Source organism: Anomaloglossus baeobatrachus, chromosome 3, assembly GCF_048569485.1.
Source record: "Anomaloglossus baeobatrachus isolate aAnoBae1 chromosome 3, aAnoBae1.hap1, whole genome shotgun sequence".
NCBI classification, from domain to species: domain Eukaryota; kingdom Metazoa; phylum Chordata; class Amphibia; order Anura; family Aromobatidae; genus Anomaloglossus; species Anomaloglossus baeobatrachus.
In genome coordinates, this window is record NC_134355.1 from 98556944 (window position 1) to 98701122 (window position 144179).

General features: G+C 49.0%; 2 protein-coding genes across 2 annotated transcripts; one reads left to right on the forward strand and one right to left on the reverse strand.

Moving 5' to 3' along the window:
* Nucleotides 1-3795: 3795 nt before the first annotated feature.
* On the reverse strand, nucleotides 3796-33286 carry RPS27A (ribosomal protein S27a). The gene is made up of 6 exons (XM_075339333.1): nucleotides 33243-33286; nucleotides 33077-33141; nucleotides 27279-27333; nucleotides 5124-5209; nucleotides 4406-4537; nucleotides 3796-3980 (listed from the first exon to the last, which is right to left on the reverse strand). Exons 2-6 carry the CDS (start codon nucleotides 33122-33124, stop codon nucleotides 3831-3833), a joined length of 471 nt encoding a protein of 156 aa, XP_075195448.1. The 5' UTR covers nucleotides 33125-33141; nucleotides 33243-33286; the 3' UTR covers nucleotides 3796-3830.
* Nucleotides 33287-33750: 464 nt separating this feature from the next.
* CLHC1 (clathrin heavy chain linker domain containing 1) lies at nucleotides 33751-93026 on the forward strand. Its single transcript, XM_075339331.1, has 12 exons — nucleotides 33751-33824; nucleotides 35717-35930; nucleotides 36023-36210; nucleotides 37074-37213; nucleotides 46974-47175; nucleotides 57491-57606; nucleotides 59922-60006; nucleotides 73319-73425; nucleotides 76363-76537; nucleotides 88236-88438; nucleotides 89230-89409; nucleotides 92650-93026. The coding sequence occupies exons 1-12, from the start codon at nucleotides 33772-33774 to the stop codon at nucleotides 92844-92846; spliced, it is 1860 nt and encodes a 619-aa protein (XP_075195446.1). The 5' UTR covers nucleotides 33751-33771; the 3' UTR covers nucleotides 92847-93026.
* The last annotated feature ends 51153 nt before the right edge of the window (nucleotides 93027-144179 follow it).

Consider the following 144179-nt stretch of genomic DNA (forward strand, 5'->3'; position numbering starts at 1 on the left):
ATCCGGTGTATCCAGATTGAGAGCGGTCCCAGGATCAGAATCCTGATCAGTTACATCCGCCTCATCACCCATAGATTCATCCCGCTGGGATCCTGACCAGTGAGACGAAGTTGAGGGCCCCTCATAGCGAGCCCGCTTAGGCTGTCTGGGACTGTCGTCCGAGTCAGAGCCGTCACCCTGGGGTGCATGTGACACCCCCGGAGCCCGGAAGTGTTCCAGCTGAGGGGGACCAGGGAGCAATGATTCAACAGTGTCCGTGGTCTGAGTTACTGGTCTAGACTGCAATGTTTCAAGAATCTTAGACATCGTCATAGACAATCTATCAGCAAAAGCTGCAAACTCCGTTCCTGTCACCTGGACAGCATTCACAGGTGGTACACCCTGGGTCACGTCTAGCAGAGGCCCCGGCTGAGCAAGTGCTGCAGGGGCCGAGCACTGCACACAATGGGGGTCAGTGGAACCTGCCGGTAGAGCAGCCCCACATGCGGTACAGGCAGCATATAAAGTCTGTGCCTTGGCACCCTTGCGTTTAACGGACGACATGCTGTTGCCTCCTTGCAATCTAGGAGGGTATATAGCCGAGAATCACCAGCGACCGTACAGTGAAAAGTATTTGCAAACACAAAATACCAAGTACACAACGGCACAAGTGGGGGTGAGCCCTTGAGGGCTGCTTACCGCCCGCTGAAAAGCGGGTATGAGGTCGTAGAATCCCGTGTCTGGGTCTCCCAGGCTCCCCTCTCCAGCTCAGCGTGCAGACAGTAATGGCTGCCGGCGTCCTGTGAAGAGGGGCGGACCGTGGGCGTGCCACAAACAAAGTGCGGGAAACTGCGTCCTACTGTGCCTGGTGTGAGGGCTGGAGTATGTAAAACAGACTCCAGCCCTCAGCGCTGATGCTCTGTACGGCGTCCCGCCCTCCTCCTGACTGGCAGGTGCGGAGGCGGGAACGAGACGAACTAGGCCGCAAAAGCCGGGGACTGTAGTAATAAGCGCGGCCGTGATATATGCACGGCCAGCGCGGAAGTCCCCGGCGCACCACAAGTCCCAGCCGCGTCGCAGTGTGACTGACCCCAGCGGCCGGCGCGACCGTTCGCCCTAAGTCTACCCACTCAGCCAAGCTGTAGTGAGGAAATGGCACAAGCGCAGCAGCGCTGATGTCCCCGGCGCACTAACACACCCAGCCATGCTGCGGTGTGCGCGCGGTATGCACGGGGACACAGAGTACCTTGACGGAGCAGGGCCTGTCCCTGACGATACTCAGCTCCATATCCAGCGGCTTCTCCAGGGGCTGCGGATGGAGCCCGGTCTCAGTGCCTGGAGACCGGTAAAGTCCCACTTCACCCGGAACCCTAATGGGGATGGGGAAGGAATCAGCATGTGGGCTCCAGCCTCCGTACCCGCAATGGGTACCTCAACCTTAACAAACACCGCCGACAGAAAGTGGGGTGAGAAGGGAGCATGCTGGGGGCCCTGTATGGGCCCTCTTTTCTTCCATCCGACATAGTCAGCAGCTGCTGCTGACTAAACAGTGGAGCTATGCATGCGTGTCTGACCTCCTTCGCACAAAGCAAAAAACTGAGGAACCCGTGATCCCACGGGGGGGGGGGGTGTATAGCCAGAAGGGGAGGGGCCTTACACTTTTAAGTGTAGTACTTTGTGCGGCCTCCGGAGGCAGTAGCTATACATCCAATTGTCTGGGTCTCCCAATTAGGAGCGACAAAGAAATACCCTGTAACTTTTTCAGGTGAACTTAAAGGGAACCTGTCAGGCCCCCTATGCTCCCCTTACGAGCAGTTCTAGGTGCAGGTTTCTAATCCCTGCCTAACTGTCCCTGTATACACTAGCATAGATAAATATCTTTAGAAAAGTATTTCTAAAGATTGTTTGATATGCTAATGAGCATAGGAACTAGTTATTACCCCCATCTAAATCTGCTCTCTTAGCAGGTTAGTACACCGCTGTGGGCGTACTAACATGCTATTCAATGCCCAGAGTCATCGGCATGGGCTCTTATCTGGCCGTAGTCACTCACTCCTATGCCGGGTTTAGGCTCAGTGCAGATGATCAGAAGTCCCGGCACTTCCAGTCATACACACTACATCTCTTTGAAGCTGGGACTCATACACCCGGCTTCATAGTGCGCATGACCGGAAGTAACGTGACTGTTCTACTATCAAAAAAAAAATAAATTTTTTTTTACTGTGTAATAGTTTTTCTGTTGCAATATTCTGAGAGCTATATCTTATTTTTCGGGGCTTTTCTGTGTGACAAGATAAGAGATTTCTTTTGGGTACCACTTGGGGGAACAACCTTTTGATTGATCTTCAAATTTTTCAGAAGAATGAACAATTCACTTCACTGAGGTAAAAGTGATAAACCAATTTACTCTTAAACTCCGTTAAGTTACAGCGATACCGGACTTCTATCGCTTTCTTTATACTTTGCTTGTTTTGCACACTAAAATCCATATTTCACAAAAATTAGTTTGCTTTTGCATCACAATATTCTGGGCTGTCTTATTTTTTTTCCAATTTTTTTTTTTTTACATGACTAATTACTTTTTTGTGTCAGTAGAATAAAAAAAAATTTGGGGAGCGTTTATTTTTTTATGGTATTCGCCATACGGAATAAGTAACATGACATTTTTATACATTACGCCATTCTGGACACTATCAATTATGCGTTTCACTATTTTTGTTTGAACTGAAAAGCTATATTTTTAGTGACGAAACAGGATTTCGTGATTTGTACGCTATACAAACGTTTTTTATTTTTCCACCAAGTCCCACTGTGGAACATTTTTTTTTTCCACTTTGACCATTGATCTTGTGTTCAGCAGGAATAGATCCGTCAGTGACTCACTGACAGCCTGTAAGACTGAGCGTATAGCAAGATCTTAGAGGTTAACGTATCCTAGGGTCATCATATGTTACCCCATGGTACCATGGCAACGATCAGCACCCAAAATTATAATCTTGGGGGGCCCAATCCCACATTGGAGGGGGGGGCTCTACCTACGATACCAATGTCGCAATTGACAAAGGTAATTAAGGGGTTAAATGACACCAATCTATTCCAAAACCGGTCGAGGCCAAAGCTCGTGGGTGTCAGCTGTCATGTACAGCGGACATCTGTGGTATTTCAACGCGTGGCGCTATTTAATTATTTCTGAGCGCCGTTAAAAAGCAGCACTGAGTAATAAGTACCCTGAAAGCCCGCCATTAAAAGGTGGTAGCCGTTAAGGGGAACTGTCTGGACTATTACCCGGAGCAAGTCCTCACTTATGACAGTTGGCAGGAAGCTTCCTAGTGAGATGGCAGCTGCAGGGCAGTTTAAGATCACCCCTGCTAGCTTCATTCAATGTGAGAAGGAACTGCCTGATGCAACGGAAATCAGGAGGGTAATCCTGACAGTCAGTATATTACACAGTCAGTATTCTTATAGATTGAATGCACAAGCTTATGTTGATCACTTACTAATTAGAAAGAACTAATAACGTAGGCCCCGGGAACACAGCTTCAGACATCGCTGGAACCATGGCCGCACTGGAGACGAGTATAGACTTATTTATTTTTACGGGAGCGAACAAGGGGGATGAGTAGTGGACAACCCTTTAATAGATTGGGCCATTTAATTTCCTTTCACTTAGATTTTTATGACTGTGCCAATTCGGTCATTCAAGTCTCTTACTATTTATGTAGTTGAAGATGTTTTTATTTTCCCAGCCAGCTTTCTGTTTAAACAAGTCATGTTGAAAGCAGCTGGACCCATAATAACAAAGCAGCAGCACACAAGTGAAGTATGGGTGGACTTTATTAACACATGTACATTTATTTGTCCTCAGGCTTGTTGAAGCAGTAGGTCAGACAGCACTTTCCACAGTAATGCCTATCAAAGTGACTGGCCATGAAGACTCCAGCGCCACACTCATCTGATGGGCATTCTCGCCTCAGGCGGTGGATTTTTCCATTTTCATCAACCTACAAAAGAGAGATTTACATGAGACAGCCATTCAGAGTAAACATTTCAGGTGAAAGACTTGTGTAAAAACCCCTGTGAGAAGGACATGATCAGGCTCCAGTCCAAATGTTTCATTATCAGCATTTATTAGCAGCAATCCCAGAAAGCATCGGGGAAGGGGGGGGTTAATAAAATAAAAAAAAAAAACTTCCTTGTAGGCCTAGCCATATGGGTGCTGCGTGATACTACCCATTTTGTTTTGATGCCAATCACAAGGAAAGAAGTGCTCAGACTGGATATAATACACGCTCCCTCAAAAGATGACCTACATTGGGCAGGCTATGGGTACAGGCCAGGTGGGTGCCACATTACCCACAAGTAACAATTCTGTCTCAGCTTTACGATGACCCCAAGATACAGAAGGAATAAACCTCCACAATCGTACCTTGTAGTACTTCAGCACAGCGAGCTTGACCTTCTTTCTCTTATGCTTGTTCTTCTTGGGTGTGGTGTAAGACTTCTTCTTCCTCTTCTTAGCACCACCACGGAGCCTCAGCACCAAGTGGAGAGTGGACTCCTACAGGGGTGTAAAAATGTAGAGGTCAATGGATTTACCACTAATAACCCGGTCAAGATATAAAATGTATGTGGCAGATGTATTTTATTAAATGGCTCATTTGTATAAGTTCATCTACCTCTACTGGACATGTGATCAGTTTCAAGTTGCAACCAGTTGATAGTCTGACTGCCTAGAATTTATAATGAGTACCATGTCCAATAGCAACCTGCACGGATGAAGCAGAGGCCAGTACTTCTCTCTTCAATGTGCCAGTGGTGCTTTGTCTGGTCTCAATGGCAAGGATGCGTCAAGACATCAATCAAGCCAAGAATTGTCCGGCCAGACTGACAGATGAGCCGAAGTACACTTCACCACCTCCAATGTGACAAAACATGAAATACCCTGCAGATCAGTAGTGGTGTATGATTTATATAGAAATTCTATAATCCTACACTCCACCCTGTGTGCAGAAGCAGGGCACATGGGTCAACCATGTCAAGTGATCGGTGGGGGTCTGCGGATGTGCACCTCCACCCATCCGCAGGGAATTTCATGTCCTGTAACTTAGTGGTAAAAATAAAATGTGAGTGAGAAGTTGACATACCTTCTGAATATTGTAATCTGAGAGAGTGCGGCCATCTTCGAGCTGCTTGCCGGCAAAGATCAACCTCTGCTGATCAGGAGGGATACCTAGAGAAGAATAAGATATCCATCACCATTAAAATAGATGCAAAGAAAGCACATAAAATTCACCAGCCCCTAGATTACATAATAATGCTACATGTGAGTTAACAGTTTTATAATGGCCTCTATAATGTCTCAGAGAGAACCCACCAGCAAATTGGGGCTGCGTTTTTTTAGGGAAGGTGTCGTCAAAAAAGAAGGGAATTTTGTTTACTTACCGTAAATTCCTTTTCTTCTAGCTCCAATTGGGAGACCCAGACAATTGGGTGTATAGCTACTGCCTCCGGAGGCCGCACAAAGTACTACACTTAAAAGTGTAAGGCCCCTCCCCTTCTGGCTATACACCCTCCCGTAGGAGTACGGATTCCTCAGTTTTAGTACCAAAGCAAGAAGGAGGAAAGCCAATAACAGTTTCAAAAAACAAATTCAATCCGATAACAAGATCGGAGAACTTAAGAAACAACATGAACAACATGTGCACCCGAAAAACGAAACCCTAAGAACAATAGGGCGGGTGCTGGGTCTCCCAATTGGAGCTAGAAGAAAAGGAATTTACGGTAAGTAAACAAAATTCCCTTCTTTTTCGCTCCTAATTGGGAGACCCAGACAATTGGGACGTCCAAAAGCAGTCCCTGGGTGGGTAAAAAGATACCTCGTGATCGGGCTGTCAGGCAGCCCTTTCCTACAGGTGGGCCACCGCCGCCTGAAGGACCTGTCTACCTAGGCTGGCATCTGCCGAAGCGTAGGTATGCACTTGATAGTGTTTGGTAAACGTGTGCAGACTCGACCAGGTAGCCGCCTGGCACACCTGCTGAGCCGTAGCCTGATGCCGCAATGCCCAGGACGCACCCACAGCTCTGGTAGAATGGGCCTTCAGTCCAGATGGAATCGGAAGCCCAGCAGAACGGTATGTGTGAAGAATTGGTTCCTTGATCCACCGCGCCAGGGTGGATTTGGAAGCTTGCGATCCCTTATGCTGACCAGCGACTAGGACAAAGAGCGCATCAGAACGGCGCATAGGCGCCGTGCGAGAAATGTAAATCCTGAGTGCTCTCACCAGGTCCAACAGATGTAAACCTTTTTCAAATTGGTGAACTGGATGCGGACACAAAGATGGCAAAGTGATATCCTGATTGAGATGAAAGGAAGAAACCACCTTGGGAGAAAACTCTGGAATTGGACGCAGTACTACCTTGTCTTGGTGAAACACCAGGAAGGGAGATTTGCAAGATAACGCCGCTAGCTCGGACACTCTACGAAGAGACGTGACCGCCACAAGAAAAACCACTTTTTGTGAAAGCCGAGAAAGGGAAACCTCTTTCAAAGGCTCGAAAGGCGGCTTCTGGAGAGCAATGAGAACCTTGTTTAGATCCCAGGGTTCCAATGGCCGTCTGTAAGGAGGAACGATATGACAAACTCCTTGGAGAAACGTGCGTACTTTAGAAAGCCGTGCCAAGCGCTTCTGAAAGAATACGGATAGCGCGGAGACTTGACCCTTAAGAGAGCTAAGCGACAAACCTTTTTCCAACCCAGACTGCAGGAAGGAAAGAAAAATTGGCAATGCAAATGGCCAGGGAGAAACCCTCTGAGCCGAGCACCAAGCTAAGAATATCTTCCACGTCCTGTGATAGATCTTAGCTGAGGATGGTTTTCTAGCCTGTCTCATTGTGGCAACTACTTCATGAGATAAACCTGAGGCCGCTAGGATCCAGGACTCAATGGCCACACAGTCAGGTTCAGGGCCGCAGAATTCAGATGGAAAAACGGCCCTTGAGACAGCAAATCTGGACGGTCTGGTAGTGCCCATGGTTGGCCTACCGTGAGATGCCACAGATCCGGGTACCACGACCTTCTTGGCCAGTCTGGAGCGACGAGAATGGCTCGATGGCAGTCGGACCTGATTTTCCGGAGAACTCTGGGCAACAATGCTAGAGGTGGGAACACATAGGGTAGTCGGAATTGCGACCAATCCTGAACCAAGGCGTCTGCCGCCAGCGCTCGGTGATCGTGAGACCGTGCCATGAAAACTGGGACCTTGTTGTTGTGCCGTGACGCCATCAGATCGACGTCCGGCGTCCCCCAGCGGCAGCAGATCTGCTGAAACACGTCCGGGTGAAGGGACCATTCCCCTGCGTCCATGCCCTGGCGACTGAGAAAGTCTGCTTCCCAGTTTTCCACGCCTGGGATGTGAACTGCGGATATGGTGGACGCTTTGCTTTCCACCCACGTCAAAATCCGCCGGACTTCTTGAAAGGCTTGGCGACTGCGTGTTCCCCCTTGGTGGTTGATGTACGCCACCGCCGTGGAATTGTCCGACTGAATCCGAATCTGCTTGCCTTCCAGCCATTGTTGGAAGGCTCGCAGAGCAAGATAGACTGCTCTGATTTCCAGAACATTGATCTGCAGGGTGGACTCTTCCTGAGTCCACGTCCCCTGAGCCCTGTGGTGGAGAAACACCGCTCCCCACCCTGATAGGCTCGCATCCGTCGTGACCACTGCCCAGGATGGGGGTAGGAACGACTTTCCCTGTGACAATGAGGTGGGGAGAAGCCACCAACGCAGAGAGTCCTTGGCAGTCTGAGAGAGGGAGACAGTCCTGTCGAGGGACGTCGACTTCCCATCCCATTGGCGTAGAATGTCCCATTGTAGAGGGCGCAGATGAAACTGCGCGAACGGGACCGCCTCCATTGCTGCTACCATCTTTCCTAGGAAATGCATGAGGCGCCTCAGTGAGTGTGACTGGCTCTGAAGGAGAGATTGCACTCCTGTCCGCAGCGAACACTGCTTGTCCAGTGGAAGCTTCACTATCGCTGAGAGAGTATGAAACTCCATGCCAAGATAAGTCAGTGATTGGGTCGGGGTTAGATGAGACTTTGGAAAGTTGATAATCCACCCGAAACTCTGGAGAGTGTCTAGTGCCACTTTCAGACTGTGTTGGCATGCCTCTTGAGAGGGTGCCTTTATAAGCAGGTCGTCTAGATACGGGATGACCGAGTGACCTTGCGAGTGCAGGACAGCTACTACTGCTGCCATGACCTTGGTGAAGACCCGGGGGGCTGTTGCCAGACCGAAAGGTAACGCTACGAACTGCAGGTGTTCGTCGTGTATGACGAAGCGTAGGAAACGCTGATGCTCTGGCGCAATCGGCACGTGGAGATACGCATCTTTGATGTCTATTGATGCTAGAAAATCTCCTTGAGACATTGAGGCTATGACGGAGCGTAGGGATTCCATCCGGAACCTCCTGACTTTTACGTGTCTGTTGAGCAACTTTAGATCCAGGACGGGTCGATACGATCCGTCCTTTTTTGGGACCACAAACAGATTGGAGTAAAAACCGTGACCTTGTTCCTGAAGAGGGACGGAGGTCACCCCTCCTTCCGCCTTTAGAGCGGCCACCGCCTGCAACAGAGCATCGGCTCGGTCTGGTGGTGGAGAAGTTCTGAAGAAACGAGTTGGCGGACGAGAACTGAACTCTATCCTGTACCCGTGAGACAGAATATCCCTCACCCAACGGTCTTTGACGCGTGACAGCCAAATGTCGCCAAAGTGGGAAAGCCTCCCACCGACCGAGGGTGTGGGAATCGGAGACTGCAAGTCATGAGGACGCCGTCTTGGCAACGGTTCCTCCGGCTGTCTTTTTTGGGCGTGACTGAGACCTCCAAGAATCTGAGCGTCTCTGATCTTTTTGAGTCTTTTTTGACGAGGAAAATTGGGACCTGCCCGGTCCTCGAAAGGACCGATAACCAGACTGACCCCTCCTCTGTTGGGGTTTGTTTTGTCTGTGTTGCGGTAAGGATGAGTCCTTACCCTTGGAGTGTTTGATGATTTCATCCAAACGCTCTCCAAACAATCGGTCACGAGAAAAAGGCAAATTGGTTAAGCACTTCTTGGAATGAGAATCTGCCTTCCAATGTCTCAACCACAGGGCCCTACGCAAAACAACGGAGTTGGCTGACGCCACTGCCGTACGGCTTGTAGCGTCAAGAACAGCATTAATCGCGTACGACGCGAATGCCGCCATTTGCGAGGTCAATGGTGCTACCTGCGGGGCAAATGCACGTGTGACTGAGTCGACTTGCACAAGCCCGGCTGAGATAGCTTGGAGTGCCCATACGGCAGCAAAAGATGGCGCTAACGACGCTCCAATAGCTTCATAGATGGATTTCAGCCAGAGCTCCATCTGCCTGTCAGTGGCATCTTTAAGTGCCGCTCCATCTTCAACTGCAACCAAGGATCTAGCTGCAAGCCTGGAAATTGGAGGATCCACTTTTGGACACTGGGTCCAACCCTTGACCACCTCAGGGGGAAAAGGATAGCGTGTATCTTTAAGCCGTTTAGAAAAACGCCTTTCCGGATAAGCGTGGGGTTTCTGGATTGCGTCTCTAAAGTCAGCGTGGTCCAGAAAAGTGCTTAATGTACGCTTGGGATATCTGAAATGGATTCTCTCGTGCTGCGAAGCTGACTCCTCTACCAGAGGAGCTGGTGGAGAAATATTTAACATCTTATTGATGGATGCTATAAGATCATTAACTATGGCATCACCATCTGGTGTATCTAGATTGAGAGCGGTCCCAGGATCAGAATCCTGATCAGTTACGTCCGCCTCATCACCCATAGATTCATCTCGCTGGGATCCTGACCATTGAGATGAATGTGAAGGCCTCTCATAGCGAGCCCGCTTAGGTTGCCTGGGACCATCGTCCGAGTCAGAGTCTTCACCCTGAGGTGTATGTGCCCGTCCCGGAGCTTGGAAGTAATTCAGCTGAGGGGGACCAGGGGGCAATGATTGCACAGTGTCCGTGGCCTGAAGTACAGGCCTAGCCCGCAATGTGTCAAGAATTTGTGACATAGTGAGAGACATTCTGTCAGCAAAAGCTGTAAACTCAGTTCCTGTCACTTGGACAGCATTCACAGGTGGTACCCCCTGGGTCACGTCCAGCGGAGGTCCCGGCTGTGCAAGTGCCACAGGGGCCGAGCACTGCACACAATGGGGGTCATTGGAGCCTGCCGGTAGAAAAGTCCCACATGCGGTACAGGAAGCATATAATGTCTGACCCTTGCGTTTTGTGGACGACATGCTGTTGGCTCTCTGCAATGTGAGAGAGTCTATAGCCAAAAGGCGACCAGCGCTATGCAGTACAAAGTATTTGCAGGAACAAAATACTAAGATTACTACTGGCACAAGAGGGGGTGAGCCCGGAGGGCTGCTTACCGCCCGCTGAATAGCGGGTAAGAGGCGCAGAATTCCTTGTCTGGGTCTCCCCGGCTCCCCTCTGCAGCTCAGCGTGTCAGCAGGAATGGCTGCCGGCGTCTGTGGAGAGGGGCGGCCCGTGGGAGTTCCCAAACAAAAGTGCGGGAAACAGTGTCCCCTCTGCGCCTATTGTGAGGGCTGGAGTATGTAAAAACGACTCCAGCCCTCAGCGCTGATGCACTGACCAGCGTCCCGCCCCTCTCCTGACTGGCAGGTCTGGGGGCGGGAACGAACGGAACCAGGCCGCAAAAGCCGGGGACTCAAGTTATCAGCGCGGCCGCCGTAAAAGCGCGGCCCGCGCTGAAGTCCCCGGCGCACCACAAGTGCCAGCCGCGCCGCAGTCCCAGCGGCCGGCGCGACCGTTCCCCAAAAGTGTGCCCGCTTCAGCGAAGCTGAAATGAGGCCATGGCACAAGCGCCGCAGCGCTGATGTCCCCGGCGCACTACAACACCCAGCATGCTGCGGTGTGAGCGCGAAATGCACGGGGACACAGAGTACCTTGAGGAAGCAGGGCCATGTCCCTGATGTACTCCGCTCCAATCCAGCATCTTCTCCAGGGGCTGTAGATGGAGCACGGTGCCTGGAGACCAGTAAATCCCACTTCACCCAGAGCCCTGTAAAAAGGGATGGGGAAGGAATCAGCATGTGGGCTCCAGCCTCCGTACCCGCAATGGGTACCTCAACCTTACAAACACCTCCGACATACAGTGGGGTGAGAAGGGAGCATGCTGGGGGCCCTGTATGGGCCCTCTTTTCTTCCATCCGACATAGTCAGCAGCTGCTGCTGACTAAAAACAATGGAGCTATGCGTGCGTGTGTGACCTCCTTCGCACAAAGCTAAAACTGAGGAATCCGTACTCCTACGGGAGGGTGTATAGCCAGAAGGGGAGGGGCCTTACACTTTTAAGTGTAGTACTTTGTGCGGCCTCCGGAGGCAGTAGCTATACACCCAATTGTCTGGGTCTCCCAATTAGGAGCGAAAAAGAAAAAAAAATTCAAGAACTGAAAAAAATATTAAGTATTAATGTTTTGTTTAGATATTTGTTTTTAAGGCTATGTGTGCACTAGGCGTTTACCGCTTTTGTGCACGTTTTTGTTCAGAAAACTACATGACTTTGCTTCCCCAGCAAAGGCTATGAGGTTTTATTTTTGCTATCTGCACACAGCATTTTAGCTGCGTTTTTGTGGTGCCCACAAAACCGCAGCATGTCAATTATTCCTGTGTTTTTCACCCATTCAGTTCAATGAGATGTTCAAAAATGCAATGAAAAACGCAAATTGCAAATATAGCTGCGTTTCTATGACTAAAAACACAACTATAAAAACACAAGGGGTGGGTAGTACAGTGACGTGTACAGGAAGAGGATTCCTTGTGTTGGTAAACACAGAAGAGTGAATCCTCCCGTTACCACCACCGCTGCTTCCACCTCCCGTCAGGCGCCATGTCCGGACGAAAGGTGGAAGCAGCTGCGAAACTAAAAGTGAACAGTAGAAAAAAAATAAATATATATCATACTCACCTGTCTGCAGACTCCCGGGACACGTCCGATTGCTGTAGGACCTACCGGTGATCAGCTGATGCGGTCACCTGACGGCATCAGCTGATCGTACAAGTCCAGCGGTGAGGCCGGCTTTTTACCACCCGGCCGGCTTAAACTATCAGCTGGTGCAGTCAGGTGACCGCATTGGCTGATCACCGGCAGCTCCTGCAGCGATTGGACGGGAGTCTGCACAGAAGTGTGGAGTTTTTTTTACTGAAGCATCAGCTGAACTACTACTGAACTGAACTACTTTTATACAATCAGCTGACGTGTGATGTGATTCACGTCCTTGAACCTGACATCTGATCGCTTTGCCTTTTTTCCGGCAAACCAATCAGATGATACTGGATCCGGATTGGACATTGCGGGAACCTTGACCCAGGATTACTGTGGAAGGGGAGTTGGGGGTGTTATTTCAATAAAGATGGAGTCACTAATTGTCTTGTGTTTTATTTGTACTAAAAATATTTTTGTAGGTTTTTTTTTTTTATCTTTACTAGAAATTAATGGTGGCCATTTCTAATATTGGAGTGACACCATGAATTTCGGGCTTATTGATAGTTGATAATATACAGCTAGCCCTAACCCCATTATTACTCAGTGAGCCACCCGGCATCAGGGCAGCTGGAAGAGTTGGATAAAGCGCCATTTTCTGAGCCGACTGCGGACTGCAATTCGCAGCGGGGGTGCCCAGAAAGCTTGGGCACCCTGCGCTGAGGATTCCAATCCCCAGCTGCCTAGTTGTACCTGGCTGGACACAAAAATTAGGCGAACCCCACGTCTTTTTTTTAAAAATTATTTCATGAAAGAAAAAAAAAAAGTGGCTTCCCTATATTTTTGGTTCCCAGCTGGGTACAAATAGGCAGCTGGGGGTTGGGGGCATGGAGGCAGCCATACCTGCCTGATGTACCTGGCTAGCATACAAAAATACGGTGAAGCCCACGTCATTTTCTTTTTATGTTTTTTGGCAAAATACTCCTGCATACAGTCCTGGATTGAGCATGCTGAGCCTTGTAGTTCAGCAGCTGCTGTCTGCTCTCCTGCATCACATCACACAGGACAGGATTAGATACACAACTCAGCAGGCATTATCACACAGGATAGGATTAGATACAGCTCAGCAGGCAGTATCACACAGGAGAGGATTAGACACGGCACGGGGTGGGTTTGGAGAGACTGTAGCAGCAGTAGCGGGGGAGGGTCGCCGGTACTCACGCAATGCTCTGCATACATGCCCACAGCAGCAAAGAGTGGGGGGGGGGGGCATTGGAGACGGCAGCAGAGGCAGGACACCGGTACTCACACGACAACACACAGCTCTGCTGCATGCACGTAGACAGCGGTGGGGGGAGGGTGGGGGGTTCAGGGATGTCATTGGAGACTAATGGCGGGGGGAGGGGAGGCGCGCCGACGCCCCGTACTCACATCCTGGCGGGTGACAGGGGTAAAGTGGAGCAAACGGCATACGCTGAGAGCTCAACAATGATGGCGCTGATCTCCTCCCTCTGCTGTAATCTGGACAGCCCAGGGGGCGCGTCCAGGTCACAGCAGACGCCTTCTCTAATGTTACTAAATGGGGTCGGGGCCCGACTATCAGAGTCTATGTCCAGGGGGCTGCCATAAAAGAGGTGAGTAACGGTCTTCAGTAAAATTAGAATTAAATAAAAACTAAATAAGCAGTGATTTCAATTTTGTATTAAAAATATTTGATTTCATAATCACTATTAATACAAAAATAAAAAAAACACGACACCGTTCCTTTAAGTATTTACAGGTCAGCCCCACACTGGTGGTTTTTTTTTTCAAAATCACCAGGATTTTCATATATAAGCTAAAGCCAGTGCTATACTGACACTATCAGGCTGATTCTATACATACCTGTAAAGGTCAGCTCGGATGTTTAGGTTTTGAAATTCAAGAAAGTAAAGTTTATATAATCATCAGCTTCTTGAGTGACAGCAGCTGAGGATCATATATCTTCAGTTGTTTTTGTGACCAGAAAGGGGGGGCCTCAGGCAATAAAGCTAATACCAGGAAGCAACATTTTTCTGTTTGCTGAGGCCTCGCCCCTTCTGGTCACATGGGTATGACCTCAGCACAGGTCCTGCAAGGCAAAATATAAAACAATTGTATAATACTTATGCTAATTCTTACAGGTGGAGGGGATAAATATGCATACCCCCCCCAGATATTATCTGATCCTCAGCTGCTGTCACTCAAGAAGCTGCTGATTTTATAAACTTCACTTTCTTGGATTTCAAAACCTAAACATCCGAGCTGACCACTAATGGTATGCAGAGAATCAGCCAGATTCCAGGTTGTGGGATTCTGGCGTGCAGGTGGGACGAAGGGAATTTTGTTACTTACCGTAAATTCCTTTTCTTCTAGCTCTTATTGGGAGACCCAGACGATTGGGGTATAGCTACTGCCCTCCGGAGGCCACACAAAGCACTACACCAAAAAGTGCAAGGCCCCTCCCCTTCTGGCTATACCCCCCCGTGGTATCACGGGTTCTCCAGTTTTAGTGCCAAAGCAAGAAGGAGGAAGCCAATAACTGGTTTAAACAAATTAACTCCGAATAACGTCGGAGAACTGAAAAACCGTTCAACATGAACAACATGTGTACCCGCAAACAACAAAAAAATCCCGAAGGACAACAGGGCGGGTGCTGGGTCTCCCAATAAGAGCTAGAAGAAAAGGAATTTACGGTAAGTAACAAAATTCCCTTCTTCTTCAGCGCTCTATTGGGAGACCCAGACGATTGGGACGTCCAAAAGCTGTCCCTGGGTGGGTAAAGAGATACCTCATGTTAGAGCTGCAAAACAGCCCTCCCCTACGGGGATGTCACTGCCGCCTGCAGGACTCTTCTACCTAAGCTGGCATCCGCCGAAGCATAGGTATGCACCTGATAATGCTTGGTGAAAGTGTGCAGACTCGACCAGGTAGCTGCCTGGCACACTTGTTGAGCCGAAGCCTGGTGTCGTAATGCCCAGGACGCACCCACGGCTCTGGTTGAGTGGGCTTTTAGCCCTGAAGGAACCGGAAGCCCCGCAGAACGGTAGGCCTCTAGAATTGGTTCTTTGATCCATCGAGCCAGGGTGGCTTTAGAAGCCTGCAACCCCTTGCGCGGACCAGCGACAAGGACAAAAAGTGCATCGGAACGGCGCATGGGCGCCGTGCGGGAAATGTAGATTCTGAGTGCTCTCACCAGATCTAGCAAACGTAAGTCCTTTTCATACCGGTGAACCGGATGAGGACAAAAGGAAGGCAAGGATATATCCTGATTAAGATGAAACGAGGATACGACCTTAGGGAGAAACTCCGGAATGGGGCGCAGCACTACCTTGTCCTGGTGGAACACCAGGAAGGGAGCCTTGGATGACAGAGCTGCCAGCTCCGACACTCGCCGAAGCGATGTGATCGCAACAAGAAACGCCACTTTCTGTGACAGGCGAGAAAAGGAAACTTCCTTCAGAGGCTCGAAAGGCGGCTTCTGGAGAGCAACTAGTACCCTGTTCAGATCCCATGGATCTAACGGCCGCCTGTACGGGGGCACAATATGACAGACCCCCTGCAGAAACGTGCGCACCTTAGGAAGACGTGCTAGACGCTTCTGAAAAAACACGGATAGTGCCGAGACTTGCCCTTTAAGGGAGCTGAGCGACAAGCCCTTTTCCAACCCCGATTGCAGGAAGGAAAGAAAGGTAGGCAATGCAAATGGCCAAGGGGATACTCTCTGTGCAGAGCACCAGGATAAGAAAATCTTCCACGTTCTGTGGTAGATCTTAGCAGACGTTGACTTCCTAGCTTGTCTCATTGTGGCTACGACTCCTTGAGATAATCCTGCGGACGCTAGGATCCAGGACTCAATGGCCACACAGTCAGGTTCAGGGCCGCAGAATTCTGATGGAAAAACGGCCCTTGGGACAGTAAGTCTGGTCGGTCTGGCAGTGACCACGGCCGACCGACCGTGAGATGCCACAGATCCGGATACCACGATCTCCTCGGCCAGTCTGGGGCGACGAGTATGACGCGGCTGCAATCGGATCTGATCTTGCGTAACACTCTGGGCAAGAGTGCCAGAGGTGGGAAGACGTATGGGAGCCGGAACTGCGACCAATCTTGAACTAATGCGTCTGCCGCCAGAGCTCTTTGATCGCGCGACCTCGCCATGAATGCCGGGACCTTGTTGTTGTGCCGGGACGCCATTAGGTCGACGTCCGGCACTCCCCATCGGCGACAGATTTCCTGAAACACGTCCGGGTGAAGGGACCACTCCCCTGCGTCCATGCCCTGGCGACTGAGGAAGTCTGCTTCCCAATTTTCTACGCCTGGGATGTGAACCGCGGATATGGTGGAGGCTGTGTCCTCCACCCACATTAGAATGCGCCGGACTTCTTGGAATGCTTGCCGACTGCGCGTCCCTCCTTGGTGGTTGATGTATGCCACCGCTGTGGAGTTGTCCGACTGGATTCGGATCTGCTTTCCTTCCAGCCACTGTTGGAAGGCCAGTAGGGCAAGATACACTGCCCTGATTTCCAGAACATTGATCTGAAGGGTGGACTCCTGCGGAGTCCACGTCCCCTGGGCCCTGTGGTGGAGAAACACTGCTCCCCACCCTGACAGACTCGCATCTGTCGTGACCACTGCCCAGGATGGGGGCAGGAAGGATCTTCCCTGAGACAATGAGGTGGGAAGGAGCCACCATTGTAGAGAGTCCTTGGCCGTCTGGGAAAGAGAGACTTTCCTGTCCAGGGACGTTGACTTCCCGTCCCATTGGCGGAGAATGTCCCATTGAAGTGGGCGCAGATGAAACTGCGCAAAGGGAACTGCTTCCATGGCTGCCACCATCTTCCCGAGGAAGTGCATGAGGCGCCGTAAGGGGTGCGACTGGCCTTGAAGGAGGGATTGCACCCCTGTCTGTAGGGACCGCTGCTTGTTCAGCGGAAGCTTCACTCTCGCTGCTCGAGTATGAAACTCCATGCCAAGATACGTTAGCGACTGTGACGGTGACAGATTCGACTTTGGAAAGTTGATGATCCATCCGAACGTCTGTAGAGTCTCCAGCGTAGCATGTAGACTGAGTTGGCATGCCTCTTGAGAGGGTGCCTTGACAAGTAGATCGTCTAGGTAAGGGATCACCGAGTGTCCCTGAGAGTGCAAGACTGCTACCACCGCCGCCATGACCTTGGTGAAGACCCGGGGGGCTGTCGCCAGACCGAATGGCAGAGCTACGAACTGAAGATGGTCGTTTCCTATCACAAAACGTAGAAAACGTTGATGTTCTGTAGCAATTGGCACGTGGAGATAAGCATCTTTGATGTCTATTGAGGCAAGGAAATCTCCTTGAGACATTGAGGCAACGACAGAGCAGAGGGTTTCCATCCGGAACCGTCTGGCGTGCACATGTTTGTTGAGCAGCTTTAGATCCAGAACAGGACGGAACGAGCCGTCCTTTTTTGGAACCACAAAGAGATTGGAGTAAAACCCTCGCCCTTGTTCCTGAGGCGGTACAGGAACCACTACTCCTTCCGCTCTTAGGGAGTCCACCGCCTGCAGCAGGGCATCTGCTCGGTCTGGATGTGGGGAGGTTCTGAAGAACCGAGCTGGAGGACGAGAACTGAACTCGATTCTGTACCCGCGAGACAAAATGTTTGTCACCCACCGGTCTTTGACCTGTGACGTCCAAATGTCGGAAAAGCGGGAGAGCCTGCCCCCAACCGGAGATGCGGAGGGGGGGGGCTGAAAGTCATGAGGTAGCCGCTTTGGAAGCGGTTCCTCCATTTGCTTTCTTGGGGCGTGCGTGAGCCCGCCAGGAATCTGAGACTCTTTGCGTCCTCTGAGTCCCTTTGGACGAGGAGAATTGTGTCTTGCCCGAACCTCGAAAGGACTGAAACCTCTGCTGCCATTTTTTCTGCTGAGGTTTGCTTGATCTGGGCTGGGGTAAGGAAGAGTCTTTACCCTTGGACTGTTTAATGATGTCAGCCAATGGCTCGCCAAACAGTCTATCTCTAGATAAAGGCAAGCTGGTTAAACATTTTTTGGAACCAGCATCTGCTTTCCAGTCCTTTAACCACAAGGCTCTGCGCAAAACTACCGAATTGGCGGACGCCATTGAGGTGCGGCTGGTAGATTCTAGGACCGCATTGATAGCGTAAGACGCAAACGCAGACATCTGCGAGGTAAGGGACGCCACTTGCGGCGCCGCTGGATGTATGATAGCATCCACTTTTGCTAAACCAGCTGAAATAGCTTGGAGTGCCCATACGGCTGCGAATGCTGGAGCAAACGACGCGCCGATAGCTTCATAGACAGATTTTAACCAAAGGTCCATCTGTCTGTCATTGGCATCCTTAAGTGAAGCGCCATCCTCCACTGCAACTATGGATCTAGCTGCAAGTTTGGAAATCGGGGGGTCTACTTTTGGACACTGGGTCCAGCGCTTGACCACATCAGGGGGGAAAGGAAAACGTGTATCCTTAGAACGTTTAGAGAAACGCCTTTCTGGATGAGCGTCGTGTTTCTGGATTGATTCTCTGAAGTCAGAGTGATCCAAGAAAGCACTCAATTTACGCTTGGGATAGAGGAAACGAAACTTCTCCTGCTCTGCAGCTGCCTCCTCTGCTGAAGGGGCTGGGGGAGAAATATCTAACAGCCTATTGATGGCTGAGATAAGATCGTTTACCATGGCGTCCCCATCCGGGGTATCCAGATTGAGAGGGGTTCCAGGATAAGACTCCTGATCACTCTCTTCAGACGCATCACAGGGCGACTGATTGCGCTGAGACCCTGAGCAGTGTGATGACGTTGAGGGTCTTTCCCAGCGAGCTCGCTTAGGGTGGCTGGGGCTATCATCTGAGTCATAATACTCAGCCTGGGAAGCCGGGGACCCCCTTGCAGTCTGGACTAATTCCAACTGAGGGGGATTAGAGGACAGGGACCTCGCCGTGTCCATAGACTGAGCCCCAGTCATGGATTGCAAAGTTTCAAGGATCTTTGCCATAGTCACAGACATTCCATCAGCAAAAGCTGCAAAGTCTGTCCCTGACACCGGGGCAGGACTTACAAGCGTCTCAGCCTGGGTCACTACCCCTCCGGACTCCGGCTGGCGAAGCAGCACCGGATCTGAGCATTGCACACAATGGGGGTCTTTGGAACCTGCTGGTAGAGCAGCCCCACATGCAGCACACGCAGTGTACACAGCCCTAGCCTTGGCAGCCTTGCGTTTTGTGGATGACATGTTGCTGCCTCCTCAGAGCGATCTGGGGTATCCAGCCAGGAAGCGACCTCACAGTGCAAGAAATAAATAAATATATATATCTGGTGACACAGTACACCAATACACACTGAGGCACTAGAGGGGCCAGCTGAAATGCCGCTTACCGCCCGCTTAAGAGCGGGTGTGTGGTCGCCAAAAGCCCCCTAGTCCAGGTCTCCCAGAGCCTTGCGTCCTTCCTCCAGCCAGACTGCATGTAATGGCTGCCGGCGTCCTGGGAGAGGAGGGGGGGCGGGCCCTGGGCGTTCCTGACTAAGAGCGGGAAGCCTGCTTCCCTCTGTGCCTAGTGAGAGGGCTGGAGCATGTAAATCAGGCTCCAGCCCTCGTCGCTGCTGCGAAACAGCGTCTCTCCCCTACCCTGATTGACAGGGTGGGGGCGGGAACGAAGCGGAGCTAGGCCGCAAAAGCCGGGGACTGGATTTATAAACGCCGCCGCCGTAAAAGCGCGGTCGGCGTGTCCCCGGCGCACCACAAGTCACAGCAGCGCCGCCCGGTCCAGTGGGGGTCGGCGCTGCGTTCCCACAACACAAAGTCCCCCAGTAAACTGTAGGAACACTAACTCCAACGTTACGGTCCCCGGCGCACTACAACACCCAGCCAGCCCGGAGTGTGTCTGTGCCTGCCGGGGACACAGTACCTGTATGATGCAGGGCCATGTCCCTGATTGTACTCCTGCTCCATATCCATCAGGTTCAACTGGGTCTGTGGATGGAGCCCGGCGTCAGAGCTTAGAGGCCGGCAGGATCCCACTTCCACAGAGCCCTACAAGGGGATGTGGAAGGAAAACAGCATGTGGGGCTCCAGCCCCTGTACCAGCAATAGGTACCTCAACCTTACAACACCATCCACGGGTGAGAAGGGAGCATGCTGGGGGCCCTATATGGGCCCTCTTTTCTTCCATCCGAAATAGTCAGCAGCTACTGCTGACTAAAATCTGTGGAGCTATGCGTGGATGTCTGACCTCCTTCGCACAAAGCTTGAAAACTGGAGAACCCGTGATACCACGGGGGGGTATAGCCAGAAGGGGAGGGGCCTTGCACTTTTTGGTGTAGTGCTTTGTGCGGCCTCCGGAGGGCAGTAGCTATACCCCAATCGTCTGGGTCTCCCAATAGAGCGCTGAAGAAGAAGGGAATTTTGTTTACTTACCGTAAATTCCTTTTCTTCTAGCTCCAATTGGGAGACCCAGACAGTGGGTGTATAGCTACTGCCCTCTGGAGGCCGCACAAAGAACTACACTTAAAAGTGTAAGGCCCCTCCCCTTCTGGCTATACACCCTCCCGTAGGAGTACAGATTCCTCAGTTTTAGTACCAAAGCAAGAAGGAGGAAAGCCAATAACAGTTTCAAAAACAAATTCAATCCGATAACATGATCGGAGAACTTAAGAAACAACATGAACAACATGTGCACCCGAAAAACGAAACCCTAAGAACAAATAGGGCGGGTGCTGGGTCTCCCAATTGGAGCTAGAAGAAAAGGAATTTACGGTAAGTAAACAAAATTCCCTTCTTCTTTTTCGCTCCTAATTGGGAGACCCAGACAGTGGGACGTCCAAAAGCAGTCCCTGGGTGGGTAAAAAGATACCACATGAACGGGCTGTCAGACAGCCTCTTCCTACAGGTGGGCCACCGCCGCCTGAAGGACCTGTCTACCTAGGCTGGCATCTGCCGAAGCGTAGGTATGCACTTGATAGTGTTTGGTAAACGTGTGCAGACTCGACCAGGTAGCCGCCTGGCACACTTGCTGAGCCGTAGCCTGATGCCGCAATGCCCAGGACGCACCCACGGCTCTGGTAGAATGGGCCTTCAGTCCAGATGGAATCGGAAGCCCAGCAGAACGGTATGTGTGAAGAATTGGTTCCTTGATCCACCGCGCCAGGGTGGATTTGGAAGCTTGCGATCCCTTATGCTGACCAGCGACTAGGACAAAGAGCGCATCAGAACGGCGTAGAGCCGCCGTGCGAGAAATGTAAATCCTGAGTGCTCTCACCAGGTCCAACAGATGTAAACCCTTTTCAAATTGGTGAACTGGATGCGGACACAAAGATGGTAAAGTGATATCCTGATTGAGATGAAAGGAAGAAACCACCTTGGGAGAAAACTCTGGAATTGGACGCAGTACTACCTTGTCTTGGTGAAACACCAGGAAGGGAGATTTGCAAGATAACGCCGCTAGCTCGGACACTCTTCGAAGAGACGTGACCGCCACAAGAAAAACTACCTTTTGTGAAAGCCGAGAAAGGGGAACCTCTTTCAAAGGCTCGAAAGGCGGCTTCTGGAGAGCAATGAGAACCTTGTTCAGATCCCAGGGTTCCAATGGCCGTCTGTAAGGAGGAACGATATGACAAACTCCTTGGAGAAAAGTGCGTACTTTAGAAAGCTGTGCCAAGCGCTTCTGAAAGAATACGGATAGCGCGGAGACTTGACCCTTAAGAGAGCTAAGCGACAAGCCTTTTTCCAACCCAGACTGCAGGAAGGAAAGAAAAGTTGGCAATGCAAATGGCCAGGGAGAAAACCCTTGAGCCACGCACCACGCTAAGAATATCTTCCACGTTCTGTGATAGATCTTAGCTGAGGATGGTTTTCTAGCCTGTCTCATTGTGGCAACAACTTCATGAGATAAACCTGAGGCCGCTAGGATCCAGGACTCAATGGCCACACAGTCAGGTTCAGGGCCGCAGAATTCAGATGGAAAAACGGCCCTTGAGACAGCAAATCTGGACGGTCTGGTAGTGTCCACGGTTGGCCTACCGTGAGATGCCACAGATCCGGGTACCACGACCTTCTTGGCCAATCTGGAGCGACGAGTATGGCTCGATGGCAGTCGGACCTGATTTTCCGGAGAACTCTGGGTAACAATGCTAGAGGTGGGAACACATAGGGGAGTCGGAATTGCGACCAATCCTGAACCAAGGCGTCTGCCGCCAGTGCTCGGTGATCGTGAGACCGTGCCATGAAAACTGGGACCTTGTTGTTGTGTCGTGACGCCATCAGATCGACGTCCGGCGTCCCCCAGCGGCAACAGATCTGCTGAAACACGTCCGGGTGAAGGGACCATTCTCCTGCGTCCATGCCCTGGCGACTGAGAAAGTCTGCTTCCCAGTTTTCCACGCCTGGGATGTGAACTGCGGATATGGTGGACGCTCTGCTTTCCACCCACGTCAAAATCCGTTGGACTTCTTGAAAGGCTTGGCGACTGCGTGTTCCCCCTTGGTGGTTGATGTACGCCACCGCCGTGGAATTGTCCGACTGAATCCGAATCTGTTTGCCTTCCAGCCATTGTTGGAAGGCTCGCAGGGCAAGATAGATTGCTCTGATTTCCAGAACATTGATCTGCAGGGTGGACTCTTCCAGAGTCCACATCCCCTGAGCCCTGTGGTGGAGATACACCGCTCCCCACCCTGATAGGCTCGCATCCGTCGTAACCACTGCCCAGGACGGGGGAAGGAACGACTTTCCCTGTGACAATGAGGTGGGGAGAAGCCACCAACGCAGAGAGTCCTTGGCAGTCTGAGAGAGGGAGACAGTCCTGTCGAGGGACGTCGATTTCCCGTCCCATTGGCGTAGAATGTCCCATTGTAGAGGGCGCAGATGAAACTGCGCGAACGGGACTGCCTCCATTGCTGCTACCATCTTTCCTAGGAAATGCATGAGGCGCCTCAGTGAGTGCGACTGGCTCTGAAGGAGAGATTGCACTCCAGTCCGCAGCGAGCACTGCTTGTCCAGTGGAAGCTTCACTATCGCTGAGAGAGTATGAAACTCCATGCCAAGATAAGTCAGAGATTGGGTCGGGGTTAGATGAGACTTTGGAAAGTTGATAATCCACCCGAAACTCTGGAGAGTGTCTAGTGCCACTTTCAGACTGTGTTGGCATGCCTCTTGAGAGGGTGCCTTTATAAGCAGGTCGTCTAGATACGGGATGACCGAGTGACCCTGCGAGTGCAGAACAGCTACTACTGCTGCCATGACCTTGGTGAAGACCCGGGGGGCTGTTGCCAGACCGAAAGGTAACGCTACGAACTGCAGGTGTTCGTCGTGTATGACGAAGCGTAGGAAACGCTGATGCTCTGGTGCGATCGGCACGTGGAGATACGCATCTTTGATATCTATTGATGCTAGAAAATCTCCTTGAGACATTGAGGCTATGACGGAGCGTAGGGATTCCATCCGGAACCTCCTGACTTTTACGTGTCTGTTGAGCAACTTTAGATCCAGGACGGGCCGATACGATCCGTCCTTTTTTGGGACCACAAACAGATTGGAGTAAAAACCGTGTCCTTGTTCCTGAAGAGGGACGGAGGTCACCACTCCTTCCGCTTTTAGAGCGGCCACCGCCTGCAACAGAGCATCGGCTCGGTCTGGTGGGGGAGAAGTTCTGAAGAAACGAGTTGGCGGACGAGAACTGAACTCTATCCTGTACCCGTGAGACAGAATATCCCTCACCCAACGGTCTTTGACGTGTGACAGCCAGATGTCGCCAAAGTGGGAAAGCCTCCCACCGACCGCGGGTGTGGGAATCGGAGACCTCAAGTCAGGAGGACGCCGTTTTGGCAACGGTTCCTCCGGCTGCCCTTTTTGGGCGTGACTGAGACCTCCAAGAATCTGAGCGTCTCTGGTCTTTTTGAGTCTTTTTTGACGATGCGAATTGGGACCTGCCCGGTCCTCGAAAGGACCGATAACCAGACTGACCCTTCCTCTGTTGGGGTCTGTTTTGTCTGTGTTGCGGTAAGGATGAGTCCTTACCCTTGGAGTGTTTGATGATTTCATCCAAACGCTCTCCAAACAATCGGTCACGAGAAAAAGGCAAATTGGTTAAGCACTTCTTGGAATGAGAATCTGCTTTCCAATGTCTCAACCACAGGGCCCTACGCAAAACAACGGAGTTGGCTGACGCCACTGCCGTGCGGCTTGTAGCGTCAAGAACAGCATTAATCGCGTACGACGCGAATGCCGCCATTTGCGAGGTCAATGGTGCTACCTGCGGGGCAAATGCACGTGTGACGGAGTCAACTCGCGCAAGCCCGGCTGAGATAGCTTGGAGTGCCCATACGGCTGCAAAAGAAGGCGCTAATGACGCTCCAATCGCTTCATAGATGGATTTCAGCCAGAGCTCCATCTGCCTGTCAGTGGCATCTTTAAGTGCCGCTCCATCTTCAACTGCAACCAAGGATCTAGCTGCAAGCCTGGAAATTGGAGGATCCACTTTTGGACACTGGGTCCAACCCTTGACCACCTCAGGGGGAAAAGGATAGCGTGTATCTTTAAGCCGTTTAGGAAAACGCCTTTCAGGATAAGCGTGGGGTTTCTGGATTGCGTCTCTAAAGTCAGCGTGGTCCAGAAAAGTGCTTAAAGTACGCTTAGGGTATCTGAAATGGATTCTCTCGTGCTGCGAAGCTGACTCCTCCACAAGAGGAGCTGGTGGGGAAATATTTAACATCTTATTGATGTTAAATATAAGATCATTAACTATGGCGTCACCATCTGGTGTATCTAGATTGAGAGCGGTTCCAGGATCAGAATCCTGATCAGTTACGTCCGCCTCATCACCCATAGATTCATCTCGCTGGGATCCTGACCATTGAGATGAATGTGAAGGCCCGTCATAGCGAGCCCGCTTAGGCTGCCCGGGGCCATCGTCCGAGTCAGAGTCTTCACCCTGAGGTGTATATGCCCGTCCCGGAGCTTGGAGCTGAGGGGGACCAGGGGGCAATGATTGCACAGTGTCCGTGGCCTGAAGTACAGGCCTAGCTCGCAATGTGTCAAGAATTTGTGACATAGTGAGAGACATTCTGTCAGCAAAAGCTGCAAACTCAGTGCCTGTCACCTGGACAGCATTCACAGGTGGTACACCCTGGGTCACGTCCAGCAGAGGCCCCGGCTGTGCAAGCGCCGCAGGGGCCGAGCACTGCACACAATGGGGGTCCGTGGAGCCTGCCGGTAGAAAAGTCCCACATGCGGTGCAGGAAGCATATAATGTCTGTGCTTTGGCACCCTTGCGTTTTGCGGACGACATGCTGCTGGCTCTCTGAATGTGAGAGAGTCTATAGCCAAAGGGCGACCAGCGCTATGTAATACCAAGTATTTGTAGCAACAAAATACTAAGAATACTACTGGCACAAGAGGGGTGAGCCCTGAGGGCTGCTTACCGCCCGCTGAATAGCGGGTAAGAGGCTGCAGAATTCCTTGTCTGGGTCTCCCCGGCTCCCCTCTGCAGCTCAGCGTGTCAGCAGGAATGGCTGCCGGCGTCTGTGGAGAGGGGCGGTCCGCGGGAGTTCCCAAACAAAAGTGCGGGAAACAGTGTCCCCTCTGTGCCGATTGTGAGGGCTGGAGTATGTAAAAACGACTCCAGCCCTCAGCGCTGATGCACTGGCCAGCGTCCCGCCCCTCTCCTGACTGGCAGGTCTGGGGGCGGGAACGAACGGGAGCAGGCCGCAAAAGCCGGGGACTCGAGTTATCAGCGCGGCCGCCGTAAAAGCGCGGGCCGCGCTGAAGTCCCCGGCGCACCACAAGTGCCAGCCGCGCCGCAGTCCCAGCGGCCGGCATGACCGATTTCTAGATGTGGCCAGCGTCCCGCCCCTCTCCTGACTGGCAGGTCCGGGGGCGGGAACGAACGGAAGCAGGCCGCAAAAGCCGGGGACTCGAGTTATCAGCGCGGCCGCCGTAAAAGCGCGGGCCGCGCTGAAGTCCCCGGCGCACCACAAGTGCCAGCCGCGCCGCAGTCCCAGCGGCCGGCGCGACCGATTCCTGGAAGTGTGCCTGCTTCAGCTAAGCTGAATGAGGCCATGGCACAAGCGCCGTAGCGCAGATGTCCCCCGGCGCACTACAACACCCAGCATGCTGCGGTGTGAGCGCCAAATGCACGGGGACACAGAGTACCTTGAGGATGCAGGGCCATGTCCCTGATGTACTCCGCTCCATCCAGCATCTTGTCCAGGGGCTGTAGATGGAGCCCGGTCTCAGTGCCTGGAGACCAGTAAATCCCACTTCACCCAGAGCCCTGTAAAAAGGGATGGGGAAGGAATCAGCATGTGGGCTCCTGCCGCCGTACCCGCAATGGGTACCTCAACCTTACAAACACCTCCGACATACAGTGGGGTGAGAAGGGAGCATGCTGGGAGCCCTGTTTATGGGCCCTCTTTTCTTCCATCCGACATAGTCAGCAGCTGCTGCTGACTAAAAACAATGGAGCTATGCGTGCGTGTCTGACCTCCTTGCGCACAAAGCTAAAACTGAGGAATCTGTACTCCTACGGGAGGGTGTATAGCCAGAAGGGGAGGGGCCTTACACTTTTAAGTGTAGTTCTTTGTGCGGCCTCCAGAGGGCAGTAGCTATACACCCACTGTCTGGGTCTCCCAATTAGGAGCGAAAAAGAAAACCCTGCGCTGCCTTCTTCCTGAGATCTCATTCTTTGCACTCACCCAGCGCTGCCGCATCTTTTCCTATGCAGTTAGAGTGGTGACCGCTCTAATGTTACCGCTCAGTAACAGTGCAGAAAAGCTGGATGAATACAGAATGAGATGTCACAGGAAGAACAAAGGTCAGGGGAGGGTTGTGTACCACTTGTGCTTCAGAATCCCACAACCTGAAAGTTTGGACCCAACTTTGGCTACAAAATTGGGGCATTCGGGAGCCTTCTCAACACTGTTACTATTGAGTCATCATCAGTAGTTAAATGCCCATTTAAATAAAATTGGCAGTCCCAAACTGACGATCGGTATCTTGCAATTTTTTGATGCCACATCAAAACCCGGCAACTTTGAATTAACAAAAAACATAATTTCATCTTAGGTGGATCAGGAGGAGCGCACGGTAAGGGATGCCGCCGCCAGAAGGTACGCAGCATGCACCTGCCCCTGTGCGCACGTGTTTTGTCAGATCTCAGGAAGAAAAAAAAAAAAAAAGACATGCCCTGAAAATGAGCCCTAGTCTATCTTTCAGAGCAAAAAAAAAATAGCATAAGACCCAGTCTTATTTTAGGAGAAACACTGACAATTCAGCAGAACTCACCTTCCTTATCCTGAATCTTAGCTTTGACATTTTCAATAGTATCAGAGGGTTCGACCTGGACAAGAAAGCAAGATGTTAACAACTAGATTCCAAGACCATGGCAATACAAAAAAAAAAAAAATATATGAATAAAGAAAAAAATCAAATTGAAAAAGGAGGTGCGCGCAAGTTACTGTCTCATGTGTCTTGCTCTGAAGACTAGGTAAAGTGAGTTGTGTGCGAGCGGCAACAGAATATCCAGCACATCTGAGACTTTAACAAGAGATCACACTGCGGCACCAGAGGAAATTAGATACTGTGATGCAAAACTGCAATTTCAATGTTGTCCTGTAGTCTTATGGTACCGTCACACTTAAGCGATGCTCCAGCGATCCCACCAGCGATCTGACCTGGTCAGGATCGCTGGGGCGTCGCTACATGGTCGCTGGTGAGCTGTCAATCAGGCAGATCTCACCAGCAACTTGTGGAAACGATGCTGCGCTTGGTAACCAAGGTAAATATCTAGTAACTAAGCAAAATGCTTTGCACCACTTAGCGCTGGCTCCCTGCACTCGTGGCCAGGGTACACATCAGGTTACTAAGCAAAGCGCTTCGCTCAGTTACCCGATGTGTACTCTGGCTACGAGTGCAGGGAGCCAGAACTGGCTGCCTGACAGCGGCATATGCTACTAACCAAGGTAAATATCGGGTAACCAAGCAAAGCGCTTCGCTAGGTTACCCGATGTTTACCTTGGTTACCAGCTTCCAGACGCCTGCTCCCTGCACATTCAGATCGTTGCTCTTTCGCTGTCAAACACAGTGATGTGTGCGTCACAGCCGGAGAGCAACGAGCAAAAAAATGAACCAGCAGTGTGTGTGTAACGATCAGCGATTTCACAGCAGGGGCCAGGTCGCTGCTTAGTGTCACACACAGCGAGATCGCTAATGAGGTCACTGGTGCGTCACACAAATTGTGACTCAGCAGCGATCTCGCTATGCGAGAAGTACCCCTTAGGCTATGTGCGCACCTAACCATTTTTTGTGGAATCAAAAACGCTGCATTTCTGGCCGCTAAAACGCACAAAACCGCAATCGCGGTAAAAACGCTGCGTTTTGGTTGCGTGCCGCTGCGTTTTTCCAATGCATTGGATGTGTGAAAAAACACCGCAAAACGCAGGAAAGAATTGACATGTTTATTTTTTTTCCCACTTCAAAAACGCAGCTTTAAAAAGAAGCTGTGTGCGGACAGCAAAAATGAACATAGACTTTACTGGGGAAGCAAAGTCAACCACTTTTGAGACCAAAAATGCAACACAAAAACAAACAAAAACGCAGTGTGCGCACATACCCTTATGGAGCTAGAGCGTGCACACTCCTGAGCAATGGAAGACAAGGGGGATCTGCCCAGATAAACACTTTAAAATTGCCAGAAGCCCATGTAGTCAGAAATGATCCCTACAGTCTGATGGGAAATACAGCGTCTCCAGTAGCCTCATTAGCAGCCCAGGCTGATGTGCCCCTTCTCAGGAGACCTGCCATTAGTCACTGCTCCAGAGGGGGCAAATCTCTGATCACTTAACCCCTTAACGACCGCGGGCCGTAAAGTTACGTCCTAGTGGTCATAATGTTACTGCCCGCGGTCTGCCGGCGGCAGTATGCCGCGATCGGTGCACATCTCGGCTGATTTTCACAGCTGAGATGTGTGCCTGCTAGGCACGAGCAGAATCGTTATCTGCTCGTGCCATTTAACCCCTTAAATGGCGCTGTCAATATGTGACAGCGCCATTATAAGCGCGATCTCGGTAAACTTTTACTTACCGCCCGATACCGGAAGTCACGTGACGCGATCACGTGACTTCCGATAGTTGTCATGGTAGCACAGGGTCATGTGATGACTCCTGTACTACACATGAATTGCTTTCACTTTCGCTGTGCCAGCGGCACAGCAAAAGAGAAAGAGTGTATCTGCGTTTACAGCTGTGTAGCTGTGATCAGCAGATACTGCAGAGCGATCGGATTGCTGATCGCAATAGCCCCCTAGGGGGACTAGTAAAATAATAATAATAATAAAAAAAAAAGTTTAAAAAATTGAAAAAATATTCAAAAAAAACTTAAAAGTTCAAATCTCCCCCCATTCACCCCATTGAAAATTAAAGGGTTAAAAAAAATACACACACATTTGGTATCGCCGCGTTCAGAAACGCCCGATCTATCAAAATATAAAATCAATTAATCTGATCAGTATACGGCGTAGCGGCAAAAAAATCCAAACGCCAAAATTACGGTTTTTTGTCGCCACAACTTTTGCGCAAAATGGTATGAGGCGATCAAAACGTAGCATCTGCGCAAAAATGGTACCGTTAAAAACATCAGCTCGAGACGCAAAAAATAAGCCGTCACTGAGCCATAGATCCCGAAAAATGAGAACGCTACGGGTCACGGAATATGGCGAAAAACATGCGCCACTTTTTTCGGTCAAACTTCCGATTTTGTTTTAACCCCTTATATAAAAGTAAACCTATATGTTTGGTGTCTACGAGCTCGCACTGACCCGAGGCATCACACCCACACATCTGTTTTACCATATAGTGAACACAGTGAATAAAATATCTCAAAAACAATAGTGCTATCGCACTTTGTTTTGCCACTTTTCTGCATTTGGAATTTGTTTGCCGTTTTCCAGTACACTATATGGTAAAACTGATGGTTTCATTTAAAAGTACAGCTCGTTCCGCAAAAAGAGCCCTCACATGACCATATTGACAGAAAAATAAAAAAAGTTACGTCTCAGAAAAAGAATGGCGAAAAAAAAACGGAAAGCGAAAAATCGGCCAGTCGTGAAGGGGTTAAAGGGAACCTGTCAGGCCCACTATACACCCAGAGCCAGGAGCAGTTCTGGGTGCATATTGCTCTTCCCTGCCTAACCGTCCCTGTATCTAGTAGCATAGATAAAGAGATCTTTAGAAAAAGTATATCTAAAACCCCTTTATTATATGCTAATGAGGCCAGGGACTAGTCGCAAGGGCGTTAGTTCCTGCGCTCATTGCACCCTCTTAGCATGCCCACAGGGGTCTGCTAACATGCTATTGAATGCCCACTGCCCAGTGTCATCAGCTGTGACGTGCATACCTGTATCTGTGGTCACTGCTTCATACGCCGGGCTTAGGGTCAGTGCATATGATCAGAAATCCCCGGACTTTCGGTCATACACAGCACCAGTTTGAAGCTGGGACGCGTACACCCAGCTTCATAGTGCGCATGACCAGAAGTCCAAGAACTTCTGATCATGTGCACCAAGACGAAAACCAGCGTTAGTCGTAGTGACAGCAGAGAGGTGAGCGACCATCCTCTGATGCTACACATTTATTAGCACGTTAGAACACCCACAAGGGTGTCTTTACATGCCAAGAGGGCCAACTAGCCAAGGGAACTAAAGCCCCTGCAACTAGTCGCTGGCCTAATTAGCATATCAAAGGATCTTCACAAATACTTTCCCTAAAGATCTCTATGTATGCTACTAGAGACAGGGACAGTTAGGCAGGGATTAGAAATTTGAACAGAACTGCTTGTGGTTCTGGATGCATATTGGACCTGACAGGTTCTCTTTAACACAACCTAGATGTTCAGTGAGAACCACAGCTCCAGTGACTGCCAGGCTCCAATGATTTGACATGGTCATTATATGGCATCATCTCTAAAGAAGTTGTCCAGTGAGAACAAGGATTCAGCTATGAATAGGATGAGTGAGGATTTGACCAGTGGGACCTGCACGTCCCTTGCCATGGGCAGTGCTTGCGCACAGTCATCTCCTGGTAGTGAAAAGCAGATATCAATCTGCACATGTGGCACCATTTTGCTGGAGACTGCTGGGAGATGAATGTGCATATGCGCCACCCAGGGCAAGGGAGGTGCTAGCGCAAAACTTAAAAAAGGAGGCAAAGCAGAGCTGAAGACCATACCTACAGTTAGGAAAGAAGGAAAACAAGAAGATCCAGCGGAAGACAAAAATATTTTGTCTTCAAGTAAAAAAACATTCCTTTATTTCCAACTTTCATTAAAAATTTATTTTTAGCATTCCATGGCATGGGGCAGAAAAATAGTTGGACCATGATGAAGGCGTGAGCTGAAACAGAAGGCGTGAGCTGAAACACAGTCCAGTGTATTGCCACCTCTTTCTAAAAAAAATTGTTTAAAAGAACAGAGAGTCCTCAGTGGTTGATACCTTTTAATGGCTAACTGAAAAGATGGTAATAAAAGGTATCAACCACTGAGGACTCTCTGTTCTTTTAAACAATTTTTTTTATCTCTACTGGCTAACACGGTACAAAGATATATTTTACTTGCACCTCTTTCTATACGTTTTTCTGCCCCATGCTGTGGAATGCTAAAATAATAAAAATTAATGCAAGTTTGAAATAAAGGAATGTTTTTTTACTCCTGATTCTGGATTGTGTGGCTGCCTCCCACCCTGTTTCCCTGTAGATATCTTCCAATATTGGAATGCACTCCTCTTTACAGGACACCGGCAAGCTAATAAATATTTATTCATTGTTCTACCTACAGTTACTGACGCACCAAGACTTCTAACATGGATTAATGAGGTTGTCCACAACTTTTACATTTATCTCCTATCTCTGGGATAGGTCATCAATGTCTGACTGGCTGGGCTCTGACACCACTGCCCCGCCAATCAGCTGTTTCCGGTACCAACAGCAACAATCAGATCTGCCCGCTCTTCTGATAGTGGCCACAGATGGGTACTGCCCATCCTGCTATTGATATGAATGGGAGTTATGAATGTGCAGTATCCAGAAGACTGGGCAGCTCTGGAATTGCACATTTCTGCCCGTCGGTGGCACCAAAAACAGCTACTTTGTGTGTGTGCATGGTGTCAGATCTCAGCTAATCAGACGTTGATTACCTGTCCCAGGGATAGAAAAATCAATGAAAAAGTAGTATCTATGCTAGTGTATACAGGGACGGGTAAGGCTGTGCCCACAGCACTATGTACCCGCAGATATATCCGCAGGTACGTCCGCAGGTTTCCCGCAGCTGATTCCCGGAATCCACAGCTATCCATAGCTGCGGGATTGCAGCGAAATAGCTGCGGACATTCGTGTGATTTACCTGCGGAAGCCCCGGCCTCTATCTCCATAGCGGAGAGCCGGGATTTCCGCATAAATCATTGACACCCAGTTATGTGCGGCTGCGGGACATCCGCAGCATATTCCGCAGCATGGACACACTCCCCCCATGTCCCATAGGATAACATGGGGAGTGGCTGTACTTGCTAAAACCTGCGGATTTATCTAGAAAATCCAGATAAATCTGCAGGTTTTCCACGACAAATTCCGCAGTTACAGAGTCCCGTGGGCACATAGCCTTAGACAGGGATTAGCAATATATACCCAGGACTGCTCGTGGCTCTGGTTGCATATTGGACCTGACAGGTTCCCTTTAAACAAGAACCAGGCTATGGATATTTACACCACAGGTATCCATTATATCAGTATTACTGGGCCACTACGGCCATAACTAACAGGGGAGACGGTGATGGCAGGTTTTCTTCAGCCCCTTCTTAGTCTAGAAGGCGTAATCTCCAGACACAGCAGATGAGGGGCAGCGCGCACCCCCAGAATGAGCTCCTCGGCCTCCATGATGGCAGCAGATAGCACAGACCGCAGCACAAGCCGCCGGTATGCCCCGGGAGCACGTGCACACAGGCACCGGCACACACAGGGCCGCACTGCTGCCTCCAGCCTCGTCCACACCGCACGTCCCCGAGGCCTGCACCACACACGCGGCCGCCCCGCACCCACCTCGAGGGTGATGGTCTTCCCCGTGAGAGTCTTCACGAAGATCTGCATGTTGGCGCCGGATCCACCTGCGGAAGATACCAGACGGTTATAACTGCCCCGAATACGGCGGGTTCCCCGGCACACGGCAGAAATCTCCCCATACCCGGAGCCGAGCCGCCACACTCACCTCCTGCTAATGGCGGATCCTGGAGAGAGGGCCTCCTTCCGGCGGACACGGGGTTTTCCTCGCAGCCGAGCAGGGCTGTGGTGGGCGGGGCGAGGGAGAGCTGTCCCGGATAATGCCTGCTACAATCTTACTGTGCCAAATTGAGAAAAGGCGGACAGTGATCGTGGGCTGCGGCCCTCAGCGACCAGAGGCCACTATAATTATATTGAAATGGTGGCTTATACTCATTATGAGACTTTAGGGGCCTTCCATGTGCAATGCATTGTGGGACTTATAGTCCTTGTGAATTTTTGTGTAGTTTTTATTTTATTTTGGGTTTTTTTTTACAAATTCCTGGTCCCATTACATTTTTGGACAAATATTAAAATATTCTAATGAGTCAGTAATGAAAATGACAAATATGAGTTTTCTACAAAGTACAGTTCTCATGAGGCGTGTGCTTCATTTACATTGACCACGCCCCTGACAACTGGCCGTAGTAACGAGAGTTTGCACGCAGGCCCCGGACTACGAGCGGCAGGGAACGCGCATGGCGAAGAGCAGCAGGACAGAGGGAGCTCGGAAAAAGTCATATGTGCAAAGGTGAGTATTGCTCTCTGTTATCAGCCACTGCACACTGCGGTGGAGAAGCAGTAAAGTAGAATTCAAGCATAAGTTGCTTTGAAAAATTGCAAAAGTGTTTGCACAATACTTTGTGGTATAAAAAAAGGCGATTTTTGGTGTCCAAAACGCCAAGTGTCCGGCCCACTCCACTCTCCATGGCCGCTCATTATCTTGTGCAAAATAATGGAAAGACTAAAAAAACACCTAAAAATGTATGTGCGACTCTTGGAGCATTTTGTAAGCATTTTCAACTTAGTATTTTATTCATTGTGTAAAGGATTTTTAAAAATTGTCTAAAAATTCCACCAAAAAATGCAAAAAAATGCTAAAATACTGCTGAAAAAAATGGTAAAATACTGCTGAAAAAAATGGTAAAATACTGCTGAAAAAAATGGTAAAATACTGCTGAAAAAAATGGTAAAATACTGCTGAAAAAAATGCTAACAGAAAACACCAAAGAGAAATGTTAACAAGTTGCTTTAGGAAGCGTTAATAACAATGCCGGCGTATCTGGTAGCAGCTTCAACTTGGAAATGACTAAATATACAGTAGAGACCAAAAGTTTGGACACACCTTCTCATCTCTAGAACAACTGTTAAGAGGAGACTTTGTGTAGCAGGCCTTCATGGTAAAATAGCTGCTAGGAAACCACTGCTAAGGACAGGCAACAAGCAGAAGAGACTTGTTTGGGCTAAAGAACACAAGGAATGGACATTAGACCAGTGCAAATCTGTGCTTTGGTCTGATGAGTCCAAATTTGAGATCTTTGGATCCAACCACCATGTCTTTGTAGAAAAGGTGAACACATGGACTCTACATGCCTGGTTCCCACCGTGAAGCATGGAGGAGGAGGTGTGATGGTGTGGGGGTGCTTTGCTGGGGACACTGTTGGGGATTTATTCAAAATTGAAGGCGTACTGAACCAGCATGGCTACCACAGCATCTTGCAGTGGCATGCTATTCCATCCGGTTTGCGTTTAGTTGGACCATCATTTATTTTTCAACAGGACAATGACCCCAAACACACCAACAGGCTGTGTAAGGGCTATTTGACTAGGAAGGAGAGTGTTGGGGTGCTACGCCAGATGACCTGGTCTCCACAGTCACCAGACCTGAACCCAATCGAGATGGTTTGGGGTGAGCTGGACCGCAGAGTGAAGGCAAAAGGGCCAACAAGTGCTAAGCATCTCTGGGAACTCCTTCAAGACTGTTGGAAGACCATTTCCGGTGACTACCTCTTGAAGCTCATCAAGAGAATGCCAAGAGTGTGCAAAGCAGTAATCAAAGCAAAAGGTGGCTACTTTGAAGAACCTAGAATATAAGACATATTTTCAGTTGTTTCACACTTTTTTGTTAAGTATTTCATTCCACGTGTGATACAAGTAAAATATATCTTTGTACCGTGTTAGCCAGTAGAGATAAAAAAATTGTTTAAAAGAACAGAGAGTCCTCAGTGGTTGATACCTTTTAATGGCTAACTGAAAAGATGTTAACGTGTGTTAATTCATAGTTTTGATGTCTTCAATGTGAATCTACAATTTTTAGAGTCATGAAAATAAAGAGAACTCTTTGTCTGAGAAGGTGTGTCCAAACTTTTGGTCTGTACTGTGTGTGTGTATATACAGTATACATATGTATTCTACCTGTGAGTTTCATGGATATAACTCGTACTGATTATAATATATGGGGTTTGTCACATTGCTGTGTATTTTTGTGGATAGCTTTTTTTATGTCTCGGTGATTTCTATAAATCCCTTCCTCTTTCTGGAAGTGTAAGACGCTGTATTTTCGACATAGTACAAATGTGCTGCCTTCAAAATTCACTAAAAACTTTGGAATCTTAGGAATGTTGTTCCTTTCCATTTAAGCAGGTGTGAAATAGCACCACTTGCGTCTTCAGGGACTATGGAGCCTTTCCATGGATTATCTAGGACCCCCGTTCTCCCACCCATCACTAGTGCCAGTGATAAGAGGTTTCTTACCAGCATTGAACAGGATATAAAGTCTGAGGAGGAGAAGCTATCGGCGGCGGGTCAGCTTGATGCGGAGCAGAGGTATATCATCTATGGACAAGCTTTTGATAAGGTAACCTACATTACGGTATATCGGTACGTTACTTTATGGTCACTCTGCCTTCTCTGTGTAACCATTGCTCTTGATTTGTGCTTCTATTTCAGGTGATTGAATATTGCACTGACTATAAACCCCTACTGACTGCAATCAAGCAAGAGTACGATGAATTTATTAATGCCGCCAAACAAGGAGAAACCAATGCAATTCATGTTCATGCAAAGTTGAAAAGACTAGCCTCGGAGCCCACAACACTCATGTATTACAGGAAAAGGGCAGCAGAGCTAGAGGACAGGTAATACTGATATAATGGTTATTAGGCTGGAGTCACACAATGGTATGGCATCCGATACAAGTGTATCACATGCGATATGCTAATTACCCACGGCTCCTGCTGTGCTGCCAGCGTGAGCCAAGTGTCATGTGACTATGATCCGATCCAGCGATCAGATCACAGCTGCGGAGGAGAGGGAGGGGATTAATCTCCCCTTCTCTTCCATTGTCAGCTTGAGCGTATATCGCACTGCACTTGTATATCATCCGAGTGAAGTCCGAGGTTTCTCTCGCACCCATAGACTTGTATAGGTGCAAATGACACGGCTCTCGCTGACAATCGCAGCATGCTGTGACTTTTCTCTCATGCAGAATCTGGATGAGAAAAAAAAGCTGTCAATCTGCTCTCTCATTGAATAACATTGGTCCGAGTGCAATGAGAGATTTTCTCACATTGCCTTCGTCCGATTCATACGCTTGTGTGAGTATGCGCTAAAATGGGTTATCCAGCACCTCTCATTTCTTCAGCGAGAGGTAAGAGGCACTGCTGATGTGGCACAGAGACACATGAGCACAACCTTCCAATACCCGTCACATGTCCTGTTAGTAGGACACAGGCACGATATCTTCCAGATGTGTGCGAGACCTGGAAAGCGGCCGTGGACACAATATCAATGGTGAATCTCACCTCCCTCCTGACTTTATATCATACACTCACAAATAGAGGTTCCTGACTACCCATGATTGCACTGGAGACTGATGGTCTGCAAATCCACACAGTCCACCATGGTGGCGATCATTCCATTTATCTAGCTTTCTTCTCTGTGAACCATCTTCTACACTGTTTTCTAAATCTTATCCTCTGTATGTTTATTTTTGTCCTAGAATCGATATAATTAATAAAGATTCCAGCAGACTTGAGAAAGAATTACAGAAATTGCTGGATGACAAGAGAGAAAAGACTCCTCCAAAAGGAGAAACCGGACCGCCACAAAGTGAATTAAACCCAAGTGCTCCAATTTCAGGTATCCTCATCCCAATATTGGCTCACGTCCACATTTTCTAAGCGGTGATTCAGCATTTTCATGTAGAAAGCTGGTAAAATTCTGTCAAGACTCATAGAAAAATCTATGCGTTAGGTCACAGTCACATATTCAGTATTTGGTCAGTATTGTACATCAGTATGTGTAAACCATCAGAGGAACAATCAGAGGAAAAGTACAATAGAATCATGGGCACCTCTTCTGCATTTTATACCCCCTCTTGGGTTTGGCTTATAAATACTAATGCAAAATACTGATCAAATACTGAACATGTGAACATGGCCTTAAGGCCCCGTCACACGCTACGATATATATAACGATTTCTTTTTCGCTCCTAATTGGGAGACCCAGACAGTGGGTGTAAAGCTACTGCCTCTGGAGGCCGCACAAAGAACTACACTTAAAAGTGTAAGGCCCCTCCCCTTCTGGCTATACACCCTCCCGTAGGAGTACGGATTCCTCAGTTTTAGCTTTGTGCGCAGGAGGTCAGACACGCACGCATAGCTCCATTGTTTTTAGTCAGCAGCAGCTGCTGACTATGTCGGATGGAAGAAAAGAGGGCCCATACAGGGCTCCCAGCATGCTCCCTTCTCACCCCACTGTATGTCGGAGGTGTTTGTAAGGTTGAGGTACCCATTGCGGGTACGGCGGCAGGAGCCCACATGCTGATTCCTTCCCCATCCCTTTTTACAGGGCTCTGGGTGAAGTGGGATTTACTGGTCTCCAGGCACTGAGACCGTGCTCCATCTACAGCCCCTGGAGAAGATGCTGGATGGAGCGGAGTACATCAGGGACATGGCCCTGCTTCCTCAAGGTACTCTGTGTCCCCGTGCATTTGGCGCTCACACCGCAGCATGCTGGGTGTTGTAGTGCGCCGGGGGACATCAGCGCTACGGCGCTTGTGCCATGGCCTCATTCAGCTTCGCTGAAGCAGGCACACTTATGGGAATCGGTCACGCCGGCCGCTGGGACTGCGGCGCGGCTGGCACTTGTGGTGCGCCGGGGACTTCAGCGCGGCCCGCGCTTTTACGGCGGCCGCGCTGATAACTCGAGTCCCCGGCTTTTGCGGCCTGCTTCCGTTCGTTCCCGCCCCCAGACCTGCCAGTCAGGAGAGGGGCGGGACGCTGGCCACTTCTGGGAAACGGTCGCGCCGGCCGCTGGGACTGCGGCGCGGCTGGCACTTGTGGTGCGCCGGGGACTTCAGCGCGGCCCGCGCTTTTACGGCGGCCGCGCTGATAACTCGAGTCCCCGGCTTTTGCGGCCTGCTTCCGTTCGTTCCCGCCCCCAGACCTGCCAGTCAGGAGAGGGGCGGGACGCTGGCCAGTGCATCAGCGCCGAGGGCTGGAGTCGTTTTTACATACTCCAGCCCTCACAATCGGCACAGAGGGGACACTGTTTCCCGCACTTTTGTTTGGGAACTCCCACGGACCGCCCCTCTCCACAGACGCCGGCAGCCATTCCTGCTGACACGCTGAGCTGCAGAGGGGAGCCGGGGAGACCCAGACAAGGAATTCTGCGCCTCTTACCCGCTATTCAGCGGGCGGTAAGCAGCCCTCAGGGCTCACCCCCTCTTGTGCCAGTAGTATTCTTAGTATATTGTTTCTACAAATACTTGGTATTACATAGCGCTGGTCGCCCTTTGGCTATAGACTCTCTCACATTGCAGAGAGCCAGCAGCATGTCGTCCGTAAAACGCAAGGGTGCCAAGGCACAGACATTATATGCTTCCTGCACCGCATGTGGGACTTTTCTACCGGCAGGCTCCACGGACCCCCATTGTGTGCAGTGCTCGGCCCCTGCGGCGCTTGCACAGTCGGGACCTCTGCTGGACGTGACCCAGGGTGTACCACCTGTGAATGCTGTCCAGGTGACAGGAACTGAGTTTGCAGCTTTTGCTGACAGAATGTCTCTCACTATGTCACAAATTCTTGACACATTGCGAGCTAGGCCTGTACTTCAGGCCACGGACACTGTGCAATCATTGCCCCCTGGTCCCCCTCAGCTCCAAGCTCCGGGACGGGCATATACACCTCAGGGTGAAGACTCTGACTCGGACGATGGCCCCGGGCAGCCTAAGCGGGCTCGCTATGACGGGCCTTCACATTCATCTCAATGGTCAGGATCCCAGCGAGATGAATCTATGGGTGATGAGGCGGACGTAACTGATCAGGATTCTGATCCTGGGACCGCTCTCAATCTAGATACACCAGAGGGTGACGCCATAGTTAATGATCTTATATTTAACATCAATAAGATGTTAAATATTTCCCCACCAGCTCCTCTTGTAGAGGAGTCAGCTTCGCAGCACGAGAGAATCCATTTCAGATACCCTAAGCGTACATTAAGCACTTTTCTGGACCACGCTGACTTTAGAGACGCAATCCAGAAACCCCACGCTTATCCTGAAAGGCGTTTTCCTAAACGGCTTAAAGATACACGCTACCCTTTTCCCCCTGAGGTGGTCAAGGGTTGGACCCAGTGTCCAAAAGTGGATCCTCCAATTTCCAGGCTTGCAGCTAGATCCTTGGTTGCAGTTGAAGATGGAGCGGCACTTAAAGATGCCACTGACAGGCAGATGGAGCTCTGGCTGAAATCCATCTATGAAGCGATTGGAGCGTCATTAGCGCCTTCTTTTGCGGCCGTATGGGCACTCCAAGCTATCTCAGCCGGGCTTGCGCGAGTCGACTCAGTCACACGTGCATTTGCCCCGCAGGTAGCACCATTGACCTCGCAAATGGCGGCATTCGCGTCGTACGCGATTAATGCTGTTCTTGACGCTACAAGCCGCACGGCAGTGGCGTCAGCCAACTCCGTTGTTTTGCGTAGGGCCCTGTGGTTGAGACATTGGAAAGCAGATTCTCATTCCAAGAAGTGCTTAACCAATTTGCCTTTTTCTCGTGACCGATTGTTTGGAGAGCGTTTGGATGAAATCATCAAACACTCCAAGGGTAAGGACTCATCCTTACCGCAACACAGACAAAACAAACCCCAACAGAGGAAGGGTCAGTCTGGTTATCGGTCCTTTCGAGGACCGGGCAGGTCCCAATTCGCCTCGTCAAAAAAGACTCAAAAAGACCAGAGACGCTCAGATTCTTGGAGGTCTCAGTCACGCCCAAAAAGGACAGCCGGAGGAACCGTTGCCAAGACGGCGTCCTCCTGACTTGCGGTCTCCGATTCCCACACCCGCGGTCGGTGGGAGGCTTTCCCACTTTGGCGACATTTGGCTGTCACGCGTCAAAGACCGTTGGGTGAGGGATATTCTGTCTCACGGGTACAGGATAGAGTTCAGTTCTCGTCCGCCAACTCGTTTCTTCAGAACTTCTCCACCACCAGACCGAGCCGATGCTCTGTTGCAGGCGGTGGCCGCTCTAAAGGCGGAAGGAGTGGTGACCTCCGTCCCTCTTCAGGAACAAGGTCACGGTTTTTACTCCAATCTGTTTGTGGTCCCAAAAAAGGACGGATCGTATCGACCCGTCCTGGATCTAAAGTTACTCAACAGACACGTAAAAGTCAGGAGGTTCCGGATGGAATCCCTACGCTCCGTCATAGCCTCAATGTCTCAAGGAGATTTTCTAGCATCAATAGATATCAAAGATGCGTATCTCCACGTGCCGATTGCACCAGAGCATCAGCGTTTCCTACGCTTCGTCATACACGACGAACACCTACAGTTCGTAGCGTTACCTTTCGGTCTGGCAACAGCCCCCCGGGTCTTCACCAAAGTCATGGCAGCAGTAGTAGCTGTTCTGCACTCGCAGGGTCACTCGGTCATCCCGTATCTAGACGACCTGCTTATAAAGGCACCCTCTCAAGAGGCATGCCAACACAGTCTGAAGGTGGCACTAGACACTCTCCAGAGTTTCGGGTGGATTATCAACTTTCCAAAGTCTCATCTAACCCCGACCCAATCTCTGACTTATCTTGGCATGGAGTTTCATACTCTCTCAGCGATAGTGAGGCTTCCACTGGACAAGCAGTGCTCGCTACGGACTGGAGTGCAATCTCTCCTTCAGAGCCAGTCGCACTCACTGAGGCGCCTCATGCATTTCCTAGGAAAGATGGTAGCAGCAATGGAGGCAGTCCCGTTCGCGCAGTTTCATCTGCGCCCTCTACAATGGGACATTCTACGCCAATGGGATGGGAAATCGACGTCCCTCGACAGGACTGTCTCCCTCTCTCAGACTGCCAAGGACTCTCTGCGTTGGTGGCTTCTCCCCACCTCATTGTCACAGGGAAAGTCGTTCCTTCCCCCGTCCTGGGCAGTGGTCACGACGGATGCGAGCCTATCAGGGTGGGGAGCGGTGTTTCTCCACCACAGGGCTCAGGGGACGTGGACTCAGGAAGAGTCCGCCCTGCAGATCAATGTTCTGGAAATCAGACCAATCTATCTTGCCCTGCGAGCCTTCCAACAATGGCTGGAAGGCAAGCAGATTCGGATTCAGTCGGACAATTCCACGGCGGTGGCGTACATCAACCACCAAGGGGGAACACGCAGTCGCCAAGCTTTTCAAGAAGTCCAGCGGATTTTGACGTGGGTGGAAAGCAGAGCGTCCACCATATCCGCAGTTCACATCCCAGGCGTGGAAAACTGGGAAGCAGACTTTCTCAGTCGCCAGGGCATGGACGCAGGAGAATGGTCCCTTCACCCGGACGTGTTTCAGCAGATCTGTTGCCGCTGGGGGACGCCGGACGTCGATCTGATGGCGTCACGGCACAACAACAAGGTCCCAGTTTTCATGGCACGGTCTCACGATCACCGAGCGCTGGCGGCAGACGCCTTGGTTCAGGATTGGTCGCAATTCCGACTCCCCTATGTGTTCCCACCTCTAGCATTGTTACCCAGAGTTCTCCGGAAAATCAAGTCCGACTGCCATCGAGCCATACTCGTCGCTCCAGATTGGCCAAGAAGGTCGTGGTACCCGGATCTGTGGCATCTCACGGTAGGCCAACCGTGGACACTACCAAACCGTCCAGATTTGCTGTCTCAAGGGCCGTTTTTCCATCTGAATTCTGCGGCCCTGAACCTGACTGTGTGGCCATTGAGTCCTGGATCCTAGCGGCCTCAGGTTTATCTCATGAAGTTGTTGCCACAATGAGACAGGCTAGAAAACCATCCTCAGCTAAGATCTATCACAGGACGTGGAAGATATTCTTAGCGTGGTGCTTGGCTCAAGGGTTTTCTCCCTGGCCATTTGCATTGCCAATTTTTCTTTCCTTCCTGCAGTCTGGGTTGGAAAAAGGTTTGTCGCTTAGCTCGCTTAAGGGTCAAGTCTCCGCGCTATCCGTATTCTTTCAGAAGCGCTTGGCACGGCTTTCTAAAGTACGCACGTTTCTCCAAGGAGTTTGTCATATCGTTCCTCCTTACAGACGGCCATTGGAACCCTGGGATCTGAACAAGGTTCTCATTGCTCTCCAGAAGCCGCCTTTCGAGCCTTTGAAAGAGGTTCCCCTTTCTCGGCTTTCACAAAAGGTAGTTTTTCTTGTGGCGGTCACGTCTCTTCGAAGAGTGTCCGAGCTAGCGGCGTTATCTTGCAAATCTCCCTTCCTGGTGTTTCACCAAGACAAGGTAGTACTGCGTCCAATTCCAGAGTTTTCTCCCAAGGTGGTTTCTTCCTTTCATCTCAATCAGGATATCACTTTGCCATCTTTGTGTCCGCATCCAGTTCACCAATTTGAAAAGGGTTTACATCTGTTGGACCTGGTGAGAGCACTCAGGATTTACATTTCTCGCACGGCGTCTCTACGCCGTTCTGATGCGCTCTTTGTCCTAGTCGCTGGTCAGCATAAGGGATCGCAAGCTTCCAAATCCACCCTGGCGCGGTGGATCAAGGAACCAATTCTTCACACATACCGTTCTGCTGGGCTTCCGATTCCATCTGGACTGAAGGCCCATTCTACCAGAGCCGTGGGTGCGTCCTGGGCATTGCGGCATCAGGCTACGGCTCAGCAAGTGTGCCAGGCGGCTACCTGGTCGAGTCTGCACACGTTTACCAAACACTATCAAGTGCATACCTACGCTTCGGCAGATGCCAGCCTAGGTAGACAGGTCCTTCAGGCGGCGGTGGCCCACCTGTAGGAAGAGGCTGTCTGACAGCCCGTTCATGTGGTATCTTTTTACCCACCCAGGGACTGCTTTTGGACGTCCCACTGTCTGGGTCTCCCAATTAGGAGCGAAAAAGAAGAAGGGAATTTTGTTTACTTACCGTAAATTCCTTTTCTTCTAGCTCCAATTGGGAGACCCAGCACCCGCCCTATTTGTTCTTAGGGTTTCGTTTTTCGGGTGCACATGTTGTTCATGTTGTTTCTTAAGTTCTCCGATCTTGTTATCGGATTGAATTTGTTTTTGAAACTGTTATTGGCTTTCCTCCTTCTTGCTTTGGTACTAAAACTGAGGAATCCGTACTCCTACGGGAGGGTGTATAGCCAGAAGGGGAGGGGCCTTACACTTTTAAGTGTAGTTCTTTGTGCGGCCTCCAGAGGCAGTAGCTATACACCCACTGTCTGGGTCTCCCAATTGGAGCTAGAAGAAAAGGAATTTACGGTAAGTAAACAAAATTCCCTTCATTTCATTGTTAGAGATATCGTAGCGTGTGACAGCTCCTAACGACTGTGAACGAGCAAAAATACTCACCTTATCGTTGCTCGTTGACACGTCGTTCATTTTCAAAATGTCGGTCCTCCTTCTGTGCTCCGGTTGTTCATCGTTCCCGAGGCAGCACACATCGCTCCGTGTGACACCCCGGGAACGATGAACACAGCTTACCTGCGTCCCGCCGGCAGTGTGGAAGGAAGGAGGTGGGCGGGATGTTTATGTCCCGCTCATCTCCGCCCCTCCGCTTCTATTGGCCGGCCGCTGTGTGACGTTGCTGTGACGCCGAACGTCCCTCCCCCTTCAGGAAGAGGATGTTCGCCGCCCACAGCGAGGTCGTCCAGGCGTTAAGTACGTGTGACAGGGGGTTAACGACTTTGTGCGCCACAGACAACTAATTGCCCGTGACGCACAAGCGACGGGGGTGGGTGCGATCACATGATAGATCGTACCGTGTGACGCCGCCTTTACTCTGAGAAACATGTCCACCTAAAGTAAAGGAGAAATAATTGACCAGTAAATGCAAGTCTTTTTGTTGTTCTCTCAGGTTGTTAAAGGGAAGCTGTCACCAGATTTTGGCCTTCTAAATTAAAACTAGCATTTTAAGCAGCTCCTATGCTGCATTCTATAAAGGTGCATGTTACCCCCTGACGCTCCTGTAAACCCCACAAATACCTTTATAAAATCTCCCGCCCTGTATGTAAATTGGCCAGTGGGCGTCCTAATCTGCGTCTCCTGTCCCTCCTTTCGCCCTCCTCCTGTGCTGATTTACGAGGATGATGTCTTGGACGTCATCCATGTAGGCGGGCAAAATCTCATGTCTGTGCATACATTGTCACTGCTCACTTCACTCTGCCCTATTGCGGGAAGAGCCAAAAATATAAGTACGCCTGCGCGAACCGGCGAATTCTCTGGGCAGGCACGAGATTTTGCGTGACTATGTGGATGACGTCACCAGTGTCATCCACATTGCCGCTCAAAATCTTACGCCTGTGCAGAGAACTCACGAGTTTGCGCAGGCACACCTATGTTTTCTGCTGTGAATATGGAGATTGTGCCCGCCTACGTGGATGGTGTCTGAGGCGTCATTCATGTAAATCAGGCAAGGAGGAGGGCAAAATGAGGGACAGGAGGCGCAGATTAGGATGCCGAACGGACCGGTCTGGACAATTTGCCTACAGGGCGAGATATTTTATAAAGGTAATTTTGGGGTCTACATAGGGGTTGTCAGGCGGTAACATTCACCTTTATGAAATGCAGCACAGGTGCTCCTTAAGGCGCTAGTTTTAGTTTAGAAGACCAAAATCTGGTGACAGGTTCCTTTTAAAGGGGTTGTCCAGTCAGTAGCGATGAGCAAAAAACAATTGCAATACTCTGCTGACATCTCTGGTGCCTCTTCTAATTACTGGGTGCGGTGTCATGCGTGCGTCACGACACAACGTTGACATAGCACTAAACCTACTAATCTGAAGAAGGGCTGGAGATGTTGCATGCAGTAGGCAAAAAGCTATAGTCCGGCAGCTATAGACTACCGTGGCCCCTGGATCAGTGTCCTGCAGGTCTTTTAGCTCAGCTAAATTATTTTGAAATAGATCCACAATGGTCTAAAAGAAAAAAATGTTCACCGTACCAATCCTCAGCCACTCCAGCTCAAAAGCCTCCCTGGGCTCTCCGCCAGTCTCTACAGGCTTCACCACTAATGATGGCCTTGAAGTTGACATGTGGGCACTGCAGCCGGTCAACTCTGGCCAGTGCTGTGTCTCATATCTGTACTGGGGACATAATCACTGGACTCCAGAATGTGCCAAATTATGTAAAGGTGCATCTGATGCTCTCCAATCACTCTATAGAGGCCATACAGGCTGAACGTTGTACAGCTTCAAAAAACGATCATTTAAAAATTTCAGAACTTTTGAGAAGAAAAAAGGGCAGCATTGTATGTTTACTTTTAGGGGATGTTCTTACAAAATGTAAATACACATCTGCTGCTGATTACTAGGTTATTAAAGCCGCCATTTGGTGGTAATTCTGGAATCATTTTGCGATCCACAACATTTCGTATCTGGAAAATTCAGAGAAATATGGTAAAGGTGAGTTAGGGCACGCTTACACAGCGTGAAACACGAACGAGTGCAATGCAAGAAAATCTCTCATTGCAGTCTGACCAATAGTAGTCAATGAGGGAGAACAGATGGTCAACTTTTCTTATCCAGATTCTGGATACGAGAAAAGTCACAACATGCTGCGATTTACTGCGAGAGCCGTATCACTCGCACCCATTCAAGTCTATAAAGTACTTTACATACAACGATATCGCTAACAATATATCGTCGAGGTCACGTCGTTAGTGACGCACATCCGGCGCCGTTAGCGATATCGTTGTGTGTGAGACCAAGGAGCGACTATCAACGATCGCAAAAACGTCAAAAATCATTGCTCGTTGACACGTCGCTCCTTTTTATAATATTGTTGGTGGTGCATGCCGCTGGTTGTTTGTTGTTCCTGCGGCGTCACACATCGCAATGTGTGACACCGCAGGAATAACGAACATCTCCTTACCTGCGTCCACCGGCAACGAGGAAGGAAGGAGGTGGGCGGCATGTTCCGGCCGCTCATCTCCGCCCCTCCTCTGCTATTGGGCCGCCGCTGTGACGCTGAACGAACCGCCCCCTTAGAAAGGAGGCGTTTCGCCGGTCACAGCAACGTCGCAAGGCAGGTAAGTACGTGTGACGGGTGTTAGCGATGTTGTGCGCCATGGGTAGCGATTTGCCCGTGACGCACAACCGACGGGGACGGGTACGCTTGCTAGCGATATCGATAGCGATATCGCAGCATGTAAAGTGCCCTTATGGGTGCGAGAGAAACATCAGACTGCACTTGGATGTTATCACAGTGCAGTGTGATATACTCACAGGCTGACAATGGAGGAAATGGGAAGATTAACCCCTCCCTCTCCTCTGCAGCGCCCGCCCTCAACTTCGCAGCTGTGGCCCGATTGCAAGGTCGGGTCACAGTCGCATGACACTCGGCTCACGCTCGCAGCAGAGCCTGAGCCGGGGGTCATTAGCATATCTCATCCAATGCGGTCATATCACATGCCATATGTTCGTGTGAGTCCAGCCTTATAATGTGACAAATGCTTCCATCTGATAGGGATGACAATAGAAGATTCCCTGGACATGGCCGCCCTTATAAAATACCAGCAGCTCTTAGAGGACAAGAAGTGTGCATTAAAAGCCGACATGAAAACCAAGTACGTCCCCAAACAGAGGAAGCAGGAACTGGACATCAAGCTCCGAATCGCTTTACAGGAAAGAGAGGAAGTGGACTTAATAAACCAGAGGTTGCTGGACAGGTATTCCTACTAAATTATGGATGCTGTGGGATCTGCTTACTACCATAGTCATCTAAATGGATTGTACTTAATATACTTATAATCAAAATCTGCAGGTTTTCTCTGTGCTACAGCAAATAGATAGACCAAGCAATACGCTTCAGGTCCCTACAGCAGTACAAAAAATACTGCCGCTAAAAAGTCATCTTGATTGGTTGTCTCATATTTGCCTTTAGGCTATGTTCACACGTTGCGTTTGTGTTGTGCTTTTTATGCAAATTAAAAGTTGCTTTTTTACAGTACCAGCACATGCTCTCATACACACGCAGCCTTTTTTTTTTCCTGAATTAATTGAAAAACTTCTGTATTTTTTTTTGTGTTGTTTTTTTTTTAAACTGCTGTATGTCACTTTTCAATGTTTTTGCAGCATTTTTCTACCTATAAAAAAGCAAAAGGGCAGCAAAAACCCATTTATTTTTGTGATTTTCCTAAGTATAAACTGTAAGGCTATGTGCCCACGGGACTCTGTACCCGCGGATATATCCGCAGGTACGTCCGCAAGTTTCCCGCACGAGCTCCCCGGAATCCGCAGCTATACATAGCTGCAGGATTCCAGCGAAATATCTGCGGTAAACCTGCGGACATTTGTGCGGCTTACCTGCGGAAGTAAACAATATAACCTTACTTTGTGGCAGCACTTCATACATGAAGTTTTTTGTTCAGAATATTCTCATGTATCTTGCATTGATGTCCCAACATCTTGTATTGTGGAAGCAAAGCTGACTTTGGAATCCTTAAAAACACAGCAAGAAAAGAAGCAAAACCTGCGTTTTTGCTGCAGCTTTTTTACTGACAAGCGATCATATATTAGTTGCAGAAAAAAGCTGCAAAAAAGCAACGTCTGCAGACAGCCTAAACGCCTTGAAAAATCAGTTTCCAAGAGTTGAGAATAAGAGAGATGAGTGTTAAATACCCAATGTCAAGCAACCGCTAGGGGGCGCTGGGACTCAGGTAGAAAGAGAACTCCTGAGTGCAGTAAAGGTGGTGTCACACAAAGCGATGACGACAACGACGTCACTGCTAAGTCACCAATTTCTGTGACGTAGTAGCGACGTCCCGTCGCTGTCGCTGTGTGTGTAATCCAGCAACGAGCTGGCCCCTGCTGTGAGGTCGCCGGTCGTTGCTGAATGTCCTGCTTCATTTTTTGGACGTTGCTCTCCCGCTGTGAAGCACACATCGCTGTGTGTGACAGCGAGAGAGCGACGAACTGAAGCGAGCAGGAAGCCGGCGTCTGGCAGCCTGCAGTAAGCTGTAACCACGGTAAACATCGGGTAACCAAGAAGCCCTTTCCTTGGTTACCCGATATTTACCTTAGTTTCTAGCGTCCGCTGCTCTCACACTGCCAGTGCCGGCTCCCTGCACAAGTAGCTGGAGTACACATCGGGTAATTAAGCCGATGTGTACTCTGGCTAGGAGTGCAGGGAACAGGGAGCCGGCAGTGGCAGCGTTAGAGCGGCGGACGCTAGTAACTAAGGTAAATATCGGGTAACCAAGAGAAGTGCTTTCCTTGGTTACCCGATATTTACCTGAGTTATGCCTCCACGCGTCGCTGGGGGCTGGTCACTGATCGCTGGTGAGAATTGCCTGTTTGACAGCTCACCAGCGACCATGTAACGATGCAGCAGCGCTCCTGATAAGGTCAGATCGCTGGTCGTGATCGCTGCTGCGTCGCTATGTGTGACACCACCCTAAGACAGAAACCCAATAGAGGATGCAAGCACAACAGCAGAGATATTCGATCAGTCAGGGTCTATGCTGGGATTTCACATCTGAACTGAGGAGAAAAAAAGCCAAAATCAAAGAACAAAGCTGAGGTCAGATACCGGGAGAGCAAGTAAGCACAAGGGAGGGAATGGAGGACACAGGACAGGTCCGGAGGACAGGGAGATACAGAGGTAAGGTCGGGAAGGAGGGATGGAGGTCAGGACAGGTCAGGGAAACAGAGGACAGGTTGGGCAAATGGAGGTCAGGTCGGGCAGGAGGGAACTTGTTTCAGGAACAGTGCATGCAGCAGAGCCAGAAATATTACTGGCGGAGTCCCGGAGATAGCAGTACCAAGATATGGCAGCGCGACCCCCAAAACGAGGCCAAAACGAACAGGCCCCTCCCAAGGGACCTAAACCATGCAGGCACGATACATGCATCGGCTCAGGAACGGCAGAGCCATGCATGAATCATGACACCCAGCCATCGGAAGAAGCTCACTGATGGATTCACTGGTAACTCATTCTACAGTCTACTGTGTACTATAGTACATAGAGGCTGCAGAAGCCAAACAATTCAAATTATTAGCAAAAAAGTTATTTTTAACAAAAGCCTGCAATTAACCTCTTTGTACACCCTGATGTAAGTGAATATCACAGTCGGGGGGTGTATATACAGCGGGCTCTGGTATTTGCTGGATTTCTATTCCAACGCATGCTCACTAGGCGATATTACATTTCATGCCCAGTGACTGTGTGCTTCTTAGTCGAATCTTTTGAGAAGTGACGGACTGTCAAGAGAACGCACTGTCAGTGCTCATTGAATAGAGAACATGCAAGCAAGAAGAGCAGAGCCCAGCCCCCGAAACCAGACATCGTAACTGCGCATTGAAAGGAAATATAGTGCAGGGAGCGCATACTGAGCACGTGTAGGAATTGACAACCAGCACGTGCTCATCAGAGCAGGGACTGGCCCAGCTTCTGATGTGGATGTTTCTGATGACGCTTCATTTTGGGGTGGGGAAAGCAGCGGTGCCCCACTAATGAAGGTTCGCCTGAGTATCCCAGCATGAACTGAGGAGTTTTCAAATAAAGTATATTAGAAAAACACTTAGATTATTACGTTACATAGATAGACATTTAGGATTAAATTCAATTTTAGTTTCGGATAACCACTTTAATTAAAAAAAAAATGAAAAAAAAAAAGTGTCTCTGAAGGTGTCTGTTTCCGTTTTTTGCTCCCCTTTTTCCGAGAGCTGTAACTTTTTTTAATTTTTCCAATAATATAGCCATATGAGGGTTTGTTTTTTGTGGCACGAGTTGTACTTTTGAATGAAACCATTAGTTTTACCAAATGCGGTGAAATTGCAAAAAAAAGTGCAATTGCACAATAGTTTTTGGGGTATTTTTTTCACAGTTTTCACTATATGGTAAAACTGATGTGTCAGTATGATGCCTCAGGTCAGTATGAGTTCATAGATACCAAATATGTATACTTTTATTTTTCTTTGTCGCTCCATTGGGAGACCCAGACAATTGGGTGTATAGCTTCTGCCTCCGGAGGCCACACAAAGTATTACACTTTAAAAAGTGTAACCCCTCCCCTCTGCTATACACCCTCCCGTGCATCACGGGCCCATCAGTTTTATGCTTTGTGTTGAAGGAGGCACACATTCACGCAAGCTCCACATTTTAGTCAGCAGCAGCTGCTGATTGTATCGGATGGAAGAAAAGAGGGCCCCCCACGGGGCCCCCGGCATGCTCCCTTCTCACCCCACTAAGTCGGCGGTGCTGTCAAGGTTGAGGTACCCATTGCGGGTACAAAGGCTGGAGCCACATGCCGTTTTCCTTCCCCATCCCTTAGAGGCTCTGGAAGAAGTGGGATCCTAACCGGTCACCTTTCACTGGGACCGGGCTCCCTCCGCAGCCCCTGGGGGAATCTGACGGACAGGAGACTGGGTATCATCAGGGACAGGCCCTGCATCTAAAAGGTACTCTGTGTCCCCTTGGGGACGGTGCATGGAGCGCCTGTGTTACAGACGCTGCAGCGGCTGCTGTTTTTCTGTGACGACCGGGACTACCGCGCCGACCGCGCCTGTTCGTCGGCCGCGTTATTAAATTTAGTCCCCGGCTTCTGCGGCCTAGTACCATAACTCCCGCCCCCGGGCCTGCCAGTCAGGGGTAAGGGCGGGACGGTCGACTGGACGTCGGCAGTGAGGGCTGGAGCATACTTAGGTGTTCTCCTCCCCCCTCACTGAGCACTGTGGGGCACCAGATTCCCGCACTTTATTTGTCACCGCCCACGGCTCCCTCCTCCCCTGAGAACTCTGGCAGCCATTGTTACAATCACTTCTGCCGGTGGAGGATTTCAGAACGAGCTCTGCAGCTCTGGAAGGCCCAGGCGGGGAATCTGGTGGACACACAACCGCTTTGGGCGGTCGGTAAGCCACACCGGTTACCAGGTGCTGGCCCCCCTAGGGTGCCGAAGTGTATATATATATATATATATATATTGTATACATTTTCTCTGTTCGGCCGCATTATTTTGCTTTTGGCTATATACCCTCACTGATCACTCTCAGAGGAGACAACAGCATGTCGTCCGCAAAGAGCAAGGGTGCCAAGGCACAGGCTTATTTTGCAACCTGTACCTCTTGTGCGGCTATGTTACCTGCAGGTTCCACCTACCCTCACTGTGTGCAATGCTCGGCCCCTGTGGCACTCACTCAGCCGGAGCCTCGGGCACTGGTGGGACCCTCGGCTCAGGTAGAACCGCCGGCTTCCACTGTCCAGGTGGCAGGGACAGAGTTTGCAGTTTTGGCTGAGAAACTCTCTGAGTCGCTTTCACAGTCCATGGCTCAGTCTATGGACAAATGGTCTGCTAAGATACTAGAAGCCTTGCAGTCCAGATCGGTAACACAGGCCCAGGGCACTGTGAGTTCATCGCCTCCAGGCCCCTCTCGGTCGGCGCAGCAAAGTGCTCCTGGGGTGACACCTAGGTCCCACGGTGAGGACTCCGACACGGACCGCAGTCCCAGACCGGCTAAGCGGGCTCGCTGGGAACCTTCTCCGACTTCATCACGCTGTTCGGGGTCTCAGCATGAGGACTCTCTGGAGGATGAAGCGGAGGTCGCAGCTCAGGGCTCTGATCCTGACGTTGCTCTCAATCTTGATACACCTGAAGGGGACGCCATAGTAAATGACCTTATAGCGTCCATCAACCAGGTGCTAGATCTTTCTCCCCCAACTCCACCTATAGAGGAGTCGGCTTCGCAGCAGGAGAAGCACCAGTTTAGGTTTCCCAAACGTACACGGAGTGCGTTTTTCGATCACTCTAACTTCAGAGATGCTGTCCAGAAGCACAGAGCATTTCCGAACAAGCGCTATACTAAGCGCCTTAATGACACACGTTACCCCTTCCCCCCTGACGTAGTTAAGGGTTGGGCTCAGTGTCCCAAGGTGGATCCTCCAGTCTCTAGACTGGCGGCTAGATCCGTAGTATCAGTGGCAGATGGTTCATCGCTCAAGGATGCCACTGACAGGCAAATAGAGCTCCTGATGAAATCCATCTATGAAGCCATAGGCGCGTCTTTTGCTCCGGCCTTTGCAGCCGTGTGGGCACTCCAAGCTATCTCAGCTTGTCTGTCTGAGATTAATGCGGTCACACGTACCTCTGCTCCGCAAGTTGTGTCTTTGACTTCTCAGTCGTCGGCCTTTTCGTCCTACGCCATGAACGCCGTCCTGGACTCTGCAAGCCGTACAGCGGTAGCATCCGCCAATTCGGTGGCAGTCCGCAGGGCCATGTGGCTACGCGAATGGAAGGCAGACTCTGCTTCCAAGAAGTTCTTAACCGGTTTGCCATTTTCTGGCGACCGTTTGTTTGGCGAGCAATTGGACGAAATTATTAAACAATCCAAGGGAAAGGACTCGTCCTTCCTCAGTCCAAACCAAACAGACCTCAGCAACGAAAAATACAACCGAGGTTTCGGTCCTTTCGGCCCTCAGCCAGGTCTCATTCCTCCACGTCCAACAGGTCAGAGAAGGGCCAGAGGAACTCTTCTGCATGGCGGTCTAAGTCACGTCCTACAAAGACCGCCGGAGGAACCGCCTCCAAGGCGGCCTCCTCATGACTTTCGGCCTCCCCAAACCGCATCCTCGGTCGGTGGCAGGCTCTCCCGCTTTTGCGACGCCTGGTGGCCACATGTCCAAGACCGATGGGTGAGAGACATTCTGTCTCACGGTTACAGGATAGAGCTCAGTTCTCGTCCTCCGACTCGTTTCTTCAGAACATCTCCGCCCCCCGAGCGAGCCGATGCACTTTTTCAGGCGGTGAACACTCTGAAGGCAGAAGGAGTTGTGATCCCCGTTCCCCGTTCCCCTTCAAGAACGTGGTCGCGGTTTTTACTCCAACTTGTTCGTGGTGCCAAAAAAGGACGGATCATTCCGTCCCGTTCTGGACCTCAAACTGCTCAACAGACACGTGAGAACCAGACGGTTCCGGATGGAATCTCTCCGCTCTGTCATCGCCTCGATGTCCCAAGGAGACTTCCTAGCATCAATCAACATCAGGGATGCTTATCTCCATGTGCCGATTGCACCAGAGCATCAACGCTTCCTGCGTTTCGCCATCGGGGACGAACACCTTCAGTTCGTGGCACTGCCTTTCGGCCTGGCGACAGCCCCACGGGTCTTCACCAAGGTCATGGCAGCAGTGGTGGCGGTCCTACACTCTCAGGGCCACTCGGTGATCCCTTACTTAGACGATCTTCTAGTCAAGGCACCCTCCCGGGTGGCATGTCAACACAGCCTGACCATTGCTCTGGAGACTCTCCAGAGGTTCGGGTGGATCATCAATTTCCCAAAGTCAAAATTGACACCGACCCAATCACTGACTTACCTCGGGATGGAGTTTCATACTCTCTCAGCGATAGTGAAGCTTCCGCTGGACAAACAGCGTTCGCTGCAGACAGGGGTGCAATCTCTCCTTCGGGCCCAGTCACACCCCTTGAGGCGCCTCATGCACTTCCTAGGGAAGATGGTGGCAGCAATGGAGGCAGTTCCCTTTGCGCAGTTTCATCTGCGTCCACTTCAATGGGACATTCTCTGCAAATGGGACAGGAGGTCGACGTCCCTAGACAGGAACGTCTCTCTTTCACTGACAGCCAAAACCTCTCTTCAGTGGTGGCTTCTTCCCACTTCTTTGTCGAAGGGAAAATCCTTCCTGCCCCCATCCTGGGCTGTGGTCACGACGAACGCGAGTCTGTCAGGGTGGGGAGCGGTCTTCCTCCACCACAGGGCTCAGGGAACCTGGACTCCGACAGAGTCCTCCCTTCAGATCAATGTTCTGGAGATAAGGGCAGTGTATCTAGCCCTAAAGGCGTTCCAGCGGTGGCTGGAGGGCAGGCAGATCCGAATACAGTCGGACAACGCCACGGCGGTCGCGTACATCAACCACCAGGGCGGCACACGCAGTCGTCAAGCCTTCCAAGAAGTTCGGCGGATTCTGCTGTGGGCGGAAGCCACAGCCTCCACCATCTCCGCAGTTCACATCCCAGGCGTAGAAAACTGGGAAGCAGACTTTCTCAGTCGCCAGGGCATGGACGCAGGGGAATGGTCTCTTCACCCGGACGTGTTTCAAGAGATCTGTTGCCGCTGGGGAACGCCGGACGTCGACCTCATGGCGTCTCGGCACAACAACAAAGTCCCGGCACGGTCTCAAGATCAAAGAGCTCTGGCGGCGGACGCATTAGTTCAGGATTGGTCGCAGTTTCGACTGCCTTATGTATTTCCTCCTCTGGCACTGCTGCCCAGAGTGTTACGCAAGATCAGGTCCGACTGCCGCCGCGCCATCCTCGTCGCTCCAGACTGGCCGAGGAGGTCGTGGTACCCGGATCTGTGGCACCTCACGGTGGGTCAACCGTGGGCACTCCCAGACCGACCAGACTTGCTGTCTCAAGGGCCATTTTTCCATCTGAATTCTGCGGCCCTCAACCTGACTGTGTGGCCATTGAGTCCTGGCTCCTAGCGTCCTCAGGGTTATCTCAAGATGTCATTGCCACCATGAGACAGGCCAGGAAACCAACGTCCGCCAAGATCTATCACAGGGCTTGGAGGATCTTCTTATCCTGGTGCGCTGATCAGGGTTTTACCCCCTGGCCGTTTGCCTTACCCACTGTTCTTTCTTTCCTTCAATCCGGAATGGACAAGGGTTTGTCTCTCGGCTCTCTCAAGGGACAAGTATCGGCGCTTTCCGTGTTTTTTCAAAAGCGTCTACCCAGGCTTCCGCAGGTCCGCACGTTCCTGCAGGGAGTTTGCCACATAGTCCCACCTTACAAGCGTCCACTGGAACCCTGGGATCTTAACAGGGTGCTAACGGCTCTTCAGAAACCACCTTTCGAGCCGATGCGAGATGTCTCTCTATCACGCCTTTCGCAGAAGGTGGCCTTCCTAGTGGCAGTCACATCACTTCGGAGAGTGTCTGAGCTAGCAGCGCTGTCATGCAAAGCCCCCTTCCTGGTGTTTCACCAGGATAAGGTGGTTCTGCGTCCGGTCCCGGAATTTCTCCCTAAGGTGGTATCCCCTTTTCATCTCAATCAGGATATCTCCTTACCTTCTTTTTGCCCTCATCCAGTTCACCAATGTGAAAAGGATTTGCACTCATTAGATCTGGTGAGAGCACTCCGGCTCTACGTGTCTCGCACGGCGCCCCTGCGCCGTTCTGATGCGCTCTTTGTCCTTGTCGCTGGCCAGCGTAAGGGGTCGCAGGCTTCCAAGTCAACCTTGGCTCGGTGGATCAAGGAACCGATTCTTGAAGCCTACCGTTCTTCTGGGCTTCCGATTCCTTCAGGGCTGAAAGCCCATTCTACCAGAGCCGTAGGTGCAGCCTGGGCATTGCAGCACCAGGCTACGGCTCAGCAGGTGTGTCAGGCGGCTACCTGGTCGAGTCTGCACACTTTCACGAAACACTATCAGGTGCATGCCTATGCTTCGGCAGATGCCAGCCTAGGTAGGCGAGTCCTTCAGGCGGCGGTTGCCCACCTGTAAGAGGGGGCCGTTTCGGCTCTTGTTATTGAGGTATTCTTTTACCCACCCAGGGACTGCTTTTGGACGTCCCAATTGTCTGGGTCTCCCAATGGAGCGACAAAGAAGAAGGGAATTTTGTTTACTTACCGTAAATTCCTTTTCTTCTAGCTCCTATTGGGAGACCCAGCACCCGCCCCTGTTCCCTTCGGGCTGTTGTTCTTTTGTGTAATACTTTGTGTGGCCTCCGGAGGCAGAAGCTATACACCCAATTGTCTGGGTCTCCCAATAGGAGCTAGAAGAAAAGGAATTTACGGTAAGTAAACAAAATTCCCTTCATTGTCCCCTCAAAAATTGTGCTTTTGCCATTTTTCGCAACCAGTAGCGTTCTCATCTTTCGGGATCTGGGGCTCAGTGATAGCCTATTTTTTGCGTCTTAAGCTGGCATTTTTAATTATCCCATTTTTGTGCGGATGCTACGCTTTGATCGCCTGTTTATTGCATTTTAAAAAATATTTTCGGCGGTGAAAAAACAGAATTTTGAAGTTTGGAATTTTTTCTTGCCACGCCATGTACCGATCAGATTAATTGATTTAATATTTTGATAGATTGGGCATTTCTGAAATTGGTAATACCAGATATGCATATATTTTTTTACTTTTTTAACAGTTTTTTTTCAGTGGGGCGAATGGGGGGAGATTTGCACTTTTAGGTTTTTTTATTTTGTCATTTTTTTTTACTTTTTTTTTTTTTTTTTACTTTTTTATTTATTTTACTGGTCCCCAAGGGGACTTTATGGATCAGCAATCTGATCGTTTATGCATTTCTGTTGATCAGAGCTGTACAGCTCTGATCAGCAAAAATGCACTATTCCTTTAACAGTCGCCACTCTGTCCGCTTTTAGAGTAAGTACATCATGATAGTGACAGAGGTAATCACATGACCAGTCGCTACCATGGCAAACATCGGTTCCCCATGATCGCGTCAGTGGGGAACAGCATAATGCATGCCACAGCCATTTAAAACGCGATGTCACATATTGACAGTGTGAGCTAAGTGGCAAGTAGGCGTGAGTTGAACGCGGATCCGCCTACACCTGATAGCCCCACATGTCTGCTTTTCAAATCAGCAGACATGTGCAGGGATCACCGCCGGCTCACCTTAGCAGCCGGCGGTGTTTACTGCGACAGGACCGATGACGTACCAGTAAACCATCATTTTAAAGTAGGTGTAGATGATGTCTGTCTAAAAAGTGCACCCATACACTCCTGACTCCATAATTAAGGTAGGATCAAGCCAGTAGACACATACTAGAGCCTTATATAAAGTGTGAAGGACAGATGCCAGCTATGCTACACCAGTCTGCTGTGCAGTGCACTGAATACTAGCTGATGTTTCTTATTGTCTCATGTCTTCTGTTAGTGGTTATTATTAGTAATGCCTTTCAAATTAGTGAATAAACTAAATATATTGGAAATAAAAGAAGATGCTGCCTCCTTATATGTAAAAGTGTTCCTTAAATCTAAGCTTTTATTTGTTTTCTTATTTCTTAGTTACAGAAAGAAAAGAGCCATTGCAGACACAATTTCCTCCTGGGCGAGATCAGATAAAAGTCTTTCTCTGTCTGAGACATTAACACAAATGGTATCAAAAGAAAAAGAAATAAAAGGTATTTATCCTCCAATGTTTCTTGCAAAAGTCAAGGACTAAAATAGGTTACTGGACAGTCATCTAATACAGAGGTTCTTCAAGTCACAAAAAAATTGGGTTGTGTCCTCAGCAGAAATCCTAGGCTTAAGGGGGCTTTACACGCAGCGATATCGCTGGTTAAAGCACCCGCCCCTGTCGGTTTTGCGTCACGGGCAAATCGCTGCCCGTGGCGCACAATATCGTTAGGACCCGTCACACGTACTTACCTGCCTAGCGACGTCGCTGTGGCCAGCGATCCACCTCCTTTCTAAGGGAGCGGTTTGTGCGGCGTCACAGCGATGTCACTAAGCGGCCCCCCAATAGAAGCGGAGGGACGGAGATGAGCGGGCGTAACATCCCGCCCACCTCCTTCCTTCCTCATTTCGGCGGCCACATGTAAGCCTTAGTTCGTCGTTCCCGGGGTGTCACACGTAGTGATGTGTGCTGCCTCGGGAACAACGAACAACCTCGTCCTGCAACAATCAACGATTTTTTGAAAATGAACGACGTATCAACGATAAGGTGAGTATTTTTGATCGTTAACGGCCGTTCGTTGGTGTCACACGCAACGACGTCGCTAACGATGCCGGATGTGCGTCACGTAATCCGTGACCCCGGCGATATATCGTTTGTTACGTATTTGCGTGTAACGGGGCCTTTACTCTGAGATGTCTGTTGTATATTAGTAGTTTGAACTGGCAGGGGTCTGCACATTGTCAGCCACACCTGGTGGGGATAATAGGTATGTGGTTTTTGGCAGAACAAAAACTAATTAAGTGACAGATCTGTAGCTAAATCAAGACTGATTCTCTCATTATGAAGCAATGGTAGGTGGTATGTGGCCAGCTTTAACCCCTTCCTGGCATAAAATGTACTGTTAAATTATATGTCATGTGTGGATGTATGGAGCAGGTGTCAGCTGTGTACACAGCCTGCACCTGCGTCTAACAGCAGCAATCAAAGCTAGCTGCCTGTCCCTGACCGAGGCTTTAAATTGAGTGATCACATCATGTGATCATTTTGTATTCAATCTGATCTCAGACCATCGATCTGCTGTCATGGCAGCCATAGACCTAGATAAGGCCACCATCTTTGAGTCCTGCTGAAGCCAATAGGCCTGCATTAACCTATATGGTTAAAGAGGATCTTTACAACATTTTTCATGTTGAACTTGAAAAAGTAAAGTTTTTATTTTTGTAAACTTCAGCAACTTGTAATAGCTTTGTAGTGAGATGAGAGCAAGGTGCCGTTACATCTCACACAGGAGTAGCACAGAACTGGAAGGGTACTCATGTGAGCTATAGAATGAAAGACACCCTGATCTCACTGCAGACCAATTTCAGGTTGCTCAAAAACAAATTTTGATGGAGAATATACACTGTATACTAAATCTGTGTGAAAGAGACGTTCGGGTTGATTCATCATGACTGACATTGTTCATGCCGCTCTTCATAAGGGGGTGTGTAGTGTCAGGTGCCGGATTCATGAAGCGGCTCATGCCTCTTAATAAATCAGGTGTACCCCGCCACAAACCTTACTCCAGTCGGGGATTGGAGGAAGAATTCTGGCATAATTACTCCTCAGCCCCTCATGAATTAGAGGGGATGTGGCGTTTCGCTCGTTTCCCCCTATCCCATCTCCTCCTATTTTTGGCAAAGCTGGGCGAAATGCCAAAAGTTACTGGTGTTTTACTCCAGTTTTCTATCAAGACCAATTTGATGAATCAGCCTCATTGTGTGAATGTGCCTTCAAAATTCTCTAAAGAAAAATATTTTGACCTTCTGCATAAAAGATATTTGATTGGTTAGCGTTTTTGTTTTTATCACAAACTTGAAAATTAAAGGGTTATGGCATACGGCATAGTGGGGACTTGACCTCTTGACACCCGCCATTACTAAGAATGAAGGGTCTGCAATGCTGTTTCTTCACAGCAGCACTGTGGGACCCTCGCTTTGCAGGCACTTTATTGTGGCCATGTGCAAGAGAAAGGGGCCAGCTTCAGTTCGCTGCACAGCCGGTGAAGGGGAACGGCTCTCTCCATGGTGAGGATAGCCGATCCTTTCTACTGTTGAACATCACTGGAAATCATTTCTCCTATAAAATGACATCCTCCAGTGGCTTCTATTCTGTATTCTCACGTTACTTCATCCTCTTAGAATCAGTGACTTCATCTTTTGTCTATATGAGAAGCCCTAAAGTTACATTAGCAGTCAGAGGTTAGTCATCTCTCCTGACCTGAGCGTTGTCTGAAAGGCAGCATATTTCTCCAATCGCTGACCCTGTTTCATCCTGCAGATGACACTACTTCCACAAATGTATTTGAGGATCTCGATCCAAGGAAGAACCATGAAGCCGAGGCTTTGCTGGAATATGTTGAAAGGTACAGATGTACTTGTCAATGGTGAAGGCTTCTCCACACGGTACGCAGGCCACACACCTCCAATGTTTTTAGGCCAGATCATCCATTAAGATCTTACAAACCCTAATATAGTCATGGGAAAGTAAAACAAGACAGAGACAAAATAATTTTTCCCGTGTGTATGCACCAAGGTCGCCTGAGATTGCCATTATTTTTATATGTTCTCCAGTGGGTTCTGAATCAATTTTACTAACCTCTATATAAGATTTCTAGTATCAGATGCCAAATTAAAATCAATATAGCAAAACATACACAGCAGTTTGTTTTTTTTGGTTTTTGTTTTCTTTGTCGCTCCATTGGGAGACCCAGACAATTGGGTGTATAGCTTCTGCCTCCGGAGGCCACACAAAGTATTACACTTAAAAGTGTAAAGCCCCTCCCCTTCTGCCTATACATCCCCCGTGCATCACGGGCTCCTCAGTTTTTATGCTTTGTACGAAGGAGGCTGACATCCACGCATAGCTCCACATCTTAGTCAGCAGCAGCTGCTGACTATGTCGGATGGAAGAAAAGAGGGCCCATAACAGGGCCCCCAGCATGCTCCCTTCTCACCCCACTCTAGTCGGCGGTGTTGTTAAGGTTGAGGTACCCATTGCGGGTACATAGGCAGGAGCCACATGCTGTTTTCCTTCCCCATCCCTTAATGGGCTCTGGGTGAAGTGGGATCCTAATCGGTCTCCAGGCACAGGGGACCGTGCTCCCTCCGCAGCCCCTGGGGAATCTGCTGGACAGGAGCCGGGGATCGTCAGGGACAAGGCCCTGCTACTTTGAGGTACTCTGTGTCCCCGTGGGGAAAGCGCATGGAGCGCTTGTGCCATGTACACTGCAGCACTGCTGGGTGTGTTAGTGCGCCGGGGACTACCGCGCCGGCTGCGCTTATATGCCGGACGCGCTTATAACTTTAGTCCCCGGCTTTTGCGGCCTAGTATCGCATATTCCCGCCCCCAGGCCTGTCAGTCAGGGGAAGGGCGGGACGCTGTACAGGACGTCAGCGCTGAGGGCTGGAGCATACTCTGTATCCTCCTCCCCCCTCATTCAGCACAGTGGGGCTCCAGATTCCCGCACTTTCTAGAGCACGCCCACGGCCCCCTCCTCCCCACAGAATGCCGGCAGCCATTCCTGTCAGCACTTCTAACGCTGGAGAGGAGAGACAACAGGCTCTGGGAGGCTCAGGCAGGGAATCTGGTGATCACACAACCGCTTTTTAGCGGTCGGTAAGCAGCACCTGAGGTGCTGGCCCCACTGAGTGCCGGAGTGTACATATATATATAGGCTTATATGCTATACATTTACACTGTACGGTCGCACTGTTGATTTTTGGCTATATACCCTCCTGGATTGTACTCAGAGGAGACAACAGCATGTCGTCCGCAAAAAGCAAGGGTGCCAAAGTACAGGCTTACTTTGCAACCTGTACTTCATGTGCGGCTATACTACCAGCAGGTTCCACTGACCCTCATTGTGTGCAATGCTCGGCCCCTGTGGCACTTACTCAGCCGGAGCCTCTGCTACTGGTGGCCCAGGTGGAACCACCTGCTACCACTGTCCAGGTGACAGGGACGGAGTTTGCAGTATTTGCTGACAAACTGTCTGAGAGTATGGATAAATGGTCTGCTAGGATACTTGAAGCCTTACAGTCCAGACCGGTGACTCAGGCCCCGGGCACTGTTCAATCATTGACCTCAGGCCCCCCTCAATTGGAGCAGCAAAGTGCTCCTGGGGTGACCCATGGATCCCGGGGTGAGGTCTCTGACATGGACCGCAGTCCCAGGCCGCCTAAGCGGGCTCGCTGGGAAATTCACTCGACTTCATCACACTATTCAGGGTCTCAGCAGGAGGACTCTCTGGATGATGAAGCGGAGGTAGCAGATCAGGATTCTGATCCTGAGACCGCTCTCAACCTGGATACACCTGATGGTGACGCCATAGTGAATGACCTTATAGCAACCATCAATCAGGTGTTGGATATTTCTCCACCAGCTCCTACAATTGAGGAGTCAGCTTCTCAGCAGGAGAAATTCCGTTTCAGGTCTCCCAAGCGTACATTGAGTATGTTTCTGGATCACTCTGACTTCAGAGAGGCAGTCCAGAAACACCGAGCTTGTCCAGATAAGCGTTTTTCCAAGCGCCTTAAGGATACACGTGATCCCTTCCCCCCTGACGTTGTCAAGGGCTGGGCTCAGTGTCCTAAGGTGGATCCTCCTGTCTCCAGACTGGCGGCTAGATCCATAGTTGCAGTGGAAGATGGGGCTTCACTCAAGGATGCCACTGACAGACAGATGGAGCTATGGTTGAAATCCATCTATGAAGCTATCGGCGCGTCTTTTGCTCCAGCATTCGCAGCCGTCTGGGCACTCCAAGCTATCTCAGCTTGTCATGCGCAGATTAATGCAGTCACACGTACATCTGCTCCGCAAGTGGTGTCCTTAACCTCTCAGGCGTCGGCGTTTGCGTCCTACGCCATTAATGCTGTCCTGGACTCTACGAGCCGTACAGCGGTAGCATCCGCCAATTCGGTGGCGGTCCGCAGGGCCATGTGGCTACGTGAATGGAAGGCAGACTCCGCTTCCAAAAAGTTCTTAACCGGTTTGCCATTTTCTGGCGACCGCCTGTTTGGTGAGCGATTGGATGAAATCATTAAACAATCCAAGGGAAAGGACTCATCCTTACCCCAGTCCAAACCAAACAGACCTCAACCACGGAAGGTACAATCGAGGTTTCGGTCCTTTCGGCCCGCGGGAAGGTCTCAGTTCTCCTCGTCCAAAAGGCCTCAAAAGGATCAGAGGAACTCCGATTCAGGGCGGTCTAAGTCACGTCCTAAAAAGACCGCCGGAGGAACCGCTCCCAAGGCGGCCTCCTCATGACTCTCGGCCTCCTCACACCGCATCCTCGGTCGGTGGCAGGCTTTCCCGCTTTTGCGACGCCTGGCTGCCACAGGTAAAAGACCGATGGGTGAGAGACATTCTATCCCACGGTTACAGGATAGAGTTCAGCTCTCGTCCTCCGACTCGATTTTTCAGAACATCTCCGCGCCCCGAGAGAGCCGATGCTCTTCTTCAGGCGGTGTGCACTCTGAAGGCGGAAGGAGTGGTGATCACTGTTCCTCTTCAGCAACAGGGTCACGGTTTTTACTCCAACTTGTTTGTGGTACCGAAAAAGGACGGATCCTTCCGTCCTGTTCTGGACCTAAAACTGCTCAACAAACACGTAAAAACCAGGCGGTTCCGGATGGAATCGCTCCGCTCCGTCATCGCCTCAATGTCCCAAGGAGACTTCCTGGCATCAATCGACATCAAAGATGCTTATCTCCACGTACCGATTACACCAGAGCATCAGCGCCTCCTGTGTTTCGCCATAGGAGACGAACACCTTCAGTTCGTGGCACTGCCTTTCGGCCTGGCGACAGCCCCACGGGTCTTCACCAAGGTCATGGGAGCAGTGGTAGCAGTCCTACACTCTCAGGGACACTCGGTGATCCCTTACTTAGACGATCTGCTGGTCAAGGCACCCTCTCAAGTGGCATGCCAACACAGCCTGAACATTGCTCTGGAGACTCTCCAGAGTTTCGGTTGGATCATCAATTTTCCAAAGTCAAATCTGACACCGGCCCAATCACTGACATATCTTGGCATGGAGTTTCATACTCTCTCAGCGATAGTGAAGCTTCCGCTGGACAAACAGCGTTCACTACAGACAGGGGTGCAATCTCTCCTTCAAGGCCAGTCACACCCCCTGAGGCGCCTCATGCACTTCCTAGGGAAGATGGTAGCAGCAATGGAGGCAGTTCCTTTTGCGCAGTTTCATCTGCGTCCACTTCAATGGGACATTCTCCGCAAATGGGACGGGAAGTCGACGTCCCTCGACAGGAACGTCTCCCTTTCACGGGCAGCCAAGGCTTCCCTTCAGTGGTGGCTTCTCCCCAATTCTCTGTCGAAGGGGAAATCCTTCCTTCCCCCATCATGGGCTGTGGTCACGACGGACGCGAGCCTGTCAGGGTGGGGAGCGGTCTTTCTCCACCACAGGGCTCAGGGAACCTGGACTCCGACAGAGTCCTCCCTTCAGATCAATGTTCTGGAGATAAGGGCAGTGTATCTTGCCCTAAAGGCGTTCCAGCCGTGGCCGGAAGGCAAGCAGATCCGAATTCAGTCGGACAACTCCACAGCGGTGGCATACATCAACCACCAAGGGGGAACACGCAGTCGGCAAGCCTTCCAGGAAGTCCGGCGGATTCTGATGTGGGTGGAAGCCACGGCCTCCACCATATCCGCAGTTCACATCCCGGGCGTAGAAAACTGGGAAGCAGACTTTCTCAGTCGCCAGGGCATGGACGCAGGGGAATGGTCCCTTCACCCGCACGTGTTTCAGGAGATCTGTTGCCGCTGGGGGATGCCGGACGTCGACCTAATGGCGTCCCGGCACAACAACAAGGTCCCAACATTCATGGCACGGTCTCAAGATCACAGAGCTCTGGCGGCAGACGCCTTAGTTCAGGATTGGTCGCAGTTTCAACTCCCTTATGTGTTTCCTCCTCTGGCACTGTTGCCCAGAGTGTTACGCAAGATCAGGTCCGACTGCCGCCGCGCCATACTCGTCGCTCCAGACTGGCCGAGGAGGTCGTGGTACCCGGATCTGTGGCATCTCACGGTGGGCCAACCGTGGGCACTACCAGACCGACCAGACTTGCTGTCTCAAGGGCCGTTTTTCCATCTGAATTCTGCGGCCCTCAACCTGACTGTGTGGCCATTGAGTCCTGGATCCTAGCGTCTTCAGGGTTATCTCAAGAGGTCATTGCCACTATGAAACAGGCTAGGAAACCAACGTCCGCCAAGATCTACCACAGGACGTGGAGGATATTCCTATCTTGGTGCTCTGATCAGGGTTTTTCTCCCTGGCCATTTGCCTTGCCCACTTTTCTTTCCTTCCTTCAATCCGGATTGAAAAAAGGGTTGTCGCTCGGCTCTCTTAAGGGACAAGTCTCAGCGCTCTCTGTGTTTTTTCAGAAGCGCCTGGCCAGACTTCCAAAGGTACGCACGTTCCTGCAGGGGGTTTGTCACATAGTCCCTCCTTACAAGCGGCCGTTAGAACCCTGGGATCTGAACAGGGTGCTGATGGCTCTTCAGAAACCACCTTTCGAGCCAATGAGGGATATTCCTCTCTCACGCCTTTCGCAGAAAGTGGTCTTCCTGGTAGCAGTCACATCACTTCGGAGAGTGTCTGAGCTAGCGGCGCTGTCATGCAAAGCCCCTTTCCTGGTGTTTCACCAGGACAAGGTGGTTCTGCGTCCGGTTCCGGAATTTCTCCCTAAGGTGGTATCCCCCTTTCATCTCAATCAGGATATCTCCTTACCCTCTTTTTGTCCTCATCCAGTTCACCAGTGTGAAAAGGACTTGCACTTGTTAGATCTGGTGAGAGCACTCAGACTCTACATTTCTCGTACGGCGCCCCTGCGCCGCTCGGATGCACTCTTTGTCCTTGTCGCTGGCCAGCGTAAAGGGTCACAGGCTTCCAAATCAACCCTGGCTCAGTGGATCAAGGAACCAATTCTCGAAGCTTACCGATCTTCTGGGCTTCCGGTTCCCTCAGGGCTGAAAGCCCATTCTACCAGAGCCGTGGGTGCGTCCTGGGCTTTGCGGCACCAGGCTACGGCTCAGCAGGTGTGTCAGGCGGCTACCTGGTCGAGCCTGCACACTTTCACGAAACACTATCAGGTGCATACCTATGCTTCGGCGGATGCCAGCCTAGGTAGGCAAGTCCTTCAGGCGGCGGTTGCCCACCTGTAAGAGGGGGCCGTTTTACGGCTCTATTACGAGGTATTATTTTACCCACCCAGGGACTGCTTTTGGACGTCCCAATTGTCTGGGTCTCCCAATGGAGCGACAAAGAAGAAGGGAATTTTGTTTACTTACCGTAAATTCCTTTTCTTCTAGCTCCAATTGGGAGACCCAGCACCCGCCCCTGTTCCCTTCGGGCTGTTGTTCTTTGTGTACACATGTTGTTCATGTTGAATGGTTTCAGTTCTCCGAAATTCCTTCGGATTGAATTTACTTTAAACCAATTTATAACTTTTCCTCCTTCTTGCTTTTGCACCAAAACTGAGGAGCCCGTGATGCACGGGGGGTGTATAGGCAGAAGGGGAGGGGCTTTACACTTTTAAGTGTAATACTTTGTGTGGCCTCCGGAGGCAGAAGCTATACACCCAATTGTCTGGGTCTCCCAATTGGAGCTAGAAGAAAAGGAATTTACGGTAAGTAAACAAAATTCCCTTCTTTTTTTATTTTACATGACATTTCCACCCCCAAAAATTAACATTTTATTTTTATAAAGTTAAAGTCTTCATTTTTTCTGAGCGATATATAGTAAACTTTACTTATGGAGACACTTGCTTGGATAAACATTTTAAAGTCTGTGTGTTGTTGGTTTTAAGGGTGCGCTCACACAAGCATTGAAATCGGATGAGTGCAATGCGAGAAAATCTCGCATTTCTCTCTGACCAATCCTAGTCAATGAGGGCGAGCAGTTGGTCAGCTTTTCTCATCCAGATTCTGGATGCGAGAAAAGTAGCAGCATGTTGCAATTTTCTGCGAGAGCCATATCACTCACACCCATTTAAGTGAATGGGTGCGAGAGAAACATCGGACTGCACTCGGATGTTATCCCAGTGCAGTGCGATATACGCACAGGCTGACAATGGAGGAGATGGGGGGATTAACCCCTCCCTCTCCTTCGCAGCACCCGCCCTCAGCTTCGCAGCTGTGACCCCATTGCAGGATCGGGTCACAGTCACATGACACTCGGCTCATGCTCGCAGCAGAGCCTGAACCGAGGGTCATTAGCAGATCGCATCGGATGCCATATGCTCGTGTGAGTCCAGCCTAAAGGTAACCCTACTGCAGAGTATTAAATAAAATGATGTCATACTGCTAAAGATATACCAGCAATTTATGATTGTGGGGCTCACCGGCTGGGACCCACATTGATTCACTGTTCAATGAAAAACTTGATAGGGATATAGCACTATGAACCCTTCATTCTCAGAATTGGTGTGGATCCTAACAGCTGGAGCCCCATGATGATAAAGTGATCATATATTTTGCTGATCAGTCAGTTGTCAGTCTAGTGGTCCATTAAAAGCTCCCTCTTCTGTGGAGTCTCCCTGTCACGCTAGGTACGGGGGAGTACCAAGAGCATGGCGAAAGGGAAGGGAAACTCTGTGCTTAAGGAAAGGGAAGATGGTGACTCCTGGACAAACCTACTGCTGGTCCATGGGTTCCTCACCACTCTAGATAGCTTCCACACCTATGCGCCGAGCCGGATACCTGACCCTAGGTATCTCTACTGCTGGATCCTAAATAGGGAATGGATGGGATGAGCTCTTCGTCAATCCCACTAAACAAATATAGAAGACACTAGGGTGATGTTAGGGCCAGATGGACGGGTAGACCCTGGAGGTGGATCCACTGGGCCGAACTCCCGGATGAGGGAAAGGAGTCCGGTAGCCGGAGCACTGTAGGTAGCAGGACAGTCCGTGCACTGGGAGAAAATGGAGAAGTCCCTGGGACCACGAGGTCACTGATGGTGGTCCGGGTGACGGAGCTCAGGTTCGGAAGCCGTGATGGTGTCAGGCGGGGTCCGGAACCGTTGGAGCGAGATGACGGGTCACCGCAGGGATCCGAGATGGTACGGACTGTCAGGATGGCAGATGGACAGCGTTCGGGGTTCGAGGTACCGCAGAACCGGATGGCGATGCAGGATCGGCTCTAGAAGATAGAGAGGTAAGTATCTCACAAAACACAAGGAGACCTGACTCCTAGCTTGGGAAAACACGAAGAACAGGCCCCGCTCCCTTGGACATTAACCCCCTATATACCCTGTACCTATGTGCATCATTTCCTGTAATTTGACACTGGCCCTTTAAGAAAGGGTCAGTGACCGCGCGCGCGCCCTAATGCGCATGCGCGCGGCCCGGGTGCCAGAAGCCAGGGAAGGAAGCTGAGAGGAGGACGCAGGGGAGCCGGCCAGGACCTGGGAAGCCGTCGGGCGCCGGGAGCGGAGACCAGGGGGCCTGGGAAGGACGGGCACCGGAGGTTGGAGAGCGGGGAGCATGGCAGGTGAGCCGGGGAGCGGAGCTGAGGACCCAGGGAGCGGAGCAGAGGACCCGGGGAGCGGAGCAGAGGACCCGGGGAGGGGAGCCGAGGACCCGGGGAGCGTGACAGTACCCCCCCCCACGCCCCCCTCCCCGCAACCAGGACATGAAGGCACGGATCAGAGGAGTGCCCACGTTCTCCCTGGGCTCCCAGGACCTATCCTCAGGACCATACCCCTCCCAGTCCACCAGGAAGAACTGCCGACCACGTACGGTCTTCATGGCCACGATATCCCTTACCGCATAGATGTCGTCCTCAGCAATAGGAGGAGGAGCCGGGCTGGCGGCAGCGGAGAAGGGACCAAGGACAACCGGCTTGAGCAGAGAGACGTGGAAGGAGTTGGGTATTCTCATTGTGGCCGGGAGCTGTAGTTTGTAGGAAACCTCATTGATCTTGCCAAGGACTTTAAACGGCCCGATGTAGCGAGGTCCCAGCTTGTAGGATGGTATCTTCAGTCGGATGTACTTGGAAGCAAGCCAGACGAGATCTCCCGGAGAGAAACACGGAGGATCTAGGCGTCTCTTGTCCGCGTGTCTCTTCATCCGCAGGGTTGCCCGTGCAAGGGACGCCTTAACTGAGTCCCAAATGGTAGTAAAGTCACGGAGTACTGCATCAGCAGCAGGGATGTCCGAGGACGAGGATACAGGCAATGGGACAGACGGCTGAAGTCCGTAGACGACATGGAAGGGAGAACTGGAGGAGGACTCACTGACGTGGTGATTATGGGAGAATTCTGCCCAAGGAAGAAGCGTGGACCAATCGTCATGATGGGCGTTCACGTAGTGACGTAAGAAAGAGGTCAATATCTGATTGACCCTCTCCACTTGGCCATTAGACTGAGGATGGTAGGCAGATGAAAAGTCTAGAGTCACTCCCAGATGTTTGCAGAGAGCCCTCCAGAAGCGGGAGGTGAACTGAGTTCCTCTGTCGGACACTATGTGTGATGGAAAGCCATGCAAGCGGAAGATGTGATGTATATAGGCGTCCGCGAGTTCCTGAGCAGAGGGCAGTCCAGCCATAGGAACGAAATGGGCCATTTTGGAGAATCGATCCACCACGACCCATATGACTGTGTGTCCGGAGGACAATGGCAAGTCCGTAATAAAGTCCATCGCTATGTGCTGCCAGGGAACTGAGGGTATGGGCAGAGGCAAGAGGCAGAAGACGGCCGTATGGCAGGTGTTTGGGTGTCTTGTTCCTGGCACAGGAGGAGCAGGCAGAGACAAAAGAGGCGACGTCCGTGCGCAGGGATGGCCACCAGTAATGACGTACAATAGCGCTCCATGTTTTCTTCTGACCTGCATGACCGGCTATTTTCGAGGCATGGCCCCAGTGTAACACTTTTTGCCTGTCAGTCTCAGAGACATAGGTCTTCCCGGGCGGTATCTGGGCCAGGGTGACAGGAGCCACCGGAATAATCTTGCTTGGACAGATGATGGGTTGAGATGTCTCTTCCTCCTGTTCCATGGGCACGAAAGACCTAGACAAGGCATCAGCGCGTACATTCTTGTTTGCGGGTCGGAAATGAAGCTGGAAGTCGAACCGGGCAAAGAACAAGGACCACCTGGCTTGCCGTGGGTTCAGTCGCTGAGCAGTCCGCAGGTATTCCAGGTTTTTGTGGTCCGTGTAAACAATGACAGGGTACACTGCTCCTTCCAGAAGATAGCGCCATTCCTCCAGAGCCAGTTTGACCGCCAATAGCTCTCGGTCACCGATGGTGTAATTGCGTTCAGGCGCGGAGAAGCTCTTGGAGAAGAAACCGCACGTCACCATCTTCCCGGAGGAGGACTTCTGCATGAGCACTGCTCCGGCTCCCGAGGAGGAGGCATCCACCTCCAAGGTGAACTGGCGGTTTAACTCTGGACGGTGGAGTACAGGAGAGGAGGCAAAGGCTCGTTTTAGAGCGCCAAACGCGGCGTTGGCCGCAGGTGACCAGTCCTTTGGATTAGCCCCCTTCTTGGTCAAAGCGGAGAGAGGAGCAGTCAGAGCCGAGAAGTGAGGAATGAACTGGCGGTAATAGTTAGCGAATCCGAGAAAGCGTTGGATTGCCTTCAGTCCAGAAGGAGGAGGCCAGTTGAGAATGGAGGAGACCTTCTTGGGATCCATCTGCAGTCCGGTATCGGTGATGAGGTACCCCAGGAAGGGGAGAGAAGACTGTTCGAAGACGCACTTCTCGTACTTGGCGTACAGACGATTCTCTCTCAGTCGTTGTAGAACCAGTTGCATGTTCTCTCGGTGGGTCTGGAGGTCCGGAGAGAAGACAAGGATGTCGTCCAGATATACCACCACACAGACGTAGAGAAGGTCCCGAAACACATCGTTCACTAATTCTTGGAAGACAGCTGGTGCGTTACACAGGCCGAAGGGCATCACGCAGTATTCATAGTGCCCATCGCGAGTGTTGAACGCGGTCTTCCATTCATCCCCTGAGCGGATACGGACCAGGTTGTAGGCACCCCGAAGATCCAACTTGGTGAACACACGAGCTCCTCTGAGCCGATCAAACAATTCGGGGATGAGCGGCAGGGGGTACTTGTTTTTCACGGTGATTAGGTTCAATCCCCGGTAGTCTATACATGGGCGTAGGTCACCCTCTTTCTTCTTTACGAAGAAGAAGCCTGCTCCAGCAGGAGAGGAGGATCTCCGGATGAATCCCTTAGCCAGGCTCTCTGTGATGTACGTAGACATGGCCCTTGTTTCGGCTGGAGACAGTGGATATATCCGTCCTCGAGGTGGTGTAGTTCCTGGGAGCAGGTCAATGGCACAATCGTAAGGACGATGTGGCGGAAGTACTTCGGACTCCTTCTTGTCAAAGACGTCCACGAAGGACCAATAGGCTGAGGGCAGTCCCGGTAGGGACTCGGGAACCGGAGGTCGCCGGATGGGTTGTATGGTCTTCAGACACCTCTCATGGCAAGAAGGCCCCCATCGAGTAATATCACCAGTGCCCCAGCTGACTGAAGGCTCGTGTGTCCGCAACCAGGGAAGACCCAGCAGAATTTGATGTGACATATGTGGGAGGACGTAGAGAGCGATGTTCTCGGTGTGCAGAGCACCGATACGCAGTTCAAGCGGCTTGGTGATCCAGGAGATGGTGTCAGAGAGAGGTCTCCCATCCACAGAGGCAATCACGAGGGGCTTGTCGAGTGGAGTAACAGGCACCTGGTACTTGTCCACCGTGGCCTGCTGGATGAAATTGCCTGCTGCCCCAGAATCGAGGTACGCCTCAGCCGTAAACCGCGTCTCTCCCGTTGTTACTTGCACAGTCCATGTGACTGGGTCTGAGAGAGTCCCAGCACCTAGGGTGGCCTCTCCTACCAACCCTAGGCTTTGGAGTTTCCCGGCCTCTCTGGACAGGCGCGTAGCAGGTGTGTGCCCTCTCCGCAGTAAAAGCAGAGACCCTTGGCGAGCCGCTCTGCTCGACGTTGTTCAGACTGTCGCACACGGTCGATCTGCATGGGCTCATGGACGGAGACACCAGAGGCCGTTGACTGGAGTACGGCGGGCTTCCGTGGCTTGACTAGTGGAGGCTCGGGATGTTGAAGACGTGACTGCCGCTTGTAGCGTGGTCAGGCGGGTGTCCACGGAAGTCATAAAGTTCAGCATGCGGGTCTGAACTTCACGCTGGCGTTGGAGTTCCTCATGCAAGGCCGCTAGTGCTTCGGCGGGATCCATGGCCTGTTCTTACTGTTAGGGCCAGATGGACGGGTAGACCCTGGAGGTGGATCCACTGGGCCGAACTCCCGGATGAGGGAAAGGAGTCCGGTAGCCGGAGCACTGTAGGTAGCAGGACAGTCCGTGCACTGGGAGAAAATGGAGAAGTCCCTGGGACCACGAGGTCACTGATGGTGGTCCGGGTGACGGAGCTCAGGTTCGGAAGCCGTGATGGTGTCAGGCGGGGTCCGGAACCGTTGGAGCGAGATGACGGGTCACCGCAGGGATCCGAGATGGTACGGACTGTCAGGATGGCAGATGGATAGCGTTCGGGGTTCGAGGTACCGCAGAACCGGATGGCGATGCAGGATCGGCTCTAGAAGATAGAGAGGTAAGTATCTCACAAAACACAAGGAGACCTGACTCTTAGCTTGGGAAAACACGAAGAACAGGCCCCGCTCCCTTGGACATTAACCCCCTATATACCCTGTACCTATGTGCATCATTTCCTGTAATTTGACACTGGCCCTTTAAGAAAGGGTCAGTGACCGCGCGCGCGCCCTAATGCGCATGCGCGCGGCCCGGGTGCCAGAAGCCAGGGAAGGAAGCTGAGAGGAGGACGCAGGGGAGCCGGCCAGGACCTGGGAAGCCGTCGGGCGCCGGGAGCGGAGACCAGGGGGCCTGGGAAGGACGGGCACCGGAGGTTGGAGAGCGGGGAGCATGGCAGGTGAGCCGGGGAGCGGAGCTGAGGACCCGGGGAGCGGAGCAGAGGACCCGGGGAGCGGAGCAGAGGACCCAGGGAGGGGAGCCGAGGACCCGGGGAGCGTGACAGGTGACAAGCATGAATTAGTTTTCATTAGATGGCTCAGGTAGTAGAAGTTCAGCAGAGTTTTCAGCAACAATACCACAGAGGAGTACAAGCCACCAGCTTGCAACCTCGGCTTGAAGAAACTGAAAATATCACCAGCACAGTCCAAAGGAAAGAAAGGGTATTTAAACACCAAGGGAATACTGATGATCAACAGCTGGGTGAAAGTCGAGCTCCTACTGGGTCCAAAAGGGGGAGAGATGAATCCATCAGGAAAACTACGTATACGAATGAATGCTAACAGCAGGAACAATGGAAAGTCAGGGAGAATTCTGCACAGCCAAACGCTGTGACCTTCTATGGCCAGAAGCCACATGACTGACTGTTACACCTGTGACATGCCCTTTCACACGTTCATGGTGATCTATGCTGCGGATCGCCTGAGAACAGATACACGGTGTAAATTATTTTAGAAAGCATCACTAAGAATTCAGACATTTTTTTCTAATGGAACAAAGAAAACTATTATAGACCATGAAAACCCAGTGTACAGCTAATTAACCTTATTAAGTGTGATGCCCATGTGGCGGGTGATACGTGTATTTATCTGAACACTATGTTATTTTCCTAGCCGCCCTGACATTGAATTTGTACTGTGTCCTCGCAGATTTAATGAGCTGTTTGTTCATGGCCAGTACAAAGCTGCTGCAGTCTATGCCGCACACAGTCCCCGAGGGATCCTCAGGAATATGGAGACGATGGAGAGATTCAGAGGTAAAGAGATAAGACGTGCCCAGAGTTATATAAAGCTGATGAATAATGAAACTGCAAGAAATACAGCAAATGCTGCAACTGCTGCCTACAAGCAAGTCTACAATCCCCTGAGCACGGTGTTCAGTAGCTTGATGCATAGTCCCCAACAGACACATGGTGCATATTACGATCGAAATTTGGTGTACCCCAAATGATAAATCAGTTTTCACAAATCTTATTATTTTTCCTGCGCACTCATCTAACATTGGAGCAAGAAAAAGATTTTTTTGTTTACATTTTTCTGTAGTCTTAGGGGTACTTTGCACACTACGACATGGCAGGTGCGATGTCGGTGGGGTCAAATTGAAAGTGACGCACTTCCGGCATCGAAGGCAACATCGTAGTGTGTAAAGCCTAGATGATACGATTAACGAGCGCAAAAGTGTCGTAATCGTATCATCGGTGTAGCGTCGGCGTAATCCATAATTACGCTGACGCGATGGTCCGATGTTGTTCCTTGCTCCAGCAGCAGCACACATCGCTGTGTGTGAAGCCACAGGAGCGAGGAACATCTCCTACCGGCATCACCGCGGCTCCCGTAGGATATGCGGAAGGAAGGAGGTGGGCGGGATGTTTACATCCCGCTCATCTCCGCCCCTCCGCTCCTATTGGCCGCCTACCGTGTGACGTTGCAGTGACGCCGTACGACCCGGCCCCATAATAAGGAGGCGGGTCGCCGGCCAAAGCGACGTCCCAGGACAGGTGAGTCCATGTGAAGCTGACGTAGCGATAATGTTCGCTACGACAGCTACCACAAGGATATCGCAGCTGCGTCGCAGCATCGGCTTGCGATGTCGCAGCGTGCAAAGTACCCCTTAATCTTTAAATAGGCAGTGACTTAAAACATGGACAGACTTCTCCTTGCACATTGTTCTTGACTCCATGTTGTGGCACAGGAGGATGATACACTCATATAGTAGGCTAATTTGGTGCCCCAAGTGCAATAAACACACCAACTAGGTCAGAGCCATCATATTGTCCACACTTACCTCCTTATTTATGCCCAGATTGTGTCCAGGAATATTAATTGGGTATGTGCACATTGGATGCTAAATTATTAGGGTACATTAACACAGAGCACTATACTATTAGGATATGGGCACACAGAGCACTATACTATTAGGATATATGCACACAAAGTACTATACCATTAGGGTATGTGCACACAAGGCACTATACTATTAGGATACATGCACACAGAGCACTATACTATTAGGATACATGTACACAGAGCACTATACTATTAGGATACATGCACACAGAGCACTATACTATTAGGATACATGCACACAGAGCACTATACTATTAGGATACATGTACACAGAGCACTATACTATTAGGATACATGCACACAGAGCACTATACTATTAGGATACATGCACACAGAGCACTATACTATTAGGATACATGTACACAGAGCACTATACTATTAGGATACATGCACACAGAGCACTATACTATTAGGATACATGTACACAGAGCACTATACTATTAGGATACATGCACACAGAGCACTATACTATTAGGATACATGCACACAGAGCACTATACTATTAGGATACATGTACACAGAGCACTATACTGTTAGGATACATGCACACAGAGCACTATACTATTAGGATACATGCATACAGAGCACTATACCATTAAGCTATGTGCACACAGGGCACTTTACTATTCAAGTGTGTGGACACAGAGCACTATACTGTTAGGGTATGTGCACACAGGGCACTATACTATTATAGTATGTGCACACAGGGCACTATACTATTAGGGTATGTGCACACAGGTCACTATACTATTAGGATATGGGCACACAGGGCACTATACTATTAGGATATGGGCACACAGGGCACTATACTATTAGGGTATGTGCACACAGGGCACTATACTATTAGGGTATGTGCACACAGGGCACGATACTATTAGGGTATGTGCACACAGGGCACTATACTATTAGGGTATGTGCACACAGGGCACTATACTATTAGGGTATGTGCACACAGGGCACTATACTATTAGGATATGGGCACACAGGGCACTATACTATTAGGGTATGTGCACACAGGGCACTATACTATTAGGGTATGTGCACACAGGGCACTATACTATTAGGATATGGGCACACAGGGCACTATACTATTAGGGTATGTGCACACAGGGCACTATACTATTAGGGTATGTGCTCACAGGACACTATACTATTAGGGTATGGACACACAGAGCACTATACTATTAGGATATGGGCACCCAGAGCACTATACTATTAGGATATGTGCACACAGGGCACTATACTATTAGGGTATGTGCACACAGGGCACTATACTATTAGGGTATGTGCACACAGGGCACTATACTGTTAGGATATGGGCACACAGGGCACTATACTATTAGGGTATGTGCACACAGGGCACTATACTATTAGGGTATGTGCTCACAGAGCACTATACTATTAAGATATGGGCACACAGGGCACTATACTATTAGGATATATAAACACAGAGCACTATTAGGGTACGTGCACCCAAGGCACCATACTATTAGGGTACGTGCACACAGGACACTACTAATGGAGTATGTGCATCAGATTTTCCACCACTTATTACCAGCTCAATCTCACGGTTTCTTGCTACAGGTTTTGTCATTTACACCTTGTCAATTAAAGATGTGGACATTACCGCAGATTTCACCATCTGTAATGTGAATGGCTGATATATAGAATATCATACATCTTGCATATGTGACCAAGTAGCTGGCTGCTTCGTACATAGAGCTCCAAAAAAGTGAACTGGTGAAAATCCTTTTTGCCAGCCGTGTTGTTCTGTTATATTTTGATATTTTCTGGATTATTGGGGTGGATCATGCAATGAATATGATATTATTTCCTTTCATTTTCAGCTGTTGTTGTTGGTAAAGACAATTTGTCACCTTTAATGATGTTTTTTGAGGCTCTTATGGAATCAAGCAACTCAGCCAAGCATCCTGTTAATGCATCGCTCACACTGGAAGCTATTAAGTGTGCTGTCTCCTATGAGAAGATGGAGCTGATTATTCACTGGGTAACTCAACAAAGGTAAGACATATTCATGTAGTATGTATAAGGCTGGGTTCAGACAGGAAAATGAAATATCAGGCTGGTCACATCCTAAGGCCCTGTGCGCACTGGAAAACAGAATTTTCTTAAGAAAATTCCGCAGGGTCTTAAAGATTACCGCACCCGCGGTAAAAAAAAAACGCAGCAAACCACACCCGAAAACCGCATGCGGTTTGCTGCGGCTTTACCGCGGTATTGTTCGCGGTTTTGCCACATGCGGGTTGGTACATGTGCTTTAATGCATTCAATGCAATAAAGCACATTGAAAGAAAAAAAAAATAATTTCCTTCTGAGATAGCTAGCAGACAGATAAATAGATAAATAGACAGAAGAATAGAAGACAGATAGAAGAATAGATAGAGGGATAGATAGAGTCCCTGTGAGCACACGCTGCATTTCTCCCGAGCGGTAACGTGTTGTTCACATTACCGGCCGTGGGAAATGACCTGTAATTACCTCTCTACTGTCTCGCTGCGAGGCTGCATTCAGCGCTGTGTGTCAGTCGCGGCTGGATGCAAGCATCACAGGACGTGGATTACGGCGGAGCTGTGTGTTTCGGGGGGTTAATAAAGGGGTGAACCAGGGGCTTTTTGTGTTTTATTTAAAATAAAGGATTTTTCGGTGTGTGTTTTTTTCACTTTACTGACGGGTTGATCATGTCAGCTGTCTCATAGATGATGCCATGATCAAGCCGGGATTTAAATGGCGGCGATCCGCTGTCATTTAACTCATTATTACCTGGATAGCCACCGCATCACGGCATCTGGAAGAGCCGGGGACACTCCGGGACTGCCGCATAATGGATGCAACAGTCCCGGGGCAGCTGCGGGCTGATATTCTCGGCTGCGGAAGGGGGGGGGGCATTAACCCTGGCCCTCGCTTTTCCCAGCCTGAGAATACCGGGCCGCCGCTGTGTGCTTACCTCGGCTGGACGGTAAAAATATGGCGGAGCCCACGTGTTTTTTTTTCTATATGTCCGTTTGATTTGTATGTGTATTCTATATGTCTGTGTGTGAGTGTGATGTGTGTGTGTTCTATGTCTGTGATGTGTGTGTTTACTCTCTGCTCCGCTTCCTCTTCCTGTCATAATGACATCACTTCCCTGCAAACCGCAGGCAGCGATGAACATTACCGCAGGTAAACCGCGAAATACCGGAGGGAATAATGCAGGAAAATGCAATGAACTGCACAGAATTTGCTGCCTGCGTTATTCCCTGCGGGATTTCACGATTACATGGCAGTCAATGGAGTGAAATCCCGCAGCGACGTGCGGAAAAGAAGTGACATGCAGTTGTTTTTGCTGCGGGAATCCCGCAGCAAAACATGCAGCTGTCAAAATCCGAATAGTGCGCACAGCATTTTTTTCCCATAGGTTTTGCTGGTGAATCACTGCAGAGATGTTATGAACATAACATGCAGCGAAACATGCAGCAAAACCGCAGAAGATCCGCGGCAAAAAATGGTAAGTGCGCACAGGGCCTTAGACATAATTAGCCCGGTGTGCTCATCTGCACAGCAGACTGGTGGAGCAGCTGCCTTCTACTGTGTTCGCTATTCTCATGCTTCATACAGACCTTGATGTCATTTTTTCCATCAGTCGTAGCATATTGGCTTCAATTATCAATATACTCATTGGAGCAGATTTACTATCCCAAGTGTGCCTCAAATTTGGAGGCAAATCCAGTTTTAGGTATGGTATGGCAAAAAAAGTGGATTGGTTTAAATGCGGAAACATATGCCAAACAAGGTAAATAGACACATATATATATCTATATATATATATATATCTATATCTATCTATCTATCTATCTATCTATCTATCTATCTATCTATCTATATATATATATATATATATATATATATATACTGTACATACCTAGTCTCCTGGTACTTACCCGCACATAGCCTTCAATCCTCACAAGATCTCCCTCTTTACTCTCCTCTTATCTCCTCTTCCCACCATCCCATCCAAGATTTCTCGCGTGCCTCCCCCATACTCTGGAATGCTCTGCCACAACATATCAGACTCTCGCCTACCTTGACAAGCTTCAAAAGGAACCTGAAGACCCACCTCTTCCGACAAGCCTACAACCTGCCGTAACCCTCAGTCTGATACAGCGCCTCACGACCAGCCCTAACCTCACCTACTGTATCCTCACCTATCCCTTGTATAGTGTGAGCCCTTGCGGGCAGGGACCTCTATCCTCCTGTACCTGTCTGTGCCTTGTGTTGTTTATAATTATTATACTGGTCCCTATTATGTATACCCTTTTCACATGTAAAGCGCCATGGAATAATTGGCGCTATGATTATCATTATTATTATTAATAATAATAATAATAATAATATAAGCCAAACAAGAGGTATGTTGTAATGTGAGACAAAAGTAACTTGAGTATCAAAAGATACCAGAGGGTTATCTTTCACGATAAGGCCTCTGTGATAATCTGTGATGAGATGGTCTGCCATTAATTGGCACATCGTCAGACAGTCCATTGTATAGACCCCCATATATGGTAGATAGCTGTCAGCCAAATGTTGATTCAGTTGATCCTTGGGCCTGCAGCTATCCCTCCTGACTCTCCCATACACAGCACTGTTCACTCTCCGTAGCCTCTCTGGTGACAGCTTATCTTTTAGATTTAGAGAATAAAAGAATTAACAGTCTGATGCCTATATTCCTTTAAATCATCTGTGGGGGGACAGTAGTGATGCCTCCATACACATAAAACTGTTGGCCAAACCAGTTGGAATTTACCAGGTTCAGCCAACATTATTCTAAAGCGGGAGTGGAGAACCCTTTCACTGCCAGGGGCCATTTAGATATTTATAATATTCTTCAGGGGCCATACAAAATTATCAACTTTAAATTTATGCTGCTATAATAGTTCAAACATATAATTAACTCACCCCTAATGTGATGACTGGAACTGCTTCTCTTGTAGAGATGGGTGACATTAGGTGCTTTTGGTAATAGTATTTGCAACTGCTTTTCCAGAGTTGTCTGGAGCTGTCGACTTTTTGCAATTAATTTTTAAAAGAACTCGCAACAGTAAGTTTGGAACACAGATATATATTACACTATATGTCTCCTCACTGTGGGATATTCACTGCTCATATCATATTTATAGAACTCAAGCAGTGTGAGGTCTCAAGTATACATCACATAGGAGACACCGAGACTGCTGTATATACATCACATAGGAGACACAGACTCCTGTATATACAGTGGTGTTCATAAGTCCTGCATAGGCTTAAAGAAAACTATATATTTTATACTTCTGCATCTCTACAGTGAAACTGGTGGAACATATATGTTTTTGTAATCCCTCATTGTATGCCATACTCATTTTTGAATGTCCCAAGTGTATAGATTGTTATGATATGTGCATTTTTGATATCTTTTTTTACAGCATAACCATACCTACACCAGTACAGTGTGTAGAATGGTGAACAGGTTTCTAAGTTCATTAACGTCCAATGCAAGTTCACACAGACTTAAATTTTACTTTTTAAGAGTTATTATTTTTTTATTTAATTCAGAGTCCTGAAAAGGGCCTTTCTTCATCGTTCCTTATGGGAGACCCAGACCATGGGTGTATAGCTTCTGCCTCCGGAGAACACACAAAGTACTACACTAAAAAGTGTAGCTCCTCCCTCCGAGCATATACACCCCCTGGATGACCAAATCTAGCCAGTTCAATGCTTTGTGTTCAGGAGGTCACACACACATGCATTCTCATCTGATTTTTGATTTCAAAGAGTTGGAAGAAAAGCGGGTCCAAGCTGGACTCCCGGCATGTCCCTACTCACCCCACTGTGTCGGCGGTGCTGTTAAGGTTGATTTTACAAGGCTGGAGCCTTAAATGCTGCGCTCCTTCACCATCCCTCGGGCTCTGGCTTGAAGTGGGAGCCATCACGGTTCTCACTGCTTTGCAGGAGACCGGTCTCCATCCGCAGCCCTTTCAGGACCCTGCCGGACGGAGCGCTCACCCCTCAGGGACCTGGCCCTGCGTCTCATAAGCTAAGTATTGAGACGTTATTGAGGGGTCCCTTGTACATTTATTGTGGGGAGAGTGTGTTATTTAACTTTGCTGTGATTTCCGGACGGTTCTCTGGTTTTCTCCTGAGAACCGCGCAGAGGGTGCCTGCTCGTCGGCCGCATGGAAAAATTTAGGCCCCGGCTTCGGCTGCGGCCTACTTTCGGTTTCACTGCCCCTGCATGTCAGTCATGCAGAGGGACAGTGCGGCGCCGCCCACCGGCCGTTCAGCTCAGGGGAGGACACTCCTCTCTGAGGAGATGTTTCCCTCCCCTGTATTTCTCCTTGGCCCTCCGGTTCCCGCTCTTGGACTAAACCCCGCCCCCCCTCCTCACTCCGGCGCCATTTTATCAGCGTTCACACACTGATCGGCGCTGGCTGCTGCAGTTCTGCATCTGTCTGGGGGTCCAAGCTGTGGAATCCGGAGAGCACACAAAACGGTCTGGTAAGCCACAACCTCTGGTTGTGGACTTTCTTGTACACTCTCTGGGGGTCATTCTGAAGGAGTTTGTTCCTTACTGCAGAGCCTCCACCTCAGCAGCATGTCTCTCACTAGGAGCAAGGCTGCAAGGCTTTACTCTATATGCACTGCATGTAAGCTCGTACTGCCTGAACCGAGCACATATCCACATTGTGATGCCTGCTCTAACATGGTGGTGCCTCAGCCTGGAGTCTCCCCAGGGGTCCCTCTGGCTGCTCCAGCCCCGGTGGATGAACCCCCGGCTTGGGTAACTTCGTTTTCTAAAGTTATCTCCCAGTCCTTTGCCGACTCCATGGGACAGCTGTCCCGGACTCTGCTGAGCATGCATCAGCCCCCTTCTCAGGGCGCCTCTGCTGCTCCGACTCGCTCTGCAGAGCTCACAGAGGATTTTTCATCTGTTCCCAGACCCCGTCCTCCTAAATGGAGACGCAGGGACTCTTCTCCTTCCTCGTCCCACGGTTCTGATTCACGAGCTGAATCGCAGGGCGAGGAGGATGCCTTTACTGTGGGCTCGGACGCTACCTCTATGTACCCCATTGATCTAACTGAAGGTGATGCGGATGTTAGTGACTTGATTGCGTCCATTAATTCCGTACTGGACCTCAATCCACCAGTGTCAGAGGAACAAGCCTCTCTGGTAGAAAAACACCAGTTTACCTCACCTAAGAGAGCAAGGAGTATGTTTTTTAACCACTCCAGTTTTCAGGCCACTGTGACCAAGCCCAGGGCCTGTCCTGACAAACGCTTCCCAAAGCGTAGTTCTGATGACCGTTTTCCCTTTCCACCAGGGGTGGTCAAGGAGTGGGCTCATTCACCAAAGGTAGATCCTCCGGTGTCTAGAATCTCAGCCCGGACAGTTGTATCTGTGGCCAATGGCACCTCACTTAAGGATCCCACTGACCGCCAGGTTGACCTTCTGGCCAAATCTGTATATGAAGCGGCAGGGGCCTCGTTCTCCCCGTCTTTTGCAGCAGTGTGGGCTCTTAAGGCCGTCTCTGCTTCTCTGACTCAGCCTCGTCCACTAACTCAGCCAAGGATCGAAAACCCAGCTGGCGCACGAAGCCGCGTCCTCAGAAGAACGGAGGAGCCGCTGCCACTAAGGCAGCCTCCTCTTGACTATCTGGCTGCGCCAGCAACGTCCTTGGTCGGTGGCAGGCTCTCCCACTTTGGCGACGTGTGGGTTCAACACGTCTCCGATCAGTGGGTGCGGGATATCATCTCCCACGGCTACAGGATAGAATTTTCTTCCAGCCTGCCAAACAGATTTTTTTCTGTCCACTCCCCCCTGCTCCAAAGCCGCCGCCTTCTCTCAGGCCGTGGCATCCTTGCAGGCCAAAAGAGTAATTGTACCGGTTCCCGTCCGGGAACGGTTCAGAGGTTTCTACTCAAACCTCTTCCTAGTCCCCAAGAAGGACGGTTCCTTCCGGCCCATCCTGGATCTCAAGCTTCTCAACAAGCATGTTCAGGTGCGGCACTTTCGCATGGAATCTCTGCGATCGGTCATTGCCTCAATGACCCAAGGAGATTTTCTAGCATCCATCGACATCAGAGATGCCTATCTGCATGTGCCAATTGCAGTTTCACACCAGCATTGGCTACGTTTTGCAATCGGAGAGGAACATTTCCAATTCGTGGCTCTCCCCTTCGGGTTAGCCACGGCCCTTCGTGTATTCACCAAGGTCATGGCAGCAGTGGATGCGGTTCTGCACCTCCAGGGGTTGGCAGTGATTCCTTACCTGGACGACCTTCTAGTCAAGGCTTCATCCAGTGCAGACTGTCAGCGGAGTGTCTCGCTCACTCTCGCCACGCTTGTTCAATTCGGGTGGCTTGTCAATCTGCCCAAGTCCACTCTGACCCCGACCCAGAAACTTACGTACCTAGGGATGCAATTCGAGACTCTGCCGGCACTTGTGAAGCTGCCCTTAGTCAAACAGCAGTCCCTTCATCTGGCGGTGCGCTCTCTGCTGCCCCGCCGTCATTCCATCAGGCACCTCATGCAGGTGCTGGGTCAGATGGTGGCGTCAATGGAAGCGGTTCCCTTTGCCCAGTTCCATCTGCGTCCCCTGCAGCTGGACATTCTCCGCTGTTGGGACAAGCGGACCTCTTCCTTGCACAGGCTAGTGGCTCTGTCGCCACAGACCAGGAGCTCTCTTCAGTGGTGGCTTCGGCCCCTCTCTCTGTCCCAGGGACGCTCCTTTCTGGCCCCGTCCTGGGTGATTCTCACCACGGATGCCAGTCTATCCGGCTGGGGAGCAGTGTTTCTCCACCACCGAGCACAGGGCACTTGGACTTCGTCCGAATCAGCCCTCTCGATCAATGTGCTGGAAATCAGAGCTGTGCTCCTAGCTCTCGTAGCCTTTCACCACCTGTTGGCGGGCAAGCACATTCGAGTCCAGTCAGACAACGCGACAGCAGTTGCCTACATCAATCACCAGGGCGGGACTCGCAACCGCCTAGCAATGTTGGAAGTTCAACGTATCCTTCAGTGGACGGAGGACTCCAAGTCCACCATATCCGCAGTCCACATCCCAGGCGTAGAAAACTGGGAGGCAGATTATCTCAGCCGTCAAACCGTGGACAGCGGCGAGTGGGCCCTGCATCCGGCAGTGTTCCGGTCAATCTGCCGCAAGTGGGGCACTCCGGAAGTGGATCTAATGGCATTCCGGCACAACAACAAGGTCCCGGTTTACGTGGCTCACTCCCACGATCCTCAGGCCTTGGCGGCGGACGCGCTGGTTCAGGATTGGTCCCAGTTCCGTCTGGCCTACGTGTTTCCCCCTCTAGCTCTCTTGCCCAGAGTCCTGCGCAAGATCAGAATGGAGGGCCGTCGAGTCATAATCATTGCTCCAGACTGGCCCAGGCGAGCTTGGTACCCAGACCTGCTCCGTCTGTCCGTAGAGGTGCTGTGGCATCTCCCGGACCGCCCAGACCTTCTCTCACAAGGTCCGTTTTTCCGCCAGAATTCTGCGGCTCTCAGATTGACGGCGTGGCTCTTGAGTCCTGGATCCTGACGGCTTCAGGCATTCCTTCCGAGGTCATCTCCACTATGACTCAGGCTCGGAAGTCTTCCTCGGCCAGGATTTACCACAAGACTTGGAGAATTTTCCTGTCCTGGTGTCGCTCTTCCGGCCATGCTCCTTGGCCGTTTTCCTTGCCGACCATCCTGTCCTTTCTACAGTCCGGTCTGCAGCTAGGACTATCCCTCAATTCCCTCAAGGGACAGGTTTCGGCTCTGTCAGTGTTGTTCCAGCGGCGTATCGCCCGACTGGCCCAGGTGCGCACCTTCATGCAGGGCGCATCTCACATCATTCCGCCTTACCGGCGGCCTCTGCATCCCTGGGACCTTAATCTGGTCCTCACGGCCTTACAGAAACCCCCCTTTGAGCCTCTTAGGGAGGTTTCTTTGTTTCGACTTTCACAGAAAGTGGTCTTTCTGGTGGCCATAACTTCTCTCAGGAGAGTCTCTGATTTGGCTGCGCTCTCTTCGGAGTCACCCTTTTTGGTTTTTCACCAAGACAAGGTGGTTCTCCGTCCGACTCCGGACTTTCTCCCTAAGGTGGTGTCTCCTTTCCACCTTAACCAGGACATTTCATTGCCTTCCCTTTGTCCGGCCCCTGTGCATCGCTTTGAGAAGGCGTTGCATACTTTAGATTTGGTGCGGGCGCTCCGGATCTATGTGTCACGCACCGCTGCTCTTAGGCGGTGCACCTCTCTTTTTGTGCTGACCACAGGTCAGCGCAAGGGTCTCTCGGCTTCTAAACCGACCCTAGCTCGTTGGATTAGGTCGGCCATATCCGATGCCTACCAATGTTCTCAGGTGCCCCCCCCCCGCCGGGGATTAAGGCGCACTCGACCAGAGCTGTCGGTGCCTCTTGGTCTTTCAGGCACCAGGCTACAGCTCAGCAGGTCTGTCAGGCTGCCACTTGGTCTAGTCTGCACACCTTTTCGAAGCACTACCAAGTGCATGCTCATGCTTCGGCAGATGCGAGCTTGGGCAGACGCATCCTTCAGGCGGCTGTCGCCCATTTGTGAAGTTAGGTTTTGCCTACTTCTCAGTTTTCTGTTTATTTCCCACCCATGGACTGCTTTGAGACGTCCCATGGTCTGGGTCTCCCATAAGGAACGATGAAGAAAAAGAGAATTTTGTTTACTTACCGTAAATTCTTTTTCTTATAGTTCCGACATGGGAGACCCAGCACCCTCCCTGTTGCCTGTTGGCAGTTCTTGTTTCGTGTGTTTTCACCGGCTGTTGTTGTAGACAGAGGTTCCGGTTATTCCGGGTTTTACTCTATCTCTACTTGTGGGTGGATGTCCTCCTTCAGCTTTTGCACTAAACTGGCTAGATTTGGTCATCCAGGGGGTGTATATGCTCGGAGGGAGGAGCTACACTTTTTAGTGTAGTACTTTGTGTGTCCTCCGGAGGCAGAAGCTATACACCCATGGTCTGGGTCTCCCATGTCGGAACTATAAGAAAAAGAATTTACGGTAAGTAAACAAAATTCTCTTTTTTGAGTGCACCTTTAGCTTCTAATACTTTATTGGCCAGCCTTTGCTCTTGAGCACCAACTTGCATCTCTGTGGCATTGAGTGAACAAGCTTCTGCAGATGTTCACGAGTGATGATGTGGTTCCAGGCCTGTATCAAAGCCTCAATCAAATCTCTTTTGGTCCTTGGCTGTTTTTTAGATATCTCTATTGATACCTTGTGCCACAAATTTTAAATTGGATTGAGGTCCGGGGACGGGGCTGGCCAGTCAATAGTAGCCACCTTGTTCATTTTTTTCCATTCCGTTACTGTCTTAGCGCTGTGACAAGGAGCATTATCATCCTGGAAGATATAATCCCCTGAAAACTGGTGTTGAGCAAAAGGTAGCATTTTCTTATTAAAGATGTCTATGTATTTTTTGCATTAACCATACCCTCCACAATATGAAGCCTTCCAACACTATTGGCTGCCATACAGCCCCAGACCATTACTTTCATCGGATGTTTCAGAGAAGCTCAAACACTCTGGCTTGTACTCTTCATGTGGAAACCTTCTCACATAAGACTTGCCATCATTTCCTAAAATGCAAAAAGTGCTTTCATCACTAAATAGCACTTTTTCCCACTCCTCCTTCCTCTATTTTGAATATTTCAATGCCCACAGTTTTCGCCTTTGTTTTTGTATGGCTGTCATCAATGGCTTCTTTCGGGCCTTGCACCCTCTCAATCCTGCTTCCAAACATCTCTTCCTAACAGTTGATGTTGCTACCTCAATATTGCACTTTTCTTGCGATTCTCGCAGAAGCTGAGGAGAGGTGAGCTTTCGATTGGCAAGGGATGTTCTTATCAGTACTCTATCCTCCCTTTTAGTTGACTTTCTGGGCCGACCAGATCTGGGCTTGTCCTGGGTAATTCCAAGCTGCTTATGTTTCTGCAAAATTCTTACAACTGTCCTCTGATTACAGCCGACCTTCCTTGCGATCTGGGGGCCAGTATAACCCTCTTCATGTAGCACCACAACTCGCACACGATCCTCCGCTGACAAAAATCTGAAGGCTCCCATCATAGAGCTCTACAGTATGATTCACTAGATAGACCTACAGATAAAACTAACAAACTAAGCAACAGATGTGAGGCAATGTAATAGAATGTGATTGGCTGTCATATCCAGGTTATGATTGGTCACAAGAACCTCATCTGTGATTGGCTAATTTTGGATCGGAAGCTGTACAATATTTAGTTGTGCTTTCAATTCCCATATTATTGCTATAATTTCATGCAAAACCGCTTCAAAAGCTAAAAATATTACAGAGAGAATGCAAAATTGTTTTCTGAACAAAACCATATATAATATGTCATATTAGCATCAAAGATATTCGACAGAAAACGTTTAAAACCTGAAAAATCAATTTATCCTATGCAGGAATTATGAACACCACTGTACATCATTTACACTACCATTACTGTATATACATCACATAGAAGACACTGACTGCTGTATATACATCACAAAAAAGACAGACTGCTGTATGTACAACACATAGGACACACAGACTGCTGTACATACATCACATAGGAGACGCTTGGACTGCATATACATGCCATCAACAATAGGACATATACATCACATAAACGGCTGGGACAGAGAAGTAGCTGGGGCTGCATAACTAATTATATGCTAAATAGTTGCCATTCAAATTTATGTTTAAACAGCGAAGATGAATGTCTCTAAAATGAAGGGAGTCTCACATTCACAGCTGTTGTGGAGGGTGAGATATGGAGGCAGGAAGTGAAAAGTTCAAAACATTGTTATCCTTTTGCTCCTCAATGTACTGTACATCACATAGGTGACACAGACTCCTGTATATACATCACATAGGATAGACTGTACTCTATGTGACATATATACAGTGGTTTACGTGTCTTCTGTGTGATATTTATATATATCAATAACAGTTTCCTATGTGATGTATAGACAGCAGTCTCAGTGTCTCCTGTGATGTATGTACAGCAATAGCAGTGTATCCTTTGTGATATATATATACAGCAGTCTCAGTGTCTTCTGTGATGTATGTACAGCAATAGCAGTGTATCCTTTGTGATGTATATACAGCAGTCTCGGTGTCTCATATGTGTTTTATATACAGCAATAAAAAGAGGCACATAGTGTAACATACATCTGTGTTCAAAACTTACTTCTGCAAATTCTTTTTGATCGCCCCCACACTGGTGCAAAGCTGGAAAAGCAGTTGCGAGTATTATCATCAATGCTCATAGCATCACACGTCGTCCAAAGAGAAGTGGTTCTAGCCGTTATATTACTGGTAAGTTAATTATATGTTTAACCAAATATAACAGAATAAATTTCAAGTTGACAATGGTTTACGGCCCTGAATGATGTTATAAATATCAAAATGGTCCCTGGTAGAAAAAAAAATCCTTACCCCTGACATAAAGAGTTATTCAACACCCCAATTTTACAACCAGAAGACCATTTTTGAGGGGCCAGACATTCCCCTCAGCAATGACAATGCTGCCTTTAACTTTAATAGCATATGGCATTATTGTTTAGGGTAAATGGGTTAAATTCAGCTTTACACTGAGTGGTAACGGCTTATGCCTAATTAACATGATTTACAGAATTCATTGTGTTTTTCACCTCTCTGCTTCAGGATAACATTCTCTGAAGCTCTAGGGGATGTAATTTGGGATTACGGAGAGAGAGAGCCATACCACAAGGTCACATGCCTGGCATTGGCTCAGCTAATCTACCGAAAATGTGCTAGCCTCCGGAAGGCTGCTCTCTGCATGTGTGTACAAGGTCAGATCCAAGGGGCTCTAGACTACACCCATCAGAGCAAACGCTTTTCATTAGGTAAGAAATTATTTTTGTATATTTTATTTTATAATTCAGAATTGCGGAATTACAGAAGAGAACAAAAAAATAGAAAAACGATCTGCCTCTGTTTTTTACAGAATATATTATTTCATGAAGAAATAGTTCTGTATATTTTCCTCAAGGTATTTATCTGTCCATCATTCCCTTTGACTGGATATAATTTCTTTCGATATAGACATTGTTGGTCCAAAAACTAAAAGGATAATTTGATATACAGAGCGGTCACTCAGTGTTACCATATTATGCGGCATGAAGGCCTCATTGAGATAACTATTCTCCGTAGCCGGAAAAATAGCCTTAAAGACAATAGAAGCGCAGATAGGGTCTTATCTGGGAGGATGGAAGGTCTTAAAGGGGGATGAGAGGCAGAGGTAAAACCACGCTTTATCTTTATTAGGCCGCGCTCACATCAGCGGTATTTTGCCGCAAAACCAGATCCGGCAGAAATATGTTTCATCTCCATTCATTTCTTATGGAATTGCGGCAACATGCGGTCTCATGCAGTAGCGTGCGATCCGGGTTTGCGGCAAAATACCGCTGATGTGAGCACGGCATTAAACTCCTAAGAGATCAAAAGTCCATATTCTTATTTTGTGCGTTATGTCTGTCCCTGTTTTGCACAACATGAGTGATACTGTCCATGACTTTTGGATTATTGTAGGCCAGATTTATACATAATATACATACCGTACTATACTTATTTTCCGTCATACATTCCTCCAGTATTACAGCCCATATCTACACTATCCTGATTTTGTTTCCTACAGATGATTACTTGTTCTTGCTTAAGAAATGTCCGACTGCAGAACTTATCAATGGATTGACCAAAGAGTGGAACGGTAAACCGGCAGCTCTGTCTGTTGGGCAAGCCGTGTTGTCCCTGCTCTGCACTGACCATAAGGAGTACGGATTCCAGCTGCTGGAGAGCATATACCAGTGTGGAGAAGGTCAGTGGCATTATACCCAAAACAAGAGACCTCCCTAAAGGCGGAGAATAGATACAGGATAGTGTTTTGGATTGTTTTATTATGCAGATTATAAACATGTCACCTTTTCTACCCTAAAAATGGGAATAAGGTCAAATTAAGGCATCTGTGAATTACGGGACATGTATGGACTGAGATGCACAGATTCCCTGCCGGTCTCCTGCCCTGAACTTCACAACCATACACTGTGTTTCGCAGACATCTGAATTCGGCCTCAATCTGACTAATTTTTATTCATCGAAGTTTATCAGTGGCTTTAAATGGAGCAGGTAAATTACGCACAAATACCCAAATTCTGTTTTATCGTTTTTTTTGCACTCATGGATTTTGCACCAATTTCATCAAAATGATTGCACAAAAAAAATTAGACAAATGTTCTTTTCCTGTAGGAACTTAAAGGGAACCTGTCACCAGATTTGGGGCCTATAAGCTGCGACCACCACCAGTGGGCTCTTATACACAGCATTCTAACATGCTGTATATAAGAGCCCAGCTCGTTGTGTAGAACGTAAAAATCACTTTATAATATTTACCTAAACGGTTGCTGCGGTTGAGTTGGGTCATATGGATGTCTCCGTTTTCCGGTGCCTCCTCTTTCAGCCATCTTTGTTGTCCTTCTTCTGAAGTCGGAGTGCATGACGCATCCTACGTCATCCACACTCGCCAGCATTGAGGTCCTGTGCATTGTATGATGTAGGACGCGCCATGCACACAGGCTTCAGAAGGAGGACGAAGATGGCCGAAAGAGGAGGCACCGGAGAATGGAGACGCCCATATGGCCCAACTCCACCACAGTGACCGTTTAGGTGATTATTATAAAGTGATTTTAACGTTCGACAAAGCGGCCTGGTCTCTTATATACAGCATTCTAACATGCTGTATATAACAGCCCACTGTCGGTGGCCGCAGCTTATAGGCCTCAAATCTGCTGACAGAATCCCTTGAAGTGCAATTCTAGAAATATATATTGCAACATTTCGAAAAAGTCGCAAAGGATGAATTAGGCTAAGCACTGGGAAACTAAAAGCTCCCGAGTAATGCCTAAAAAAGAAAATAAATAAAGTTAACTTAAAAAGGGTGCAAATAAAATAATGGAAAACGCAAAAATAAATTAGTCACTATTAGAAGCATTTTTACCCCAGAAAAAAAAGGCACAAATCTAATGATGAACCGGTCTTGTAATACACCTGGCTGAATGCAGGTTCTGTTTTAGATAAGAATTCTGTATTGTGTCTTGTAAACCTGTGTGGTGCCGTTCCTCTGTTATTCCTCCTAGAAATTATTGACTAAATGGATAACTGGGTGTTAGGGTGGTATCCCTACGTAGACTTATACTGTCCAATCAATAATGACAATGTCAGACTTTGTAGGAATCGCCCCTTTGACAATGGAAGAGGTAATGCCCAATTGTCAATTTTTCATGAGGAACGGGGCAACCCTATATTATGAGAAATGAGTCTCCAGAATAGTTATTTTTCATGGGTAATGCAAGTCTTTATGGAAACAGACCTGTCAGGGGAAATGAGAGGTCCATTTAAAGGGAACCTATCAGGTCCCATATGCGTTCTAACCTACAAGCAGGGTGATGTGTGGCCTAGTAACCCCTTCCTACCCATCCCTGTGTTGTAATATGATGTAATATGAATGTATGAAAAAACGTTTTATTACTTACATGTTCCCTATGTAAAAGATCAGAGGCTCTAGCCCCCTGGGCTTCGCGTCGCCCTGTGGGCGCGATACCATGGATTTACATGAGCGACGTCACAGCCAGCTCCTTCAGATCCTGCGCGTGCGTGCTTGTCATTCCCGCAGCCTTGTTATCCAGGTGCTTGCTTGTCGGCTTCAGACGCGCTCTGTACATGATTAGAAGACTCCTGCAGTTCCGACCATGCGCAGTGCGCGTCTGAAGCTGACAGGCAAGCACCCGCATAACAAGGCTGCGGGAATGGTAAGGATCTGAAGGAGCTGATGGTGACGTCGCTTATGTAAATCCATGGTATCACACCCACAGGGGTGTGATGCCACAGAAAGCATGCAAACGCCCATGGGGACTAGAGCCTCTGATCAGTTACATAGTGAACACGTAAGTTTTAAAACTTTTTTTTTATACATTCATATTACACAATATTACAACACAGGGATGGGTAGGAAGGGGTTACTAGACAACACATCACCCTGCTTGTAGCTCAGAATGCATATGGGACCTGACAGGTTCCCTTTAAAAAGGGTTTCCAGTTTCTGAAAATCCATCCCCTGGCTGCAGTTTTGTTTTTATAAAAACCGTCCTATCCTCCCCTACTTTGGTCCAGTGCCGAGTCTCTGCTGCCGCAATGTCTTTTATTGTCTGCAGCGCTGACTTCATTTCGATATTGCTGCAGCCAATGCAGCGAGTGCAGCAGTTCTGGTCATCATCTTGGGCATAGTCACTGAGCTCAGTAACTGGCTGCAGCACTGTTGATGTGACATCAGCACCGCAGACCATAATAGATATGGAGAGCAGCGGAAGAGACAAAGGTGGACCTAAGGAGGATGAGTAAGGCACAGTTATAATAAAAAACTGTAGCCGGGGTAGAGGAGTTTTCCGAAATAAGAAAATCTCTTCAAGTCTTTTTATACAAGGAAGATGAGTAGTTTAAAGTTCCAATATTAAAATTGTCCATGAAGAGGGCATTTGGTGATGCCCAGAATGATTAAACCCACCATCTTTCTCAGACTTTTCGGCACACTCGCCTCCACACTGTCCTAGCATAGCACAAGAGGATTTTCGGCGTGTGCCCTTATGGATACCTCTTCTTTCGTGACTTGTGTGTCCACCTCATATAATGAGCACGGCTGTGTGTACAGATAATAATAATAATGGCTATCCTGTCCCCATAGCTCTTATGTACGGGTAATGTGCGATTGCCGTGGGGAAGAGTGGAAACAACTGATCTAACTCAAATGAAGATTTTACAATTACTTTACCAATTAGCTTCCTTAAGACGCATCCTGAGGTGTCTGAGCACGGAAATGTATTAACCCTTCTCACTACCTGTATAGAAAATAACCAGTGAAGTACAGTGTGTCTACAGTATGGATCACTGCATCTGTTATCTCATTATACTATGCTGAAGCTTATACATAGAATTCCTTTTATCATTATATACCCTCTATCTTTTATCTAACAAATAATATAATGTATCTTTCTATTTTTATGCCAAGCTGCATTGGAGCAAGTCATCCTCAATGATGTTGTCTGCACCCCGGAAGGATGGGTAGAAATCGCAGAGGAATGTTCTATCCACGACTACAGACAGCTGTCTGAGAAGATCAAGTCCATCGTCATATCACAAGATGGAGTTGTGGAGATTTCATCCAAGGATGAGGATGCAAAAATTATGGAGCATGTGTATATGTAATGACTGCTGTATGACAGCAGAGGGAGCACTAGCACCGACTGCTCGGCAGACAGATTGACAAGTGGCACAAACATAGAACCGAATGTAGCTGCAGAAATTTGTATATTATGCATTCCTTTTTACTGTAAGTGGTTTTATGCCCGGTTAATACACTGTGATAAAGAGAACCCACCACCAGCATTTTCCTATATAAACTAAAGCCAGTGCTATACTGGCACCATCATGCTGATTCTAAACATACCTTTAGCTGTGAGATCGGATGTATACTTTCTGAAATACAGGCAAGTAAATATTGTGAAATGCACTGTTATTTGATTGATAGCAGCTACAGAATATCTAATAGATGGGTCGGGTTTTGCTAGTTATTCCCGCCCCTGTCTGCCTACCTGTCCTTCCTCCCCCCGTATTATTCTGCAGCACCTATCAATCAAGTAACAGTGTATTTCACATACTTTAGTTGTCTATATTTCAAAACCTATACATCCAATGTTACAACGAAGGGGTACTTTGCACACTACGATATCGCAGGTGCGATGTCGGTGGGGTCAAATCGAAAGTGACACACATCCGGCGTCGCTGTCGATATCGTAGTGTGTAAAGCCTTTTTGATACGATTAACGAGCGCAAAAGCGTCGTAATCGTATCATCGATGTAGCGTCAGTCATTTCCATGATTTGGAAATGACCGATGTTACGATGTTGTTCCTCGTTCCAGCGGCAGCACACATCGCTGTGTGTGAAGCCGCAGGAGCGAGGAACATCTCCTACCTGCGTCACGGCTGCCAATGCGGAAGGAAGGAGGTGGGCGGGATGTTTACGTCCCGCTCATCTCCGCCCCTCCGCTTCTATTGGCCGCCTGCCGTGTGACGTCGCTATGACGCCGCACGACCCTCCCCCTTAGTAAGAAGGCGGGTCGCCGGCCAGAGCGACGTAACAGGGCAGGTGAGTGCATGTGAAGCTGGCATAGCGATAATGTTCGCTATGGCAGCTATCACCATGATATCGTAGCTGCGACGGGGGCGGGGACTATCGCTCTTGGCATCGCAGCATCGGCTTGCGATGTCGTAGTGTGCAAAGGGCCCCTAAAGGTATGTATAGAATCAGCATGATAGTGCCAGTATAGCACTGGCTTTAGTTTGTATATGGAAAATCCTGGTGGTTAGTCCACACTTAGGCACCCTCAGTGTGGATACATGTTGCATATTTGCTGTGGTTTTGCAAAATGGATTCTCCAGTGTCGATCTGCAATATAATACTGTACCAGCAATGTAATATAGCAAACCTGATCAACACATTGAAGATATTTTCTGCTCGTAATTTGACATGAAATGCCGACTTTCAGATCCGCAGCAGGGCAATCATTTTTGCAGACTTCACCCTTGTAATATATAGTGTGAACTACAGGGCATTTTGGCACCAAAACAAGAAACCAACATGGAGGACTCAGGAGGAGTGCGGTGGATTTGCCACAAACATATTTGCGCTATGTGTAGGGACTCTAAAGGCTGCTTTACACGCAGCAACATCGCTAATGATGTCGCTCGTGAAAGCACCCGCCCCCGTCGTTTGTGCATCACGGGCAAATCGCTGCCCGTGGCGTACAAAATCACTAGTACCCGTCACATGTACTTACCTTCCTAGCGACGTCGCTGTGGGCGGCGAACAACCTCTTTTTTAAGGGGCAGGTTTGTTCGCCGTCACAGAGACGTCACACAGCAGCCCACCAATAGAAGCGGAGGGGCGGAGAGCAGCCGCATTAACGACACGCCCACCTCGTTGCCGGCAGGACGCAGGTACGTTGTTGTTCGTCATTCCTGGGGTGTCACACATAGCGATGTGTGCTGCCTCAGGAACGATGAACAACCTCCGTCCTGCACCAGCTACGATATTTGGGAAATGAACGACGTGTCAACGATCAACGATTAGGTGAGTAATTTTGATCGTTAACACTCGCTCATAGGTGTCACACGCAACGACGTCGCTAACGAGGCCGGATGTGCGTCACTAACTCCGTGACCCAGACGACATATCGTTAGCGATATCATTGCATGTAAAACCCCCTTTAGTCATTCATTTCCAGATCTAGCTGTTTGTTGACGGTTTACGCCACCATATTATGAGTCCCAGTGTTGTCTGTAAAATTAGACAGCAATCGGAACAATGGCATTCAATGGGGCAGTGCAGAGGAGCGATTTTTTGGGGGGGGGATTTTTTTGACTGATCGAATCTGTGGCTGAAAAATATTGCAGCTTTCACTTTTTTTCCTGTGTCAGATGAGACTCACCTAGTCACAATAAGTTAGATGCCAGAAGGAGCCTCCATATAGCAGACTTTTTTATGGCTACATTGCATGTCATTAACATAGGAAACTGTAAATGGTCTCTTTAAATTATTAACTGCTGCTGAAAAAAAGAATTATACACACATGCCAAGTGAGAAAAAAAAATAATCTGAGTTTTCTGGATGAAACGTTGATGTTTTTTTCTACGTTTGTGTGAATTAAGTCTTAGAAAAATCAATCCTCCAATCAGATTACTTGTGCAGTATTATTATCATTATTATTATTTAAAAAAGCTATACCAAAAATCCCTTTAAGGAGGCCGTAAACGACAGTAATCTCTGACAATAGAGAGCTGTTCTGATAGATTTATTGAACATGATATTGACCGTTTACATCTTCTCCTCGTTGCTTTCCTCCTTGTCTGCTGCTCTCCCAGTTTTCCCTTCCTTATTCTTTTGACTTCAGCTCATCCTCTCAGTGAACCATGACGGAGTCTCCTTCATCTCGGAAAAAAACAATGTTGAATTTTTGGCAGTGTCTTATTATTCATATCCCAGATGCTCAAAAACTGTTTTTGAAGAAGAGTACTGACTACTGAGGTTCTGCAGCAGCTGAAGCAGCATGGTATATAAGCACCAGCTATTACAGGATATTTGTTAACAGTGGGACTGGCTGAATATCTAATGTATATGGTGGTCTTGCTACTCTTCTAGGTCAGATAACGACTAATACAATTGTTAATTGCTAAATTTTAGCTGATGTTTATCCATTTTGGTTTACATCTTTCTTTTTTGCTGGTGTTAGTCTAATGCGTATGCACACCTTTACTGTATTATTATTTTTTGTACACAGTCTCCAGCGAAAAGCTATAAAATCTTAGTGCGTGACCTGTCAGAGATGACGACAGTGAAAACTAATAGTAATAATTTGTATAACAGGACTGTGGAGATCAGTATTTTATGCCCTGACTATGCAGAACTGGTAAATCATAGAAAACAATATACTTGTATCAACAAATCCTATTTCTGTATCTATTATCTGTATAAAAGAAGCAGCAGCAAACTCCGTGATATCACCATCTCCTTTGTGAATAGATGATAAGAAGGAAAAATGAATTTAATATAAAGAACAATTAAATCTCATTTCCTCTGTTGCTGTGGCTTTAGGAATTGATCTTCAAGATGAGATTGGTGCAGCTCACATTGGAAATGCTAGCAAATACCGACTTAACTGTCATATAAAGGGAACCTGTCATGTACAAAAACACTATCAACTTGCAGATATGGGGTTAATACAATTAAAGAGAACCAACCAGCAGGATTGTCATATATAAAGTAAAGCCAGTGCTATACTGGGGCTAGGATGCTGAATGTAAGCATAGCTTTTCTTCTCAGATTGGAGCTTTTATTTCAGAAATACGTGCAAGTAAAGTTCCAGCAATGCACTGCTGCAGGTGATTGACAGGTACAACAGGAAGGGAATACATGCGTCGGGTCTTACTATCTATTCCTTCCCCTGTCGCCATAATAGACGTTAATTCTAGCACAGGCAGACAGACAGAGGTGCGAATAGACAGCAAGAACCAACCCACATATTCCCTTTCTGTTGCACCTGTCAATCAAATAGCAGTGCATTGCTGGAACTTTACTTTCACATATTTCTGAAATAAAACATCCACTCTCAGAACAAAAGCTATGCTTACATTCAACATCCTAGCGCCAGTATAGCACTGGCTTTACTGTATATATGAAAATCCTGATGGTTAGTTCTCTTTAAAGTGAATACAGCTGCACACTGAAATGCTATACTAGGTAATCATTGACCATAAGAAATTTTGAAATAAATTACTGATATAGAAACTAGGTTACAAATGAGCTACTTGGTACAATTCGTGATAAGCTCAACAGCCACTGACAACTACCTCATTTTTAACTTACTTTTTATGGCAGTAATGCAGTTCCCAGTTTCTTATATTCAGTGTTCACCTACAGTAGTTTGGCATTTCAGTGTGCAGCTGTATTCGCTTTAATTGTATGGACTAGTTCCTTCAGTGTGCACCTGTTCACATTTGTCTTTTTCTTGGATTTGCTAGCCAGTTTTTTGATATTTGTAGTATACTCCCTTCTGACTGAAAACTCCTCCCTCCAGCCAAGGGCGTCTAAATTATAAATATAGCTGGATTCTACCTTCCCTTTAAATTGTAGGCTTGTAGCCCAGGTAGAGGCTTTGAAGAATAAGGCCCCATCTATGGGAATACACCTTGTCGTTGACTATCGGGCTTATCACAAATTGGCCGAATAAGTACCTCATTTTCAACCTAGTTTTTATGGCAGTATTGCAGTTCCAAATATCTTGTATTAAATGTTTAACTAGTATTATATTTCAGTGTGCAGCTGTTTTTGCTTATTCCATTGACTAGTTCCTTCAGTATGCCGCTGTTCACATATGTCTGTTTCTTGGATGTAGCAGTCAGTTTTTTGATATTTGCAGATATGAGGTTAATCTGCAGGTTAATAGCATTCTGAATCTGCTTGGTGCCCACGCTGAGAGTCCCGCTAACCACGCTGAGAGGTCCCCCTGGCCTCGCTGAGAGTCCCTCTGCCCGCGCTGAGAGTCCCGCTGCCCGGAGGAAATTAACTTTATGCCTCCTGACAGTCTGACAGCCGTCAGTCATGGGAGTGGCGCTGGCGCAGCTTCAGTCACCGGTCAGTGCATAGTGATTGGCGGCTGTAACCTTACTCCCTGCACTGACTGACAGCCGGGTCCAATGCCAGGAGGAATAAAGTTTATTTCCTCCCTGCAGTGGGGCTCTCAGTCACACAGCTTCAGAATTGATTATTAACCTGTAGATTAACCCTATATCTGCAAATTAATAGTGGTTTTTGTTGTTTTTTTTTAATTCTTTATTTAACAAAGGAATCATACATATATAAGGTATAGTGGTTTTTTTTTTACATGACGGGTTCCCTTTAAAGACATTTCCCTTGAGGTTTGATTTAATTTAACGTGTGTATATGTGCATGTACTGTACTGAGAGTGTTAATATAATCACTGTAGTGGAAATCAGAAAAAAAATTTAAGTGAGGCGAAATTATGAAATGCAATTCTGACAATTCTGCGGGAATTTGTTTATACATTGTACATATTGTGGCAATAATGACCTTGCAATATGACTCTCCTCATCAGTCCGATTATGGCGACACCAAACATCAGTTTTTTTATATTATTTCAGTGGTGAAAAAAATCAGAAGAGTGCCTAAAACATGTAGGGATTGTGTCACCATTTTTCAAGATCCGTAACGTTTTAATTTTTGTGTCGATTGAACTTTTGACGTCTTTATTTTTTCAGGGTAAGACAATTTTTTTATATACGTTTCTGGTATAGATTTGAGGTATTAATCGCTTGTTACAGCATTTTTGAGGATATTGTAGTGACCAAAAAGAAAAGGAAAGGAATTTTTGGAGTTCTTGAATTTTTCGTTTTGTTTACGGCGTTTGCTGATTGGGTCTATTATTTATATATATATATATATATATATATATATATAATATAATATGGTGGTGGCGGCGTTGGTGGTAGTGGTTGTTTTTATATATATATGTATATACTAGAACAGGGGTCGGGAACCTATGGCTCGCGAGCCAGATATGGCTCTTTTGATGGCCGTATCTGGCTCGCAGACAGGGCTCCTACCTGTCTATAGGAAGGATCAGGGCCGGCGCCAGCACCCGGCAAACCCGGTCAAATGCCGGGGCCCTGAGCTGCCGGGGGGGGGGCCCACTCGTGGTGGCAGGAGTGGCGCATCGCTACTCAGGGGGGCCCGGTGGCCGCGCTGTCACCGCCCCCCGCCGAGGATCGAGCTTTCAATTGCATCGGCATCGCAGGTGCCGATACAATTGAGAGCAATGATGAGAGAGTGAGCGGCGCGCTCTCTCTCTTATCATTCTCCCCGCTGTGACTGTCGTCATTCTGACAGCTCTGCAGCGACCGCGGTGACGTCATCACTGCGCGCCTGCTGAGAGGTCAGCGAGCGACAGCAATGGACGATGCGCCGAGGAGACCGGATCAGCGGGGGAACGAGAAGTGAGCCGCCCCTCTACTGACACTGGGCTCCCCTGACTCACAGGCCGGCCACTACACAGCGGCACTAGTACACATAGGGGCCCGGCAGCCGCTCTGCGTCTATGTGTAGTGCTGCTGTGTAGTGGCCGAACTGTGAGTCAGGGGAGCCCAGTGTCAGTAGAGGGGCCCCTGACCTGGAGAGGCCACCAGCCATGTCTGAGCTGCAGGAGTGCTCCTGACCTGCACAGCAGACGGAATCTCCATCCTGCAGGACCTGCGATGACGTCACGCCCATGTGACTGTGTGGGAGGAGACACAGGATGCCGGGCAGAAAGCAAGATACTGAATCCTGAAGGAGATTTGGACACATGACTGGTAATAGGAAAAGAGGGGACATGAGGGTGAGGGGGGCTGCAGGGTGAGGGGCATATGAGGGCTGCAGACTGTGACAGAAGCATGTGAAGGGGTGCAGAGTGTTTGAGAGGGGTAAGTTGGGGTACAGGCAGGGTGAGATATGTGAGCAGGGTGTGTGAGATATGGGGGTGTATTGTGTGTGATATGGGGGTGCAGGCTGTATGGGAAGCAGGGTATGTGACATATGGGGGTGTAGTGTGTGAGATCTGGGGGGTGCAGGCTGTATGGGAAGCAGTGTGTGTGTGTGGGATATGGGGGGTGCAGGCTGTATGGGGAGCAGTGTGTGTGTGTGTGATATGGGGGGTGCAGGCTGTATGGGAAGCAGGGTGTCTGGGCCACTGACAGATACAATTGCTCCAGCGGTCACTTAGTACACAAAGGAGTGTTCCTCTCTGCTGCACTAAGCCACCACTGGACCTAAACAATAATTCGCTGTAAAATAATAAAATAGATAATTGACATAACTGACAATGCGTTGTGTGACATGTCCAATATTCCAGCTTCTTTCTTCTGCGAATGCCTCAAAGCTGGCATTCTCTCAACATCAGGTGGGAAGAATGCCAGCTTCCAGTCATGCGCAGGAAAAAGAAGAAGCCAGACTGCTGGACTGATGTCATGCATCGCAAGTTCACAATGTAAGTTATTTATTTGATTTTTTTACTGCTAATTACCATTGTTTCAGTCCAGTTGTGGCTTTATACAGCAGGGAGGAGCATTCCTTGCTGTACTAAGTGAACATTGGTCACAATAAACACAAATCAAAATTGAGTATGATGGTTAACACTCCAATAAGGACAGTGGTCCAATATGAGTATCTAAAAAATCATCAAAAACAACTCAATATAATAAACATATAGTGCACAGTAATCCTCAAAGAGGAATTTACCAATTCAGAATTTACAGAGTGAGTTAGGATTGATCTCACCCATTCTTGCAGCTTGGGGTGCAGAAGGCTTCCTCTATATGGGTCCACACAGCGTCAGCTGGCCCTATACTGACCCTAGAAGACCTTCATAACGTCTAACACCCCAAAGCTTCTGCTCTTACAAGAACAGACCACATCTAGTCCTCTCTTGTGCCCCTACAATATTCCTACATGTCCTATGTGAGTCTGGGTGTAGGACTTGTTACCTCTAAATGCAATACTGAAGTCCCCTGATGAGTCGGAAGTGATGAAACGCGTCGGGACGAGGGCCAGGAATATTGTAGGGGCACAAGAGAGGACTAGATGTGGTCTGTTCTTGTAAGAGCAGAAGCTTTGGGGTGTTAGACGTTATGAAGGTCTTCTAGGGTCAGTATAGGGCCAGCTGACGCTGTGTGGACCCATATAGAGGAAGCCTTCTGCACCCCAAGCTGCAAGAATGGGTGAGATCAATCCTAACTCACTCTGTAAATTCTGAATTGGTAAATTCCTCTTTGAGGATTACCGTGCACTATATGTTTATTATATTGAGTTGTTTTTGATGATTTTTTAGATACTCATATTGGACCACTGTCCTTATTGGAGTGTTAACCATCATACTCAATTTTGATTTGTGTTTATTGTGTTTTTTTGATTGGTTTGTTATGTCATAGGTTCTCTGGGGCTGTGAGGGCTGTGTAACGACAGCAATCCAGAGAACTTTGGGTTCAATGTTTTAGTCTATAAGGATTTTTAATACAATAGATTAAAAGTTAAATTTTAACCTCTGATTGCTATATTCTCTAATTTTGAAGAGGTCTATTCTCCTACATCAGGAGTTCCTGAATTGATACTAAGTGAACATTGGAGCGATTGATCTGACAATGGCCCTTTAAACATATTGTACGGCTCTCGCGGAATTATATTTCAAAATATGTGGCGTTTACGGCTCTCTTAGCCAACAAGGTTCCTGACCCCTGTACTAGAAGGTGGCCCGATTCTAACGCATCGGGTATTCTAGAATTTACGTGTTGTGTAGTTAATGTATGATTTTTGTTATATATATATATATATATATAGATGTTGTTGTCTGTAGTTACCAAGTGTTTGTGTAGGGTCTGTACATGTTCTGGGTGTTGTCTGGGTGTAGCGGGGGGTGAGAGCGGTGTTGTTTGTGTGTTGCGTGTGTTGCGTTATTTGTGGAGCGCTGTGTGTCTGTATCGTTGTGTGTGTGTGTTGCGCTGTTTGTGTGGGTGTGGGGAGTGTGTGTGTGTGTGTTTTGGGGGGAGGTATGTTTTGTGCAATGTGTGTGTTGTGCGGTATGTGCGTATATTTGTGTGTGCCGCGATGTTTGTGTGTTGGGTGTTGTGTGTGTGCGGCGTTGTCTGTGTGTGTGGGTGTCTGTGTAGGGCAGTGTTTGTGGTTCCCAGTGTGTGTGTGTGTGTGTGTGTGGTGTGTTGTGCAGTGCGTGTGTGGCAGTGTGTGTGTGTGTGTGTGTGTGTTATGGGGGAAGGTGTGCACCCCCGATCGTGCTCCATCCCCCATGCTGCGCACTCCACATCGTGCTCCATCCCCCATGCTGCGCACTCCCCATCGTGCTCCATCCCCCATGCTGCGCACTCCCCATCGTGCTCCATCCCCCATGCTGCGCACTCCCCATCGTGCTCCATCTCCCATGCTGCGCACTCCCCATCGTGCTCCATCTCCCATGCTGTGCACTCCCAAATGTGCTCCATCCCCCATGCTGCGCACTCCCCATCGTGCTCCATCCCCCATGCTGCGCACTCCCCATCGTGCTCCATCCCCCATGCTGCGCACTCCCCATCATGCTCCATCCCCCATGCTGCGCACTCCCCATCGTGCTCCATCTCCCATGCTGCGCACTCCCCATCGTGCTCCATCTCCCATGCTGCGCACTCCCAAACGTGCTCCATCACCCATGCTGCGCACTCCCCATCGTGCTCCATCCCCCATGCTGCACACTCCCCATTGCACACATCTGATCGCATACACTCACACACACACCCCACTTCTCCCTGTGCCCACCGGCAGCTGTGCTGCACGCCGTGCTCCTCTGCCGACACTCACAGATCCGATCGCATACACTCACACACACACACACACACACACACTCACACATCAGAACACACACACACATCCGATCGCATACACACTCACACATCAGAACACACTCACACACATCCGATCGCATACACTCACACAGACCCACTGACGATATCGCACATACGCGCTCACACAATCACAACATCCAGAGATACCACATGCTTCCGGCCATGTGATCCTCCGGCAGGTCCTGGAAGGTCACTGCACAGTATCGCCGCCAAGAAGCAAGCGATATCACGGGATGTTGTGAGTATGTGAATGCGATCTGATGTGTGTGTGTGAGAGTGAGTGTGATCTGATGTGTGTGTGTGTGTGTCTGTTCTTATGTGTGTGCGTGTGTGTTCCGCCGCTGCAGGACCTTGATGCGCTCACCTTGGGGCGAGAGGCCATTCCGTGCGGGGGGAGGAGCCGAGGCGAGCGGGCAATCCGTGAGGCCGAGCGGCCAATCCGTGCGGGGATGCGGGGCCATGGCGAGCCCAGCGGCCAATCCGCTGTTTGTCACCGTAAGGACATGGCCAATCCGTGCGGGGGGCGGAGCCGAGGCGAGCAGCCAATCCGTGCGGGGGGAGGAGCCGAGGCGAGGTGAGCGGCCAATCCGTGCGGGGGGGGGGGGGGCGGGGCCATGGCGAGCCCAGCGGCCAATCCGCTGTTTGTCACCGTAAGGACACAATTTTGGAGCAAGACAGACAGACAGAATAAGGCAATTCTATCTATATATATATATATATTTAGATGTTGTGTGTAGTTGCCAGTGTTTGTCTAGGGCGCTGTAAATGTTGTGGGTGTTGTCTGGGAGTGGGGGGGTGTGAGAGCGGTGTTGTATGTGTGTTGCGTTGTGTGTGTTGCGTTTGTGGAGCGCTGTGTGTGTTGCGCAGTTTGTGTGGGTGTGGGGGTTTGTGTGTGTTTTGGGGGGAGGTATGTTTTGTGCAGTGTGTGTGTGTGTTGCACGGTATGTGCTTATATTTATGTATGCCGCGGTGTTTGTGTGTTGGGTGTTGTGTGTGTGCGGCGTTGTCTGTGTGTGGGTGGGTGTCTGTGTAGGGCGGTGTTTGTGGTTCCCAGTGTGTGTGTGTGGTGTGTTGTGCGGTGCGTGTGTGGCTGTGTGTGTGTGTTTTGGGGGAAGGTGTGCACCCCTCATCGTGCTCCATCCCCCATGCTGCGCACCCCTCATCGTGCTCCATCCCCCATGCTGTGCACCTCCCATTGTGCTCCATCCCCCATGTTGCGCACCCCCCATCGTGCTCCATCTCCCATGCTGCACACCCCCCATCATGCGCACCCCCCATCGTGCTACATCTCCCATGCTGCACACCCCCCCATCGTGCTCCATCCTCCATGCTGCACACCCCCCATCGTGCTCCATCCCCCATGCTGCGCACCCCCCATCGTGCTACATCCCCCATGCTGCGCACCCCCCATCGTGCTACATCTCCCATGCTGCGCACCCCACATCGTGCTCCATCATCCATGCTGCGCACCCCACATCGTGCTCCATCATCCATGCTGCACACCCCCCATCGTGCTCCATCCTCCATGATGCACACCCCCCATCATGCTCCATCCCCCATGCTGGGGCCGCCGGGGGCGGGTCCGAGCGTGGCAACGTGTGCCGGGGACAGGGCTGAGCGGGCGAGGCGTCAGCGTATGCCGGCTCCCTGCACATGTGTACCGGGAGCCGGTGTACGCTGGAGCGGGCGATGCGTGCGGAGGGCCGGGTGCCGGCTCCCTGCACATGTGTACCGGGAGCCGGTGTACGCTGGAGCGGGCGATGCGTGCGGAGGGCCGGGTGCCGGCTCCCTGCACATGTGTACCAGGAGCCGGTGTACGCTGGAGCGGACGTTGCGTGCGGAGGGCCGGGTGTCGGCTCCCTGCACATGTGTACCAGGAGCCGGTGTACGCTGGAGCGGGCGTTGCGTGCGGAGGGCCGGGTGCCGGCTCCCTGCACATGTGTACCGGGAGCCGGTGTACACTGGAGCGGGGCTGAGCGGGTGAGGAGTCAGCATATGCCGGCTCCCTGCACATGTGTACCGGGAGCCGGTGTACGCTGGAGCGGGCGATGCGTGCGGAGGGCCGGGGCGAGCGGCTAATCCATGCGGGGGGCGGGGCCAGGCCGAGGCAAGCGGCCAATCCGTGGGGGGGGGGGCCAGGCCGAGCCCAGCGGCCAATCTGACAGTTGTCACTGAAATGACATTGTCACGGTGATACAATTTTGGAGCAAGACAGACAGACAGACAGAATAAGGCAATTATATATAAACTAGAAGGTGGCCCGATTCTACGCATCGGGTATTCTAGAATTTACGTATTGTGTAGTTAATGTATGATTTTTGTTTATATATATATATATATATACATATATATATAGATGTTGTTGTGTGTAGTTACCAAGTGTTTGTGTAGGGGCTGTACATGTTCTGGGTGTTGTCTGGGTGTAGCGGGGGGTGAGAGCGGTGTTGTTTGTGTGTTGCGTGTGTTGCGTTATTTGTGGAGCGCTGTGTGTCTGTATCGTTGTGTGTGTGTGTTGCGCTGTTTGTGTGGGTGTGGGGAGTGTGTGTGTGTGTGTTTTGGGGGGAGGTATGTTTTGTGCAATGTGTGTGTTGTGCGGTATGTGCGTATATTTGTGTGTGCCGCGGTGTTTGTGTGTTGGGTGTTGTGTGTGTGCGGCGTTGTCTGTGTGTGTGGGTGTCTGTGTAGGGCAGTGTTTGTGGTTCCCAGTGTGTGTGTGTGTGGTGTGTTGTGCAGTGCGTGTGTGGCAGTGTGTGTGTGTGTGTGTGTTATGGGGGAAGGTGTGCACCCCCGATCGTGCTCCATCCCCCATGCTGCGCACTCCCCATCGTGCTCCATCCCCCATGCTGCGCACTCCCCATCGTGCTCCATCCCCCATGCTGCGCACTCCCCATCGTGCTCCATCTCCCATGCTGCGCACTCCCCATCGTGCTCCATCTCCCATGCTGCGCACTCCCAAACGTGCTCCATCCCCCATGCTGCGCACTCCCCATCGTGCTCCATCCCCCATGCTGCGCACTCCCCATCGTGCTCCATCCCCCATGCTGCGCACTCCCCATCGTGCTCCATCTCCCATGCTGCGCACTCCCAAACGTGCTCCATCACCCATGCTGCGCACTCCCCATCGTGCTCCATCCTCCATGCTGCACTCCCCCCATCGTGCTCCATCCCCCATGCTGCGCACCCCCCATCGTGCTACATCCCCCATGTTGCGCACCCCCCATCGTGCTACATCTCCCATGCTGCGCACCCCACATCGTGCTCCATCATCCATGCTGCGCACCCCACATCGTGCTCCATCATCCATGCTGCACACCCCCCATCGTGCTCCATCCTCCATGATGCACACCCCCCATCATGCTCCATCCCCCATGCTGGGGCCGCCGGGGGCGGGTCCGAGCGTGGCAACGTGGGACGGGGCTGAGCGGGCGAGGCGTCAGCGTATGCCGGCTCCCTGCACATGTGTACCGGGAGCCGGTGTACGCTGGAGCGGGCGATGCGTGCGGAGGGCCGGGTGCCGGCTCCCTGCACATGTGTACCGGGAGCCGGTGTACGCTGGAGCGGGCGATGCGTGCGGAGGGCCGGGTGCTGGCTCCCTGCACATGTGTACCAGGAGCCGGTGTACGCTGGAGCGGACGTTGCGTGCGGAGGGCCGGGTGCCGGCTCCCTGCACATGTGTACCAGGAGCCGGTGTACGCTGGAGCGGGCGTTGCGTGCGGAGGGCCGGGTGCCGGCTCCCTGCACATGTGTACCGGGAGCCGGTGTACACTGGAGCGGGGCTGAGCGGGTGAGGCGTCAGCATATGCCGGCTCCCTGCACATGTGTACCGGGAGCCGGTGTACGCTGGAGCGGGCGATGCGTGCGGAGGGCTGGGGCGAGCGGCTAATCCATGCGGGGGGCGGGGCCAGGCCGAGGCAAGCGGCCAATCCGTGGGGGGGGGGGCCAGGCCGAGCCCAGCGGCCAATCTGACAGTTGTCACTGAAATGACATTGTCACGGTGACACAATTTTGGAGCAAGACAGACAGACAGACAGAATAAGGCAATTATATATAAACTAGAAGGTGGCCCGATTCTACGCATCGGGTATTCTAGAATTTACGTATTGTGTAGTTAATGTATGATTTTTTTATATATATATATAGATGTTGTTGTGTGTAGTTACCAAGTGTTTGTGTAGGGGCTGTACATGTTCTGGGTGTTGTCTGGGTGTAGCGGGGGGTGAGAGCGGTGTTGTTTGTGTGTTGCGTGTGTTGCGTTATTTGTGGAGCGCTGTGTGTCTGTATCGTTGTGTGTGTGTGTTGCGCTGTTTGTGTGGGTGTGGGGAGTGTGTGTGTGTGTGTTTTGGGGGGAGGTATGTTTTGTGCAATGTGTGTGTTGTGCGGTATGTGCGTATATTTGTGTGTGCCGCGGTGTTTGTGTGTTGGGTGTTGTGTGTGTGCGGCGTTGTCTGTGTGTGTGGGTGTCTGTGTAGGGCAGTGTTTGTGGTTCCCAGTGTGTGTGTGTGTGGTGTGTTGTGCAGTGCGTGTGTGGCAGTGTGTGTGTGTGTGTGTGTTATGGGGGAAGGTGTGCACCCGCGATCGTGCTCCATCCCCCATGCTGCGCACTCCCCATCGTGCTCCATCCCCCATGCTGCGCACTCCCCATCGTGCTCCATCCCCCATGCTGCGCACTCCCCATCGTGCTCCATCTCCCATGCTGCGCACTCCCCATCGTGCTCCATCTCCCATGCTGCGCACTCCCAAACGTGCTCCATCCCCCATGCTGCGCACTCCCCATCGTGCTCCATCCCCCATGCTGCGCACTCCCCATCGTGCTCCATCCCCCATGCTGCGCACTCCCCATCGTGCTCCATCCCCCATGCTGCGCACTCCCCATCGTGCTCCATCTCCCATGCTGCGCACTCCCCATCGTGCTCCATCTCCCATGCTGCGCACTCCCAAACGTGCTCCATCACCCATGCTGCGCACTCCCCATCGTGCTCCATCCCCCATGCTGCACACTCCCCATCGCACACATCTGATCGCATACACTCACACACACACCCCACTTCTCCCTGTGCCCACCGGCAGCTGTGCTGCACGCCGTGCTCCTCTGCCGACACTCACAGATCCGATCGCATACACTCACACACACACACACACACTCACACATCAGAACACACACACACATCCGATCGCATACACACTCACACATCAGAACACACTCACACACATCCGATCGCATACACTCACACAGACCCACTGACGATATCGCACATACGCGCTCACACAATCACAACATCCGGAGATACCACATGCTTCCGGCCATGTGATCCTCCGGCAGGTCCTGGAAGGTCACTGCACAGTATCGCCGCCGAGAAGCAAGCGATATCACGGGATGTTGTGAGTATGTGAATGCGATCTGATGTGTGTGTGTGAGAGTGAGTGTGATCTGATGTGTGTGTGTGTCTGTTCTTATGTGTGTGCGTGTGTGTGTGTTCCGCCGCTGCAGGACCTTGATGCGCTCACCTTGGGGCGAGAGGCCATTCCGTGCGGGGGGAGGAGCCGAGGCGAACGGGCAATCCGTGAGGCCGAGCGGCCAATCCGTGAGGCCGAGCGGCCAATCCGTGCGGGGATGCGGGGCCATGGCGAGCCCAGCGGCCAATCCGCTGTTTGTCACCGTAAGGACATGGCCAATCCGTGCGGGGGGGCGGAGCCGAGGCGAGCAGCCAATCCGTGCGGGGGGAGGAGCCGAGGCGAGGTGAGCGGCCAATCCGTGCGGGGGGGGCGGGGCCATGGCGAGCCCAGCGGCCAATCCGCTGTTTGTCACCGTAAGGACACAATTTTGGAGCAAGACAGACAGACAGACAGAATAAGGCAATTCTATCTATATATATATATATATATAGATGTTGTGTGTAGTTGCCAGTGTTTGTGTAGGGCGCTATAAATGTTGTGGGTGTTGTCTGGGTGTGGGGGGGTATGAGAGCGGTGTTGTATGTGTGTTGCGTTGTGTGTATTGCGTTTGTGGAGCGCTGTGTGTGGTGCTGTGTGTGTTGCGCAGTTTGTGTGGGTGTGGGGGTTTGTGTGTGTTTTGGGGGGAGGTATGTTTTGTGCAGTGTGTGTGTGTTGCACGGTATGTGCTTATATTTATGTATGCCGCGGTGTTTGTGTTGGGTGTTGTGTGTGTGCGGCGTTGTCTGTGTGTGGGTGGGTGTCTGTGTAGGGCGGTGTTTGTGGTTCCCAGTGTGTGTGTGTGGTGTGTTGTGCGGTGCGTGTGTGGCTGTGTGTGTGTTTTGGGGGAAGGTGTGCACCCCTCATCGTGCTCCATCCCCCATGCTGCGCACCCCTCATCGTGCTCCATCCCCCATGCTGTGCACCTCCCATCGTGCTCCATCCCCCATGTTGCGCACCCCCCATCGTGCTCCATCTCCCATGCTGCACACCCCCCATCATGCGCACCCCCCATCGTGCTACATCTCCCATGCTGCACACCCCCCCATCGTGCTCCATCCCCCATGCTGCGCACCCCCCATCGTGCTACATCCCCCATGTTGCGCACCCCCCATCGTGCTACATCTCCCATGCTGCGCACCCCACATCGTGCTCCATCATCCATGCTGCGCACCCCACATCGTGCTCCATCATCCATGCTGCACACTCCCCATCGTGCTCCATCCTCCATGATGCACACCCCCCATCATGCTCCATCCCCCATGCTGGGGCCGCCGGGGGCGGGTCCGAGCGTGGCAACGTGTGCCGGGGACGGGGCTGAGCGGGCGAGGCGTCAGCGTATGCCGGCTCCCTGCACATGTGTACCGGGAGCCGGTGTACGCTGGAGCGGGCGATGCGTGCGGAGGGCCGGGTGCCGGCTCCCTGCACATGTGTACCAGGAGCCGGTGTACGCTGGAGCGGACGTTGCGTGCGGAGGGCCGGGTGCCGGCTCCCTGCACATGTGTACCAGGAGCCGGTGTACGCTGGAGCGGGCGTTGCGTGCGGAGGGCCGGGTGCCGGCTCCCTGCACATGTGTACCGGGAGCCGGTGTACACTGGAGCGGGGCTGAGCGGGTGAGGCGTCAGCATATGCCGGCTCCCTGCACATGTGTATCGGGAGCCGGTGTACGCTGGAGCGGGCGATGCGTGCGGAGGGCCGGGGCGAGTGGCTAATCCATGCGGGGGGCGGGGCCAGGCCGAGGCAAGCGGCCAATCCGTGGGGGGGGGCCAGGCCGAGCCCAGCGGCCAATCTGACAGTTGTCACTGAAATGACACTGTCACGGTGACACAATTTTGGAGCAAGACAGACAGACAGACAGAATAAGGCAATTATATATAAACTAGAAGGTGGCCCGATTCTACGCATCGGGTATTCTAGAATTTACGTATTGTGTAGTTAATGTCTGATTTTTGTTTATATATATATATATATATATATATATATATATATATATATAATGTTGTTGTGTGTAGTTACCAAGTGTTTGTGTAGGGGCTGTACCTGTTCTGGGTGTTGTCTGGGTGTAGCGGGGGGTGAGAGCGGTGTTTGTGTGTTGCGTTGTGTGTCGTTATTTGTGGAGCGCTGTGTGTCTGTATCGTTGTGTATGTGTGTTGCGCGGTTTGTGTGGGTGTGTGTGTTTTGGGGGGAGGTATGTTTTGTGCAATGTGTGTGTTGTGCGGTATGTGCGTATATTTGTGTGTGCCGCGGTGTTTGTGTGTTGGGTGTTGTGTGTCTGCGGCGTTGAGTCTGAGTCTGAGTCTGAGTGGCGGCCAATCCGTGCGGGGGGGGAGGAGCCGAGGCGATCGGCCAATCCGTGCGGGCCATCGGCCATGGCGAGCCCAGCGGCCAATCAGCTTTGTGTCACCGTAAGGACACAATTTTGGAGCAAGACAGACAGACAGACAGATAGACAGACAGACAGACAGACAGAATAAGGCAATTATATATATATATATATATATATATATATATATAGATAGATAGATACTGTATATATAGATACTGTGTGTGTGTATATATATATATATATTATATGTGTATATGTAGATTGGACTTTCCTGAACATGGCAATACCACACATATCTTTTTATTTGGTTATTTATTATCTTTTATTAATGAGACAAAAGGGGGGTGATTTATACTTTTATCTTTTTTGTTTGTTTTCAATTATTTTTTTTTACTATTCTTGCTTGAAGTTGCAATTGCCTGATCGCTTGTGGTATACAGCAGTGCCATAGCATTACTATATAGATTCTCCTTTGAAGCCTGGCCTCAGGGAGTTTTCAAAGGAGTGCTGTAATAACACTCATGGAGGTCTTCAGCAGCCCCCTGCTGTCATAGCAACACATCGGTGACCCACGATCACGTCACGGGTGCACCAATGGGCACTTACAATGGCATGCCCCCATGCCAGCACGTGTTAAATGCCAATGTCGGAGTTTGACAGCGGGATTTAGCAACTTAATCACGGGCAAAGCTCAACTCCACCTACAACTGTTATGGCGCAGTCAGACACCCGTATAACTCAGCCGAGGATCGCAGCACAGTACTTGGACTGACCATCGACTCTCCTGACCTGGGCATGATGGCATGTAATTCTATGCATCCATCACACTCGGGTCAGGACAGTCGCCGGTCCGTTCGAGCACTGCGATGCGATCCTTGGCCGAGTTATACGGCCGTCTGACTGCACCCTTAGAGGCAGCCATCACCTGCCGAGTATGAGACGAGGTCACCTCATGTCCCCAATCCAGACACCCGCTTCCGACTTGCGCCATACATATTCGGCGAATGTTGTGAAGTGTTTAAAATGTACATGATTAAATACAGTTTCCTTGGATATTAATGGCAATGTATCTGTAAAAGTCGGATGCTGCACAGATCACCCGTGTGGTGCATGTTAAAATACTGTCATCTGAACAGCCCTATTGAATTACACCAGTTAATGTGTTGTCTGATTTTTACAGCACACGTCCGTATAATATGCTTGTCTGAGCTTGCACTTAAATAGACGACTCCTCGATGGCATCCATGTGCTGACCATTTGAAAACTGGATGTGTTAATAGAGAGAATGGAGGAGAAAGTGTCAAGTCCTATCTATAAATAAATGCCATGCTTCAGGCGTTTTGGAGACTTGTTCACAACCCCATTGGGATCTGAGGGTGACCACACTGGTTTTCTCATGTTTTCAGGTAATGTAACGCAGTGCCCCCATACACATTAGATTGCTATTGGCAAAACAATTATCCTTCCTGACTCCCCCATACACAAGACCGCACACCTCGGACTTTGTGCTGAGCCTGTACAGCACTCTGTATGCACTCATGCGGGAGCTCAGCACTCTGTATGCACTCATGCGGGAGCTCAGCACTCTGTATGCACTCATGCGGGAGCTCAGCACTCTGTATGCACTCATGCGGGAGCTCAGCACTCTGTATGCACTCATGCGGGAGCTCAGCACTCTATGCACTCATGCGGGAGCTCAGCACTCTGTATGCACTCATGCGGGAGCTCAGCACTCTGTATGCACTCATGCGGGAGTTCAGCACTCTGTATGCACTTATGCGGGAGCTCAGCACTCTGTATGCACTCATGCGGGAGTTCAGCACTCTGTATGCACTCATGCGGGAGCTGAGCACTCTGTATGCACTCATGCGGGAGCTCAGCACTCTGTATGCACTCATGCGAGAGCTCAGCACTGTGTATGCACTCATGCGGGAGCTCAGCACTCTGTATGCACTCATGCGGGAGCTCAGCACTGTGTATGCACTCATGCGGGAGCTCAGCACTGTGTATGCACTCATGCGGGAGCTCAGCACTCTGTATGCACTCATGCGGGAGCTCAGCACTCTGTATGCACTCATGCGAGAGCTCAGCACTGTGTATGCACTCATGCGGGAGCTCAGCACTCTGTATGCACTCATGCGGGAGCTCAGCACTGTGTATGCACTCATGCGGGAGCTCAGCACTGTGTATGCACTCATGCGGGAGCTCAGCACTCTGTATGCACTCATGCGGGAGCTCAGCACTCTATGCACTCATGCGGGAGCTCAGCACTCTGTATGCACTCATGCGGGAGCTCAGCATTGTGTATGCACTCATGCGGGAGCTCAGCACTCTGTATGCACTCATGCGGGAGTTCAGCACTCTGTATGCACTCATGCGGGAGCTCAGCACTCTGTATGCACTCATGCGGGAGTTCAGCACTCTGTATGCACTTATGCGGGAGCTCAGCACTCTGTATGCACTCATGCGGGAGTTCAGCACTGTGTATGCACTCATGCGGGAGCTGAGCACTCTGTATGCACTCATGCGGGAGCTCAGCACTGTGTATGCACTCATGCGAGAGCTCAGCACTGTGTATGCACTCATGCGGGAGCTCAGCACTCTGTATGCACTCATGCGGGAGCTCAGCACTGTGTATGCACTCATGCGGGAGCTCAGCACTGTGTATGCACTCATGCGGGAGCTCAGCACTCTGTATGCACTCATGCGGGAGCTCAGCACTCTGTATGCACTCATGCGAGAGCTCAGCACTGTGTATGCACTCATGCGGGAGCTCAGCACTCTGTATGCACTCATGCGGGAGCTCAGCACTGTGTATGCACTCATGCGGGAGCTCAGCACTGTGTATGCACTCATGCGGGAGCTCAGCACTCTGTATGCACTCATGCGGGAGCTCAGCACTCTGTATGCACTCATGCGGGAGCTCAGCACTCTGTATGCACTCATGCGGGAGTTCAGCACTCTGTATCCACTCATGCGGGATCAGCACTTGGGATCCGCTCCTGATGAATCTGCTTCTAGGAATAGACTAGAAAGTAAATAAAAAATAAAACTATGGGTACTACTTGGGTGGTCCAGGACTTAGTTTGTTAGTTTTTTGTCACATAGCACCTACCTGCCTGTTTGTTTTATTACTAACAGAGGCAACTACCTGCCTGTTGCATCCAATGCTGGCGAAGAGTAGTCACTGACCTCACCTGCTAGCAACTCGGCATCTCTTCTTTTGGGCTGCTCGGTCGACAGGGTGTGACTGCTGGCATCATGCAGAGTGACAGCCGGCTTTCCCCAGTTTGGCAGTGGAGAGCCGGCTGTCAATCAGCAGTCCATGACCGCTCTGAGCTAGCACCGGGCACAATAGGCAGGTAGTTAGCAACTATTTGCCTGTTAGTACTTAGGCACATTATAAAAAAAAAAAAAAAAGTCCTGGATATGCCCTTTCAGAAGACATAAATTGGCACATTAAGGGCAGATCTAGTGTAGTCTGCTTTGTCCATGTGTCACAATTACTGAAGTTCATATTCGGTAGCAGAGTAAACACGTATTACAGTTACACGTGCTGTGTCCTCTCCAGCAGGAATGTGTCCGGGAACAAATGTTTGCACTTCTATCATCCACATTCATTGGACAAATCACTTCACTTGCACTCTATGATGTGCAAACAGGGAACTTCCAGTCCCACTTTGCTGCAGGCTGTTGAGTTCAATAGGAAACGTTAACTCTTCAGGACTCATTTTGCAAATAAAATATCCAAGGCTGCAAACAGACCTTTACATTACATGTATATGAAAATGAGATTATCTTGTAACTGATGCCTAACAAAATATCAAGGATGATAAGCTGTACTAGTCTTATATATTAGTCACTGCTGTTTCAACAAACTTTGCATAAAGCAATAGAACAAGTGAATATTGGAATCCTTGTAATAAATAATATCAAACAAATATGTTTTTTTCTACTTATATGCCATATCTTTACCCCCTGCCTCATAACTAGACTGACTGCCAGATCGCTGACGCCGTGAAGAAGCTGCCTGTTGATGTCAATGGAGACCGGTACTGCTTTCTTAGTTTTATCCAGGTGATACATAGACAGCTAGACTGCTCAGTACTGCTGTATAGTGTTTTCCATGCTGGTGATGCTGTGGAGTACAGCAGGGTGATGGTCGGAGGACAGCCGGGTGATGGTCAGAGAGCAGCCGGATTGTTATGGGGGGCTGTCTGAAAATAAAACCTAAAGGAATGTCAGACTGTCAGGGTCCACCGTGCAAAGACTCTGCTGCAGACTATGGCAGAGGATAAGGGGTATATAAGTGTGCCACTGTAAAAAATAATAGCACAAGTGCAGAGTGCAATACCTCTGTTAAACTCACAGAGGAATATAATTAGAAAATAAAGCAATTCCTCCCTTACTTGGAGGGTGTGTGGAATGGTCTCTGTTAAAGATCACAGAGACAAAAGCAGTGAGTGGGAAATGGCACCTACCTAGGTCCGTTCCTCTAGTGGTGCCAGGAGACGGACAGCAGCGTAAGCCGCACAAAGCTCCTACCTGCGTTCACTCCACTAGTGTGCGAGGACACGAACCACTAGATATGGCACCTGCCTACGTCCGCTCTTCTAGTGGTGCAAAAGAGATGGACAGCAGCGTAAGCTGCACAAAGCTCCTACCTGCGTTCGCTCCACTAGTGTGCGAGGACACGAACCACTAGATATGGCACCTGCCTAGGTCCGCTCTTCTAGTGGTGCAAAAGAGACGGACAGCAGCATAAGCCGCACAAAGCTCCTACCTCTGTTCGCTCCCCTAGTGTGCGAGGATACGAACAACTGCCAGACGCAGTATAAGGAACGTTACCCTAGCGGCAACGTCCACCTACGAGTAGAATCACAAGGCCCAGCCGGACCATGTGCCTCAGGCACCTGCCTATGTCCGCTCCACTAAAAGGTAAGCATACGGACTGCAGCCGAAGCTGTAAGGTATAAGAACGCTACCCTGCCGGTAGCGCTCACCTAACATAGAGAGATGCCTAGAGGGACGTGCACAGGGCGTCTACCCTCATGCATGAACCAAGAGGACTGAGCACCGGGCGGCGTGCGTCAGGGTCTTATATAGACTCTGTGCCTCATCCAAGATGGAGGACACCAGAGCCAATCCGCTGCCAGAATGACAGCAATGACGTCACGCTGGCCTATCACCGAGCAAAGCGTCACAAGCACATGACCAGCGACCAATTGGCATAGAAGGTGTCAGAGACGTGACCACGTGTCACAAGCACATGACCAGTGGCCAATCAGCTTAGAAGGTGTCAGAGACATGTGACCTCGTGTCAACGATGATGTCACCCGCACATGTGCAATGGCTGCAAGATAGGACTTAGTCTCCAGCGCTTGCACATGTGCAGTAGCAAGAAATCCGGACATAGTCTCCAGAGCCACAGCAACCGTAACAGTGCCTCCCCCTCAAGGGCCCCCCTCCCGGCGACGCAGGTAATCGGCAACTAAGTCGGGAGCATGGACAGCCTCAGGCTCCCAAGATCGATGTTCCGGGCCATAGCCCTCCCAATCTATCAAGAAGAACCTGCGCCCTCTAACCATCTTTGAACCAACTATGGCTCGTACCTCATAGCTAGAGCGAGAGGAATCAGAGGCAGGAGAGTGCACCTCATGAGCGTGAGGTAAAATAGCCGGCTTTAGCAGTGAAACATGGAATTTGTCATGGATCCTAAGATGGACGGGTAACTTCAATTGGTAGACTACAGGATTTACCTGTCGAAGAACCTCATAAGGACCCAGGAAGCGAGGAGCAAATTTGACAGAGCTCACTCTAAGTTTCACGTGTTTTGCAGAGAGCCACACAAAATCCCCTGGAGAAAAGACAGGAGCCGGGCGACGAAACCGATCGGACACCGTCTTCATACGGTCCTTAGCTGCTTGGATCGACTCTTGAGTCCGATCCCAAACCTCTCTGGCATTAGTTGCCCAGTCGGCCACAAGAGGAGAAGGTGCAGCAGCGGGAAACGGTACCGGTACCCTAGGGTGTTGCCCATTATTGAGTACGAATGGTGTCTGCCCAGTGGTCTCAGCCAGTGAATTGTTAAGGGCAAATTCTGCCCAGGGGAGGAGGGAGGACCAGTTATCGTGGTTCTCAGCAACAAAGTGTCGAAGGTATATAATCATGGATTTATTGGTACGCTCAACCAAACCATTGGTCTCCGGATGGTATGCCGAAGAGAGATTCAACTCAATTTGCAGAAGGCTACAAAGATCTCGCCAGAAACGGGAAGCAAATTGCGGGCCTCTATCACAAATGATACGATCTGGCTTCCCGTGAAGCCTAAAGACATGCTTGAGGAATAGTTTGGCTAGTACCCTGGAAGACGGGATTCTCGATAACGGTACGAGATGAACCATCCGGGAGAAATGGTCCGTAATGACCCACACAAATCTATGTCCCTGTGAACACGGAAGATCACCCACAAAGTCCATGCCTACCACCTCCCATGGTCTATCTGGCACTGGTAAAGGATGCAAGAGCCCAGCCGGTCTCTGCCGTAATGGACGGTTGCGAGCACATGAGTAGCAGGAACCGACATATCTCTTGACGTGGCTGGCTAAGTGTGGCCACCAATACCACCTCTCCAGTAACTCTCGTGTCCGCCTAATACCAAAATGCCCACCTACCTTTGAGGTGTGGGCCCACGACAGTATATCATTCTGTCGATCAGGCGGCACAAAGGTCTTGCCCGGTGGGATTTGGTCTAACGTCACAGGGGAGAGGGTATGAAAAACCCTGGAGGGAAGGTTAAGACGAGGTTCGTCAATCTCTTCCTGGGTAGAAACCATAGAGCGAGACAGGGTGTCTGCCTTGTTATTCTTACTCCCAGACAGATAGTTGATGGAGAAGTGAAAGCGGGAGAAAAACAAGGACCAGCGGGCTTGGCGAGGATTCAGACGCTGAGCGGTTTGTAAGTACGTCAGATTCTTATGGTCTGTATAGACCTGGAAAGGATGTTTCGCTCCTTCCAGCAAGTGACGCCACTCCTCCAAGGCTAATCTCAGGGCGAGCAGTTCCCTATCCCCAATGGTATAGTTTCTCTCTGCCGGTGAAAAGGTTTTAGCAAAGAAGAAACACGGCCTTTTTCTACCTGCACCATTCTTTTGATACAAGACCGCACCAGCACCCACTGAAGAGGCATCAACCTCCAAGAGGAAAGGCTTATTCTCATCGGGTCTTTGAAGAACGGGAGCAGTTGAAAAGTGTCTTTTTACTGCCTCAAAAACCTGGGATGTCTCAGTAGACCAGACTTTTGGATTAGCACCTTTCTTAGTCAAGGCCACCAAAGGGGCCATCAAAGTAGAGAAATGGGGTATGAACTGCCTGTAATAATTTATGAATCCTAAGAAGCGTTGCACCGCCTTCAAGGAATGAGGTTCGGACCATTCCAGGACTACAGAGAGCTTCGCAGGATCCATAGCCAGACCCTCTTGTGAGATAATGTAGCCCAAAAAAGGCAAGGAAGACTGCTCGAATACACATTTTTCGAGTTTAGCAAACAAAGAGTGCTCCCTTAAACGGGAAAGGACACGACCGACATCCTGACGATGAGTCTCCAGATCAGGAGAAAAAATCAGGATGTCGTCCAGATACACCACGACGGAGGATAACAGTAAATCCCTGAACACATTGTTTACGAAGTCCTGAAATACTGCGGGTGCATTACATAAACCAAAAGGCATGACGAGGTTTTCATAGTGACCGTCTCGGGTGTTAAAAGCGGTCTTCCATTCGTCACACTCTCGAATTCGTACCAAGTTATACGCACCCCGCAGATCCAACTTCGTAAAAACCTGAGCTCCCCTCAGTCTGTCAAAGAGCTCCAAAATGAAAGGTAACGGGTATTTGTTCTTTATTGTGATTGCGTTGAGACCCCTGTAATCTATGCAGGGACGCAAATCACCCTCTTTCTTCCGATCAAAGAAAAACCCAGCTCCCGCGGGAGAGACAGACTTACGAATGAAACCCTTCTCTAAACTCTCTCTTATATAGGTCGACATGGCCTCCGACTCAGGTATCGACAGGGGGTAAACCCTGCCCTTAGGTGGAACTGAACCTGGGATAAGGTCTATGGCACAGTCATACGGCCTATGGGGTGGAAGAACCTCAGCACCCTGTTTGGAGAACACGTCAGCGAAATCCAAATAGGGTGTAGGTATGGGAGAGAGATCAGTTGATGCAACCGCAACGACCTTAGGTGGCAAGGGAAGACATCGGGACTGACATTTCGAACCCCAACTAATAATGCTGTCGGACTCCCAGTCAATGTGAGGAGCATGAGTCCGAAGCCATGGGAGACCCAGAAGGACGTTGTCTATACCCTCAGGCAAAACAAGACATTAAATCTCCTCTATGTGACCCTGAGGCAGGGAAAGGCGCAAGGGAACTGTCCTCAATGTAACAACACGGACAGGAATAGGTGCCTCTAACATGATAGAGGGAATATTGTGTCTTTTTACAAATCCTGAGGACACAAAAGTCCCGTCAGCTCCGGAATCCACAAAAGCCATAATAGGCCATGTATTCTCAGAGAATGAGAGCTGACCTGGGATACTACACTTAGAGGGTGCAGAAGACGTCTCTAGTAATCCCCCTCTAATGGTTACTAGGCCTGGGAGTTTCCCTGACGACTAGAACACTTGTTGGCATAGTGCCCAGCCTGACGACATACGTAACATATAGGAGGACCAGACTTGCGTAGTCTGGAGGACGTATGACCTAACTTCATAGGAGTGGGAGATGTTTCAGATGCTGAGGAAGATGGTAGTGGACCCTCAACAACTGGAATAGCCCGATGCTTAGGGCGTGAGGAAGAGACCTCGAGTCTACGTTCCCTATGGCGTACGTCGATCCTCGTTGCTACTGTGATCAAGTCCTCCAGAGAAGCAGGGACCTTACGAGTAGCAAGGGCATCCTTGACATAGCCTGCCAACCCTCTCCAGAAGATAGGAATCAACACCTTCTCTGGCCAATCTAGTTCTGCCACCAGAGTTCTAAAAGCAATGGCATAAGAACTAGTGGATAACGAACCCTGAGATAGATCTAAGAGTCTCAGGGCCGCATCATGGGTAACCTGCGGACCCATGAATACCGCTTTAAGAGCATCAAGAAAGTCTTGATGTCTCAGAGTAACCACATCAGAGCGCTCCCATAAGGGAGTCGCCCATTCTAAGGCTTTGTCCTGAAGTAAGGATATGATAAAGCCTACTCTGGACCTCTCCGTAGAGAAGCGAGAAGAGTTGACCTCTAGGTGTATCTAACACTGACTAATGAAACCATGACATGATCTGGCATCGCCAGAATATCTGTTTGGCAGAGCAAGTCGGGGATCATGTGCAGATGTCACCATGGTCTGAGGTTTATCCTCTATACTCTTGAGCCGCGACTCAAGTACTTGTATGTAACGGTGTAACTGCTGATATTCTGGCATAACTGCCAGACCCTTGGCTCAGTCCTAATGTTACGGGGGGCTGTCTGATAATAAAACCTAAAGGAATGTCAGACAGTCAGGGTCCACCGTGCAAAGACTCTGCTGCAGACTATGGCAGAGGATAAGGGGTATATAAGTGTGCCACTGTAAAAAATAATAGCACAAGTGCAGAGTGCAATACCTCTGTTAAACTCACAGAGGAATATAATTAGAAAATAAAGCAATTCCTCCCTTACTTGGAGGGTGTGTGGAATGTTCTCTGTTAAAGATCACAGAGACAAAAGCAGTGAGTGGGAAATGGCACCTACCTAGGTCCGTTCCTCTAGTGGTGCCAGGAGACAGACAGCAGCGTAAGCCGCACAAAGCTCCTACCTGCGTTCGCTCCACTAGTGTGCGAGGACACGAACCACTAGATATGGCACCTGCCTAGGTCCGCTCTTCTAGTGGTGCAAAAGAGACGGACAGCAGCGTAAGCCGCACAAAGCTCCTACCTGCGTTCGCTCCACTAGTGTGCGAGGACACGAACCACTAGATATGGCACCTGCCTAGGTCCGCTCTTCTAGTGGTGCAAAAGAGACGGACAGCAGCATAAGCCGCACAAAGCTCCTACCTCTGTTCGCTCCCCTAGTGTGCGAGGATACGAACAACTGCCAGACGCAGTATAAGGAACGTTACCCTAGCGGCAACATCCACCTATGAGTAGAATCACAAGGCCCAGCCGGACCATGTGCCTCAGGCACCTGCCTATGTCCGCTCCACTAAAAGGTAAGGATACGGACTGCAGCCGAAGCTGTAAGGTATAAGAACGCTACCCTGCCGGTAGCGCTCACCTAACATAGACAGAGAGATGCCTAGAGGGACGTGCACAGGGCGTCTACCCTCATGCATGAACCAAGAGGACTGAGCGCCGGGCGGCGTGCGTCAGGGTCTTATATAGACTCTGTGCCTCATCCATAATGGAGGACACCAGAGCCAATCCGCTGCCAGAATGACAGCAATGACGTCACGCTGGCCTATCACCGAGCAAAGCGTCACAAGCACATGACCAGCGACCAATCGGCATAGAAGGTGTCAGAGACATGTGACCACGTGTCACAAGCACATGACCAGTGGCCAATCAGCTTAGAAGGTGTCAGAGACATGTGACCTCGTGTCAGCGATGATGTCACCCGCACATGTGCAATGGCTCCAAGATAGGACTTAGTCTCCAGTTCTTGCACATGTGCAGTAGCAAGAAATCCGGACATAGTCTCCAGAGCCACAGCAACCGTAACACGGATGATGGTCGGAGAGCAGCCGGATGATGGTCGGAGAGCAGCTGGATGATGGTCGGAGAACACCCGGATGATGGTCGGAGAACAGCCTGATGATGGTCAGAGAGCAGCCGGGTGATGGTCAGAGAGCAGCCAGGTGATGGTCGGAGAACAGCCGGATGAAGGTCTGAGAACAGCCGGATGAAGGTGTGAGAACAGCCGGATGATGGTCGGAGAACAGCCGGGTGATGGTCGGAGAGCAGCCAGGTGATGGTCGGAGAGCAGCCGGATGAAGGTCGGAGACTATCCGGATGAAGATCGGAGAACAGCCGGATGATAGTTGGAGAACAGCCGGATGATGGTCGGAGAGCAGCCGGATGAAGGTCGGAGAACATCCGGATGATGGTTGGAGAGCAGCCGGATAAAGGGCGTAGAACAGCCGGATGATGGTCGAAGCACAGCCGGATGAAGGTCGGAGTACAGCCGGATGAAGGTCATAGAAGAGCTGATGTTAATCTGTGATATAAATGACAGCTGGTAATCCTTCAGGTAATTATTTGTATGTTCTGATGATATTCACCACGTGTTACTGATTTACAAAACAATCTAAATAAGAGAAAAAGTAAAGATAAAATCACAGTAAAGTATAAGTGAAAGTAACTAAATGCATCATCTAACCCACAGCACTGAAAATTACGAAACTATACACTGATGAGCCATAACATTAAAACCACTGACAGGTAATGTGAATAACATTAATTTTCTCAAGACATCAGCCTCTTTCTACATATTAGGAAACAAGTGAGCAGTCATTTCTTGAAGTTGATGTATCCGAAGCAGGATATTTGGCAAGTGTCAGAGCATCTGCAAAAGGACAAGTCTTATGGGGTGTTCCCAATATGTACCAACCAAAAGTGGTCCATGGCACCCGGAGATCTGGTAACTGGCTGCTATGGGTGCCTAATGTGCTTTGATGTGTGTGGTCTGGTCCATCTATTCCAAACTCACAGTAGAGGCTGTGGCACACATTTATGAAGGAGATATTGGTGACTATGATATAAAGTGTCTGGGCTTGCAGACCATTGTTGTTTTCTGTGTATGGAGTGCATCAGTCTATACTGGATAGACACACCTTCAAGGGGTTTTTCAAGAAATCCTATATTTATGCCATTGCCTTGGCAAGGATAAAAATATCAAACTGAGCGTTACCCTCCACAAGTCCATCACTTCTGTTTCATCATTATCCCTGGTCTTTGGTGACAGACTGGATTAGTAATGTCAAGACTGCAGTGTGGGAGACTTGTAAGCAATTACTGGGTTCCACCTCCTTGTACCGACAACCTCCAGCGTCACCACAGAGCCCATGGTGAGATACAGCAGTTGGAGATGTGATATCACCACTGCAGCTTGTCAATAAAAATCAGGTGCAACAACAGAGAGGCGGTGCTGGAGCAACCATAGTTAATAAACACCCAGTATGTTATTTTTAACCTTAGCAAGCTTATGGTAAAAAAAAGTATTTCTTGAAAAACCCTTTTAAGCATAATAAAGGATATGTGGACAGCCTAGATCTGTGTCCATGACTCTGTTTATAAGGACAAGACACTATTTTATTCATTTCTGCTGCAGATTCTTCTTGTGTGCGAAATCTACTCCTTCTATGCCATTGGAACTCCAAATTAATAAGATTTGTTTTACAAGTGCTTGGAGAAATCAATACAGCACAGTATAGTATGGTATACTGAGAGTTTCTGTTTTTTTTACATCATGTGACCAGTTTATATAGTATCCCAAACAAAGAAATTACCATTCACCAATAAGAGGCACAGGGGTGTGTGCAGAAATGTGAAACTTCCCCACCCATCAGTGTTAGCTGAACCCTATGACATCATTCAGTTATAAGACAAGATGATTTGTATACAATACAAAATGGCTTGTATTCTCTCACTGCAAGCTTATGGGAAAAAAGTACTAAAGCATAATAAAGGATATGTGGACAGCCTAGATCTGTGTCCATGACTCTGCTTGTACAGACAAGACACTGTTTGTTAATTTCTTCTTATACAAAGAAAGGACAATACATTCTACACATTGGCTGCACATTATGTGTCAGAAGAGGAAATGAAGATTTCAAATGAGTGACAATTATGTGACAACCTGGCTTGTATGCAAAAATATCACTTACTGCCGTGTATGTTTCCACTACCTGGTCTGCAACATATAAAATACCTAAAACCTTATATTCTTGATTTTTAAAACTGTCCTTGAGTTTTTATATGTATAAAAAAACAACTGTTTTGAGAATTGTGGATATTGGTAGCCCAGAGATCATTACATACAGCAGTAAATGGAGGAGCAGTAAGAGGAACCTGATACATCCTCTTGCATTATGCATGTGTGGTAAGTCTTCTCTAATCTCCATCGCTCCGTGGGTCCATTTCCTGCCTTTGATCATGTCTGGAGTCGATGCAGCATCTGGTAACTTCTTGATTAACAGGAAAGTAATTTGCAGCAATAATTAATATTCTGTGATATTAAACAAATATTTACATTTTTATACAATAAGCTGTGTATATTACAGAATATATATATATGTATATATATCTATATATACAGTTAGGTCCAGAAATATTTGGACAGTGACAGAATTTTCGCGAGTTGGACTCTGCATGCCACCACATTGGATTTGAAATGAAACCTCTACAACAGAATTCAAGTGCAGATTGTAACGTTTAATTTGAAGGTTTGAACAAAAATATCTGATAGAAATTGTAGGAATTGTACACATTTCTTTACAAACACTCCACATTTTAGGAGGTCAAAAGTAATTGGACAAATAAACCAAACCCAAACAAATTATTTTTATTTTCAATATTTTGTTGCGAATCCTTTGGAGGCAATCACTGCCTTAAGTCTGGAACCCGTGGACATCACCAAACGCTGGGTTTCCTCCTTCTTAATGCTTTGCCAGGCCGTTTGTGGGTCTTTCCGTCTTAAGTCTGGATTTGAGCAAGTGAAATGCATGCTCAATTGGGTTAAGATCTGGTGATTGACTTGGCCATTGCAGAATGTTCCACTTTTTTGCACTCATGAACTCCTGGGTAGCTTTGGCTGTATGCTTGGGGTCATTGTCCATCTGTACTATGAAGCGCCGTCCGATCAACTTTGCGGCATTTGGCTGAATCTGGGCTGAAAGTATACCCCGGTACACTTCAGAATTCATCCGGCTACTCTTGTCTGCTGTTATGTCATCAATAAACACAAGTGACCCAGTGCCATTGAAAGCCATGCATGCCCATGCCATCACGTTGCCTCCACCATGTTTTACAGAGGATGTGGTGTGCCTTGGATCATGTGCCGTTCCCTTTCTTCTCCAAACTTTTTTCTTCCCATCATTCTGGTACAGGTTGATCTTGGTCTCATCTGTCCATAGAATACTTTTCCAGAACTGAGCTGGCTTCATGAGGTGTTTTTCAGGAAATTTAACTCTGACCTGTCTATTTTTGGAATTGATGAATGGTTTGCATCTAGATGTGAACCCTTTGCATTTACTTTCATGGAGTCTTCTCTTTACTGTTGACTTAGAGACAGATACACCTACTTCACTGAGAGTGTTCTGGACTTCAGTTGATGTTGTGAACGGGTTCTTCTTCACCAAAGAAAGTATGCGGCGATCATCCACCACTGTTGTCATCCGTGGACGCCCAGGCCTTTTTGAGTTCCCAAGCTCACCAGTCAATTCCTTTTTTCTCAGAATGTACCCGACTGTTGATTTTGCTACTCCAAGCATGTCTGCTATCTCTCTGATGGATATTTTCTTTTTTTTCAGCCTCAGGATGTTCTGCTTCACCTCAATTGAGAGTTCCTTAGACCGCATGTTGTCTGGTCACAGCAACAGCTTCCAAATGCAAAACCACACACCTGTAATCAACCCCAGACTTTTTAACTACTTCATTGATTACAGGTTAACGAGGGAGATGCCTTCAGAGTTAATTGCAGCCCTTAGAGTCCCTTGTCCAATTACTTTTGGTCCCTTGAAAAAGAGGAGGCTATGCATCACAGAGCTATGATTCCTAAACCATTTCTCCGATTTGGATGTGAAAACTCTCATATTGCAGCTGGGAGTGTGCACTTTCAGCCCATATTATATATATAATTGTATTTCTGAACATGTTTTTGTAAACAGTTAAAATAACAAAACTTGTGTCACTGTCCAAATATTTCTGGACCTAACTGTATATATATATATATATATATATATAATATGGGCAATGTTTTGGGATGCCCAAACCAAAAGCCAAACCAATGTTTTTTATTAACCAATTTGCTTTTTCTTTAGTGCAATTTTGGTATGGCCACCCTGTATCATAGAACACACACTTGCGGGTGTGAATTCCATCACCTCCAAATATTTTGTCCCCTATAATATTTTCATTATATAGAAAAAAATATTTTGGTCATATATATAATAGTATAAGGTGTTAATATACTTCAAAATGATACTGTCCTCCATACAGTGACTAAATAATACTGCCATAGAGGGATTAAATAATACCACTGTACAGTGACTAAATAATACTGCCATACAGTGACTGAATAATCTCACCATACGGGATTAAATAATATCATCATACTGGACTAAATAATATCACCATACAGTGATTAAATAATACCCCCATACAGTGACTACATAATACTGCCGTACAGTGTCTAAATAATACCACCATACGGGACTAAATAATATCACTATACAGTGACTAAATAATACCACCATACAGACACTAAATAATACCGCTGTACAGTGACTAAATAATACTGCCATACAGTGACTAAATAATATCACCATACTGGACTATATATATCATTATACAGTGACTAAATAATACCCCCATACAGTGACTACATAATACCCCCGTAGTGGACTAAATATTACCATACAGTGACAAAAAAATACTACCATACAGAGACTAAATAATACCGCTGTACAGTGACTAAATAATACCACCTTACATTGACTAAATAAAACCGCCATAGAGTGACTAAACAATACTGCCATATAGTAACTAAATAATATTACTATAGTGCACTAAATAATATCACCATGCAGTGACAAAATAATACTATCATACAGTGTCTAAATAAAACAGCTATACAGTGACTAAATACTACTGCTGTGGCACCCCTGAGGCTCAGTTGCCACAGGGTATTGTATCTGACTTAAGATGCAATGCTTTATCCTGGGTGATAAAGGAGTTAACCACTGGTGTTTGTTTCACTTACATAAAATCCAGTCAGAGAGTCAGCTAGTTACACCACTCAGGAAGCCAGCCAGTCTGGGAAGTTCCCATTTACCAGGATAACAGCCACTGTGAGTCATCCCAAGGGTGGGGGCTGCCAGAGGAAGAGAGCAAACACAAACAGTTTTCAGCTCAGAATAGTCTGAGACTCAGAATAACACGGTCGCTAGAAGGCGTGCTTCAGAGCTCTTCTAGTTAGAACCGGGCAGACTGTAAAGCGGGCTTTACACGCTACGATATTTCTAGCAATTGCTAGCAATATCGTAAGCAAAAGCACCCGCTCCCGTCGTGCATGCGATATCATGTGATCGCTGCCGCAGCGAATATTATCGCTACGGCAGCGTCACACGCACTTACCTGGTCGGCAGCGTCGCTGTGACTGTCGAACAATCCCTCCCTCGAGGGGGAGGTGCGTTCGACGTCACCGCGACATCACTAAGCGGCCGGCCAATCAAAGCAGAGGGGCGGAGATGAGCGGGACGAACATCCCGCCCACCTGCTTCCTTCCTCATTGCGGGCCGGACGCAGGTAAGGTGAGATTCCTCGCTCCTGCGGTGTCACACACAGCGATGTGTGCTGCCACAGGAACGAGAAACAACATCTATAAACAACCATTAACAATTTTTGGTTTTAGGACGATCTCTCCATGGTGAACAATTTTCACCACTTTGGAGGACGTTTAAGGTCGCTGACAAGTGTTACACGCTGCGATACCGTTAATGACGCCGGATGTGCATCACTAACGACGTGACCCCGACGATAAAACATTAACGATATCGTAGCGTGTAAAGCCTGCTTAAGAGGGCGAGAGGCAACCGGTGGAGATAGTGAGACAGAGGAGAACATGGTAGCTGGAGATCAAGCCTAACCGTTCCCACAGTGCCAGCGCTGACAGGGTGCAGAAGACCTAGAACAGATTATACTCTATGTTGTCTGCCAGAATCTGCAGGGGAAGGGGATTTCAAGTCCCATCGCCCACCACCCATTTTCCCGGACCACAGTGACACATAGGATCCGGGGTCGGGATTGCAGCCAGGCCCCACGGCGAGGATCCACGCCACCTGCATACGGGACGGGACACTTAACAGAGACACTGGGGTCCCCAAGCCGCTTCAAGCCACGGGGATCCACAACCAAGCGCAAGAAAGGGAGGTCTCACACTCCACAGACACCTGTGATTGCCTCTGATTTACCCGGGAGCGACTGAGCGGCACCTTTGGGGAATCTTACCAACTGTGAGTAAAAGAACTTTGAACTGCAGCCCCTTGTGTCGTCCCTGTCTGCGCTGGCGCCCCGCGCATCAACGCTCCCATGGACTACTGCCCTTGTCATCCACCCGGGATCCGATCCTCCTGTGGGGAGCGACACCATCCCGGCTGCCATAATACCTGCCCCAGCGAGGAATTCTGTAGCGGCGGCTACTCCCTGTCCGCATACCACAGGTGGTGTCATGACAAACTTTCCCAAACACCCCACTTTCCCTCCATTTACTGTACGCCTCGCGGAAATGGAACCGGGCAAGTCCATCCGTGACATTGACTGACCCGACCCACAATGGCCCAGCAATGAGTAGGTTAACCACCTGCCTTGTGGGGCGCTACACTGCTATACACTACTAACACTGACCTACAAAGCTGTGCATAATCTATCTCCTCCCTATATCTCTGAACTAATCTCCCACTACACTCCAACACGTCACCTCCGGTCCTCCCAAGATCTCCTTCTCTCCTCTCTCATTCGCTCCTCACGCAACCGACTCCAAGACTTCTCCCGAGCATCCCCAGTCTTCTGGAACTCGCTGCCTCAACACGTCAGACTATCCCCTACCCTTGAAAACTTCAAACGAAACCTGAAAACCCACCTGTTCAGAATTGCCTACAATCTACAATGAACTCACTGCCGCCCGACCACCGTGCGGAGCTGCCGCCCAATCTACACCCCACCTACTGTCTCCTCCCCATAATCCTATAGAATGTAAGCCCGCAAGGGCAAGGCCCTCTTCCCTCTGTACTAGTCTGTCTACTGTTAACTTGTATATGTATTTTGTATGTAACCCCCTTCTCATGTACAGCACCATGGAATTAATGGTGCTCTATAAATAAATAATAATAATAATACAGTCATGGCCAAAAGTTTTGAGAATGCTACAAATATTAATTTTTACAAACTCTACTGCTTAAGTTTTTCTAATGGCAATTTGCATATACTCCAGAATGTCATAAAGAGTGATCAGCTTAACAGCAATTACTTGCAAAGTCAATATTGGCTAAGAAAATGAACTTTAACCCCCAAAACACATTTCAACATCATTGCATTCCTGCCTTAAGAGGAGCAGCTAACATTGTTTTAGTGATTGTTCCATTAACACAGGTGTGGGTGTTGATGAGGACAGGGCTGGCGATCAGTCATGAGTAAGTAAGAATGACACCACTGGACACTTTAAAAGGAGGCTGGTGCTTGGTATCATTGTTTCTCTTCAGATAACCATGGTTATCTCTAAAGAAACACGTGCAGCCATCATTGCTCTGCACAAAAATGGCCTAACAGGGAAGAGTATCGCAGCTACAAAGATTGCACCTCAGTCAACAATCTATCGCATCATCAAGAACTTCAAGGAGAGAGCTTCCATTGTTGCCAAAAAGGCTCCAGGGCACCCAAGAAGGACCAGCAAACGCCAGGACCGTATCTTAAAACTGTTTCAGCTGCGGGATCGGACTACCAGCAGTGCCGAGCTAGCTCAGCAATGGCAGCAGGCTGGTGTGAGTGCTTCTGCACGCACTGTGAGGCGGAGACTCTTTGAGCAAGGCCTGGTTTCAAGGAGGGCAGCAAAGAAGCCACTTCTCTCCAGAAAAAAACATCAGGGACCGACTGATATTCTGCAAAAGGTATAGGGAGTGGACTGCTGAGGACTGGGGTAAAGTCATTTTCTCAGATGAATCCCCTTTTCGATTGTTTGGAACATCTGGAAAACAGCTTATTAGGAGAAGAAGAGGTGAGCGCTACCACCAGTCTTGTCTCACGCCAACTGTTAAGCATACTGAAACGATTCATGTGTGGGGTTGCTTCTCAGCAAAGGGAATCAGCTCACTCACAGTCTTGCCTAAAAACACAGCCATGAATAAAGAATAGTACCAGAATGTCCTCCAAGAGCAACTTCTCCCAACTGTCCAAGAGCAGTTTGGCGCCCAACAATGCCTTTTCCAGCATGATGGAGCACCTTGCCATAAAGCAAAGCTGATCACTAAATGGCTCATGGAACAAAACATAGAGATTTTGGGTCCATGGCCTGGAAACTCCCCAGATCTTAATCCCATTGAGAACTTGTGGTCAATCATCAAGAGACGGGTGGACAAACAAAAACCAACAAATTCTGGCAAAATGCAAGCATTGCTTATGCAAGAATGGACAGCTATCAGTCAGGATTTGATCCAAAAGTTGATTGAGAGCATGCCAGGGAGAATTGCAGAGGTATTACTGTCATATAGTGAATTTACAAATCTGCCATACAGTGACTGAATTATACCACCATGCAAAGTCTTCGGAATGTATATAGCTGAGGCTCATTCGTCTCTACAGTAGTTAGGAATAAATATATAATTAGCTGATTATTTTGTTTTATAAAATTTCTATAGTCAAATATGATTTTCTACTTTCACATATCAGTTTTTTTCCATCAGGCACAATCCAGAAACAAACTGATAAAACGGATCCGGCGCCAGATATGTTTTATCCCCATTGATTTGCATTAGCGCCGGATTGTGCTGGATGGCCTTGCATTGCATCCGTCTTTTGCCGGATCTGTTGTAATTGGCTAATGCGGCGGCTGGATGGAACGTATCTTGTAACGTTTTTTGTCTCTGAAAAAAAACCGCATTGCTCCGGATCCGGCGTGATACGGTGTGATTTACAATGGAAGCCTATGGACGCCGGATCTAGCGTAATGCGGCAAAAAACAGATGCGGCCGCCGGATCAGTTTTTTTAAACTGAGCAAGCATGCTCCAATGTATTGTAAAAAAACGGATCCAGCAAAAAAACGGACGAAACACATGCAAAAACGGATGCGCCAGATCAGGTATACCGGATCAGTAAAAAAAAAAGGATCCGGCGCATCCATTTTCACATATTCTGCGCCGGATCCGTTGCATCAGGCACACGCCGGATTGTGCCTGATGCCAAAAAACTGATGTGTGAAAGTAGCCTAAAGGGCACTTTGCACACTACGACATCGCAAGCCGATGCTTGCGATGCCGAGCGCGATAGTCCCCGCCCCCGTCGCAGCTGCGATATCTAGTGATAGCTGCCGTAGCGAACATTATCGCTACGGCAGCTTCACATGCACTCACCTGCCCTCCTTATTAAGGCGGCGGGTCGTGCGGCGTCACTGTGACGTCACACGGCAGGCGGCCAATAGCAGCGGAGGGGCGGAGATGAGCGGGACGTAAACATCCCGCCCACCTCCTTCCTTCCGCATAGCTGGCGTGAGCTGCAGGACGCAGGTAGATGTTCCTCGCTCCTGCGGCTTCACACACAGCGATGTGTGCTGCCGCAGGAACGAGGAACAACATCGTAACATCGGTCATTTCCAAATTATGGAAAAGACCGACACTACACTGATGATACGATTACGACGCTTTTGCGCTCGTTAATCGTATCAAAAAGGATTGGTGCTAAACAAATACCAGAATTACCGTCAATTGATATATTTCTGTGTCCTCGTGTATGCCACAGTTCAGATTTCAGGCATCCTGCTCCTTATCAGACAATGAAGCATTAGGCCTCTCAAAACAAGCATAGATTTTTCCTATTAGTAATATCATTTGGATTGACCATACCTGCTTATTGTAAGTGCTCCATACTGCAATGAAAGAAGTTATCATGGTGGATACAAGAAAGGTGGACTCATTCCTGTTTGTCACTAGCCTTATTACTACCAGAATAAACTCACCAATATTTAGAAGCTTAAATTCAAGACACTTAAGCCCCATCCCAAGGAAAGCCAGCTGTGAGATTATATCCTTGCAATATCAGACTGTTGACAAGTATGCCTGAAAGACATACTGATAAGAAATTTACATGGTGACTCTCAAAGGAGACACAAACCTCAGTGACAGCTCAGCTGATCGCGCTATTGCCTTCATTAGCTGCGTGGAGGTGACAGGAGCGGCGGTGTATTCTGCTGCTCCTGTCACCTGCATGCAGCAGAGCTGGATGCGACGCTGGAGGTCCGTGGATTACGCCGGACAAGGAGGGCTTTTTGGGGCTGATTGAAGTGGTGATGAGGGAATGTGTTTGTGTTTTTTATTTCTAATAAATTATTTTTTCAGTTGTGTATGTTTATTTACTGTAATTTACAGATTAATCATGGAAGGAATCTCGGGGAGACGCCTGACATGATTAATCTAGGACTTATTGGCAGCCCATAGCAGCTCCTTATTATCCCGATTTGCCAACGCACCAGGGCAAATCGGGAAGAGCCGGGTACAGTCCCAGAACTGTCGCATATAATGTATGCGGCAATTCTGGGCGGCTGCTGACTGATATTGTTAGGCTGGGGGGCTCCCCATAACGTGGAGCTCCCCATCCTGAGAATACCAGCCTTCAGCTGTATGGCTTTATCTGGCTGGTATTAAAATTGGGGGGGACCGCACGCCGGTTTTTTTAATTATTTAATTATTTATTTCACTGCACAGTATAGACCCGCCCACCGGCTGCTGTGATTGGGTGCAGTGAGACACCTGTCACTCAGCGTGGGGGCGTGTCTCACTGCAACCAATCATAGGTGCCTGTGGGCGGGGAAAGTAGGGAATACGAAATTGTTTAATGAGCGGCCGGCTTTTTCAAAATAGTAAAAGCCGCCGCAGCAGTGTGAATGCCGTGCAGCGCCGCGCCGGGGATCGGGGATCGGTGAGTATGAGAGAGGAGGGGAAAATGACCGACAGACTGTGAGAGAGGGACAGAGATAGTGACGGACCGACAGAGAGAGAATAAAGACCGAGAGGGAGAGACCGACTGACAGAGAATAGTGATTGACAGATATTGTGACACATCACTCGTTTCCAGTATTTGACTAGCTAGGTCGTTTTGCAGGTCCGGATCGCTGTTGCGTCATTGGCCAGGTCTGCCTGTTTGACAGCTCACCAGAGACTCACCAGAGACTTTGTAGCAATCCCGGCCAGGTTGGAATCGCTGGTGGGATCGCTGAAAGTCTCAGTGTGTAAAGGGGCCTAAAAGGGGCTCAAAGGCTGGGTTCACATAGTGTTTGCCTCATTGGTCACATCAGGGCTTATGTCCAAACCCCCGCAAAACAGTATTTGCGCGTATGCACTTACGAGGCCTTTGACTATAATGATGCAGACTGTGGCACAGTTAGGTCTGTCTGACATCATTTTCAGCTATTTACACCTAGTTGAGGTGGGCACCAAGATGTTATTGACTACTTCTTGCTGCTCATTTCCAATAAGTGTATACAGCTGAAAATCAGGCATGACAGAGCACAGTGAAGAAGGATGGCTTCTTGCTTAAAATTCTTTAATTTCTTTCATACTACTATGGTCAATGGCCTGTTAGCAATACTGTTGTGCAAGGGTTGGGTGTAAGCCCAGAAAGGCCCTGAATTTAGTGGCAAACGTTGGGTGTACCCACATAGCCATGAAGTTGTGATGTACTTGCTGTGACCACTCAAGGTCAATCTGGCCACTGGGGGTGGCTATTCTTTGTTCATTAAATCAGTTTGTATGCTAATTGGTGGAATGCCTGCCTGCTGTTTACAGATTGCATCAGCCCCCTGCAGTGTACTAGTCTGCATCATTTGAACTAGTGAACAATGAGGGAACAGCCATGATTATATTCTGCGCATTCCTGTGGGATACAATGCCCTGAAATTGCAGCTGAGGGATATATAAAAGTAGTTTGCTCCTATCACTGGTGATTTCTGCAGGACTTCAACTTAAGGCTCTGTGCCTAAGTAGCGTATTTTCATGCAGTTACGCTGCGTTCTGCACCGCAGCGTAACTGCATGCATCCTGCGTCCCCAGCACAATCTATGAACATTGTGCCTAATCCATGCCCACGTTGCGCTGCGTTCTAAAAAGCAACATGTCACTTCTTTCATGCGCTTTGAGAGGGGCTGCATCCAGAGCACATGAAATCGGTTTTTCATTACGGACTGTTTCTGCAGCAATTTGAAGCGCACGTGTGCTGTTCAAATCGCTGCAGAAATTTCTGCAGGGACAGAACGCAACGTGGGCACATAGCCTAAGGAACATGATTCCAGCTGGTGGATTAAAGAACTGCAGAACCCAGGTTGGGACTATCCAGTCACTTCGCCAGATAGCATGCTGTGCTCAGTGGGCTTCCTAAGCTTGCCACTATCTCTTCTCAGTGGTTGCCTGCCAAAAGCAGTGCGCTGCTGGCTGGAGTAGTATCCCTGGATGCCCCAAAGTCACTGAGGTTCAAATCCCTTTTGAGCCAGTGGAAGGGTGGGGCTGTGTCACTTGAACCATCTTGTGTCCTTGCTGGTGATGGGAACTATATGCTATTTTATGTTGGGAAGCCAGTAAAGTCTTACCGCAGTGTGGTAACCTCACCTTGTGTTGTCTGAGTAGTGTTCTGCCCACAAGGAAAAAGTATGGACGTTCAGTGGGATGAGCCCCAATCCATGCACTCTCTCTAAATACAGCCAGGCCAGTTGACAGGAGCACCCCTGACCCTTGTGTCTCCACACTTGCCTTTGCTAAGGGCAAGGTTAACTCATCAGGAACACACTATCCTATCTGATTTTGCTAGGTGATCCAAGTGTTGATTTTCTACAGGACAATGATTTAAAAGTCTATGTAAGAACCATTTGACAGATAAGTAGAGTGATGGAACATAATAATCTCCACGTTCTCCTTGAACCCTTCAGAGATGACTCAGGGTGAGTTGTGTGTCAGAAAGGCGACAAATATTAGTAAAGGTGCTTTCACATCAGCATTTTTTTAACTGCCGCACAAATGGATTTTTTGCCACAAAGCCGGATCCTTTACAAATGCGTTGTCATTTCAATGCATTTGCAATGGAATCGCGGCAATATGCGGTCACATGCGGTTGCGTGTAGCACACACTGGATCCGTTGCTTTGCGATATTTTACCTTTTTTCAAAAACGCTACTTGCAGCGTTCTTGTCCTCAGGCAAAATACAGCATAACACTGGATCCGTTGCATTGTGGCGGTACCTGCAATGTAGTTCAATGGGCGCCGGATCCTGCTGTACCGGAAGTCGCCGGATCCTGATAGACAGGATCCTGTTTTCTGTACTGAGCATGCCCAGAAAGCAGCCTGGCATGGTCAGTACAGAAATCTCTTCTCTCTCAGACAGAAGACCAGGATCGTGGAGGGGTGAGAGGGTGTAATAAAGATGCAGTCCCTAAGTGTGTCTGTGTATTTATTTCTAATAAAGTATTTTTTCTCTATCTGATGTCTTTTTTTAACCCTTTATTGGAGATTCTTAATGGCCGGGTCAAACTTGGCCTGACATTAAGAATATCGGGCTGTATACCAGCTGATAAAACAAAGCCGGTATTAACCCCTTATTACCCAGCGTGCCACCAATCACCAGGGCCACTGGACGAGTTGGATACAGCGCCAGAGAATGGCACTTCTATGAAAGCGCCATTTTCTGGGGCGGCTGCGGACTGCAATTCACAGCGGGAAGGCCCAGAAAGCTTGGGCCACCCTGCGCTGGGATTCCAATCCCCAGCTGCCTAGTTGTACCTGGCTAGACACAAAAATTGGGCGAAACTCACAAAGTTTCTTTTTTTAAATTATTTAATGAAACTCAAGAAATAATTAAAAAAAGGGCTTCCTTATATTTTTTGTTCCCAGGCAGGTACAAATAGGCAGCTGGGGGTTGAGGGCAGCCCATACCTGCCTGCTGTACCTGGCTAGCATACAAAAATATGTCAAAGCCCACGTAATTTTTTTTTTAACCAACACCCTAGGGTTAGGGTTATGTGTTTGGGTTTGTTTTTTTGGGGGGGTTTTTAATTTTATTTTTTAATGAATTTAAAAAAAAATAAAAAAATTGACAGGGGCTTCGCCCATCAAGCACCCGAACATTTTACTGCTCACTCATCCCTACTCCTGATCACACAGCCAGCAGAACAAGTAATCAGATCAGCTGACTCCAGTGTCTGCCGATTACTTGTTCTGTGTTCCCCTGCATCCATCGCAGCTTGTGCGGGCTGTGCGGTCAGGAGTTCAGCTGAGTTCAGATCAGCTGACTCTAGTGCCGGCCGAACTCAGCTGAATTCCACAGCCCGCACACGCTGCGATGGATGCAGTGGGACACAGAACATGTAATCGGCCGATACTTTAGTCAGCTGATCTGAACTCAGCTGAACTCCTGACCACATAGCCCGCACACGGTCACATGTGATCGGCAGGAGGAAGTGACTGCTGTTAACCTGCATCCATTGCAGAGTGTGCGGGCTGTGAGATCAGGAGTTCAGCTTACTCCCGATCAGCTGACTCCAGTGCTGGCCAATAAATTGTGTGCCCGCTGCATCCATCGCAGCAGCCATAAAAAGTAGAAGGATCCAGTAAAATAACAATTGCGGTTCCATGCGTTGCACATTCAATCCACAGGATCCGGTCATATGCGGTTTGCGTTTTTTTGCCTACAGTGAAAGCACCCTAACCTATCACAAAGGACAATAGACAGATGGTGGACCAACCAGATTACTAACAGGTTTTAAATTACACTAGACCCCGAAGTTAAATCTGATAAATTAGATTTTTTTAACTCCCCTAGCAGAGGTTTGGACTTTCTAGGAGTCAAACCTGAGTTATCTTTCCCAAGATACTAACTTTTAGCAAAAACTTTCCTGAAGAAATGCTGCAGAGATTGAAGTTTGGTTACCAAATACTGGGGTCAGGGCCTGTGTTGATTTGTTGCCAAAGAAGACAACCAAGCATTGGATCAGGGCAGACAGAAAACAAATGTGGGTCTGAGATTAGTCCACGTTGAAGCCAGAATGTCAGAGAAACTATGCAGAAGAAACCCTTAGCGTTGTGCCACTAAATGCAGCTAATGCTCAGACAAATGTAGGCAGCAAAAATATAGAGGGAATAGGCTGAGTACCAGTCATTTATTGTACAATTGACAATAAAAGTACTTATCAGAAATGAAGTACAGTAATTGTTCGCCAATGTGACAACATTTTATGCTATGAAATTTGGCGGACGTGCTAATGAAGGCCATGGAAGGTCAAGAAAGTCCAAAGCTGTTAGTGAAATCTAAATCATAATTGCCAACTTGTTTGGAACAACCAAAAGTCTTCCTGAAAATAATGAGACCGCTGAGACTCCTGGAAGTGTTGGCATATCTCCTGGGCATGGCCAAAGCCTCCCGAGGAGCAGCGCTCACATTTTTTTTGTGTGTGGTACTGGGATGCTCCATTAACAGATGGAGCCCTGATGTCCAAACTCACATTTGGGGTGAGCAATGAGTATGTGGCCTAAAATGAGGCATGGTTTTGAGGGAAAACAAAAATTGGTGTTCTTCTAGCACATCTCTATGCTATCTCTGGCCAGGCCACTTCAAAAAGTTGCAGATATGATCTAAACATTCAAAGATGTTCTTGACAATTGCATAATTTATCTTTTTGCAGAATTTTGATAACTTTATTATTGTGCAGCAGAAAGTAATATAGTGTTAGTCAGTACTCATTTTGTACTGAGATTAAGGAGTTTTTAAAGCACCACTACGGCAGGTTTCTTTTTATATTACCTCTTGAGTGGTGCTTTAAACCTAAGTCCCCCCTTTTTTCAGCGTTGCTCCAGTCACACAGCACAATCTTGTGATCGTAACTTCTGACTGGCCTAAAGTTAGAAGTAACGTCACAGGTGCTCAATACAAGTCTATGAGCCCCATAACGAGGCTATCATAGACTTGTAATGAGTTGTCCACGAAACAATGGAGCTGCCCGCAGGTCACAAATCACCGAAGACTGACCGGAGAGGTGGTGATAGAAGTTGAAGCTACTGGAGGGTGAGTATTAGACAGGGGGCAGGAGACTAAAGGCCCATTTACACACAACGATATCGCTAACGAGATATCGTCGGGGTCACAGTGTTGGTGACGCACATCTGGCCTCGTTAGCGATGTCATTGTCTGTGACACCTTTTTGCGAACAGTAACGATTGCAAAAAGGTGTCAAATCGTTCGTCGTGTACATGTCGTTCATTTTTAAAACATCGTTCCTCGTTTGGAACGCAGTTTGTTTGTCGTTCCTCTGGAAGCACACATCGCTATGTGTGACACCGCAGGAATAAGGAACAACATCGTACCTGTGGCCGCCGGCAATGAGGAATGAAGGAGGTGGGCGGGATGTTCCGGCCGCTCATCTCCGCCCCTCCGCTTCTATTGGGCGGCTGCTTAGCGACGCTGCTGTGACTCCGAACAAACCTCCCCCTTAAAGGAGAGATTGTTCGGCGGCCACAGCCACGTCGGTGAAGAGGTAATTGTGTGTGACGCTGCCGTAGCTATATTGATAGCTACGGCAGCAATCACCCCGTGACGCGCCACCGACGTGGGCGGGAGCTATCGCTCGCGACATCGCTAGTGATGTCGCAACGTGTAAAGCCCGCTTTAGATTTCAAGCACCACTCCAGCAGAAAAATAAAAAAAAAACAATGGAGCAGGGCTTTAAACTTTATGTTTGCTCAGATATTCAGTGTATAGAGAGCATTAAATGAGTCTCCTGGCCACAATAAATTGCTGTGCAGTTAGTTAGCACCTTTCTTGGCTTCCAATTTACTATGAGCAAATATTTAACAATCAGCATAAGGAAATAATTACACTATAACCAGTGCTGCCTAGAATAACACAACTACCTGTTACCAATGTTTTGTAGGTGATGAGTTAACTCGCAGGAGTCCGTGGTATACTGATTGGTATACATGTTTCGTGCATACTATGGATTTTTTTACCAGATATTCATTTCCAGTATATATCAATTACCTTACAGGACGTGACACCTAACTGATAAATTGATGTTATGCTTCCAAGCCTGAATGTACTTCTAGCCTCTGGTTAGCTTCAGTCCTGGCAGCCATGTAGAAGGAGTCTTATTACAGTTCTTGAGACCCTCTGGGGACATTATCAATCCAGGTCAAGCAATGGAGAAACGCTCGAGTGATTCTGCTTCAGAGAAGTGGCACAGTAATAAAGTACTATGGAGACTACCGTATGTTCTGTGTATAAATGAGGCCTGATCTGATGACCAGCACCTTGCGGTCAAATGGAGAATTCTACAATATATTTAATTTTGTGTTCTATATTTTATATCACATTTTTTTAGAATATAAATAGTGTCTTCAGAGATTTAAAGAAGACAGGATCTCTATAGCCACTTTTGGATGTAGCAGTCCTAATAATGAGCCTTGTCTCATGACTTTGGATAAGAAGCCAAGACAGAAACTCCATTTGCAGACATGTTTCATCATCGCAAAGAAAAAGATCTGATTCGACTGGGTGAGAGGCCAGGTAATTTAAGTGATAGGTTTCTACTTGTGGACACTATCGTACCAACCTGGTGTATGGAAGTTTATAGATCATGCAATGATTTCTGGGAATTTAAATACACACAAGAGAAATTTTACCCCTTAAGGACGGTTTACACGCAATGACATCGCTAACAAGATATCGTTGGGGTCACGGAATTCGTGACGCACATCCGGCCTCTTTAGCAACGTCGTTGCATGTGACACGTACGAGCAACCGTTAACGATCAAAAATACTCAGCATATCGTTGATCGTTGACACGTTCATTTCCATAATGTCGTTGCTCGTTCAGGACGCAGGTTGTTCGGCATTCCTGAGGCAACACACATCGCTACGTGTGACACCCCAGGAACGACGAACAATATACCTGCGTCCTCCAGCAACGAGATGGGAGTGACGATCCAGCGCCTCCTCTCTGCCCCTCCGCTGCTATTGGTGTCTTGCATGGTGACATCGCTGTGATGCCGAACGAACCGCCCCCTTAAAGAAGAGGTTGTTCGGCGGTCACAGCGACGTCGTTTGTAAGGTAAGTAGTGTGACGCGTCCTAGCAATATTGTGCGCCACGGGCAGCGATTTTGCCCGTGACGCACAAACGATGGAGGCGGGTGCTTTCATGAGCGACATCGCTAGCGATGTCACTACGTGTAAAGCAGCCTTTAGATTCACTGTCAGAGGCCTCTCACCCAGCCAAATCAGATCTCCTGCTTTACACCGATTTATTAATGTCCGTGACCTTCTAGTATTGACGCTGCTTCCCCACCATCTTCTCTCAGCCTGCTTCTCCTGCCATTAGCCTGTCCATGGAGGACCTTTTAAGAACTGGCAAGCTACCATGCACAAAGCCCCTGTGACACATCACAATTAAAATCAGTTGACTATCTGTGCTACACACAAATGTTCCAGGTCGTTCAGAGATGGAGATCAGCTATTTGTGGCTATTATCCCCTATGGCTAATAAATAAGAATCTTAAATGAGAGATTAGATAAAGTTAAAGAGGCTTTCCCACAAAGTTAATTTAAAAAAATAGATCTTGGAATAATAATAATTTCCACAATTGAATGTGTTTGAAAAAAATGTTCCTGTGCTGAGATAATCTTATACAGTTAGGTCCAGAAATATTTGGACAGTGACACAATTTTCGCGAGTTGGGCTCTGCATGCCACCACATTGGATTTGAAATGAAACCTCTACAACAGAATTCAAGTGCAGATTGTAACGTTTAATTTGAAGGTTTGAACAAAAATATCTGATAGAAATTGTAGGAATTGTACACATTTCTTTACAAACACTCCACATTTTAGGAGGTCAAAAGTAATTGGACAAATAAACCAAACCCAAACAAAATATTTTTATTTTCAATATTTTGTTGCGAATCCTTTGGAGGCAATCACTGCCTTAAGTCTGGAACCCATGGACATCACCAAACGCTGGGTTTCCTCCTTCTTAATGCTTTGCCAGGCCTTTACAGCCGCAGCCTTCAGGTCTTGCTTGTTTGTGGGTCTTTCCGTCTTAAGTCTGGATTTGAGCAAGTGAAATGCATGCTCAATTGGGTTAAGATCTGGTGATTGACTTGGCCATTGCAGAATGTTCCACTTTTTTGCACTCATGAACTCCTGGGTAGCTTTGGCTGTATGCTTGGGGTCATTGTCCATCTGTACTATGAAGCGCCGTCCGATCAACTTTGCGGCATTTGGCTGAATCTGGGCTGAAATTATATCCCGGTACACTTTAGAATTCATCCGGCTACTCTTGTCTGCTGTTATGTCATCAATAAACACAAGTGACCCAGTGCCATTGAAAGCCATGCATGCCCATGCCATCACGTTGCCTCCACCATGTTTTACAGAGGATGTGGTCTGCCTTGGATCATGTGCCGTTCCCTTTCTTCTCCAAACTTTTTTCTTCCCATCATTCTGGTACAGGTTGATCTTTGTCTCATCTGTCCATAGAATACTTTTCCAGAACTGAGCTGGCTTCATGAGGTGTTTTTCAGCAAATTTAACTCTAGCCTGTCTATTTTTGGAATTGATGAATGGTTTTCATCTAGATGTGAACCCTTTGTATTTACTTTCATGGAGTCTTCTCTTTACTGTTGACTTAGAGACAGATACACCTACTTCACTGAGAGTGTTCTGGACTTCAGTTGATGTTGTGAACGGGTTCTTCTTCACCAAAGAAAGTATGCGGCGATCATCCACCACTGTTGTCATCCGTGGACGCCCAGGCCTTTTTGAGTTCCCAAGCTCACCAGTCAATTCCTTTTTTCTCAGAATGTACCCGACTGTTGATTTTGCTACTCCAAGCATGTCTGCTATCTCTCTGATGGATTTTTTCATTTTTTTTCAGCCTCAGGATGTTCTGCTTCACCTCAATTGAGAGTTCCTTAGACCGCATGTTGTCTGGTCACAGCAACAGCTTCCAAATGCAAAACCACACACCTGTAATCAACCCCAGACCTTTTAACTACTTCATTGATTACAGGTTAACGAGGGAGACGCCTTCAGAGTTAATTGCAGCCCTTAGAGTCCCTTGTCCAATTACTTTTGGACCCTTTAAAAAGAGGAGGCTATGCATTACAGAGCTATGATTCCTAAACCCTTTCTCCGATTTGGATGTGAAAACTCTCATATTGCAGCTGGGAGTGTGCACTTTCAGCCCATATTATATATATAATTGTATTTCTGAACATGTTTTTGTAAACAGCTAAAATAACAAAACTTGTGTCACTGTCCAAATATTTCTGGACCTAACTGTATATGTGTCCCTGCTGTGTACTGTGTCATGGCCGTGTCTGACCGTACAGAGACATGGTCTGATCATACCACAGCTCCTGGGTCAGGGAGGAAGTAAAAAAATATACAAACAATATACAGTCAGCGCATAATTAGCTCCGCGTGGCTCATTTCAGCAGCGTTGAAGCCAATTTTACCTGTCTCGGCTTCACAGAGGCCCACTGTGCATGATCGGAAGTGCAGAAGCTGTTCTTACGATCATGCACACTGCATCTCTCTGAAGCGGGGACACGTACACCTGGCTTCAGAAGCACAGTGACACTGCCAAAATGAGGGGTTATCAGGTGAAAATACGTCATCACCTATCCACATTAAGACCTACACTGATCATTAAGACCTACACTGAATGACATGACGGGGAACTTTTATAGCCATTAGAATAGTGTGACAGTGTGCATGTGCCACCTGTACTCCATTAACTGAGGCCTTCGAGTGCTCTGCTAACCTATGTCCAGCAGCCCCATAGTTAATTAAGGGCATTCAACCTGATGGGAATAATGGTGACTCATTGGAGATAAAAATCCCCCATGGTGCTGATCAGTAGTGTCTCAGCAGTTTTATATCCAATAATCAACAAGTTATTACCTATCTGTAACGGGTGTGTCACGGTTGACAGTCAGTCCTAAGGTGTCCGGCTGTAGAAAGTTGCTGTGTTTGGCTGCACAAACTGTTACCTTACTACCTATTTTTCCAGCTGTGGTATAAATAGAAACCCATGTATCTTCTTTGTTTTGATTAATCCTTTTCCTTTTAAGACCCTGCAAATATACTCACCTATCAGCTGTTAATCCTCATTGCTACCCCTTGTGTCCTTAAATATCTTCATTTCCCCTTGGAGTTTGCTGGAGAGTTGAATTTCTATAGGGCAAGTAGTTGTCTTGTAATCATCTGGAGAATCATTGTTGTATGTTACAGTTCCTCTCCCTGAGTCATCTTTGAGATGGTTGTTCATTCACCTCCTCTGTTTATGCCCCCTGTGTCTCTTTAGAACTTAGTGGGTTTGACTAAGCGCTCATCCCATCCGTTTCTTAGATTGGGCCCAGTTCAGGGTCAGCCAGGGTCAGGTATCTGGCGTGGCGCATAGGTGCGGAATCTATCTAGGGTAGTAAGGGACCCCTGGGGCCAGTAGCAAGTTTGATTAGGGGTCACCATCTACCCCTTTACTAGACACCCTCGTTTCCCTCTTCCCTTCCTTCCCTTTTCACCTTTTGCTTGGTATTTCCCCATACCTAGAGTGACACTATTGCATGGATAGATGATAACTTGTTTCCAGTGGACAACCCCTTTAAATAGGTTATTTGAAAATAGGTTTTGTAAGGCTGCTTTCACACATCCGGCTTGAGCTCTGCGGCTCAATCCGGCTGTGCAAGCTATGCAACGGATGCGGTGAACACACCGCATCCTTTGCATACGTTTTTCCTTTGCGGCCAGTCCGGTTTTTGCTGCTTGCGGCATGCTACTGAGCATGCGCAGTGGCAAAAACCGCATGCGGTGGCCGGATGCGGTTATTGCCGCATCGCGCCGCATCCGGCCGCCATAGGCATGCATTGAAAAATGCGCCGCATCGGTCGAATGCGGCGCGATGCGGGTTTTTTTGGCGCACGAAAAAACGTGCCAGGCAACGTTCCATCCGGCCGCCGCATCGGCTAAATCTGCCGCATGTTAAATCTCAAAAAACGGTTGCGATTTTCCTGCAAAGTGCCGGAGTGTGCCGCATTGCAGAAACCGGAGGTGTGAAAGCAGCCTAACTCAAGGCCCGCTTATTAGATCTGATAAGTGACACCCATGAGCAGGTCACAGAGGGTAAGTCCGTCTGGTCAGTTGAACCTCCAGAATGCTTTTAATTACTTTCCAACTGAGTGGGTTTATGGCCCTCGTTTGACATTGTAGCTTTACTGTACAGAATCCATACACTTATATTTGGATGATTTATTTTGCCCTCTAACAAAGAATATCTCCTTAAAAAGTGTGCCATTGTATATAGGGGCATTCTTTTAACCAGGGCCAGATTGGGACTAAAATACAGCCCTGACTGAATAGGATAACTGAAGTGAGCACTAATATATATATTATGAGTGCAAGCCAAAAAATACATACTATTTAAGGATAAGGCTGCACATCAAACTTGGATAATAGTATAATGCCTCAAGCATATGGAAAAATATTGGAAAATACAATGAAAAATGCTACTTGCTAACTTGAACATGTGAATAATGAATTGCATACCTGCCATGAATATTAGGAAAAAGGAGATATTTAGCAATCGCATTGATCAATGTAACTGAGCCCCAAGACCTTGTCAAGGTATATCTCTATATTGGGGTCCCTAGCTCTGTGACCCTAACTGTGTTGTCATCTCATTGCAATTAAAAACTGCTGTGGGTGGAGAGGGGTAACCAAGGACTTTCTTATATAGGAGA

What these genes read in the sequence shown, in the direction of transcription:
- RPS27A (XM_075339333.1), bottom strand. Translation starts at nt 33,124, where the DNA reads ATGCAGATCTTCGTGAAGACTCTCACGGGGAAGACCATCACCCTCGAG. An exon ending in GGAAGACCATCACCCTCGAG is followed by an intron (nt 27,334 to 33,076) that starts GTGGGTGCGGGG and finishes TTTCTTGTCCAG; the next exon opens with GTCGAACCCTCTGATACTAT. An exon ending in CTGTGCTGAAGTACTACAAG is followed by an intron (nt 3,981 to 4,405) that starts GTACGATTGTGG and finishes TCTCTTTTGTAG; the next exon opens with GTTGATGAAAATGGAAAAAT.
- CLHC1 (XM_075339331.1), top strand. Translation starts at nt 33,772, where the DNA reads ATGGCGAAGAGCAGCAGGACAGAGGGAGCTCGGAAAAAGTCATATGTG. An exon ending in ATGGACAAGCTTTTGATAAG is followed by an intron (nt 35,931 to 36,022) that starts GTAACCTACATT and finishes CTTCTATTTCAG; the next exon opens with GTGATTGAATATTGCACTGA. An exon ending in CCCAAGTGCTCCAATTTCAG is followed by an intron (nt 37,214 to 46,973) that starts GTATCCTCATCC and finishes TCCATCTGATAG; the next exon opens with GGATGACAATAGAAGATTCC.